This window comes from Chrysemys picta, chromosome 12 (genome assembly GCF_011386835.1).
Source record: "Chrysemys picta bellii isolate R12L10 chromosome 12, ASM1138683v2, whole genome shotgun sequence".
NCBI lineage: Eukaryota > Metazoa > Chordata > Testudines > Emydidae > Chrysemys > Chrysemys picta.
This window is the reverse complement of record NC_088802.1, coordinates 29,754,087-29,896,628: the sequence shown is the minus strand read 5'-3', so window position 1 is coordinate 29,896,628 and position 142,542 is coordinate 29,754,087. Positions and strand designations below refer to the sequence as shown.

At 47.7% G+C, this 142,542-nt stretch overlaps 3 protein-coding genes and 2 long non-coding RNA genes across 19 annotated transcripts; 3 read left to right on the top strand and 2 right to left on the bottom strand.

The window, feature by feature from the left end:
- The first annotated feature begins 1,873 nt into the window (after positions 1-1,873).
- On the top strand, positions 1,874-21,500 carry LOC101938435 (E3 ubiquitin-protein ligase TRIM39-like). Its single transcript, XM_024112107.2, has 6 exons — positions 1,874-2,296; positions 8,885-8,980; positions 11,331-11,561; positions 13,573-13,595; positions 13,697-13,797; positions 20,518-21,500. The coding sequence occupies exons 1-6, from the start codon at positions 1,874-1,876 to the stop codon at positions 21,075-21,077; spliced, it is 1,434 nt and encodes a 477-aa protein (XP_023967875.2). The 3' UTR covers positions 21,078-21,500.
- An 8,908-nt stretch (positions 21,501-30,408) lies between these two features.
- Positions 30,409-40,198, bottom strand: LOC122172743 (uncharacterized). The gene is made up of 5 exons (XR_010591741.1): positions 40,131-40,198; positions 37,913-38,206; positions 36,678-36,793; positions 35,168-35,224; positions 30,409-34,303 (listed from the first exon to the last, which is right to left on the bottom strand). It is a non-coding gene; the product is annotated as an uncharacterized LOC122172743 (long non-coding RNA).
- Positions 40,199-57,578: 17,380 nt separating this feature from the next.
- Positions 57,579-62,454, top strand: LOC101938974 (E3 ubiquitin-protein ligase TRIM7-like). The gene is made up of 5 exons (XM_065562599.1): positions 57,579-57,972; positions 58,200-58,222; positions 59,076-59,191; positions 61,217-61,276; positions 61,898-62,454. Exons 1-5 carry the CDS (start codon positions 57,697-57,699, stop codon positions 62,452-62,454), a joined length of 1,032 nt encoding a protein of 343 aa, XP_065418671.1. The 5' UTR covers positions 57,579-57,696.
- On the bottom strand, positions 61,490-86,628 carry LOC135974469 (uncharacterized). 2 transcript variants are annotated; one of them, XR_010591728.1, is made up of 4 exons: positions 86,451-86,627; positions 65,827-66,068; positions 64,849-65,069; positions 61,490-62,547 (listed from the first exon to the last, which is right to left on the bottom strand). It is a non-coding gene; the product is annotated as an uncharacterized LOC135974469 (long non-coding RNA). The 2 variants fall into 2 exon arrangements; XR_010591727.1 differs by having other exon boundaries at positions 61,490-65,069; positions 86,451-86,628.
- On the top strand, positions 85,217-139,076 carry LOC101935884 (butyrophilin subfamily 1 member A1-like). 14 transcript variants are annotated; one of them, XM_065562459.1, is made up of 9 exons: positions 85,638-85,751; positions 99,620-99,741; positions 104,334-104,445; positions 106,978-107,337; positions 117,732-118,013; positions 126,142-126,258; positions 128,837-128,857; positions 128,956-128,982; positions 134,491-139,076. In XM_065562459.1, exons 2-9 carry the CDS (start codon positions 99,721-99,723, stop codon positions 135,006-135,008), a joined length of 1,458 nt encoding a protein of 485 aa, XP_065418531.1. In that variant the 5' UTR covers positions 85,638-85,751; positions 99,620-99,720; the 3' UTR covers positions 135,009-139,076. The 14 variants fall into 14 exon arrangements, with proteins under 14 accessions (XP_065418533.1, XP_065418531.1, XP_042701547.1 ...); XM_065562457.1 differs by having other exon boundaries at positions 85,640-85,885; XM_065562458.1 differs by having other exon boundaries at positions 85,640-85,889.
- Positions 139,077-142,542: the final 3,466 nt, after the last annotated feature.

The window sequence follows — 142,542 nt, the reverse complement described above, 5'->3', positions numbered from 1 at the left end:
CTCCACACATGGTCGTCTGATCACCCAGCACCTGTCAGTTTGGGGGCAAGTCTCTGGCTCAGTCTGTGGGAGAGCAACCCCGCACCCACTGACAGAGCTATGGGAAAGAAGATTCCCCAGAGAGAGTTCCTCCAGCTACAACCCCTCCAGCAGGTGTTACCACAACAGTGGTAATCCCTTCAGTTCTATTCAGGTTCTTATACTGCAGCCATCACCATGGTCTCTGGGCCCTTATTATTATTTATTCTTTCATTAATTTTGGAAGAGTTTAATAAGGAAAAAGAAAGAAACCAAACTGGCAAGTAGAATACAAACTTTCCCAGCAAAAAATTGTATAAAAGATTCACAGGAAATGCAGGGGAGATATTGAGGTGATGGTTCTTGTCCCAATGTGGGGATGCCTGGGACGGTCCCTTTAAGGTCATCAAACAGCTTAAAGAAGTGAACTATGTGGTTGAACCATCCAGTCAGGCTCATAGTCACCAAGCGTATCATGTCACTATCATGAAGCTTTACTTTGACAGGGAGAAATTGGTGCTGTCTGTCTGTGGATAGTGGGAAGAGAAGTAGGAAGATCCCCTAGTGGATCTCAAGGCTGAGATAGGAGACATCTTTCTTCTGGAATCAAGTCAAGGTGTGAGCAAGAGGCATGACCTGCTCACAGAATCTGGCAAGAACAGGCTGATATTGCAAAAACACATATACCTAAGAGTTTCTAGGCAGAAAGCACTCACGCAAACACATTCCAGAAGGATGGTACCAGAACACCTCGATACCAACATATCCCCCAAAGATAACAGGAACATGCTGACCCATCCTGAAGATAAGGTCAGGAGGACAGCATGATGGATAGAGATATTTTGATCGAACCAACAGGTACAAGGCAATGGATGGCACCTAGATACGTCAGAGGGTGGTACCCAGAGACATCAGAGAGGCAATATGTAATATGTTTGCATTGGTGTATAAAAAGATATCTCAGAGAGAGTGTCTTTGGCTGGCCTCAGGGATAATGGAAAGTTCCACCATTAACTGAGCTAGCCCATTGCAGTGGGCACACACGTGTTAGTGTACCTGTAGCCATTGAACCAGTACATTAGGACCATGCTTCGTTGACAATAAACCTGACCAAATGCCTTCACTATTAACTGAGTCTATGGTTATTGGACAGTTCGACTGAGGTCTGCTGAGCCAGCTATCTGCACAGAGCTGGGACAGCACACAGCGGGAACACGCAGGCAGGCAAACATCTAATGACAGCAAGGTGGTGGGGCTCTGGGCTGACCAGAATGGACTGCATTTTAACACCACTCTGCAGTATGAAAACAGAGATCTCATAAGTTATTTCCAATGTTAACCCTGTTTTTGGCTGTGACTAGATCTCAGCAAGGGGAGTCCAGTCATGTATCTTTTATGTGTCCCATCCTGTCCCCCATTTTCCTAGCTGTCCAAAAAAAAAAAGCATTAAAAGAATTCTGGAAACTTTGGAAAGCAGCTCATATTCTAGAGTGCTCTATCTCAGGAATATCTTGATCAACTTGTCTACAGAGCTCTGCCCCTGAACTTACCTACCAATGGACTGATCTAATTTGGGGGGGGGGGTAGATTTTAGAGAGGATGAAAAATTCAGCTTTAAAGAGAAATTAAGTTACAACCCTAAGTATGAAGAGGCTACTATCTGTTTCTAACCCCCCAGACTCCTTCCTTTCTTGTCCTTTCTTCCTTGATGGTTATCTGGCTCTTTCCTCCACCCCCTCCCTCTTAGTTTGCACAGATTGGACAATGTGGCAATGGTGTACGCCCATTTTTCATAGAGAAAATATCGCACAGAGCAAATGAAACTGATCACTGAAACACTTACATTCCCACAGCTATGGCCTTTGCCCACCCTCTCAAGAAATTACTGGAAGAAGTGGTCTGTCCCATCTGTCTGGATTTTTTCAACGATCCAGTAAGCATAGACTGTGGACACAACTTCTGCCGATTTTGTATCACAGAATACTATGACAAGTGGGAAATTGAAGAAGAGGGAGTTTTCTGTCCACAGTGCAGGAAAAAATTCAGGAAAGAGAAATGCAAGACCAACTGGCAGCTTGCCAGCATGGTGGAAAATATCCAACAATTAGGGATAAGACCTGAAAACCTGAAAAAGCAGATAGTCTGCAGGCAGCACAAGGACACACTAAAGCTGTTCTGTGAAGATGATGATGAGGTGATTTGTGTGGTTTGTGACAAAACCCAGCAACACAGATCTCACACTCTGGTACCCATCGAGGAGGCTGCTCAGGATTACAAGGTAGGAAACATTCAGGAAAAAATAAATCCCTGCAGGAGAAGTTTAATTTCAAAAGTACATGCATATTAGCACCATCTGGGTAGAGGTCTTCTAAATACAGTGGAAAACTCCCACTGACTTCAGTAGGGCCAGTACCCATTGTACTGATTAGTACGTCTCTGATTTGAAAATCTGCAGGGCATCTATACAGATTCTGACGTCTCTTTTCACTCCCCGAAGGTCATTTGCTTTTATAAGACATTAAGAAGTGATAATACTGTGTACTTGCACACAGCACGCTGTTTCCCATCCGGGCTTACAGGCCTGCACAGACACCAGTGGGTCTAGCTGCAGGGCCCTGCCCAGCAGGAAGGGAGTTCTTAGCCTTGCTTCACATATGCGGAATCTGAGGCATTGTGGGGGTGATGGGTCCAATCCTGCCTTAATTGAAGGCAGAGGGAATTTTACCATTCGGTTTAAGGGGAGCAGACCCCAGTGCTTAATCTATGCCAGGGCTTGCCGAGGCTGAGCCCTGGCACCTCTGGGTTTGGCAGCTCTTAGCCCTGGCACCTCTGGGCTTGCCATGTCAGTTATGAATGTAAAAAAAATTGCTTCAGCCCCGGCACATAATTTCTTGAGCCCCATCATGTCTTTCGTTACAAATTAAACACTGGCAGGTCCTATGTAAGTTGCTCAAGATCCACATGAGGAGTTTGCCCAGAGTTGGTTCAGACTTAGCTGGCAAATCAGCTGAACCACATTGAAAAGCTAGTGTGATGCTCAGGGCCGGCTCTAGGCACCAGCAAAACAAGCTGGTGCTTGGGGCGGCACATTTTTAGGGGTGGCATGGCCGGCGCCAGAATGCCGCCCCTGCCGCCCCTAAAAATGTGCCCTGGCCGCCCTAGCTCACCTCCGCTGCTGCCGCTCACGCATCGCTGCTCGCCCTCCCTCCCAGGCTCTCAAACCTGGGAGGGAGGGGGAGATCCCGAGCGGCCGCGGCATGCGAAACAGCTGATTCGCACGCCGCTGCTCCCACTCCCTCCCAGGTTTGAGAGCCTGGGAGGGAGGGGGAGACTCCGAGTGGCCACGGTGCACGCGCCGCTTCTCCCCCTCCCTCCTAGGCTTGAGAGCCTGCGGGGAGGAGGCAGAGCTGGGGATTTGGGGAAAGGGTGGAGCCGAGGCGGGGCCGGGGGTGGGGTAAGAAAAAACCGGGGGGGGGGGGGGGGCGGCCAAAATTGTTTCTGCTTGGGGCGGCAAAAAATCCTAGAGCCAGCCCTGGTGATGCTCACACTACAGTGCTGAGTGCTGGGGCACGAAGTGCCTCATGCTAACTGAGAGCTCTGAGGTGATGACTTCAGCTTCCTGAAGAGTTGGGGTGTCTCCCCCTTTATAGATCCTGCTGGGCACTGAACAGGTTTCTCTTCATGTAAACATGTCTCCCTGAGTCCCTTCCACAAACCCCAATGCTGAGTATATAGAATCATGGCAATATAGGATTGGAAGGGGCCTCAAGAGGTCTAGTCCCCTGAGTCAGGATTTAGGGTACATCTTCACTTACCGGAGGGTCCGGCGGCAGGCAATCGATGTTCTGAGATCGATTTATCGCGTCTGGTTAAGACGCGATAAATCGATCCCGGATCGATCCCGGAAGTGCTCGCCGTCGACGCCGGTACTCCAGCTCGGCGAGAGGAGTACGCGGCATCGACGGGGGAGCCTCCGTGCCGCGTCTGGACCCACGGTAAGTTCGGACTAAGGTACTTCGAATTCAGCTACGTTAATAACGTACCTTAGTCCGAAGTGGGGACTTAGTGGGGACCAGGCCTAAGTATTATCTCAACCATCCCTGACAGATGTTTGTCTAAACTCAGGGCTGGCCCTATGTGTGGGTGATGTAGGAGACTGCCCAGGGCACCATGGTTGGGGGGGTGCTGTGGTCAAGAGGCAAGGAACTAGGTGGGCATGGGGTATGAGGCTGCAGAAGGGAGCTCAGGGCAAATGGGGGGTAGGCAGTGGGGTCTGGGGGCAATGGGGGGGAGAGGATCATGGGAAGGCAGTAGGGAGCAGATGGGATGGGAGGAGGGTGGGATGGCAGCACGGGTCAGGAATGATGGGGGATGGGTGAGGAGGCAGCAGGGGCCAAGGGCAATGGGGGGATGGAGAGGAGCCAGGGGTACTGTGGGGGAGGTGAGGAGGCAGCCGGTGTCAGGAGCAATGGGTGAAGAGGCAGCTGGGGCCAGGGGTGATGTGGGGATGGATGGGGGGATGTGTTCGGAGCCAGGAGAAAGAAGAACAGGAGTACTTGTGGCACCTTAGAGACTAACAAATTTATTAGAGCATAAGCTTTCGTGGACTACAGCCCACTTCTTCGGATGCATATAGAATGGAACATATATTGAGGAGATATATATACACACATACAGAGAGCATAAACAGGTGGGAGTTGTCTTACCAACTCTGAGAGGCCAATTAATTAAGAGAAAAAAAAACTTTTGAAGTGATAATCAAGCTAGCCGAGTACAGACAGTTTGATAATAAGTGTGAGAGTACTTACAAGGGGAGATAGTCAATGTCTGTAATGGCTCAGCCATTCCCAGTCCTTATTCAAACCGGAGTTGATTGTGTCTAGGAGCCAGGAGAGGCAGCGGGGGCCTGGGGGGATGGAGGGGACTGGAGCAGGCAACGGGGGCCAGGGGCACCAAAATACAAATTCACCCAGGGTGCAATTTTCACTAAGGCTGGCCCGGTCTAACCTGCTCTTAAAAGCCTCCAGTGATGGAGATTCCACAACCTTCCCAGGCAATTTGTGCCCATGCTTAACTACCCTTATACTTAGGAAGTTTTTCTTAATGTCTAACCAAAACCTCCCTTGCTGCAATTTAAGTCCATTACTTCTCGTTCTATCCTCAGTGGTTAAGGAGAACCAATTATCCCCCCTCCTGTTTAAAATACCCTTTTACGTTTTTGAAGACTGTTATCATGTCACCCCTCAGTCTTCTCTTCTCCATACTAAAACAAACCCAATTCTTTCAATCTTCCCTCATAGATCATGTTTTCTAGACCTTTAATCATTTTTGTTGTTCTGCTCTGGACTTTCTCCAATTTGTCAACATCTTTCCCAAAGTGTGGTGCCCAGAATTGTACACAGTACTCCAGTTAAGGCCTTTTAAGTGCAGAGTACAGTGGAAGAATTACTTCTCATGTCTTGCTTACAACACTCCTGCTAATACATCCCAGAATTACGTTCACTTTTTTTGCAACACTATGATGTTGTTGACTCATATTTACATTGTGATCCAATGTAATCCCTAGATCAAGGGTGGGCAAACTATGGCCCGCGGGCCACATCCTGCCCATTGGACACTTTAATCCAGCTGTCAAGCTCCCACTGAGTAGCGGGGTCAGGGGCTTGCCCCACTCTGTGCTCCAGCTGGCAAACGGGGTCAGGGGCTTTCTGGACAGCTCCCACAAGTAGTGGCATGTCCCCCCTCCAGCTTTTATGGGTAGGGGCAGCCAGGGCCAGGGGGCTCCGCACGCAGCATCGCTCCCCACAGCTCCCATTGGCTGGGGACCGTGGCCAATGGGAGTTGCAGGAGCAGTGGCTGTGGATGGGGCAGCATGCAGAGTCTCCTGGCACCGTGCTTCTGCGTAGGAGCCGGGGGGGTGTGTGTCATGCTGCTGCTTCCGGTAAGTGCCGCCTGGAGCCTGCACCCCTGACCCCCCCCCCATGTCCCAACCCCCTGTCCCACCCCTAGCTCTGACCCACCCTCAGAACCCCTCAGTCCCAGCCCAGAGCACCTTCCTGCACTGCAAACTCCTCATTCCCACCCCAGAGCCTGCACCTCCAGCTGCAGCCCTCAAATCCCCCATGCCCCAGCCCCCTGCCCCAGCCATGATCTCCCTACCACCCTCCAAACCCCTCAGTCCCAGCCCAGAGCACTGTCCTGAACCCCAAAGCCATCATCCCCAGCCCCATCCCAGAGCCCATACCCCCAGCCGGAGACCTCTCCCTCCTCCCTGCACCCCAACCCTCTGCTCCAGTCCAGAGCCCCCTCCCACAGCCTGAATTCCTCATTTCTGGCCCTCACCCGCAATCCCCAATTTTGTGAGCATTCATGGCCTACAATACAATTTCTATACCCAAATGTGGCCCTCAGGCTAAAAAGTTTGCCCACCCCTGCCCTAGATCTTTTTCTGCAGTACTCCTTCCTAGGCAGTCATTTCCCATTTTGAATTTGAACACTTGAATATTCCTTCACAAGTGTAGTACTTTGCATTTGTCCTTACTGAATCATTTCTCCAGCTTTTCAAGATTTTTTTTTATTCTAATCCTGTCCTCCAAAGGGCGTGCAACCCTTCCCAGCTTGGTATCACCCTCGAACTCTATAAGTATACCTCTATGCCATTATCCAAATCATTTATGAAGATATTGAATAGAATTGGACTCAGGACAGATCCCTGAGAGACTCTACTGGATATGCCCTTTCAACTCGACTTTGAACCATTGATAACTACAACTGGACGGTCTCTACACAAAAGAATAAATGGACACAAATCTGACTTCAGGAATCATAACATTCAAAAACCAGTAGGAGAACACTTCAATCTCTCTGGTCACTCAATAACAGACCTCAAAGTGGCAATTCTTCAACAAAAAAACTTCAAAAACAGACTTCAACGTGAAGCTGCATAACTGGAATTAATTTGCAAACTAGATACCATCAGATTAGGCCTGAATAAAGACTGGGAGTCGTTACAAAACCTAAACTTAATTTCCCCAATACTAATTTCTTCCTACTGTTACTCACACCTTCTTGTCAACTGTCTGTAATGGGCCACTCTCGTACCACTTCAAAAGTTATTTCTCCTCCCTTGGTATCCTGCTGTTAATTGATTTATCTCATTAGACTGACTCAACACTTAGTAAAGCAACCCACATCCTTTCATGTATTTATACATGCTCCTGTATCTTTTACTTCATTCATCTGATGAAATGGGTTCTAGCCCACGAAAGCTTATGCCCAAATAAATTTGTTAGTCTCTAAGGTGCCACAAGGACTCCTCGTTTTTTTTTTACTCTTAGAATAGTGGTTTTCCAACCAGTTGTGCATCAATCTTATAGTAGGTTCATCTAGGCTATATTTCTCTAGTTTTTAATGAGGTCATTTTAATAGAAGGAGCACCTGAGACATGAGGCCTTGGATCAGAGGTCTGAACTAAAGTAGTTGTCAAGCTTTGCGGATATAAAGTAAAGTTAGTAAAAGTCAGGATGTGAGCAGAAGTCAGGCTCTGCCTGCTTGTGGATTCACAGAATCTGGCAAGAACAGGGATGTTATTGCAAAAACATACACATTCCTAAGAAGCACTAGGTACAGGACACTCACATAAACACATTCCAGAAGGGTGGTACTAGAACACCCTAATACCAAGTATGGAAACAGAAACAAGTTGACCTCTCTTAAAGATAAGGTCAGGATGACAGTGTGAGGGATAGAGATGTTTTGATTGAACAAACATGTACAAGCTAAAGGGTGGTAACCACATCAGAGGGTAGTAACTGAACATGTCAGAGGGGCAATATGTAATTTATTTGTATCAGTGTATAAAATAGAGTCTCAGAGGGAGTGTCTTTGGCCAGTCTAGGGGGCAGTGGAAAGTCCTGCCACTGACTGAGCTGCGTCCATTGTCACAGGCATACATGTATTAAGTGTACTTGTAGCACATATAGGGCACTAATACCGTGCTTCATCAGCAATAAACCTGACCAAGTGCCTTTGCTTCTAGTGGTTATAGGGCATTTCAATCTGAGTCTGCTGCACTGGCCAGAGCCAGTGCAGCATGCAGAGAGAATACACACACAGCCAACATCTGACGACAGTCATGTGGGACAATATCAAAAGCCTTACAAAAGTCAAGATATATCACATCTACTGCTTCCCTCTATCTACAAGGCCGGTTACCCTATCAAAGAAGAATATTAGGTTGTTTGTTTTTTTTACGTGGTCTGTTACTTATTACCTTATTATCTTCTAGGTTCGTGCAAATTGATTGTTTGATTATTTGCTCCACTATCCTTCTGGGTTCCAAAGTTTAACTGACTGGTAGATAATTCCCTGGGTTCCCCTTTTTATAGATAGGTACTATATTTGCCCCTCCATGAGTTCTCAAAGATAATAGCTAATGGGACAGAGATCTCTATAGCCAGTCCATTCAGTATTCTAGGACATATTTCATCAGGACCTGCTGACTTGAAGACATCTAATTTGTTTAAGTAATTCTTAATGTGTTCTTGTCCTATTTTAGTCTCAGATCCTACCCCATCATCTGCCCCTCCCCCTGGGCCAGCAATGGGGTAGGTTTGGGGTAGGTGGGAAGAAAAGGCACGCTGCTGAATCTTGAACCTTACTATTTGGGGACCAAATACAACAGCTCTGCAGAAAGCTCCAGGGTCACTCAAATCAGCTCTGTCTGTGGCAGGGCTGGGGACAGAAACCAGGTCCGTTCACTTCTGGCCTGGGCTTGGCCACAAAACCCCCTGCCACCCATGGGTGAAGAATCCTCAGAGCTCTGGCTCACTGCAGTAGAATTTATTAGGCAACATTTTCCCCACAGGTGAAACTCCAAAAAGACATTGAGCTTCTGAAGAAAACAATGGAGGAGATTTCAAAGCTGGAATCCAGAGAGCGGAATAAACCACAGAACTGGAAAGTAAGTTTCTGCAGTTTGGTTTAATCTCTCATTTCACTTAGGTATTTTAAAGAGTGTACAATAGAGTGCATCTTTGATAAAGAGAATTATAAACCTTAGCTTAGCATTAAAACAAACAAATGAATCTTGCAAGCTAAGTGGTCCCAGTATTTTCAATCTCTTTCTTAATGGAAGTCTTGCATTTCCTGAGGACAATCTAGTGCAATGAAAGGCTGAGTTTTGTTGTTTGTTTTATCCCTAGTACGAGCTTGGGTTTTATTGTCTCCACTGGGGGCAGAGCTAAGGATGCAGTTGTTACTTGAGGGTGATTCTGTGGTTTGTTGTGGAAGTGCAATCTTAAGCCATGATAGTGAAAACTGCTCCACACAGGTGGAATGCTGCATGCCTGTGCAGATCAGTGGCTTCACAGGGGGTCCGCACAGAGGCATTTGCAGAATCAAGACCATAACTCTGGGTTTCCTGTATCTATTTCTTAGGACTGGATTCCCAGAGGACTGGAGTTGTGGCAAGGCTGACACTCACCAGGCCTAGAAAATCACTGCAATCCACAAAGCTTGAGTTAGGTGCCCAGGCACCACTACAATGAATGGGGAGAGGTAGGGGCCTTAGAATGGGATCTGCAGAAGTCAGCATGCTAGGCAATGGGGCATGCTGAACAGAGGGATGTGGCTTAAGCCCTTCCCCCCTCAGGGGTTTCAGTGCCTAAATCCAGTCTGGAGAGTGGCACCTAGTTCTGCTTGGGATTCTCAGCTTCAAACACTCTTTTAGGATTAAGGACCTATGCCATTTGGGGGCAGGAGCAGAAGAACCTCCTTTAGCCCAGTGTTTAGAGCACTCACTTCAGATGTAGAAGAGGCAGGTTCAATTTCACCCTCACCATGATGATGATGAGGGATTTGAACAGTGATCAGCCACCTCTTGGGGAAACTGCTCTATGTTCTGGGCTATGGGATTCTGATGGCTTGTAATGAGGCCTGCCCTTGCCCATGCACAAATCAGTCAGAGACCTCCTCCAAGTGCAATCACCAGTGCTTCTTTTATTAACAGTGTCAGCTCCCACCACCTTCTGTTTACAGACAGTTGTAAACCAGCAACCTGGGGGACAGCTAGCTTCTCCAGCCAGCAGGGATGCACAGCCTGTGGCTCCTCCTTTTGGGTGAGTGCGTGCGTGCATGCCCCTCTGCCCCTTCACTTCCTTCCTGCCTAGGGTGACCAGACAGCAAGTGTAAAAAATCGGGACAGGGTGTGTGTGGGGGGGGTAATAGGAGCCCCCTGGCTAACAAGCCCGCAGGTGCTTCTGTTCCACCAATTAGGCGTGGCATACCCAGACAGCCCCAATTAATACTTCTTAATTGGAGCTGGGCTAACAGGGGCCTGGCTCAGGACCTCGTGGACAGCACCCTGTTACAGGGCTTCATCAGTCTCAACCATTTCAATGAAAGCCTCTGTCATGCTGATTCGTGTAATTATTGCGAAATGGATGCAGGAAGAACATGCAAGGAGCTATGTCATACACTGAAAATTATGTTCTAAAGGTTTGAGACTTGGGGCAGGTCACCAGAAAAAGCACCCAAGTTTTTGCAGTGAAAGTTCCCTGGGCACCAGTGTTTCTGCCTGCCTGTGCCCTCCAGCCCCATGCCAGGGGAGCCCCTAAGCCTCAGTGCAATCCACAAACTGGGGAGAGAATGGCACCCACCTCCCTGCAGGACCTGAGCTCACCTACTCAGTTGCATCCCTTGGTGAGCTCACACAAAATGGCCGGAGAGAGGAGGCAGTCCTTCATAACTAACAGTCCAGTGGTTAAGGTACTCACCCAGACTGCAAGAGACCCTAAGTCAAGTCCCCACTCCCCCTGAGGGGGTATAAGGGATTTGAGTAGGCATCTGACACTTTTCACATGAGTTCTCTAGGCACGGTGGTGTGGGATATTCTGACATGGGGATAGGGTGACCAGATGTCCTGATTTTATAGGGAAAGTCCCGATGTTTGGGTCTTTTTCTTATATAGGCTCCTATTACCCCCCACCCCCATCCTGATTTTTCACATTTGCTGTCTGGTCACCTTACATGGGGGTCCCTGAACCTTTGCTGTTGAAGCTATTCCCCTGTGGGTAAATAAGGAAAGCGTGATTGGAGCAGGGGACTGGACTCAGGTATGGTGGGCCTGTGCTATGCAGGGGTTGGACTAGATGATCACTATTGACCCTTCTAGTCTTGATCTATAAATCTATGAACATTTGTTCAAATCTCATATACTTCATACAACATGGCCTTATACACTTAATAATTCTGCTGAGATTGATGGAGTTTGTTGGGAAGGTTTTTTGTGTTTTGTTTTTTCTTAACTCAAGGAAAGAGTAAAGTGTCAGAGACAGCAAATCTTTTTGGAATTTGAGAAACTACAACTGTTGATGAATGAAAAAAAGAAACACTTTCTCCAAAGACTGGAGGAAGAGGAGAAGGAGACTCTGCAGAGGCTAAATAAAAATATAGTCAAACTCTCCCAGCAAAGCTCCTCTCTGAAGAAGCTGTTCACAGAGATAGAGGAGAAGTGTCAGCAACCAGCTGCTGAGCTGCTGAAGGTGAGTGATACCAAATTCCTCTTTAATTTGGCTTTTCCACAGCCATGAAAACAGGCAAAGAATGTACCCTCCAATATGCTTGTTATTTTTTTTACTGATTCATTATTATTTATCTACCGCCATAGATTTACACAGCATTTCACTCTATTATTAGCAATAGGCCAAAATATTTAAGTTTGGATTCCTAAATTTCGGGACCTAAGGGTAAAATTTTATAAAGTCCCATTTTTAAAAGTGACTTAGGGCCAGATTTCCAGTGGTATTTAGGTGCCTGGAGATGGAGATCAGTGCTTAGCGGGATTTTCAAAAGCACCGAGCAGGTTAGGCACTTAAATGTCCATTGCTTGGCACCATGTGCTGGATGCTTTCCAGTATCCAGAAGGACACAGCCCTGCCCCTACAATCTTAGACAGTCAATCTGTCTAGGTTCTTACTTGGTGCCCATCATCCTGGTATCTGAGCACCTCCCAAAATTATGTAGTGTTGACATTAAGATAGCTTGATTTCTCTCTCCTCCTGCCAGTCAGCAAAGGTGGGACTTTGTGATTGCTGGGACAGTTTAAAACCACATTTTTATTGTAAGATCACTATATTTTATCCAGTAACTGGGGCCTCTTGATGTCATTTTCACAATTGCTTTTTGAAGAACAGTTGCTGTTTAACACCCACTTAAGCATGATTTAGACAAAAGTAGGGTTACCATATTTCAGCAAGCAAAAAAGAGGACGGGAGGAGCCCCGCCCTAGCCCCGCCCCTGCCCCTCCCACTTCCCGCCCCCCCAGAACCCCCAACCCTCCCCCCGTTCCTTGTCCCCTGACTGCCCCCTCCTGGGACCCCTGCCCCTAACTGCCCCTCAGGACTCCACCCCTATCTAAGCCTCCCTGCCTCTTGTCCCCTGACTGCCCCAACCCTTAGCCACACCCCCACCCCCAGACAGACCCCTGGGACTCCCACGCCCCATCCAACCACTCCCCACCCCCTGACAGCCCCCCCAGAACTCCCAACCCATCTAAACCCCTCTGCTCCCTGTCCCCTGACTGCTCCGATGCCTCTCCCCACTCCTGCCCCCTGACAGCTCCCCCCCAGAACTCCCAGCCCCCCCCCGCTCCTTGTCCCCTGACTGCCCCCTCCTGGGACCCCTGCTCCTAACTGCCCCCCAGGACCCTACCCCCTACCTGTACCCTGACTGCCCAAAACTTTCTCCACTCCCCCCCAAAATTCCCCCCCCCCGTTTCTTGACTGCCCCCTCCAGAACCTCCCTGCCCCTTCTCCTGCCCCCTGGCCCCCTTACCCTGCTGCTCAGAACAGGGTGTTGGGCTCTGTGCGAGCCGGACACGTGGCTGCGCTCCGCAGCACAACAAAACCCGGTCCCTGGCCCTGCACAGTGCTGCCGGAGCCGAGCTGCAGGGGAGAGCTGCCGGCTCAGAATGCAGGGCGGAGCTCCTCTACAGCTGCTCCGGAGTCCAGCCCGGGACTTTCCTGCAGCCCTCCCAGCCACTCGCTCTGCTCTGCCGGGGGAGGGGGGAAATCCCGGACATTTTGAGTTATTTACAAATTCCCCCCGACGCTATTTTTAGCACAAAAAGGAGGACATGTCCGGGTAAATCCGGACAAATGGTAACCCTAGACAAAAGCTTTTTTCTCATCTTGCGATTTATTTTGGCAGCCTAAACAGAAACTCTGCAGAAGATTTTTATCGAAATAATTTTTTTCTTATTGTTGTTTCCAAGTAGTTAATCCACATTTGGTAACTACTCCATAGTACCATCAGTGGCTTTGTGTATACATTTATCTGAGGCTAGAGTTGTGCATCAGTGTCATTGCTATTATACACCATTCAGCTATTATTACCTAGTTTGTTAAAACAAATCTTAATGTGACTCAGATCTGCGGGTGTTATCCTTTCTGTAGAGCTGCATGAAACCAAGAAAATTAACCAGACGTTCTGTGAACATGGAACAGCTGAACTGTACAGCACTAACACTTTCTTATTTACTTTCTCTCCTGTTAGGATGTAAAGGGCACACTGGCCAGGTGAGATTCCATCTTCAATTCACCATCACTTTTATATCAAGCCTATTGCAATGGTACCTGTGCTGAGCATCTGAGTGATAACAGGACTGTGTTCTCCTTAGGAGTGAGCAGGTGAGACTGCAGGAACCAGAGCTCATTGCTGCTGAACTGAAGGATGTGTACAGAGTCCCTGGCATGATGGAAATGCTGCGGGAATTCACAGGTAAGTTAGCACTAATGCAGCAGGGGCTCTCTAGCTTTTCCTATCTGCAACCTGAAAAGCACCCAGGTTTCTTCCATTCTTAAATCCATGTGCCAGCTTTGTCTGGGCTCTTCCAGGCAAAGGTACTAAAGAGACTCTATTAATACTGCCCTCTTCCCCCCCCCACCCATGGAAAAGGGGACAGCTACATTCAGGGACTCTGCTTTTGATAATTTAACATTGAAAAAGCCTGTGAAGTAAATATACCCACTGGTGAAGATCCCATCACTGCTCAGTCCCAAGGGGCTGTGAGCTGTCAGCAGTACATATTGTTATAAAAGGGAATAATATGTGGCTCTTATATGGAGTTATTCAGCCACATCTCCCAAAGTGCTTTACAAAGAGGGAAGGTGTAATTCTCCCAGTGTTACAGAGCTGGAACTGAGGCATAGAGACATGCTGAAGGTCAGACCAGAGTCAGGAACAGAACTAAGGTCTTTTGGTCCATTACCCTGACCGCTGGCCAGCCTCCTATAAAAACCGGGAGGGTTGCCGTATTCATCACTGACAAGACATCTCATAGTCACCAACACGTGCCATATAAGTGGCTGTCAGGGGTGGGGGAGAAGGAACAGCTGGGGGCATTGTTCCAGGCCTGGCACTCCCAGAAAGAATGAGCAGCGGCTTGTTGTAGCTGCCTGCAGTACTGGAGGAAACAGGCTGAGATTCCTGCCTGCAGCACCAGCTGGCTGCTGCCACACCTCTCTCCTGGAAGCCCCTGCCCACCCTTGGAGACAGGATGTGAGGCCAGTGCCAGGTAGCCTGAGCCAAGGGCCAATCCTGCCTGTCCCCTCTCCTTTCCCCTGGCCCGAGGGGAACCCTAGATCCCACAGAGTGGTCCAGGAAGGAGCCATCCTGGCTTAATTGTCCAGCCCTGAGACTTTTCACTACAGCTGGTCATATAAGTCAGTAAAGCAGACTTTGACTCCCTCAGGGAAGTGATGGGCAGGATCCCCAGGGAGAAAACCATGAGGGGGAAAGGAGTCCAGGAGAGCTGGCTGTATTTTAAAGAATCCTTATTGAGGTTGCAGGAAAAAACAATCCCAATGTGTAGAAAGAATAGTAAATATGGCAGGCGACCAGCTTGGCTTAACAGTGAAATCCTTGCTGATCTTAAATGCAAAAAAGAAGCTTACAAGAAGTGGAAGATTGGACAAATGACCAGGGAGAAGTATAAAAATATTGCTCAGGCATGCAGGAGTGAAATCAGGAAGGCCAAATCACACTTGGAGTTGCAGCTAGCAAGAGATGTTAAGAGTAACAAGAAAGGTTTCTTCAGGTATGTTAGCAACGAGAAGAAAGTCAAGGAAAGTGTGGGCCCCTTACTGAATGAGGGAGGCAACCTAGTGACAGAGGATGTGGAAAAAGCTAATGTACTCAATGATTTTTTTGCCTCTGTCTTCACTAACAAGGTCAGCTCCCAGACTGCTGCACTGGGCAGCACAGTATGGGGAGAAGGTGACCAGTCCTCTGTGGAGAAAGAAGTGTTTCAGGACTATTTAGAAAAACTGGACGAGCACAAGTCCATGGGGCCGGATGCGCTGCATCCAAGGGTGCTAAAGGAGTTGGCGGATGTGATTGCAGAGCCATTGGCCATTATCTTTGAAAACTCATGGCGATCGGGGGAGGTCCCGGATGACTGGAAGAAGGCTAATGTAGTGCTCATCTTTAAAAAAGGGAAGAAGGAGGATCTGGGGAACTACAGGCCAGTCAGCCTCACCTCAGTCCCTGGAAAAATCATGGAGCAGATCCTCAAGGAATCAATTATGAAGCACTTAGAGGAGAGGAAAGTGATCAGGAACAGTCAGCATGGATTCACCAAGGACAAGTCATGCCTGACTAACCTAATTGCCTTCTATGAGGAGATAACTGGGTCTGTGGATGAGGGGAAAGCAGTGGATGTGTTATTCCTTGACTTTAGCAAAGCTTTTGATAGTCTTCCACAGTATTCTTGCCACCAAGTTAAAGAAGTATGGGCTGGCTGAATGGACTATAAGGTGGATAGAAAGCTGGCTAGATCATCGGGGTCAATGGGTAGTGATCAATGGCTCCATGTCTAGTTGCAGCCGGTTTCAAGCGGAGTGCCCCAAGGGTCGGTCCTGGGGCCGGTTTTGTTCAATATCTTCATTAATGATCTGGAGGATGGCATGGAGTGCACTCTCAGCAAGTTTGCAGATGACACTAAACTGGGAGGAGTGGTAGATACGCTGGAGGGTAGGGATAGGATACAGAGGGACCTAGACAAATTAGAGGATTGGGCCAAAAGAAACCTGATGAGGTTCAATGAGATCAAGTGCAGAGTCCTGCACTTAGGAAGGAAGAATCCCATCCACTGCTACAGACTAGTGACCGAATGGCTAGGCAGTAGTTGTGCAGAAAAGAACCTAGGGGTTACAGTGGACGAGAAGCTGGATATGAGTCAACAGTGTGCTCTTGTTGCCAAGAAGGCTAACGACATTTTGGGCTGTATAAGTAGGGGCATTGCCAGCAGATCACGGGATGTGATTGTTCCCCTCTATTTGACATTGGTGAGGCCTCATCTGGAGTACTGTGTCCAGTTTTGGGCCCCACACTACAAGAAGGATGTGGAAAAATTGGAAAGAGTCCAGTGGAGGGCAACAAAAATGATTAGGGGTCTGGAGCACATGACTTATGAGGAGAGGCTGAGGGAACTGGGATTGTTTAGTATGCAGAAGAGAAGAATGAGGGGGGATTTGATAGCTGCTTTCAACTACCTGAAAGGGGGTTCCAAAGAGGATGGATCTAGACTGTTCTCAGTGGTACCTGATGACAGAACAAGGAGTAATGGTCTCAAGTTGCAGTGGGGGAGGTTTAGGTTGGATATTAGGAAAAACTTTTTCACTAGGAGGGTGGTGAAGCACTGGAATGGGTTACCTAGGGAGGTGGTGGAATCTGCTTCCTTAGAGGTTTTTAAGGTCAGGCTTGACAAAGCCCTGGTTGGGATGATTTAGTTGGGAATTGGTCCTGCTTTGAGCAGGGGGTTGGACTAGATGACCTCCTGAGGTCCCTTCCAACCCTGATATTCTATGATTCTATGATATATGTTAAGCCCTTTCTTCCAGCACCAATGTCCTTCTGCAAGCGATAGTGGGTTTTGAGACTTGCACGTCAGCTGTGCAGGGAAGGAGAAATCAGTGACATGTAGCCTGGGTCTATTCTGAGTGTAATTTGCTTTATTTACACACTTACACAAGCCCTGGAACAGAGGAGGTCACAGGTTCCATGCAGGGCAATCCCTTCTCCCAGGAACCTCTGCCCAACACCGGCGGCCCATTCCAAAGGAGCAACTCTCTCTCCAGAATTGACTCTAGTCAGAGAACAAGGCAGAGAGTAACCACTCTTGCTGCTCCCAGAGCTCCATCTCTTCCTATGCTGCCTCTGCACCTTGCATAACCCAAAACTAGCACAACACTGCATGTCTTCCCAAGAGTCAAAACTTGATCACACACACTAAGAAAAAGAACCTGAAAACTGGGTGTAACAGCACCACCTGGTGACACCTGCCAAAACGATATTTTCTACAAAATTTTAGAAAATGTTCATTTTTTCCAGATTTTTTCTGTGTTTTCAGTTAAACAAAACCTGAAAAAAAAGTTTTTCAACTTATTACTGAAAACTTTTGAAAGAAGCAAACAAATACAAAAATTATCTTTTTTTTTAAAACTAATTCTACTTTTTCCTTCACCATCATTCATATAAATGAGGAGGGATGGAGGGAGATGTGTTATTGTAGCATGGGAAAGCATGAAGTCAGAGTTAAGATTTTGCATTGCAGTGTGATAGTGGTTAATGTGGTACTGTACACACTGGAGCTGTTTGGGCCTCTCACAAGGGTGCAGAGTCTGTCAGTGAAAGTGGTGACTGGGATGTGTATGTTAAGGTTTGTTCCTTGAGTTCAGGTTTTGGGTGATTTGATGCTCCTTCAGCAAATGTAACCGTTCTGTGTGAGGTTTCTCTTTCTGAGAAGTGCCTTGGTTCTATGCATGAAAGTGGTAAAGTGGAACCCTCAATAACATTGTTATTCTCTTGGGATACTGCTAGGAAGGAGTCATGGTTGCTGCCCCACAGCTGGGCTTTCTGCTCCCCATCCTGTCCATCACACCAGGCTGCCCATCATTGCAGGGGCATTAAAAGTGGAACCTGAAAGAATGGCAGAAATACAGGACTCTGAGCAATCGGCATCAACTTTCTCTCCTTCCCCAGCATTCCTCACTGCTCAAGAATATCCTTGTGTGACCCTGAGCCCCTTGTCCCACCCACCCACACTGCAAGATGAACCCCCTTGGGCCCTGGGCACAGCTGGGCTTGAGCCTGTCAGGATCCTGAGACTGTCTCCTCAGTGCTTCATTTTAGGGAAATGCAGGCTTTCTGGCACCCCGTGGTGCCCCATCCTTGGCAGGATCCACCACCTGGGTCCCGTCCCCCCCAGCAGCCTACCCCTGGTCAGGGTCTCAGGCCCTGAGAGACTCGCTGGCTACTCCAGGCTTACCAGGCATATGTTGAAGCTGTTTGGGCCTCTCACAAAGGGGGCAGAGTGTGAAAGTGGTGACTGGGATGTGTACATTAAGATTTGTTACCCTTCAGACCCCTTCATTGGGGCATTTTCTTGTGTTCAGCGGTTTGATGCTCCCCTTCAGCAAATGTAACTGTTCTGCATGAGGGGTTTTTTTCTGGAACATGCCTTGGTTCTATGCATGAAAGTGGTAAAGCAGAATCCTCAATAATAGAGTTCTTGCCTGGGATGTGGGAGACCCAGGTTCAATTCCCCTCTTTGCACAGGGGAGACAGGATTTAAAGAGGTGTGCATCATCTCTTAGGAGAGTGCCCTAGCAACTGGTTATGAGCTGTTCTGATGTGGTTCTTTCTCAGTCTCTCCTCTTGAAGCTGTTCTATGGTGGTAATTAAAGCACATCTACTACCTAAGGCCTTGCATGCAAGTTATGTGGCTGAATGCCTATCTTTTGTGGATTGCTCTGGGGCTCAGGTGGGAAATAAGCATCCACATGCCTAGAGGGAGGCAGCAGTGCACATGCTGAGAGGCAGAAACCTAGGACTGACAGACCTTTCACCTACATTTTTGTAGTGCTGAGTGAGTTTAGGAGTGTCATGGATCCACAGGATCTGTGCTATGACCCAGCTTTTAAATATTCCCTTGGAGGAACCCCGTTGGTGTGCTAGATCCCCAAGGGGTCCCATTTCTCCTGAAGGGTGGGCCACACAGCCTCAACGACTCCGAGACTGAGCTTCTGGGCATCAGCTCTCCTGCTTCACACTGTGAGCTCTGCTTAGCAAGTCCAACTGAGATTGATTCCTGGTTAGAGATTCTTCAACAATCAATGCACCTTAGCTCAGCTAGTATTTGCAGTGACACCCGGCAGCCTTTTTAAAGTAGGTTTTATTTGTCAGTTGGAGCATAGCACTGGAAGTCCTTAGGTTAGCATAGAGAAATAAAGGTTGTCATAGTCTATATGGCCAAGCCACAGCAATCAGCTAGCCAGAGTCTATGGACTCCATTTCAGGCTCTGTCTCCTTATCACAGGTGAGAGCAGTTGAGCCTCTCAGAAAAGGCAACTCTTAATCCCCTTCCTTTCACTTCCCAGTCCATTGTCCTCAGGCAGAGTGAAACTGAGTTCATGTACCGCACCTGCCAGAGCTCCCTGCTGTTATGTGTCAGTCGTTCAGCTGCTGGGGTTTCGACTGTCTCTTTGGATCCTTTCTTGCTCTGCATCTGTTTCAACCAGTTCTTTAAAGACCCAATCATTCCACCCCAGGCAGAAAGATGGCACACACCTCATGTCTCCTGTTCTACCCCAAGATCAGATTTGACCATTTTGCCCCACTAGGTAGCAATGCAAAGTACAGAGGGAAACAGAGGCACTCATACAATTCATAAAAATATTACACAGAAATCCCCACTTTGTCCCAAGGTGACTAGAGGGTCAGCTGGAATTTTGTGTATCACGGTGGAGCCTAAATCAGGGACTGAGGCACCGAACTTCTTTTGTGCATTCAGCCTAAGTGACTCAGGAGCTCACGTCCTATTGACAGTCACTAGGATCTGTGCTCCTTGGTCACGCAGATGCTTGTGAAGATCCCCCCTTGTCTGTGCAATGCCCAGCCCAATAGAGGGCCATCCCAAGTGGCTTCTAGTCCCTGCTTCCATATCCCCCCAGCCCCCTGGTGCATACCTCTGCCCTTCCCATCTGACACTTTCCTCTCCCCACAAGCAATTACTCTGGTGCTCCCCTCCCCTCCTCCCCCATTTCCCCAGCACCTGCCCATTCCATACCCTTCCCCCATCTGATTCTCTGGTGCCCATCCCACCTCTTCCCCACACCCTAGAACTCTCCCCCTCCCTTCTCCACCCTGCACCCCCCGTGCCTGCCCTGCTCTCTGCTCCTCCGTACCCTCTCAATAACTGATCCTCCCTCCCCCTAGCATCTGCCTCTCTGTTCACCCCAACCCTCTGGCTCTCCTCACATACTCCTTGGGGTCTGCACCTCTCCCCATCCCTACACCCTGGCATAGACTCGGCCCAGACTCCCCTTAAAAGGCCTGCAACCCAGCCACACAGCGATTAACGGGGATGCAGATCAATTTCCCTTTGATCCCAGTGGCCAGCCCCCATCCCTTGATCTGACTCTGTGACTCTCTCCCCAGTGGATGTGACTCTGGATCCAGACACGGCTCATCCCAACCTTGTCCTGTCTGAGGATCGGAAACGTGTAAGATTCGGAGACATTCGACAGGATCTGCCTGACAATCCTGAGAGATACGATACTTACCCTGAACTTCTGGGCACTGAGGGATTTAGAGGTGGGAGGCATTACTGGGAGGTGGAGGTGGGAGAAAAAATCCACTGGATTCTGGGGGTTTGTAGAGAATCTGGGAGCAGGAAGGGGCAGATCGCAGCATCACCTGAGAACGGATACTGGACAGTGTCTCTGAGGAATGATGTCTGTGAGGCCCTCACCTCCCCCTCCACCTCTATCCCCATAAGAACTAGGCCCAGCCAGGTGGGGATTTTCCTGGACTGTGAGGCAGGCGAGGTCTCATTTTACAATGTGACTGACAAGTCCCATCTCTTCACTTTCACTGACACTTTCTCCGGGATACTCCGCCCTTATTTCTTCACTGGTTACAATGCTGGGGGTAAAAACACAGCTCCCTTGATAATCTGCCCAGTTCCAGCTCAGGCCAGAAGGAATCTCTGTCCCTGACAGTGATACCCACACCTAGGGTGATCAGATAGAAAGTGTGAAAAATTGGGATGGGGGTGGGGGGTAATAGGTGCCTATATAATAAAAAGCCCAAATATCAGGACTTTCCCTGTAAAATCAGGACATTTGGTCACATTACCCACAGTCAAGATTGTTCCCTCCCAGCAAAGACCAGCCCCCAGGCCTATTCCCACGGGGATGTTATAAATGGCATCAACTCCTTGCTCCCTGCTGCCCCATTCCCCTCTCAGTTCCCAGTACCAAGCCTGTGAGATGGGGGATGAGGAAAAGGGCAAAGAGGTGGGCTGGGGGAGCCAGTTGCAGGTGCAGAGCGGGTGCAGGCTGCTGGGTTGTGGCAGTGCAGGGACAGAGGGTTGGGTGGGTGCAATCTCAGGGATGACTGCTATGAGGAGGGGGCTGCAGCAGCAGGAAGGGAACAGTCCAGGTCTAAAGAGGAAAACTTGATGGAAGGGGGGATGTAATGAGACAGGGGAGGGGAGAGAGAAGCCACAAGGAAGAAGCGTGACACACTGTACCCCAAAGCGACTCCCTGCCATATTTACCACGGTGATATGATTATGATATGTTTTGTACAAAGTATGCCTTGTAAGGTATCATTTAATCTTTTGAACATTAATATCCTGTTAAATTGTATGTGCTATCATTAAATATGAAGTTTTGCTATGTGTATGTTACTGGAATATGTTTTAAGATTGGAAACACCCACAATCAGCTTTTCAGGTACAACAATGAAGAAGCCAGATAGTGTTGATGGCTCATTAAGGGGAATCCACACTAGCAAGAACTATCACAGGATCTGTGCCTTCTGGAACAGCTGCACAACAGCTACAATTCCCTAGGCTACTTCCCCATGGCCTCCTCCCAACACCTTCTTTATCCTCACCACAGGACCTTTCTCCTGATGTCTGTTAACGCTGATTAGCCCCTCCCCTCATACGCCCATGCCTCCTCCCATGCGCTTGTGCCCCTCCCCTGTTTGAGTTTGCCCCTGGTTCACTGCACCCCCCATACTATTATATCCCCCATTTCCCTAATGCAATTAGAGGAGCCAGATTTCCATCCCGAGTCGGTGACTGAACCCCCACAAGTCCATGGCAGCCCCCCTTCCCATCTAGCCTTCCCCTTCTAGCACCCTCCTCCCCAGTCTGCAGCCTAGCGGGGGGGAGTGGTTGACCTGCTTCCCCTTTCCCCTCCTTCCTCTGGTGTTTTTTCCCTCCCTCCCTGCTCATTATGGCAGGAGACACGGCCGGTGGGGCCCCTCTAGCCGCCCCAGCCGCCTCTCCCCCACCTGCAGCCTCCCATCACCTCCCCTAGCCTCTACCTCAACAGCCGCTTCCGAACCACCTGCTATTGCCCCCGCTGGGGCCCCAGCAGTGGCCGACAATGGGGTGACCTCCGCTGCTGCCATGTCCCTCACCCCCTCCAATTCTGGGGGAGTCCCCCCAGCCGGCGAGAAGGGCCAGGGCAAAAAGAAGGGTAAGGGCCCCGCCAAAAAGACCAGGCCCTCCATGGCAGGGGCTGTCCCCACTGCCATGGCCCTCCCACCGGCCGCGGCGTCCCTCCCCAGTGCTCCCTCCACCAGCTCTGCGGGTGCCCCTCCCCTGGCCCCCAGGGCATACGCCCAGGTGGCGGTGGCCCCCCCACCTGCCGCTACGTCATCTCTCCCGGCCACCGCTTCTGCTACCATGTATAGCGGCCAGGGCCCCTTCCCCACCTTGACCAGGAAGCACGGCGTGCGTTGTCTCCTGGTGCCCGCCTCGCCCCACGTGGAGACCTACATGCGGGCGTTGGCGAGGGTGGTGGGGCCCACGGCCATTGTAGCGGCCTCCAAAATGTACGGAAAGGTCATCTTCTTCCTAGCATCGGAGGCCGCCGCCCAGGAGGTGGTGGAGAAGGGCCTGGCTGTGGGGGGAGGTGTTCGTCCCCCTAGAGCCGCTAGAGGACCTTGGCGTCTGGATAGTCCTGACCTCCGTTCCTCCCTAATGCTGCCCTGTTACCTGCCCTCTCTACTCTGGGGAAACCCATCTCTGTTGTTAGCCCTCTCCCACTGGGCTGCAAAGACCCCGCCCTCCGTCACGTCCTCTTGTTCCGCCCGCAGGTGCATCTTCAACTGCCACCGCCAGCGTGTGACAGAGAGGCGCTCGAGGGGTCCTTCCTGGTCCTCTACCAGGGGGCCCACTACTGGGTGCATTATTCCATGGGGGAGGCCCGGTGCTACCTCTGCTGGGTGACGGGGCACGTCCGGAAGGACTGCCCCTTGGCCTGGCAAGGATGAGCGTCCGGGACCCCCGAGCCCCAGCAGGGCACCGGCCCCATCATCACTGGTGCCCTGGCTGTCCGGCGCCCAGAGCCGCCCTTCCTCCTTCCCAGTCCACCACTGCTCCCGCTCAGGCCCAAGGGGTACCTCCCCCAGTGCGCCCAGATGAGCGGGAGAGCCCCGCCTCTGCTGCCTGCAATCTGGCGGGGCCTGTGGAGGAGGGTGCAGCGGGGATACCACTGGGCATAGGAAAGGGCCTGCCCCAAGGGGAATCTTCCCTCCCTCATGCTGCCCCACCGCTACCTCCCCGAGTCCCTGAGCCACCACCTCTACCCCCCGACCTGACCTCTGTTAGCTAGCCCCCAGATGATGCCATGGAGGGCTGGGCCCTAGTGCAGGGGAAGCGAGGCAAGTGGAAGGCTCGAGCTCCACTCCTTCCGTCTGATGCAGAAGCCCCCCGGAAGACCAGGAAGGGGGGCACTGATGCCGAGCCTTCCGCCTTGCCCCTGGGTGGAATTTGTCCACCGGTACCAGCTGGGGAAGACATAGCAGCACCGGAGGGCAGTACCGCTCCTCCACTTCCCTCAGAGGCCCCCGATGGAGCCCCTCCTGCCCCCTTAACAGTTGAAGCCCCTGTGAGTCCCGAAGCAAGCGTCGCTTCGGGTGCTGGCGGGAAGAATCCCGGGGTGGTGAAAGGTGATCTCCCCTCCATTTATGAGGAGATCAAGGTCCTGGGTCTGACCCCAGTCACCCAGGGGGCGGACGACCCTCTGCCAGCGGGCCTCGATCTAAGCAACCTCACCCTTTCCCCATGCTCCTCCCCCTAACCACTGCTTCTGCTCCCACCTCCGAGGGTCCCTTGGGCTCTTCCATCTGCCCAGCTGCAGGTGGCACCCTGCTGACAGCTGCCGAGCCTACTGAGGCAATGGCTGGTGCCAAGCAGCCAGGACCCGAGTCCCATTGGGTATCCCTCTTAGGTGTGGGGCAACTGACCTCCTTCCTGGGCGGGGACCCCACTGAAGACTGTCCACCTCCCGATGCCGTGGCTGCCACACCAGCCATAGAGTCAGACCCCAGCATCATTGAGGGTCCCCTTCCCACCCCCCAGATCCCTGAGCTGAACCGAGAGGGGCCAGTGGCCAGCTACTGGGGCTCAGGATCCTACCTCTGTTCCTCTGCCCGACTCTGCTCCTGACCCCTGCCCTGCCCCTACTCCTGATCCCTGCCCAACCCCTGATGTCAACCCCTTCCTTATCCCCTCCACCTCCCGTGATGCCATTGCCGCCCCTGGGGCGACTCCTTCCTTTTCCCAGAGGATGACCCCCAGGGAGCGGCCTTTGTATTTCCCTGTCCCGACCCACCAGGGGAATTGCTCAACCTTGCTTGGAGAGACTCAGCAATGCCCCAGAGACATGCCTTGACTTGTGTTCTACAAGCACACTGACTGAGAGTATAAAACAGACAGAGTGGACACATACTGGGCCTTCTCCTGCACCCACCAATGCTGCAAGCAACCAAGACACTGAGAAGAAGACAAGCCTCCAACACAGGCAATTGGCCCAGGTTTAAGGAACAAACCTGTATATTAAGGACTGCAATATCCAGTGGGGTGAGAAAAACTGCTTAGTCTAGTTGCTGCCCAGTCTAATAGGGTTGAGAGTTTAGACTGCGTACTTATATTTTCTTTTATTTTCGTAACCACCACAACTTGTTGTTTTGACGTATACTCATTTAAAATCTATCTTTATAGTTAATAAATCTGTTTATTCTACCTGAAGCAGTGCATTTGGTTTGAAGTGTGTCAGAGACTCTTCTTGGGATAACAAGCCTGATATATATCAATTTATTTGTTAAATTGACGAACTCATATAAGCTTGCAGCGTCCAGCGGGCATAACTGGACACTGCAAGACGTAGGTTCCTAGGGTTGTGTCTGGGACCGGAGATATTCATTAGTGTCATTCAGTTGCAAGTAGCTGGGAGCAGCTTACATGCCAGAGGCTGTGCATGAAGAGCCCAGGAGTGAGGGTTCTCACAGCAGAGCAGGGTAAGGCTGACTCCCAGAGTCAAGGATTGGAGTGACCTAGCAGACCACTGGTCCAGACAACACCAGAGGGGAACGTCACATGTACTTCTTAGCCATGGTTGAGATATCTGTTCCTGTTATCCCAGGCATACCAGATGTCTTAGCCAACCAGTTCGTTCTTATACCCTTATTCAGGGGACCCATGGACTTCCCCAATGTCCTAATTTGTTGTGAGGTGTAAGGTCTTTGAGGGAATTCCTCAGGATTGTCCCTCTCATAGTACAAATTGGAGAAATCCTTACCCCAAAGGTCAGTATCTTCCTCTTTATTGTATAATTGAGGGAAATCACCATCCTAATCTAACCCTTCTGCCCCATTTACTGCTACTATCACCCCTTTCCTTGCTTGTAACTCACTTTCTGAAGTATATATCTGGCACTCATAGGCCTCATGGCTAACCTTATTTTTCTCCTCTACATCTATGAACACAGCTCTCACTACAGCTTGCCTGTCTGATGCTTTCTTTTTCCATTCTGCCACTTCCTGTCTCAACTTTCTCTGTTCTATCTGTGCATCACTTGCCTCTTTCTGCATAGTGATATTTTGAGGTGCCTGTGTTAAGGTAGTTTCTTAGAGTATCAGCCTCTGCCTTCAGATTATCAACTCCTTTTGTGAGGCAACTCTCTGAGTAGTCTGCACTCTTAGGGTATGTCTACACTACGAAATTAGGTCAATTTTATAGAAGTCGATTTTTTGAAATCGATTTTATACAGTCGATTGCGTATGTCCACACTAAGCGCATTAAGTCGGCGGAGTGCATCCTCACTACCGTGGCTAGCAGCGACTTATGGAGCGGTGCACCGTGGGTAGCTATCCCACATTTCACGCAATCTCCACCACCCATTGGAATTCTGGGTTAAGCTCCCAATGCCTGATGGGGCAAAAACATTGTTGCGGGTGGTTTTGGGTACATGTCGTCAGTCACTGGCAGCAGACGGTGCAGTAGAACTGGTAACCATCCTTGTCGGACATGTAGCTTGGCTGGGGATTCTGGGAATGTCTTCCCTGCCTGACTCCTAGCAACTTTCAGATCGTGGTGTACGGCTCCATCACTTCCCCTGCAACTCAGCTCTCCTGCTCCCCAGCAACAAGCTTGGGGGATCCATTCATGAAGCCTGGACAGTAGTAAGGAGCAGTTCAACTATAGGCTGAGCAAGTGGTGAATGGTGGTAGACTGTGCCTTTGGACGTTTAAAAGCTCGCTGGCGCTGTTGGTCAGACCAGCGCAACCGACATTCCCATTGTTATTGCTGCTTGCTGTGTGCTCCATAATATCTGTGAGAGTAAGGGGGAAACACTTATGGCGGGGTGGGAGGTTGAGGAAATCGCCTGGTGTCCGATTTTGAGCAGCCAGACACCAGGGCGATTAGAAGAGCACAGCAAGGCACGCTGCGCATCAGAGAGGCTTTGAAAACCAGTTTCATGACTGGCCAGGCTTCGGTGTGACAGTTGTTTGTGTTTCTCCTTGATGCAAACTCGCCCCCTTTGTTGATTTTAATTCCCTGTAAGCCAACCACCCTCCCCCCTTCGAAATAAAGTAACTATTGTTTTGAAACCATGCATTCTTTCTTTATTAATTTTTTTAAAAAAAAGAGAGAGATAACGGACAAGGTAGCCCGGGTGGGGTGGGGGAGGAGGGAAGGACAATGACATGATTGACTGGTCCCTGGTTCTTACTACAGCTCTTGGGATTGTTCTTAATGAGATCATTACCACTATTATCTTGTGTCAAATTGCTTGTGTCAATCAATTGTTCTCTTTCCTTAGGCCTCTCCTGGCTGGATTACCAAATTTCTTATCCTAAAAACAGATTTTGGGTCCCCCAGGATAGTTCACCTATTGCCCCCTCCTGGATTCCCCAGGGTTCCCCCTAAAATAAAAACAAAACAAAAAAACCAAACCCACAGCCCACCTGTTCACCAATCTGTTATCCTAAAATAGGGGTCTCCAGGGTGGCTAAGGAAATATGTTGGCATTGCCAGAGGTTCCCCATTTTAGAAACTTCCTAGAACAGCTCAGAACTGTTATCCCCAGAGGACACAGATACAGCCTTCCAATAAATGACTGACACAAGCAGTGTTCTTTCCAAGACAAAGCACCTTTTTATTGGTGCAAATAATAATCCCTAATACAATAATCATCTAAAACACAAATCCCTTATTGATGTTCTAAAACCACAAATCCCTTATAACAATTAGGGACTGACTGGCTAAGCGGCAGTTCTGCAGAAAAGGACCTGAGGATTATATTGGACAAGAAGCTGGATATGAGTCAACAGTGTGCCCTTGTTGCTAAGAAAGCTAATGGCATATTGGGCTGTATTAGTAGGAGCACTGTCAGCAGATCGAGGGAAGTGATTATTCCCCTCTATTTGGCACTGGTGAGGCCAGTGGTGAGCTGGAGCCGGTTCGCACTGGTTCGCACGAACCGGTTGTTAAATTTTGAAGCGGTTTTAGAACCACTTGTTAACTGGCTTCCCTGCAAGGGAAGCTTTGATGGGCTCTGGCCAGGAAGCGTGTAATTCCTCCTCCTGGCGGGGCGCTGCGCTGAGGGAGCCGTGTGGGCTGCCTCCTGGCCCTGTTGCTGTGGCTGCTCCTCAGACCTCTGGTCCAGGGGCTCCTGCTGCTGCCTGGTGGGTCCCTGGCTGCTCTGCTGGGCTTGGCCTGTGTCCTGCTGCTCCAAGCTGGTGTCCCCGTGTGAGTACCCATCATGCTACCCACAGCCAGACCATGCTGCACCCCCTGCCCGCAGCCACCCCCTGCCCACAGCCAGCCCCTGCTGCACTGCCTGCCCACAGCCAGCTCCTGCCTGCAGCCAGCCCATATCGCACCCCCTGCCTCCAGCTAGCCCTGCCCCACACCCCTGTCTGCAGCCAGCCCCACGTCCACTGGTGCTGTGCAGTTCCCAGGGCAGTAACCCTGCACACCTGCTTCAATGAGGGGGGCAGGGAGCAGCTGGGACCCACACATGTGCACACCCTAGGGTGACCAGACAGCAAGTGTGTAAAATCAGGACAGGGGGTCGGGGGTTATAGGAGCCTATATAAGAAAAAGACCCCAAAATCGAGACTGTCCCTATAAAATCGGGACATCTGGTCACCCTAGCACACCCCCAGGGAGTGGCGGGGACCCACACGTGTGAAACGGAGCTCATTTCTAGTTCAGGCCCATCTTTTAAAAAAAGAACTTTAGGTAGGGTTAACATACATCCATATTTTCCTGGAGATGTCAGGCTTTTTGGTTCTTAAATCACTGTCCGGGCGGAATTTTTAAAATTCCCAGGAAAATACAGACGTATGGTAACCCTATTGGTACAAAAAATACATACTGTGGCACATCCCTTAAATCAGAACTTTTTATAGAGAACCGGTTGTTAAGATTTTAGCAGCTCATCACTGGGTGAGGCCACATCTGGAGTATTGCATCCAGTTTTGGGCCCCCCACTACAGAAAGTATGTGGACATATTGGAGAGAGTCCAGTGGAGGACAACAAAAATGACTAGGGGGCTGGGGCACATGACTTATGAGGAGAGGCTGAGGGAACTGGGCTTATTTAGTCTGCAGAAGCGAAGAGTGAGGGGAGATTTGATAGCAGCCTTCAACTACCTGAACGGGGGTTCCAAAGAGGATGGAGCTAGGCTGTTCTCAGTGGTGGCAGATGACAGAACAAGGAGTAATGGTCTCAAGTTGCAGTGGGGAAGGTCTAGGTTGGATATTAGGAAAAACTATTTCACTAGGAGGGTAGTAAAGCACTGGAATGGGTTACCTAAGGATGTGGGGAAATCTCCATCCTTAGAGGTTTTTAAGGCCCGGCTTGACAAAGCTCTGGCTGGGATGATTTAGTTGGGGTTGGCCCTGCTTTGAGCAGGGGGTTGGACTAGATGACCCCCTGAGGTCTCTTCCAACCCTAATCTTCTATGATTCTATGAATTAAAGAGCATCCCAAACCACAATAACTTGGGGCTGGTCTACTCTGGGGGGGGGATCGATCTAAGATACGCAACTTCAGCTACGAGAATAGCGTAGCTGAAGTCGACGTATCTTAGATCGATTTACCTCGGGTCCTCACGGCACGGGATCAACAGCCACGGCTCCCCCGTCGACTCCGCTTCTGCCTCTCGCTCTGGTGGAGTTCCAGAGTCGACGGGGAGCGCATTCAGGGATCGATTTATCGCGTCTAGATGAGACGCGATAAATCGATCCCCGATAGATCGATTACTACCCACCGATCCGGCGGATAGTGAAGATGTACCCATACAGTTGGGCGGATCCTAAGTGGTTGCACCCTGTTACAGATGGGCAGTTTGTCACAGGTTGCCAATAGCAGTTCTTAAATATACTTTAGGTTTTACATACATAAATTTCTCTCACAATCAACACATTCATACAACTTTATTAACACATACACACTAACACTATACTATACTATAATTATAACTGACAGGCTTACTCTGATGACTTCACTGTCTTCTCTTCAGGTCTCTGCCTCTTCTCCCCGTGTTCCAGTCTGTGTCTCTGCATTCCAGTGGCAGGGCAGGGCTCCCACTGCTGCTATCCTTCTACTGCTGCTGTTGCTCCTTCATTGTCAGCTCCTAACCACCCGCTGCCCACTGTGACGATGCAGTTCTGGCGGGACCCAACTGAGAGTGTCAATTCAGGACAAATTGTTAAAACAGGGCAGTCACAGCCTAAGGCTGGGGTTTCTCCACCTCTAAGGCAAACCAAACTAGCCAGACAAAGAGGACTTTGGTTTCACCCCACTGGCTAACCACAAGTCACACAAACAATTCCTTTAGACACTCCAGTTTCCCAGTATCACCACCAGTGCCACTCGTTATGGGGACAAATGGTTATGAAAACCAATATCCCAATATACACAAAAAAGGTTCTCTCGATCCCAAGGACCAAGCCCCAGACCCAGGTCAATATACAACTCAGATCTTTCCCACAAATCACGCTGTTGCCAATCCTTTAGAATCTAAAATCTAAAGGTTTATTCATAAAAGGAAAAAGATAGAGATGAGAGTTAGAATTGGTTAAATGGAATCAATTACATACAGTAATGGCAAAGTTCTTGGTTCAGGCTTTTAGCAGTGATAGAATAAACTGCAGGTTCAAATCAAATCTCTGGAATACATCCCCCGCTGGGATGGGTCCTCAGTCCTTTGTTCAGAGCTTCAGTTTGTAGCAAAATCCCTCCAGAGGTAAGAAGCAGGATTGAAGACCAAATGGAGATGAGGCATCAGCCTTTTTATAGTTTTTCCAGGTGTAAGAACACTTCTTTGTTCTTACTGTGGAAAATTACAGCAAAATGGAGTTTGGAGTCACATGGGCAAGTTCCTGCGTACTTTGCTGAGTTACAAGGTGTCTCTCCATGGGTCAGTTGTATAGCTGATGGTCCTTAATGGGCCATCAAGCAGGCTAGACAGAGCTAACACCCACCTGTCTGGGAGGTTTCCCAGAAGCACAGCATAAGTTTGAAATATAGACAATACAGAGCCAACATTTATAACTTCAACTACAAAAATGATACACATATCTAGGCAGCCTAATTTAATTTAATTAATGGAGATATCCCATCTCCTAGAACTGGAAGGGACCTTGAAAGGTCATTGAGTCCAGCCCCCTGCCTTCACTAGCAGGACCAAGTATTGATTTTGCCCCAGATTCCCAAGTGGCCCCCTCAAGGATTGAACTCACAACTCTGGGTTTAGCAGGCCAATGCTCAAACCACTGAGCTATCCCTCCCCCCCAATTATATTTAAATTAATTATAACCAGCAAATCATAACCTTGTCTTAGACACCTCATCTGACCCCCCTTTATACAAGATTTGGTGCCACTACAGGACTTTGGTTGCAACCATGTTCTATATGGTCCCAGATTATATCAATAACATCACACCCACTGACATGCTGACTTTTATACTGTTCTGTCAGAATTTTCTAGACACTTCTGCTAATATCTTCCTGACATATCTCTCTTGCACATGAAAACTACCAACATTCCAAACTGTCAGTTCTGTTTTTAGCATGCAAACATTATTTACCTCAGTGTTGTGATCTACTGACCTTTCCCCTACTTTGGTTTTCTGCCAATTCGATTTTTAGTTCTATGTTACGTGTAGCTGCTAATGGTGGCGTGACTCTTGTTTATTAAAAATGGAAGGTAGGAATACAAAATGGATTCTGGGGAATTTCTCTGGTATCAATGGGGACATGTGCTGGAGACCAAAGAGGCCATGCTACAAACCTTCTTTCTGTGAGAGTGGGTATTGAGTGGTTCAATTTGATATATATTTTAGTTTTCTTATTTTAATAGTTTATTTAATTACCACAATAGTTAAAACCATTATTATCTGTTGATTGTGAGGCAATGTGCCATAAATACAGATATTCCAAATCACAAACATCTGTCACACATTTTGTTTGCTGGTGTCACACTGGCAGGTTTGGAAGCTGAGAAGTAAAGTGACCCAACCAGCTCTCTCCAGAGTACACTGGACAGTTCCTGAGTTATATGTCTATCTAAAACACATGATCAGAGTGCAGGTTGGATAGCAACATACTACAGTAAGGTCCAGGCTATCATGATAGTGACATAAACGGATACCCTCATTGATGTTGGGTTGACACAACCAGTTTAGGGGGCGAAAATCCCATGTCAGCCTTCAAAAATCACAGCTGGAAAATTAAAGGAAAATAGACAAGAAGAATGGTTTATGAGTCAACAGTGTAACACTGTTGCAAAAAAAGTGAACATCATTCTGGGATGTATTAGCAGGAGTGTTGTAAGCAAGACACGAGAAGTAATTCTTCTGCTCTATTCCGCACTGATTAGGCCTCAGCTGGAGTATTGTGTCCAGTTCTGGGTGCCACATTTCAGGAAAGATGTGGACAAATTGGAGAAAGCCCAGAGAAGAGCACACAAAAAAAAAAAAAGATGAAAGGTCTAGAAAATATGACCTTTGAGGGAAGATTGAAAAATTTAGGTTTGTTTAGTCTGGAAAAGAGACGGCTGAGAGGGGACATGATAACAGTTTTCAAGAATATAAAAGGTTGTTACAAGGAGGAGGGAGAAGAATTGTTCTTCTTAACCTCTGTGGGTAGGACAAAAAGCAATGGGCTTAAATTGTAGCAAGGGAGGTTTAGGTAGGACATTAGGAAAAAATTCCTAACTGTTAGGATGGTTAAGCACTGGAATAAATTGCCTAGGAAGGTTGTGGAATTTCCATCAGTGGAGATTGTTAAGAGCAGGCTAAACAAACACCTGTCAGGAATGGTCAAGATAATACTTAGTCCTGCCTTGAGTGCAGGGGACTGGACTAGATGACCTCTCGAGGTCCCTTCCAGTCCTATGATTCTACGTGTTTCATTTATCTTAAGTAAATGTCAGGCTTAAAAGGAGCTGAGAGGGAACTTTCATAACCACGGTAAAAATATCGACAAATTACCAAAATGGAAATATTATCCATTAACTATGGGGTGGAATTAATGTTACAGTTTCACTTTCAGAAACATTTTATAGATCTCCCTCTCGCTTTCCCTTTCCTTCTCCCTTTTCTTCATTTCATCCAGTTTTACACATGATTTTCTCTAGCATTAGTTTCCACCAGTTTATTTCTCTGAATCTCCCTAACTCTTCTCTAATCCATGTCACAGATCATTTCAATCCAGGTGCCAAGCTATCCCTGTTGAATTTATCCACTCCCCTATGGTGCCCCCTGAACTTTTCCCTTCTCAGGATAGATTTACTTTTGTTCTTCACCCTTGTTTTACTTCATTTTTTCCCTCTTGTTTTTTCTATCATTTCTTATCTCCCTTCTAGTTAAATCTGTCCTGTACCTGACCCTCCCCTCCCCACAGCCAAGTCATCTTCATTCCGATGACCCCACTCGCAACTCTGTCTTGCAGCAGCATGCCTTCCTGGTGCTGCAGGGAGGGAGCGGGGAGGAGATTCCAGGGGACACAGAGACGGGCTAGGGAGCTGGGTAGCTGAGAGTCCTCCAAGCATTTTATAAACTAGGATGACTGTGGCTAGAGATGCCCATAATTTCATGGCTGTTCCGCCCCACCTCCATGTCTCAGTGATACAGTCTGACCCAGGATTCCCAGAGTCCTCCTGGACCATAGAGGACAGTGACAAACAGGTGGGACAATCCCTTCCCAGTAGCAATGAGATTAGCTTCTCCATTTTGATCACTCCCTGCTCTCTATGGTTTGGTAGTCCAGTGACCCTCCAGTGAGCCTGCAGGGTCATAGAGATTGCATGGTACAAAGTCTGTAGGAAGACAGGAGTTCTCCAGGGTTATGGAGACAAGGGTTTCTGATGCTAGACAGTCTGATTACACAGTGCGATATTTTCCTCATGTCTTAGGGACAAAGTTTGATCCCTAACACCTGGAGCCAGGGACAGATTCTATCCCCAGTGACAGGCAGGTGGAAAAGTGAAGACTGGGGCCTTGTTACCAGCATCAAAAAATGTCACCTGCCCCAGGTCACTGTACAGACAAACCTGGATCCTCCTGGGGACATGGCTTAGGGGCAGGTGGGTCACAGGGGAGGTGAGAGCATGGCACTGATCCTCCCATGGCTCCACAGTCCAGATTCCCTCCCAGGGCTAAAGCTGATCCATCCCTTCCTCCTCCCAGACTCTCTGGCCACCCAGTATCCTCCACTCCCCACCTCCACCTCCCAGCAATGTCTCTCAGAGGTGAATACCTCCCAGCCCTGCACACAGGGATCAATGTAAAATCTCTCAGGTTTGTTGGGCAGATCCTGCCGTGTGTCTTCCCATCTCACACTTTTCTGATTCTTAGACAAGATGCACTGGGGATGAGCCATGTTTGGATCCAGAGTCACATTTGCTGGAAAGAGAGAGAATCAGAGTGTTAGGGGCGGGGACCATTTCTCACACTGTCCAGAATTCTGTTCTGGCTGGGACAGTCCTGGGTCCCTGTCTCTGTCCTGTGCACCTGAGACTGAGCAGAGATGTCACTGCAGTTCCTTACTCTGTTTAAGAGGGGCCACTTCAGTGGCTTTTGCTCCCTGCTCCCCCTGCTGGGGCTGCTCCATTCCCAGTGGCAGAGAAGCAGCAAGGAAGGTATCATAAGCTTTTAATGAGGAGAGAGCAGAGGAGGCAGGTAACAGCTTTAAACCCCAGAGGGAATCTCCATCCTCTAAATGCATCCTCCACTCCTAGGGAACTGGGGGGAAGATGCCGCACTGGGGAAGAGCCACTTATGACCAAAGAGGATGAGGTACCATTAGATGGGGTTGCCCAACCCGCAACCCAGAGAGAAGGGAGGGGGGCCAGCATCAGAGGAAGAGCATCTCCCCAATCCATGAACCAGTGAGAAGGTCTAATGGGAGATTCCAGCCCTGCCCAAAGGAAAGGTAGGATGTTGGAGAAGAGCGATGGGGAGACGCCCTGCACCAGTGTAAAGCAATGGGATGTGTCAGCTCTCAGGGGAGAGAGCTCAGTTCAGGTGCTTCTCAGTGAGAGTGTTTCTGTTCATCAGCTTGGGCATGAACTCATCACTGGGGTTGGTGTCAGAATTGTTTGTGTGACTTCAGCATGGGAGCTCCTCACTGTTCAATGTGTTTATTTTTAGGGCTGTGTGTGTCATGGTCGCTGTCAATTTGATTGGTAACTTTAGCTACAATCTCACAAAGATGTTTTCACTGGAATTTTCTCATAATTTAAAGATAATCTCCATTTAAAATCTCACCATGTCTGATTGATCCATGGGATTCTCCTCTTTTTCTCTCCAGTGCTGATGGAGTGTCTGGATGGGGAAGGGATAAAAGAGAGGAGATTTCAGACTTTCATATTTATAACAGCATCCCCACGCTGAACTCATAGTTTTAATTAAGACAAACTGTGTGACACTCTGTACCTCAAAGTGACACCATGAAACCCCCCATATTCACAAGTGTCATATAATTATGATATGTTTGGTACAATGCGTGCCTTGTGAGGTATCATCTTCATCTGTTGAACATTAATATCCTGTTGGATTGCATGTGCTATCATTGCATGTGAAATTATGCAGTATTGCTATATGTGTTACTGAAATCTGTTGGGAACATCCACAACCAGCCTTTCAGTTACAACAAAGGAGGGCCAGACAGAAGTTAATGGCTCATCAAGAAAATAATCCACTATCCCAGAGACTCCTTAGAGAAGGTATGTACATAATGGAGACTGCTTGACCTGACCCCCACATCACAGAAAGAATCTTTCTAGCAGCTGGAAGAAGGTATAAAAAGAGAGACAGCAATGTCATCACTTGGCTTCTCTCTCTCCCCGCCGCTCCTATCTCAACACCTAGAAGCACATCTGGAAGACAAAAACTTTGAACTGGTGAAGTTTGGTCTGAGGCTGGAAGACTCCCAGCCTATGTATTGAGAAACTGTGACCTACTTGTGCCATCTGTCATGGTGAGACATTGCTTGATTCAAATCCTGCTTAGTTTGTAGTATTTCGAATGTGCATTTATTTTTATTCCTTAAGTAATCAACTTTTATCTCGATGTCTGCTACCTATAATCACCTAAAATCTTTCTGAAGTTAATAAATTTGTTTTATGTTTTACCTAAGACAGTGTGTGTTGGTGGAAGCCTTGTGCCTGCAGCTGCTGGGGAGGAGGCAAAAGAGGCTCCTGTGCTGGAGGGTTTCCTCACCATGTGGGAGGGACTTTCTCCTTCCGTACAGTCATTTGGCCCAGACTAGCTGCCATATGGGACCAGCGCACAGTGATGGGCTGGGTCCAGCTTTAACAAGTGGCCTTTAATTTAGGGTCTTGATTTTGGGTACTGAGCTTTAGGCCCTAGGGCCTCAAATTAGGCTATTTTGCTAAATTTGGGCCTTAATGTTGTGACGATTGGTAAGTCACGAATTAATGTGAGATGCCCTGACACCTGGGCCCCTGCTACATCTGCTCAATATGTTTGCTTTCCACTATTTATTATATTAAGGAGGTGGTAACTGGGCAGTACGTCTTTCTGTATGTCTGTCATAATAGTAATTGTAATTGCAAGTTAAGCTCTTGGTACAAATAAAGGCTTGAATTAATCAGCTCGAGTATCTTGGCCCCCAAATGTGTGGCATTCTCACCCGACAATTAAAGAGATGCATCATCTAATTATGAACTAATTGGCCAGAGCCACTCTCCCCCCCCCCTCCTCCCCAGTCACAGAGGCTTATCTGAATTTCCCCTCCTAGATCCCATCTCAGTACCTTTGAATTTCCTCAGAGTCTCCATTAGAGCAACAGTTTTCTGGGAGAAATCACTGAGTCTCTTTTCCAGTTCAGGAGAAATCGCCACTGGCTGCTGGAACTTCCCCTTCTCACATCTGTAGAGAAACAATTTCACATGGTTATATTTCATTTAGTGACTCATTATAAGTTCTTGCTAGTGAGCTGCTGGTCTAATGGGCCTGGAGTTAGAATTGCTCTACTGCTCCCAGCTCAAAGGAGATGCAGCACAGGCCATGGCAGTGCAACCTTCCCCCCAAAGGGCCCATTAATATTCTTCACCTCTGGCCTGGAGAGACCAGGTCTGGGGATAAAAGGGGAATTGATTCTGCATGGCCAATTCACTCCATGGCCTCCATGCTCTGAGGGACAGGAGGTTCCCATGATAAGTCTTATAAAAATGTATCCACTAGGAACTAGATTGAGGCACCAACTCCCCCTTTCCCTGCTCACTCCACACAGGTCTCCAAACAGTCCTCAGGTGGGAAAGACTTTTGACCACTGCTGCCCTGGGCTGAATGGTAACCAGGGCCCCAGCAGTGAAAGTGAATTCATATCACAATCAGGGAAAAGTGACTTTATATCAAAAAACCTTCAGTTATTGGGGGAGGGATAGCTCAGTGGTTTGAGTATTGGACTACTAAATCCAGGGTTGTGAGCTCAATCCTTGAGGGGGCCATTTAGAGATCTGGGGCAAAAATCTGTCTGGGGATTGGTCCTGCTTTGAGCAGGGGGTTAGACTAGATGATCTCCTGAGGGCCCTTCTAACACTGATATTCTATGATTCGATGAAAGTCCCATATTCCCTCCCCACAATCCTGAGGCAGCCAATCCCCCAGGGATGTGACTTCTCAAGAATATCAGTCAGGCAGGGCCGGCTCTAACTTTTTTGCTGCCTCAAGCAGCAAAAAAAAAAAGCGCCGCCCCGCCGAGCACCGCGCCGCCCCCCTGCCGAGTGCCGAGCTCTGCGCCGCCCCCCCGCTGAGCGCCGCACCACTGGAGCCCGCCCCACCGCCGAGCGCTGCCCGAACACCCTCCTCCCCCAAGCGCCGTGCCCCGCGCCGCCCCCCCACCGGAACCCCTCCCAAGCGCCGAGCGCTGCCGGAACCCCCCCCCCCAGCGCCGCGCCCATGCCACCCCCCTGGCCAAGCGCCGAGCCGCCGGAGCACCCCCCCCCCCGCGGAATGCCGCGCCGCGCTCCCCCCGCCGCCCCTTACCATGTGCCGCCCCAAGCATGTGCTTGGTTGCCTGGTGCCTGGAGCCGGTCCTGCAGTCAGGTCAATCTTTCCAATTCAATAGGTAATTTCTGAGGCTTCCATAAAAGGATGAGAACCTCATGATGAAGTTGATCGGAGAGATTTGTGTCAAAAGTATGACCTTCCCTGCACATTTTGCTGTACAGCCCTGGAGAGATGCGGTGCTAACATCACCTCCAAACTCTTTCCCAGTGTTGTGAAGTGTAAGGGGGAGTGAGAGAGAGTCACATACCTGCCCAAGGTGAGTCTGACATCCTAGAGGAGAAAGGAAAAAGAAAAAAATAATCTAGAGTTCCATCTGACACACACAGGTGATGATCCCAGGAAAGGGATTTTGGAAATACTGCCCTGGCCCCTGTGCAAAGCTTTTGATACAGTCTCCCACAGTATTCTTGCCAGCAAGTTAAAGAAGTATGGGATGGATGAATGGACTATAAGGTGGATAGAAAGCTAGCTAAATCGTCGGGTAGTGATCAACGGCTCCATGTCTAGTTGGCAGCCGGTATCAAGTGGAGTGCCCCAAGGGTTGGTCCTGGGGCCAGTTTTGTTCGATATCTTCATTAATGATCTGGAGGATGGCGTGGACTGCACCCTCAGCAAGTTTGCAGATAACACTAAACTGGGAGGAGTGGTAGATATGCTGGAGGGTAGGGATAGGATACAGAGGGACCTAGACAAATTAGAAGATTGGGCCAAAAGAAATCTGATGAAGTTCAACAAGGACAAGTGCAGAGTCCTGCACTTAGGACGGAAGAATCCCATCCATTGCTACAGACTAGTGACCAAGTGGCTATGCAGCAGTTCTGCAGAAAAGGAGCTAGGGGTTACAGTGGATGAGAAGCTGGATATGAGTCAACAGTGTGCCCTTGTTGCCAAGAAGGCTAACGGCATTTGGGGCTGTATAAGTAGGGGCATTGCCAGCAGATCGAGGGACGTGATCATTCCCCTCTATTTGGCATTGGTGAGGCCTCATCTGGAGTACTGTGTGCAGTTTTGAGCCCCACCCTACAAGAAGGATGTGGAAAAATTGGAAAGAGTCCAGCGGAGGGCAACAAAAATGATTAGGGGGCTGGAGCACTTGACTTATGAGGACAAGCTGAGGGAACTGGGATTATTTAGTCTTCAGAAGAGAAGAATGAGGGGGGATTTGATAGCTGCTTTCAAGTACTTGAAAGGGGGTTTCAAAGAGGATGGATCTAGACCAGGGGTAGGCAATCTTTCAGAAGTGGTGTACCGAGTCTTCATTTATTCACTTTAATTTAAGGTTTCGCGTGCCTGTAATACATTTTAACGTTTTTTTAGAAGGGGTCTCTCTCTAAGTGTATATTATATAACTAAACTATTGTTGTATGTAAAGTAAACAAGGTTTTCAAAATGTTTAAGAAGCTTCATTTAAAATTAAATTAAAATGCTGATCTTACGCCACCAGCCTGCTCAGCCCGCTGGGTGGGGGGTTCAGGGCAGAGGGCTGGGTGTGGGGGGGGACTCGAGGTCAGGGCAGAAGGCTGGGTGTGGGGGGGTTCAGGGCAGATGGCTGGGTGTGTGGGGGGGACTCGAGGTCAGGGCAAACGGCTGGGGTGTGTGTGGAGGTGCAGGACACAAGGCTGGGGGGGTTTCAGGGCAGAGGGCTGGGTGTTGGGGGGGACTCGAGGTCAGGGCAGAGGGCTGGGGTGTGTGGAGGTGCAGGGCACAAGGCTGGGTGTGTGTGGGGTTCAGGGCAGAGGGTTGGGTTTGGGGAGGACTCGAGGTCAGGGCAGAGGGCTGGGGTGTGTGGACGTGCAGGGCACAAGACTGGGTGTGGGGGGGTTCAGGGAAGAGGGCTGGGTGTGTGTGGAGATGCAGGGCAGAAGGCTAGGTGTTGTGGGGGGACTCGAGGTCAGGGCAGAGGGCTGGGGGGTGTGGAGGTGCAGGGCAGAAGGCTGGGTGTGTGGGGGGGTTCAGGGCAGAGGGCTGGGTGTGTGTGGAGGTGCAGGGCAGAAGGCTGGGTGTGGGGGGGTTCAGGGCAGAGGGCTGGTGTGTGTGTGGAGATGCAGGGCAGAGGGATGGGGCTGTGGGGGTGCAGGGCAGAGGGATGGGTGTGTGTTTGGGTGGGGAGGTGCAGGGCAGAAAGCTGGGGTGCTCGGCAGGGGCTGGGAGGGATATGCCCTGTTCCACCCCCTTCCCCCAGGCCCGTCCCTACCTCTCTCTGCCTGCTCTACGGAGCAGCCAGCATGCTGCGCTCGGCTCTGCTCCTCTGGGAGGAGGAGGGGCTGGAATGCACCACGTTGTGTGAAGAAATGGGGGAGGGGGGGAACTTGGCTGCTGCAGGACCAAGCTTCTGCCTCCTGCCCCCGCAGGGGAGAGCGGTGGGCGGGGGGACTGAGTGGGGCAGGGGGCCGGGACCCCCTCCCCACCACTCTCCCTTGCGGGGGCAGGAGGCACAAGCTTGATCCTGCGGCAGCCAAGCTTCCCCCTTCCCCTTCTTCCCACAGCGTGGTGCATTCCGGCCCCTCTGCCCGTATTTGGCACGCGTGCCATAGGTTGCCGACCCCTGATCTAGACTGTTCTCAGTGGTACCAGATGACAGAACAAGGAGTCTCAAGTTGCAGTGGGGGAGGTTTAGGTTGGATATTAGGAAAAACTTTTTCACCAGGAGACAAGTATCAGGGGGTAGCCATGTTAGTCTGTATCTACAAAAACAACAAGGAGTCTGGTGGCATCTTAAAGACGAATAGATTTATTTGGGCATAAGCTTTCGTGGGTAAAAACCTCACTTCTTCGGATGCGTAGAGTGAAAGTTACAGATGCAGGCATTATATACTGACACATGGAGAGCAGGGAGTTACTTTGCAAGTGGAGAACCAGTGTTGACAGGGCCAATTCAATCAGGGTGGATGTAGTCCACTCCCAATAATAGATGAGGAGGTGTCAATTCCAGGAGAGGAAAAGCTGCTTCTGTAATGAGCCAGCCACTCCCAGTCCCTATTCAAGCCCAGATTAATGGTGTTGAATTTGCAAATGAATTTTAGTTCTGCTGTTTCTCTTTGAAGTCTGTTTCTGAAGTTTTTTTGTTCAATGATAGTGACTTTTAAATCTGTAATAGAATGACCAGGGAGATTGAAGTGTTCACTTACTGGCTTATGTATGTTACCATTCCTGATGTCCGATTTGTGTCCATTTATTCTTTTGCGGAGGGACTGTCCAGTTTGGCCAATGTACATGGCAGAGGGGCATTGCTGGCACATGATGGCTTATATAACATTAGTGGATTTGCAGGTTAATGAGCCCTTAATGGTGTGGCTGATGTGGTTGGGTCCTCTGATGGTGTCGCCAGAGTAGATTTGGGGATAGAGTAGGCAACGAGGTTTGCTACAGGGATTGGTTCCTGGGTTGGTGTTTCTGTGGTGTGGTGTGTAGTTGCTGGTGAGTATTTGCTTCAGGTGGGGGGGTTGTCTGTAAGCGAGGACTGGCCTGCCTCCCAAGGTCTGTGAGAGTGAGGGATCATTTTCCAGGATAGGTTGTAGATCGTGGATAATGCGCTGGAGAGGTTTTAGCTGGGGGCTGTATGTGATGGCCAGTGGTGTTCTGTTATTGTCCTTGTTGGGCCTGTCCTGTAGTAGGATCAAGCCCTGGCTGGGATGATTTAGTTGGGGATTGGTCCTACTTTGAGCAGGGGGTTGGACTAGATGACCTCCTGAAGTCCTTTCCGACCCTGATATTCTATGATTCTATTATACCCTTTTGTGTGAGGACTCACGGTGCTTTGGTTCCACATAGTGTTTAGCACAGTGACCTCCTCTAGTGCAGGCTGGCATCGGAGGTTAACCCCTCATACAGCAACACAAGAATTCAGAATCCTAGTGGGAAACCTCATTTCCCTGGGACCTTTATCACAGAGTATTTTTTTCCTAATAGCCAGACTTCATCACTGCTCAGTGCTGTGTCCTAGTGGTTAGGACACTGGCCTGGGCATTGGAAACCCGGGGTTTTATACCCAGCTTTGCTGAGTGACACATGCTGAGTGACCTTGGACAAGTCACTTCCCCTCACTGTGCCTCTGTTTTCCCTCCCATCCTTTTTCTGTCTTGCCCAGTTAGACTGCAAATGGTTCAGAGCAGGGATTATCCCTCACTGGGTTTTGTGCAGAGCCCAGCACAATTGAAGTCAGATCTCATCTGGGACCGTAGGGGCTGCTGGGATGCAAATAACAATAATAAATACTGTGATACAATCAGTAATAACAGCCACAGCCTGTAACTCCCCCTTCTTCAGGCTGTAGGCAACACTCTCACATAGATCCACCAGCAGCTCTTGTGATTCAAATCTCACTGGTCACTTAACAGCTTCTGGTCTGTAGAAAGCTCCCTTATTGCACTTGTGGGAGCAGGATTGAAAAGGATTCCACTTCTCAGAGAAAAGTTTCCCACATCAGACAAATTTAAAATCTTCATCTGTTGCCTTTCTTGCCAGGCTGGAGTATCATTCATTGGAGTATCAGTTTTCATGCAATGAAGGCTTCACACAGCTGAATGACACAATCACAACTGTTTTGGGCAACTTGTGATGACATTAACCTATAATTAAAATCCGAAGTTATTACCCATTAGACTGGTCAGCAATTCCCTACCTTGTACTCCTGAGCAACTTCCTCTATGGGAACCACAGCGTGAGCTCTGTGAGCCCAGGATCTGTCACACACCAAACAGATGGGGGTTTGATCCTCTTCACAGAAGAGTTTGAGAGACTCCTGGTGTTTCTCACACACCTTCTCCACTCCTGATCCCTTTTTTGCCTGTAAACTCAGCCGTTTGGCTATTTCTACCATGTTTTCCAGCTGCCTGAGGTTTCTCTGTTGCACAGTTTCTCTGCACTGAGGGCAGTAGACGGCTATATCAGATCCCTCCCAGCGCTGGGTGATGCAGGCTCGACAGAAATTGTGCCCACACCCCAGAGTGACAGGTTCTGTAAAATATTCCAGACAGACTGGACAAGTAGCTTCATCCTGGAGACTTTCCACAGGGTTTTCTGCAGCCATGGCTCCTTCTTGGTGGTGTAACAGGTAAGTTTCAATTTCCTGAGCTCAGAAATATGTCCCGCCTACAGCAACAACTGGGAGTTCCCCTCCTGGAACTGACTCTCATTGTTTGCTGAGCAGGGAGGAGCCCGTTGGTAATTTCAGCCCTGGAGTCTTTTGTGAAAAATGTGCCACTAGCACTCTGGTCCTGCAGTCACCCCCTTTTGCTAGTGTGGAGGGCCAGTGGGGCTTCACAGGGGCATCAGTGTCCCCCTGTGCTGCTGAGCCTGCAGGAGCAGGGTCTGTGTGTCTCAGGAGGGATGTTAGGGCATGTCTATACTGGCAGAGTTACAGCACGGTCAGTTACAGCGCCACTCAGAGAGTGCTGAAGGGAAACCACTGTTGTGTGTGCACACTGTCAGCTGCCCGCACAATAGGGTCTTCACACTTGCAGCACTTGCAATAGTATTTGTAGCTGTGCACTCTGGGCAGCTATCCCACAGAGCATCTTTTCCTCTTCTGCCGCTAAGACTTGTGGGAAGGCGGAGGGAGTCGCGGGGCATCCTGGGTCCTATTCTGATACCTCATGATGCATTACTTCACATCCCAGCAATCCCTGTGCTTCTGTCCGCATTTGGCGCCATCTTTCAATGGTTTGTGTACTGCGCGCACTGCCTTTTTCGGGCTGCAGGAATGGATCCCGAACTGCTGACCAGTATGCTGCTTGCTCTGACCAACATGTCACGAGTGGCAGTGGAGTTATTCCTTAAACTACAAAGGCAAGAGGAGTGCGACATTGATCTCACCACGCATAGTAGCTACGACACAAGATTGCTTGTGGCATTCAGGGAGGTGCTTTGAGGCTCGGGAAACAAGCACTGAGTGATGGGATCACATCGTGATTCACTTCTGGGATGATGAGCAGTGACTGCAGAACTTTTGGATGAGGAAAGCCACATTCATGGAACTGTGTGATGAGCTGGCCCCAGCCCCGTGGTACAAGGACATGAGAATGAGAGCTGCCCTGCTGTTGGAGAAGCACGTGGCAATTGCACTGTGGAAGCTGGCTACTCCAGACTGCTACCGATTGGTCACTAATCAGTTTGGAGTGGGTCTACCATTGGACTCGTGTTGACGGAAGTCTGCAGGGCTATTAATCGCATCCTGCTCCAAAAGACTGTGACTCTGGGCAAGGTGTGTGACATTTTAGGTGGCTTTGCACAAATGGGCTTCCCTAAATGCGGAGGGGCGATAGATTGCACTCATATTCCAATTCTGGCACCAGACCACCTAGCCACAGAGTACATTAATCGCAAGGGATATTTCTCAGTGGTTCTCCAGGCGCTTGTGGATCACCGTGAGCGTTTCACAGACATTAACACAGGCTGGTCCAGAAAGGTGCATGACGCACACATCTTTTGGAACACTGGCCTGTTCAGGAAGCTGCAATCAGGGACTTTCTTCCCGGACCAGAAGATCACCATAGGGAAAGTAGAAATGCCCATTGTGATCCTGGTATCTCAGGATTCCCAGAGCTGGGGCTTTAGGAAATGCACCAGGCATTGAAAGACTCGAGATGAATCAGGAGAGTTTGTGGCAACCCCAATGTGATTTGACGTGGAAAGGAAACAGCTGCACTTCTGACTGTTGAAGGTACTTATTTGCCTGCCCACCCTGTGCAATAGGTTTAGCCTCACAACATTCCTGGGAGGGGGGGAAGAGCTGCTACCCCATTTCAGAGAGAGGAATGTCCGGCACAGAACAGATAAAAGACTCAACTGAAGTCACACAGGAAGACTGTCACAGAACAGGGAATTGAACCTGGGTCTTCCAAGTGAACAGCTAAACCACCAGACCAGGCTTTTTATCTGCATTAGGAGCCTGGGAAAGGAGGATAAAGACAAAGCTACATGCAGGGAAAATACATAAATAAATTTTAAATTTATGGAGATATCTCATCTCCTAGAACTGGAAGGGACCTTGAAAGGTCATTGAGTCCAGCCCCCTGCCTTCACTAGCAGGACCAAGTACTGATTTTTGCCCCAGATCCCTAAGTGGCCCCCTCAAGGATTGAACTCACAACCCTGGGTTTAGCAGGCCAATGCTCAAACCACTGAGCTATCCCTCCCCCCATATCTCATAATCCTCTCACTGACCCTACCCATAACCACTGGATCAGCCCTGTGCAGTCAGGTGATCACAGTGGACAGGAACTGAGTACATGGTGGGAATGAAAATAGTTTATTTTAGTTTATTTTTCAAGCCTGCTCTGAAATTCTCAGGCTGCCTCTGAATGCACAATCACGTTCTGCGCTCATCTTTTGGGCCCAGCTGCCCACCGCCCTTCCCCTCTCCTGGTCTGTTTGTGTTCCCTAGATAAACTTCTCCACCTGCGACCTGTTGTTTCTAAGCAGGTCCCTTTGGAGGAAGGGATAAGAAACAGAGATACACACACCTACCCCTCACTCACAATATCTGCAAGTCCCTGCTCCTTGTCTGGTGGGAACTAACGTAAAAAAAAGTCTGTTTGCAGGACCAGATTTACACCTTGTGCACCCCTATGTGGTGTCCCCACACCACCCCCATTGGCTAGGCAGCTGCGTGGGTAGCAGCTCCAAGCTCTTCCCTTCCCCACTGCCTGCAGTGGCTCGGAGCTCCTAACTGCTGTGGGCGGCAGAGGTACCCTGCCACTTTTAACTTTAGGTGCCCCATTGCACAGCCCCACCACCACAACTGCCCAGTACCTGTGACATTCCCCTCTGGTGTTATCTGGATCGGTGATCTGCTAGGTCACTCCAATCCTTGACTCTGGGAGCCAGCCTTACTCTGCTCTGCTGTGAGAATCCTCACTCCTGGGCTATTCATGCACAGCCTCTGGCATGTAAGGTGCTCCTTGGATTGTGCAACTGAAGGACATTAGCCAATATCTCCGGTCCCAGACACAACCCTAGGAATCTCTGTCTTGCAGTGCCCAGTTATGCCCACTGCACACTGCAAGCTTATACGAGTTCATCAATTTAACAAAGAAATTGATTGTACCAGGCTTGTTATCCCAAGGGGAGTCTCTGACACACTTCAAACCAAACACACTGCTTCAGGTAGAATAAGCAAACACATTTATTAACTACAAAGATAGATTTTAAGTGATATTAAGTGATAGGCAAAAAGTCAGAGTGGTTACGAAAATAAAATAAAATATAAGCATGCAGTCTAAACTCTCAACCCTATTAGACTGGGCAACATCTAGATTAAGCAGTTTTTCTCACCCTTCTGGATATTGCACTTCTTAATTCAGAAATTAATGGAGATATCCCATCTCCTAGAAGTGGAAGGGACCTTGAAAGGTCATCAAGTCCAGCACCCTGCCTTCACTAGCAGGACCAAGTACTGATTTTGCCCCAGATCCCCAAGTGGCCCCCTCAAGGATTGAACTCACAACCCTGGGTTTAGCAGGCCAATGCTCAAACCACTGAGCTACCTCTCCCCCCAAGATATACAGGTTTGTTAATATACAGGTTTGTTCCTTAAACCTGGGCCAATCTCCTCTGTTGGAGTTTTGACTTCTTCTCAGTGTCTTAGTTGCTTGCAGTGAAGGTGGGTGCAGGAGAAGGGGCCAGTATGTGTTTTATACCCTCAGTCCATGTGCTTGGGGAGCACAAGTCCAGACATGTCTGGGGGGCATTGCTGAGTCTCTCCAAGCAAGGTTGAGCAATTCCCCTGGTGTGGTCTCATGCAGGTGAGTCATTGCATTGTAGCTCCCTTGCTGGACGACGACTGTTGATGGGATGTTCGACACCCTGACCGGATTTTGGTTACTTTCCTTGCTGTTGCCTCTGGGGAACTAATGTCTGGCTGATTCCCCAACTTACAGCATGTTTTAGTGACCACCATACAACACAATTCTCATAACTTTATATGCATTAATGATATACATATATGGATAGAGAAATGACTTTCAGCAGATCATAACTTTCCCCTGATACCTTACAAGGCATGCCTTTATATGTAAGATCACGATTATATGAAAATGAGGAATATGGGTTTTACAGTACCCCACACAGTGTCACAGTGCCCCACACAGATCCTCCACTGCCCAGCACCCCAACACACACAGACCTTCCCCACTGCCCAGCACCCCCCACAAACTCCCCACTGCCCAGAAACCCTCTCTTCCATTCTCTGCCTCCTGGCTGCACTCACTGGCCCCGCTGGGAGGTGACTGTGTCCAACATGTTGAGCATGGAGCACTGCAGCAGGGCTGCGTGGGTCCATCTCCCCCTCAGTTGTCCCCACCCCCTGCTAGGACCTGGAGCAGCAAAATTTTTAGGTGCCGCTAGAACATTGGCGCCCCTAGGCACATACCTACTGTGCCTAATTGGAAATCCAGCCCTGTCTGTTTGGGCTCTGAACTGGTAAAGCTGCTTCCTCCCCAGCAGCTCCACCAGCTGGCTGGCTCCAATTGAATAACCCAACCCCCCTTATGTGGGCAGTGGCTTAAAGTCCATGTGTGGCTGCTCAGGGGCAGGTGGGGAATGCAGTACTGTCATCTTCAGGAGATTAAAAATCATGAGTCTGACATCCAAAATCATGAGATTGGCCCGAAAATCATGAGATTTTAATAAAAGATTATAGTGTGGTTTTAGGTCAGTCTCTTGATCTTTAAACTCCCCTGGCCCATCTCCGGGGTGTGTGCATGTGAATGTGACAATTAGTGTAGCTTGCTTTCCCATGTACTGGGTAAGGGGATTTTGGCCCCTGCTGCAGGAGCTCTTAGCCCCTAAAAGAAGCAACCCACAGAAATGTAGCCACGGCCATCTCGCCAAACAATTATTTTTTGTGGTCTGTGGTTAATTAAGTACTTAGGGTGAGATTTCAACAACACCTAAGAGAGTTTGGGGCATAGATCCCATTCAAAATCAATGGGATTTGTGCTCCTAACTCCATTAGGTCCTTTTTAAAATTGCAACATTAGTTGGGAGTTTCATTTTAAGGACAAAGATCCTGAAAACTCTTAAGAACATGCTGAACTTTGTGTGTGAAAGTTGTCCCTTTGAGTTCAAATTTATGCACATGGAGAAGTGTTTGCAGGGGGGGAAATTGAATGGTCACTTGAAAATAAAAAGAATTTGCATTTGGCAATTTTGCATTTATTTATTCTTACTTCACATCAGAGCCATGAGTCAGAGCCCGTGCTAGTGCCCGCTTTCCTCCCTCCTGACAGTAAACATGGGATAAGATAGAAGTTGCTACGATGGGAGTTCTACCTGAGCAAAGATTTCAGAGCCCATTGAGATAATGTGAACCGTACCATGGTCTATTCCCAGACACAGTTTGCTTCAAATCAAAGCGTTTCCTTGGAGTTTCTGCTCCATGGGTCTGTCACGGACATTGTCCCACAGCCATGAATCTCCATGCTCTGTGTTAGGGGAAGAGGGATATGCCAGAGGCAATGGAGATAATTGCTGAGGGCAGGGCCGGCTCTAACTTTTTTGCTGCCCCAAGCAGCAAAAAAAAAGCGCCGCCCCGCCGAGCGCCGCGCCCCCCCCAGCGCCACGCCCTGTGCTGCCCCCCCGCTGAGCGCCGTGCCACCGGAGTCCGCCCCCCCTGCCAACCGCCGCCCGAACACACACACCCCGAGCGCCGCGCCCCGCGCCGCCCCCCTGCCGAGCACCGCCGGAACCCTCCCCCCGAGCGCCGAGCCCTCCGCCGCCCCCCAGCCGAGCACTGAGCGCCGCCAGAGCCCGGCCCCGACCCGCACCGAGTGCCGCCGGAACCGCCCCCCCCAGCGCTGCGCCCGCACCACCCCCCCGGCCGAGCACCGCGCCGCTGGAGCGCCCCCTCCCCGCAGAATGCCGCGCCGCGCTCCCCCCGCCGCCCCTTACCAGGTGCCGCCCCAAGCATGTGCTTGGTTGCCTGGTGCCTGGAGCCGGCCCTGGCTGAGGGCCTTTTCCTCTGCACTGCTGGAGCATGGTCTGTGCAGAGGCTGCGCTGTCAGAACCTCAGATACAGGCTGCACTGACCCCTGTGTCCCCACAGCATCGTCTCAGGAGCAGGCTTGTGAAATGAAGGGGACACATGGAGGCTTCAGGGCTCCAGCACTCTCTGCTGGTGACGTTTCTCTTTGTGGCCAGCTCACACTGAGGGCAATGATGAGCTCTCAGTTAATGTGAAGAGACTCTTTTGCAAACAGAGTTTCAGCCACAAACTCTGCTCTTTTCTATCACTGTGATTAAAAGAAAGAAAAGCCATTTTGGATTTTTTGTTCTTTCTACACCCCAAGGGCAATGATTCTCAGCAAGCGAAGGGTTAACATATACCTTTAACACTAGCAATAACCAAGCCCTTAATTGAACAGCAGCTGCTATTTCATTACTGTCATGTCTGAAGTACATCTGGCTCCTGTGGCTATAGACAAGAAGAACAGGAAGCGAATGCGAGCAATTTCTAGCCTAGTTCCTAATGCTTTCTCCGGGCAGACCCTGGCTCCAATGACTATTTTATACAAAGTGAAACAGCTCCAAAAGGAGAGACAGAGAGAGCCCCAGCTCCCAGAGCCCAGTGCCAGGGAACTCCCCTCAGAGACGGGAAACCTGGGCTCAGGTCCCCAGCTCCAAACCAGGCAGAGAAGGGATTTGAAGCTGTCCCCCACAGCCTAGCTGGGTGCCCTCACCACTGGGCCAGAGATGACAAAACAGGCAGTGGAACCATCCCCCTCTTTCCTGTGAGAATGGGCTAAACTGGCTCAGGCTCCTCACCCCAGGGCAGGGTTCATGGCTGTGAACCCCAGGTGGGGAGAGCTGCCTCCTCCAGCTCAGAGCCAGGACCCTCATTCCCTTTGATGGATGGGGCGTAGGCCACATCCCTGTTCTTGACACGTCTTATTGTCTGGCTGAGGCAGCTTCCCACTCAGAGCGCTGGCTTTTATGGATCCCATTCTTAGGCCCCTGGCTCTCCCTGTGCATTGTACAGGGAGCTGGGGTGCCTAACTCAAGGCTCCGGGTTCCACTGGGTGGCAGGGCATCTGAAAGCAGGTGCTGCATTGCTGGGTCTGAGTCCCCTGTGTAAATCTGGCTCTTTCTGCCTCCCTCACACAGAAATCCCCAAATGCTGCTGAGCAAGGTTCAGGTACAGCCTGTTTGTGGAAAGAGTGTGACAGATTTATGTTACCAATTTGCCCGGGGCATCAGGTGATCAGGCTGAGGCCGCAGGATTTTTAAGGGAGGAGATGGAGGAGCACACCAAGTGACTAAATTTTAAAGCTTTATTTCATGACCTGAGGCTGGCCAAGTCTCAGTGTAACATAAGAAGAAGAGGGGGAGGGGTAAAGAAAAATAGAAAAGGTGAAATGGACTTTTAGGGGAATAGGTATTCACTGAAGAAAGAGGAACAACTTTGAACATATGTGCAGAGGACTGATCAGAATTTCACTCTCCTCTTGTACAGAACAGATTCCACAGTGTCTCCGCTCCTTGAGTACACACAGCCCTGATCTGCAGGGCTTATACTAGCCCAAGGGGCTGAGGAATTTGTGGGCATCCCTTGTAGGGCTGGTTGAAATATTTGTCAAACTGTTTTTTAAATGGAAAATTGTGGTTTAGACAAAAATGTAACCAGTTCACAATACAAGAGATGCACCAGCCAGAATGGACAAGTGCTGTGAGAGTTCTGGAGCCTGGAGTTCTCTGTTATCCCACACCCTGTAGACAGAAGGACCCCCAGTGCCAGCTCGCTTCACACCTGCTGTCCTTGGCCACTGGGCCTCAGCCATGATCTGGGGGAGAGTTTGTCTAAAGATGAGAGAGGAGCTTAGTCTCCAGGGTTCATTGTGTCCTTGTCTTCTCTGCTGAGACTGACGACAAGGTGGAGAGCTAGTTACTTAGATTACATGTTTCTTGGGGCAGAGACTGTCTTTCGTTTTGTGTTTGTACAACCTCTAGCACAGTAGAGTCCTGATCTATCCGTGGGGCTCCTAGGTGCTACAGCAATATAAATACTGATTTGCAGACATGTAAGGGAATTAGGTACCCAATTCCCATTGAAATCCAGTGTGATCTAGGTACCCATCTTCCTTAGGGTCCTCGGAAAATCCCAATCTAAAATACATAACACACCCTCCATGTTTGTGGTGTCAATATCCAGGTTATAAAACTGCCTTATCTTGGAAATGTGGACACTTCACCAGCACTGATCCATCTCTGATCGCATAAACACTACCATTCCAAATAGCTGGTCAGTTTTGAATGGCCACCTCTTTAAAGGAAAGAGAAATCAATGTTCAGCTTCTTCTACTCTACAATGGCTTAAGGTACCTGCTATGCAATATCTATACAGCTCTTAAGCAGTGGGAGGTTAAATTTCCCACCTGTCATCCAACAGGCAAGCAGAAGTGATGGTTTATATTACTGGAAACTCTCAAGGACTAACCAAAATAATTGAACACTAGGTAAGAGGTTAGGGTGAGGTTCCCACTCACAGATCATATACACAAAGACAGAGATCCACAAAGGGACTTAGACCCAGATCCTTGGTGAAGTCAATGGGAGTTAGGTACCTAAACATCTTTGAAAATCTGGGCCTTAGGTGCCTAAATGACACTTTAGGCACCTAAATCCAACATTTATGCACAGTGAGATCATCCACAGCCCTGCTCAGCTGCCACCTGATACTGTAGGTGCCTAAATGGCCACTGGGAAAGTCCTCTAGGTGTCTAATTCTCTTTGCTGGTGGGTGTGTGCAAAACTAAACCAAGCCCTGATGCAAGTGAGCTCTTGGCAGAAACAAAGTAGGTCTTCTCCACACCTATCATGACTGCAGGGCCTCATTGGTGTGCTCACAAAAAACAGCCAAGTGCAAGCTGATCAGGAATTTTGGGGAGCTGTCTGGTTAGCACTGTACTCTCCCTGACTCCTTACCAATGGTTAGAGCACTCACAGGGGATTTGGGAGCCCCAACTTTTAATCCTTGCTCTGCCTGATTTGGAGCAGTCACTTGAACCAGGATCTTCCACCTCCTAGGTGAGGGCCCCACTGGGCTGTTGGGTATTCAGGAGTGGATCCATTGGATTCTGGTGCTGATCATTGCAGTGTCTAAATCCCTTTGTGGAGCCAGCCCACATATACTATCCAAGAGCAGATGCTCCAGGCTCCCTTGGCTCCACAAGAAAAGAATGGCATGAGTTCATTTAAGCTGTTTGGTTTCTGTTCTGATCAGAATGTCCTGCACCAACATATCTTCCTCATCTTACCTGCAAGGTAGTCTAGCTGGGGAGGGGGGGAGGGGGAAAGCTGGGAGAGGATTGGGAAATTCAGGTGATTTGTTTTCCTTTTGTTTTTAACCGAGCCTTTCCATGCTCTGTAAAACAACAGCATTCCCTTGGAGTTTCTCTGTAAGTAACTAAGATTTATACCACAAACACAGGGCTTAAATTCAGTCAGAGCTGTCTGGGGCAGAGCTCCAGTAAATATTTTCTAACCTCCTGGAGTTTTTAAAGCATATTGTGGGCAAGGGGCATGGGGGGGGCTCCAGGAAATACTCTGTGAGAATTTAAGCCCCGCACAAACTGCATTTCAGACAAGTGTTCATCTTAGATTGCAGCATCACTCCTTAAACAGATCAGGTTACATTTCTCATGGAAACCTCCAAGGGCTGTCACTTTAACACTGGGTTCTTTCAGCTCAGCAAATATGAGTTAGCTGCAGGAATGGAAGTAGCCCATTGCTACTACCGTGGGAGCCTATTTCTGAACTCCAAAAAGTGAAACACTGCACGGAGAGAGCGATGGCCACAGAGAACCCTGTCGAAAGCCTCCAAGATGAAGCTACTTGTACCATCTGTCTGGAGTACTTTAAAGAACCAGTGTCTATACATTGTGGGCACAATTTCTGCCAAGCCTGCATCTCCCAGTGCTGGGGGGAATCGGATACAAACTTCTCCTGCCCTCAGTGCAGAGAAACTGCACAGCAGACAAGCTTCTGGCCCAACAGGGAGCTGGCGAATGTAGTAGAAATAATCAAAAGACTGAGATTACAGGCAGCAAAAGGAGCAGGAGGGGACAGAGTGTGAGAGAGACACCAGGAGGCTCTGAAACTGTTCTGTGAGGAGGATCAGACCCCCCATCTGTGTGGTGTGCGACAAGTCCCAGGCTCACTGAGCTCACACGGTAGTTCCCATAGAGGAGGCTGCCCAGGAGTACAACGTAAAAAAACATTGGCCAGGGTCCTAGTTTACAATAGAACTCATTGTGGATTTTATTTTACTTTATATTATTATTTTCCCTCTGAAAAAATTCAGTGAAAACAAACTCAGTTTCATTTTCATTCATTTTTTTAAATGAATTTTTTCATGTTTTCTTTCAAAACCTGAAAACCACAAAAGCCTCACTCATGGGCTTCAGTTTTCAACACAACAACAAACAAACAAAGACTGAAATTTTTTTATATAGTTGGTTGATTTTTGCTTTTGGTTGGTTGGCTGGCTCTTGTTTTTTTCAGTGAAAGTTCCCTCCCACCAATATTGAAAATGGCTATTTCTCAGTGAAATGTCCCTGCCAACAAAACAGCCACTTTTGGAAAAAATTTCACCAGCTCTACTTAACAGCTTTTGGATTTTAAAGAGAGTTTAATATAACTCTCTTAATGTAATCTACTGATAACACTTAATTTATGTCTCCCTCTGTTATTATTGTAACTATATAGTCCAACTCTGTAAAATACTAATTGAATGAAAGAAGCTAAAAAATATACTTACCAGAGAACTGAAGCTTGTCAACAAAATTCAGATATTGGAGGGCACCTCACACCAATGCCTTCAGTTGACCAGTGTTGTCACTACTAATGCTGCTGACTGGTAAAATAATCTAGATACATTAGTGAAGAGGAAACTGGTTCTCTCTAGTTTAGTGAGTATGTTATTAATGAACAAGGCATGAGTTTATCCTGTCAATGAAAATAAGTTTGAATGTTAAATTTCTTAAATAAAGTGTAAATCAGACCCAATCAGTGCAGTGCTTTTAATTGTTTGAGAAAAACAGCCCCTGAAGTTTTTTTTGCTGTAAGATGGCTACCTTTACATCTGCTATTGTGTGGCCAGGGAGGTTGAAGTGTTCTCCTACAGGTTTTTGTATATTGCCATTCCTGATATCTGACTTGTGTCCATTTATCCTCTTGCGTAGTGACTGTCCAGTTTGGCCAATGTACATAGCAGAGGGGCATTGCTGGCATATATAACATTGGTGGACGTGCAGGTGAATGAGCCGGTGATGTTGTAGCTGATCTGGTTAGGTCCTGTGATGGTGTTGCTGGTGTAGATATGTGGGCAGAGTTGGCATCGAGGTTTGTTGCATGGGTTGGTTCCTGAGTTAGAGTGGTTATGGTGTGGTGCTGGTGAGAATATGCTTGAGGTTGGCAGGTTGTCTGTGGGCGAGGACTGGCCTGCCTCCCAAGGTCTGTAAAAGTGAGGGATCATTGTCCAGGATGGGTTGTAGATGGTAATATACAAAAACCTATAGGAGAACACTTCAACCTCCCTGGCCACACAATAGCAGATGTAAAGGTAGCCATCTTACAGCAAAAAAACTTCAGGACCAGACTCCAAAGAGAAACTGCTGAGCTCCAGTTCATTTGCAAATTTGACACCATCAGATCAGGATTAAACAAAGACTGTGAATGGCTATCCAACTACAGAAGCAGTTTCTCTCCTCCCTTAGTGTTCACACCTCAACTGCTAGCAGAGCACCTCACCCTCCCTGATTGAACTAACCTCGTTATCTCCATACTGATTTATACCTGCCTCTGGAGATTTCCATTACTTGCATCTGAAGAAGTGAGGTTCTTACCCACGAAAGCTTATGCTCCCAATACTTCTGTTAGTCTTAAAGGTGCCACAGGACCCTCTGTTGAATATTAATCTCATCACTTAATGCATGATTGCAAGTATAGGTGCTGACTCCATGGGTGCTCCGTGGCTGGAGCACCCACGGGAAAAAAATAGTGGGTGCTCAGCACCCACGGCAGCGTCACAGATCAGCTCCTCTCCCCTCCCCAGTGCCTCCTGCCCATCGTGATCAGCTGTTCCGTGGCATGCAGGAGGTGCTGGGGGGGGGGAGGAGCAGGGGGAGAGGGCAGAATGGGATGGGAAGAGGCAGGGCGGGTGTGGGGCCTTGGGGGAAAGGGTGGAGTGGAGACTGAGCCTGGAGCGGAGCAGGGGTTGAGCACCCCCTGGCACATTAGAAAGTCGGTGCCTCTGATTGCAAGGTACTCAGATGCTACAGTGACTTGTACAGACTAGAATAAATTTTTGCAGTAGCAGCCATGTGCTACTCTGTACAGCTCTGATCCTGCAATGAACTCAGTATGGGTGGACCCTTACACCACCCACAGCTCTAAGGAAGGCAATGAGGCTCTGTGTGCCTGTCCATATGTGTCTATTTGCAGGATTTGGGCCTGTGGGAGGGGGCCAGAGCTGGCCAAAAAACAAGAATTAAATTTTGTGGGGAAAAAAGTATGCAGTTTCAGAATTGGTCTCCATTTTCCTTTGGAATGAAAATGAGCCTTTCAAAAGTTTTCATGAAGTAACAGAGTGAGAGACCAGGCCCTGCTTTGAATCAGCCAGGGCAAGGACTTGACCCAGATAAGTGCCCTAACCACTGGAGTATTGGCTATTCTGGGGTGGGCTTGGGGTCTTTTGCTCTCCCTCTTCCCTTCAACTCTGGAACTGAGAAACCCTCCCTTCAATTTTTTGTCAAACCTGTACATTTCCATGAAACATTTTGGTCTTAACAAAATGGTATATTTAATGGGGAAAGAAATGTTCATTTCCCCCGCAGCTCTAGTTTCTATCCCTTAGGACCAAGTGTAGCTGACACGATGCTGTGCCTGAGTCTGCAGATAGCCATCTCTTGTGCCTCAGCTGCTGCTCAGAACTTTACTCCACTACAACAAAGTATAACTTCTACCATTCCTCACCCTGTGGGAAACAGCCACCTTGACAAAACTCACACCTATTTCAATCTGCCTCTTGTTGGCAAAGCTGTTAGCAGCACCAAGGGCAGCACTGGAGCTATTTGGTAGGGAGGATGACATGAAAACAGAGGCTAGAGAGAGTACCTCAGAGTTGCCTGCCTTACAGCAGCTAATAAACCTTAGGGGTGGATAGGGGAGCTGAGAACTGATTCCTCCACCACCAGTACCCACAACAACCTTCATATAACCAGAGGTCTCTGGGATTGGATGGAATGGAGAGAGAGAGAGTGAGAGTGTGTGTGTGTTTCTTTCAGCAACCAGGGGAGGTTCATCAAATTAATCTGACACCTCATAGCTGGCAATTGATACAAAAGACAACGGAACCCAGTTAGAATCCCAGCTCTTTCCTCTTCACCAGCAATTGGGATGTAAGAAGGGGTTAGTGTCTAATTTGTGTGTTGCCCCTACCCCCTGAGAGTTCACTCTCTCTCCTTTGTTAATCAGATTTTGTAGTGTTGCCAACTTTTGTGATTTATTTGGTGTTTTTCTTGAAGGTTCAGCTCTGGGAATCCTGTGAGTTTGTGAGAAGCTCGGTGTGTGTGTGTGTGTGTTATTTTATTGATTTGTTTTTAGAAGTAAACCCCTGCATCTTGTAGTTATGGAGACAAGCTTGGAAATGTGAACGAAAAAAGATAAAAACCTGAAGGGAACTCCCCTGCCCTGAAAAACCTTGAGATATTTAAGACAATCCCATGAATTTTGAGGGGTCTGGCTCATGGCTTTTACACACTTTGTGTTGGCAGTATTGCTAATACACTTAGGCCTCTGGCTATTAGTTTCTTTCACCCTTTGTGTCTCTGTGTGAGCGTATACAAGCTGTTTGTTTCTCTAAAGTGTATATTTGGCTCTGTGTGTTTGATTGACTCTGTTGCCACAAGGCATTGGTAACAAGGAAACCTAGTCACATCCAATATCAAAACCTCTCTTGAAGAAAGACTAGGGGTGAAATGGGAGTGTAAGCAGGTGCGACTCACCCCCATAGCACCTCCTGCTGGTCATCTAGGGAATTAGCTCTCCAGCCTCTGGAGCACCCTACGCAGGCTGGTGATCTACCTGTCCTCTTCTTCTGGGCTCCCGTGTCCCTCCCAGGACCCCGATGCCCCTTGCTATGGGTGCTGCACCCTGGCAGTACCCACATGCTAGGTCTCCCCTTCCAAGGGAATCCCCCACTTACTATCCCCACCTTGCCTCAGCACTAGGCCACTGCCAGTCACCAACTAGCCCCCACTCCCTGCAGCAGACTGCAGTATAGGCCACTCATCACTGGTAAGGGGGGTTTGGACCTGCTGCCTTGGCCTAGCCCTGGGCTGCCCTCTGCAACCCCCAGTACCCCTTGGCCTTCTCTAGGCCACAGCCTGGGGCTATCCAGGCTGGAGCTCCTCCAGCTCCTCAGCCTATCCCCAGCCCTGCTCCACTCAGGTATGCGGTCTCTAGCTTGCTGCAGCCAGGCCCTTCTCTCTCTGCACTCAGAGAGAGACTCTTGAGTCACTGGCTGCCCTGGCCTTTATAGGGCCAGCTGAGTCTGTTTTGGGTGTTGCTGCAGCTGCAGCCACTTCCCCCAATCAGCTCAGCCTAAAAGCTGCTTTCTCCGGCCACAGCCCCCTCTGGACTACCCCACTACAGGGAGCTAAAGGGAAAAATGTCCCCCTAGTGACCACAGTGGTTGTAGGGGTTGTAAAAACTCCTTCCTCTTCACACCCAGGGATTTATGACATCTCCCGCTGATTTTCCCTATGTCCCTGGCCTGTTCTTTCCCTGTTTGTATTTCTTTATTACAGAAACTAACCAACACTATGAAGGGAAGTATTGTGTGTGAATTTGAGCAACTGCACCAGTATCTGGAGGAACAAGAGCGACTCCTGCTGGCCCGGCTGGCAGAGCTGGACACAGAGATTGTGAAAAGTCAGAATGACAATGTTATCCAACTCTCTGAGGAGCTCCCCTACCTGGATATGCTGATCAGTGAGCTGGAGGGGAAGCATCAACAGCCAGCAAGTGAATTCCTGCAGGTGAGACTGTGTGAAAGACACCCCAGATACCTGTGCTGGGAAGGGAGGGCTCCTGCACTAGGATCCCTGATATAAATGTGTCTGAATTTGTGAAGTAGCCAAATGGAACTCTCAAAAAAAAAAAAAAAAAAAAAAAAAAAAGGCAGAGTGAGTTCCTATGAGATTAGGAGTTGTTTCCAATGTGTGATGTGTGGGACTGAGCTCCCTTTTCTCTCTTTCCCCTTTAGGATATCAGAAACACCTTGAGCAGGTATGTGGCTCCTTCTCATTCCCAATCACACTTCACTTAACCATGTTAAAGCCACATCTCCCCAAACCAACTGTATAGCAGTGGGACAGGGTCACACTTCAGGTACAGATCTCCCCATGTGGAACTTCAGGGGGAGGGATAGGTCAGTGGTTTGCACATTGGCCTGCTAAACCTAGGGTTGTGAGTTCAATCCCTGAGGGGGCCATTTAGGGATCTGGTGCAAAAATCTGTCTAGGGAGTGGTCGTGGGGGTTGGACTAGATGACCTCCTGAGGTCCCTTCCAACCCTGATATTCTATGATTCATGCTGGGCAGATGTCCTTTCACACAAGTTGCTGGAATTATCCATCCTGTCAGAAGGAAAATATTAATTAGTAATTTACAACCCTAAGGGCCTAGCTGCCTCAGGATGCTGGGGATGGAATATAGGTCTTTCACCTCTAGATCACAGGTTACAATCCTGGCTCAGTCAGTAGTGATCTTTGCCACTTGACATTTTCTGGAGATTTTAGTGAAGTGGAGAGTAGATAGAAGAGGGATCTTTGTTCAGTTCTTATTGGGCACAACCCAGAAACCATGATACATTTTTGGAATGCATTGGTCATCAGAGCTTGGAGGCCAAGGTGTGATCTCACCATTGAGACTTCCTATTCCTACAACTGGTGTCCCCATGTCAGGGTTGAATCATATTAATGAACCACTGTGGGGAAGCTTGAATAACCATTGCCTGTGCTGTGCCTTCTGAGGTTGAGACACAGAGAAATTGAAACTCTGGGACCCTTAACACAGCAACTTTCACCAGCATGAAATATCCATACATTCGTCACTACAGAAAATGTTTAACTCTTCCCTAGGTGCGAGAAGAGGAAGTTCCAGAAGCTGGAGGAGATGACTTCTGAGCTGGGAAAGAGACTCAATAGTCTTTTTCAACAAAATAATGCTCTAAAGGAAACTCTAAAGAAATGTAAAGGTATCTAGAAGGTGAAATCTAGATGTGCCCCTCTGGCACTGGAAGGCACGAGGATGTGACCTATTTGTTCATAATTAGCTTTTATATGCTGATCTGCAGTGAGTGTTATCACCCTGTATTAATGGTTGCTATTGAGCTTCCTTGATGAGTCCTTAAAGGCACATTGGCTTCATTATTAGTAGGGTATTGCTGAGGCTTAGTTAGATTCCCTCCTGCACATGCACGCACACAACTGTCATCGAGTCCTGCTAGTGAAGGCAGGGGGCTGGACTCGATGACCTTTCAAGGTCCCTTCCAGTTCTAGGAGATAGGATATCTCCATTAATTTATATCTCCATTAATTGGACAAGGGATTCCTGATATGACACCTGAAAACAAAGGTGTTCGTCCAAGTTGAAGAGATCTGCAGAGTTTTTCTCTTTTGCCATTGTGTAGCAAAAACTAGAGACCAGAATAGAAATAGCTCACTGGACTCCCCTAGCTGAGATCTAGAGCCCAGGGCTTACATATTGTTTACTGAAGATAGGGTGACCAGACGGCAATTGTGAAAAATCGGGATGGGGGCGGGGGTGTGATAGGAGCCTATATAAGAAAAAGACCCAAAAATTGGGACTGTCCCTATAAAATCGGGACATCTGGTCACCCTAACTGAAGACTAATTTCAAAAGTTCATGAGCATCTCTTAATTGTGAACATTCCTGTAGATCACCAGCTCTAAAACCCTTAGTTTAGCCCATCAAATGACTGATGGAAACTTGTGCTCTTATATAAAAAAGTAATCTCTAGTAAGTGTAACCTGATCACTCACAGGTCATGTCTATGGGGAAACATGAGATTTTTTTTTTTTTTTTTTTTGCTTTCAAATACTCACCCTTGTGATTTTTCCATCCTGGAGATATGAGGAAGGGAAGAGAATACTCCTCTCAGTTATCTTCCCCCCCCCCCCCCCGATAGCTCATGCTTTCAACATGGCCTCCCCTCCCATGGCCTTCCATTGGGATATAGCAGGGATCCTTTCAAAAGTGGCCTAATGTTGTGTGCCTCAAGTTATGCATGTGGCACCTCCTATCTGTAGGGCTGAGCTTCAGTCAGCAGGAGCGGCAGATGTGCAAGAGCTCCAAAGGTCAGGCCTTCAAAACCACTCTCCTAGTAAATGCTTTTATTTATCTGGCCTTGAACTGGTCAGATTTTTAGTTTATACTTGTCTTCAGTCAATTGAAAATTTGCCATTTGGAAATTTTTGACTGAAAGGAAATCTTTCAACCTTTTAGAATCAAAATATTTAATTTTGGGCTCAGTTCCACATTAAACTGCATTCTCCTGAGCTGTGGCAGTGCCTCCTGGGAGCTGTAGTTCATGCACCTCATGCCCCCATTTTTTCTTTGGGCTGAGCTCCCTGATCAGTCATTTCCCATGAAACAACTGTCCTGTCTTTTGTGGAGCTGGTGAGGTGCATAATAGGAATTCTATAGCCATGATGCATCATGGTAGATGTAGTCCAGCCGGGTTATCTTGACCATAGAGGACAATGGGAGCATGAAGGGTATGAAATACAACATCAAGCTACAACTCCTATAAGGCCCCTCAAATTTCCAAACACACATTTTCTGGTTGTGGGTGTTCAGCTTTTGAACAAAAAGCTAATATTTTCAATGGAAAATGGGAATTTTGAGAAAAAAATACTTTGTTTAATTTGAAACCCATTTTTCTGTCAATAAACAGTTTTGATGGAAATATTTTGATCTGTACTCCAATTTCCACAGCTCTACAACAGAAATGACAATAGTTAATACGTGGTTGTGAGGCTCAGACAGTCACTACACAAAACTTGCAGCAGTTAAACTACAAGTGTGTTTTTAGTTGAACTGATGCAGATCCCTCTCTAGATATTGCAAAGGTGATTTGAGATTGGCTTATGCAGATTTAGTTCTTAGTTCAGTTAGAAACCAAATTAGAACTAATAGGGATAGCACTATAACCTATAACATCACTATGACAGTAAGTTTTACCCTTTTCTCTTCTTAGAGACTTTGTCATCAAAAGTGAGGAAAATATTATTTCAATCTCTGAGACCAGATGAGAAGAGTAAGTTTTCATGTGGCTATTTTCTTTAAAATAAGAGCGAGAAAAATCCTTCATTGATTTAAAGTAACTAATGCCAATCAAAAAAGGACAAACTTTTACAAACTCCACTGAAAAGTAGAGTAACATGTTGCAAACTAAGCTGTGTGTGTGTGTGTGTGAGAGAGAGAGAGAGAGAGAGAGGAGAGAGATCTGTATCACACACTTAGACACCAGTAAACAGAAATATTTTAATAGATCCATAGATTTGGAGGCCAAAAGAGACCCTTATGATCATCCGACCACCAGTATAACACAGGCTCGACAATTTCACCAAGCAATTCCTGCATCAAGCCCATAATTTCTGTATGAGCTACAACATATTATTTTTAAAGATATGCAGTCTTGATGTAGAGATTCCAATGATGGAAAATCCAAACCACTCTTAACTGAACAGGTCCCAGACACACTTAATTCTGCCCCTGTAGTTGTAAGGGCCAGATTTTTAAAGGTATTTGACACCTAACTCCCATAAAAAGGCACCTGACTACCTTTTAAAATGTCATCCTGAGAGCTTGAAGAATGATCAAACCCTCCTCCAGAGCGGAGTTTTGCTTCTAATGCTCTGATTCACTCTGTCCCCAGCAAATGTGACTCTGGATCCAGACACGGCTCATCCCTGCCTTGTCTTGTCTGAGGACCAGAAAAGTGTGACTTGGGGAGACAGAAGGCAGAAAGTGCCCAGCAGTCCCAAGAGATTTGACTCTTCTCGCTGTGTGTTGGGCTGTGAAGGATTCACCTCAGGGAAACATTACTGGGAGGTGGAGCTGCAGGCTGTGGGAGGCATGTTTGCTAAACTCAGGGCTGAAATGGGTGAAGGATATTGGGTTGTGGGTGTTGTCAGAGAGTCTGTGAGGAGGAAGGGAGTGATCCTGCTTAACCCTGAGGAGGGGGTCTGGGCTTTACGGAAGCAAAGGGGTCAGTACGCAGCCCTCACCTGCCCTGAGATTCTCTTGTCTCTGAGTAGTATTTTCAGTAGGATCTGGGTTTCTCTGGACTATGAAGGGGGGCAGGTGACATTTTTCAATGTTGAGGATGAGACTCCCTTCTTCACTTTCCCACCAGCTTGTTTCTTTGGGGAAATAATCTGCCCTTTCTTCTGTGTTGAGGGGAAGGGAACCTGGCTCAGACTGTGTCCTTGAGACAAGGAATAAAACATTCCTGGGGTCCCGTTGAACAGGTTTCTCACCTCTGGAATCCTGGTCTGCCAGTGACCCTGGAGGACTCTCACATTCCTGCAGGAACATAGAAAAATCAAAGCCTCAGCTCATGTCAAACCAGCCTGCCTCTGTCTCTCTCACTCTGGGGGACCAGGGTCCCTGCTGCATCAGAGAGTGAAGGAGAAGCATCACAGCTGCCTGGGGGTAGGGAAATGTCCCAGAAAAGATGAATCTCCTATTGGGATCAATATCTCTGACGTGTTCCCCTGACACTGTGCAGCCTCACTATAACTGTGAAATGGGTCTCAGGGCCAGAGTCACAAAGGTACCTTGGCTTCATAGTGCCTGACTCCTAGGCACCCCTGCCTAGTGTAATTCTCAGCCCTGAGTAAGGCACCCAGGAATCCCATGCATCATATGGAGAGAGTTAGGCACCTTAGAAAGAGTTTCCCAGACCCCACTATGGGGGGTGGGGAGATGCCTAAGCTAGCCAGGAGTGAAATGCAGAGGCAAGAGGTGGGACTTAGGACCCAGTTTCTCAAAGGTGTTTAAGTGCCTAACTCCCATTTACCTAGGCCTTACATGCTGACAGAAAGCCAGAGCGAGGTACCTCTTTCCGCTCAGGATTCTGTCATGATCCCTCTCCTGCACTGAGGTCCCTAAACCAAGTCAGCAAGTTCTTGTGTAAAACCATAGAAAGATAGGGACAAAGAGAGCCTTAGTGCTCAGTCTAGTCCTGCACAGAGTTTCTGTGACGCACTTGTAAGATGTCTCAGATATCTCAATGGGCTCCTGCACTGTCAAAACCAGAGATAGCAGAGTGTCAAGAGGATACACAAGCAGGGTATTGTCTATTCTGTTTGCCTCCATACTCCATGCAACTGGAGGACTTAAGTGACTGCAGGGTCAGAGACATGGAGAGAAAGACTCAGAGAGGGCAATGTGGAGACTGAGGAGAGTAACTTTGAGGCCACTGGGGAAGCTGATATGGTGGGCAGGCACAGGGCGGGAGATTGGAGCTGGCTGTGGGGTGAGAAGAGAACATGACAGGGCAGGCTGGCCAAGAGGCAAAAGAAAAATCATGGTGAAAGAATAATAATAAAAGCAAGCTAAACAAAACTATTAGAGAGCTGAGGATGCAGCAAGAGTGAAAAATGGAGACTCAGAGGAGAACCGTAAATTAATGAGATTTGATAAGGCAGAGAAATAAACAGGGATATTACATTATTTCTAGAGAAAACAATCAGGTGGGAAATGCATGGAAAGAAAAGGAAATAACAAATGATGGTGAGAGTGAGATTGACAGTTTCACCATCAATAAGATTTCCAATTGTGTATATTGGTTCATTTCATGGAAATTGATTCCTTGGGCCCAGATCCACACAAGGACTTGAGCCCCTAACTCCCACTTTAGGTGCCTAAATCCAAAACTCAGAAGCCACTGAGATCCTCAGAAAACTTGCTAAACTGCATCCTAACTCTGGAGGTGCCTAACATCCCTACATTTCTGCCACTGAAGTCCCTGAGGCACCTATGCTTCTGCCTTAAAGTGCTCTCAGAATTTGTGGAGATTGGGCACTACATTTTCTTACAGTAATTACATATATGCTGATGTGTGTGTTTGTTGTTTTTTCCCACCTTACTATTCCAATTCAAATTTTTGAATTTTCTTCAATGGTTTTGCTACCTTCCTTTGTCTGTGATCCACACATCACTGGGGAACATGCCTTCATGTCAATATGCTGATAACGAGGGCATTACTGGGATGCATTGCTCAAATTGCTCTACAGAGAACGGTCTGATCACATGGGACTGGGGCCCACTCCTAAATAGTATTAAAAATAAGTTAAGATGTATACTGAATGCTTTCTTAGTTCCTCAAGCTGCAGGGACTCTGCCAATGCCCATCTCTCCTGGGGGAGGAGGGTTGGGAAGGAATGACCAGGATACAGATGCTAAATTGCATTAAAAGATGTTAAAGTATATATCAAATGCTTTCTTAGTATTTCTTCTCCATGTGAGGGGCTGCTGCCACTGCCACAGAGATGCTAATGGTGGAGGGAGGGGAATCCAGGCAGTCATGAATGGATGGAAGGGGAGTTGCTCCATGAGTTATTAGACATGGCCTATATAACATTCTGAGACCTCTGGTGTTTGTGAAGCATTTTTGTTTCCTCTGTGCTCCTTATTGAAATGTCTAGAACCCTACTTCCTGCTGGAGAACAGCTGCCATTTTGTGTTTAATCTGGGGCAAATTGCTACCTAAGAAATTCAGTGCATTTCTCTTAGCGAGACTTTATTATGGTTCTTTCTTGGTTCATCCTCTTGAATTATAAATAAATCTGAAATAAAGCCATGCTGTTTGAAAGTACATGCCTTCTCTGTGTGCCCAAAAAACACAAGTATTCTGGCAAGGGGCTCAGGAATCAAACAAGAAACAAAGCCCCTGAAGCTGGGTTTGGACTTCACATCTGCCCCATGAAGCGCCCTGCTGAAGTCAGTGGACCCCCACATATCCAGAAGTCTGCCCATGCTCATCCGCTTGCAGGATCCAGCCTAAAAGCTCAATGGAAGTGAAGAAGCAGCCAAGGGGCTTCCTGGTGAAAGAAAAATAGAAAAAAGTGAAATGGTCACTTAGGGCACTAGGTTTCTCATTCATTGAGGAAAGAGGAACAACTTTCAGTGTATGGGCGGAGGACTGAAAAGAACTTTAATCCCCTCCTGTACAGAACAGATTCCCCAGTGTCTCTGCTCTGTGAGCCCACACAGCCCTGATCTGCATGGCTTATCCTAGCTGTAGGGACTGGGGGATTTTTGAACATCCCTTGTAGGGATGGAATAAACATTTTTGTCAAAACTTTTTCTTTTTTCCTCTTTTCTCTCTTACAATTGGATTTTAGACTTTTAAATGTAACCAGTTCACAATGCAAAGCTGCATCAATGTTTCAACTCACTATGTAGTAAAATGGCTCCCTCACTGTATCCAATTGGAGAGTAGCCTGTGCAAATAGCTGCTTTTCCAACAGCATATCCAGTCACTGCTGCTTTCCTACCACAGCTGACGTTCCTTTCCCAGTCCCAGGCAGCTGCTCCCCAGACACTCCTCAGGCTGTTCAGAGATCCCCCTCCTGCAGCTGGAATGGACAAGGGGCCTGAGAGCCTTGAGCTCTCTGTTTATCCCACATCCAGTGCAGTGCCAGGGCCAGGTTACCCAACATACACTGCCCTGAACCATTGGGCCTCAGCTCTGACCTGGATGCTCCTCTGTGTAAAGATGAGAGGAGCTCAGGCTAGGTTTACACTAGTGGGGGGTCGACCTAAGATATGCAGTCGACATATCTTAGGTCAATTTACCTGGCCGTGAGGATGGCATCGAGTTGACCGCTGCTGGTCCCCTGTCGACTCCGCTTCTGCCTCTTGCCCCGGTGGAGTTCAGGAGTCAACGGCAGAGTGATCAGGGATCGATTTTATCGCATCTACACTAGACGCAATAAATCGATCCCCGATAGATCCATAACTACCTGCCAATCCAGTGGGTAGTGTAGATGTGCCCTCAGTCTCCATGGCCCATTGAGTCCTTGGATTCTCTGCTGAGACTGCCAACAAGGGGGAGAATTTGTTATTTAGATTGTAAATTTCTTGAGGCAGGGACTCTCTTTTTGTTCTGTGTTTGTACAGCATTGAGCACAGCGGAGTTCTGGTCTATGCTTGGTGCTCCTAAGTGCTAGTGCAATATGTCCTAGTTTTCCAGAAGTTTAAGGGAGTTAGGTACCTAGTTCCCATTGAAATCCATTGGGATCTAGGTACCCAACTTCCTTAGGCTCCTTAGAAAATCCCAGCCTAAACTACATAACACACACTCCATAGTGGTGGTGTCAATATCCAGGTTATAAAACTGTATTTATCTTGGAAATGTGGACCTTTACCCGCACTAATGTGTCTCTACTGGCACAAACACTACCATTCCAAATATCTGGGCAGTTCTGAATGACCACCTCTTTTAAAGAAAAAGAAACCAAAGTTCAGCTGCTTCTAATTTACACTGGCTTGAGAGTCACACTCTGCAATATCTATTTCAGCCCTTAATCAGTGGGAGGTTAAAGCTCCAATACCTTGACATCCAAAAGGACTACAGAAAGATCTTGGTTTCTACCACTGGAAACTCTCAGGGCCTAAGGCAAACAAATCAAACACTGTTAGAGGACTGGTAATTCAGTGGATTTGAAACTGAGCCTTTCCAGGCTTCATAATGTAGGCCTGTGATGGAATGCACCCCTGTATTCACACTGTCCACATCATTGTAATAATTTGTGTACAGAATATGCCTTGTGAGGTCTCATTTGAAAAGTAATCACTCACTGGTCAATTATTTAGGGAACTGGGGTAAAAATCTGTCTGGGGATTGGTCCTGCTTTGAACAGGGGGTTGGACTAGATGACCTCCTGAGATCCCTTCCAACCCTGATATTCTATGACTCTATATCATGGGGAAATATATGTAAAGTTATTAATAACAACTGTAATTATGACTGGAATGTGGTTACCACACAAGTCTGGGGAGGAGGGAGACCTGTTTTTCAAAGACAAAGGACAAGCCTATGCCTCTAGTGAGGTGTCACCAAAGTTGAATAGCAATCACTGGTCAGGTGTCTGGGATGGAGGCAGCAACAGATTAATCTGCATTGTAGCAAACAACACCATGGAATCTCCTTCATTATGAGACTCCAGATTTCCATCTTCACACCTGGAATGAACTTTATCTAGGAGTAACCCTCAGGAACAGACATTTCAGCAGGTGACTAGACTATAAAAGTGAGGGGCAAAGCCACCCCAAATCATCTCTCTTTCACCAAACTAGCCCTTTGTCTTTAGGGAAAGGACCTGACCTGAGGAGTTGGTCAGCCCTTTATCTGGGAACATGTGGTAAGGATTTTATCATGACCCAAGTCTAGTTTGGTAAGTTTTAGCACCTGAAAGTGTTTTCTCTTTATTTCTCTTGTAACTATTTCTGGATTTAATGCCTTGTACTTGTACCCACTTAAAATCTCCCTCTTTGTTGTTCAATAAACAAGTTTCAGTTTTTAATCAAACTAATCCAGTGTTGTGTTTAAACTGAAATGTTGGTGTAGCGGGGTGGTCACCTGCTCCCAGCCTGAAAGGGTTAAAAGCCAGCCCTTGGAGAGGGCTGAGGCTGGGAGCCTTAGGCTGGGCTGATTGGGGAGGCAACCTCAGCTGTGGCCATGTCCCCAAACAGACCCAGCTGGCCCTATAAAGGCCAGGGAAGCCAGGAGCTGACAAAGTCCCCTTTAGCTGTAGAGGGAGATGGGCCTGGCTGCTGGAGAGCTAGAGAAGGTACCTGGAGTGGAGCAGGGCTGGAGGAAGGCCAAGGGAGCTCTGGCCTGGAAACACCCCAGGCTACAGCCTAGTAGAAAACCAAACAGGTACTGGGGTTGCTGGGGACAGCCCAAGGCTAGGCAGAGGCAGCAGGTCCAAATCCAACCTTGCCTATGATGAGTGGCTTATACTGCAGTCTGCCCCAGGGAGCGGGGGCTAGTTGGTGACTGGCAGTAGCCTATGACTGAAGTGAGGTGGGGATAGTGGGTGGGGGTTTCCCAGGAAGGGGAGACCCTGAGACTGAGGGGTGTATGGCCAGGGGACAGCACCCCAGATAATTGGGCACCAGGAGGGACCGGGGGGGCCAAGCAGCAGTGGGACACTGGCCTGCAGAGGGCATTCCAGAGGCTGGATGAGCTAATTCCCAGAGACAACCAGCAGGAGGCACCGCAGGGGTGAGTCCCACACGCTTACAGTTGGGTAACTCTATTTGAAGTATCAAACTGTTTATATTGACCCCTTACTGGGCAATGGACCTATACTATCTGAACTGCCCAGGTGAGGGCTGGTCTGTGCAGAATGCATGTTTTGGGGAGAACTTGGGGACTGGCAGTATGTTGGGGACACTTTGCAGGCAGTAATGTAGGCTGGTGGGGGCAGAGCTGCTGGACCAGGGCTGTGGCTATACAGACATTCAGGGTGTGACCTGCATGCTGGCAAGCTGGTTGTGAGTGACCCAAGTTGGGAGCTACAACAGCAAAGCATTGTGAGGCACCCTAGGTTGTGGAGCAACTGGTGAAACAACCCATCTCTAGTCTGGATTCCAGTTATGTCTTCAGCTATTTTTCTCAAGCTAGTATGCTCATTTGAGAATTGTTTTAGCCAGTCCATAATTTCATACAGTCTCAATGGGGCAGCATCTCCATGATCAGCCATCCTCACTGCAAAGAGGCTGCCTGACAGCTTCTGCTTTTTAGGATTTTTGTAAAAGGCTGCAGATGGAGCAGAATCCATAAACATGCTAAATTAACACAGTTCTAGAATAACATCCAATGAATATTAGATGGGGGGAAGCAAAGTAACTACTGATGATGGATTTTAGCAGGACAGGAAGGGAGCTGTAAAGCTATACAGCCACCATCCCTTTACAAGAAACTTCCTTGTAGGCTTGTAAAGAACTTCTTTAAGGCACTGGAAAGGTCCCACTTTTCATGAACTAATGTATTAAATGGATGAACTCAGTAATGGATCATAGAAGACAGTGGCAAACAGACTGCACAATCCATAGATCAATGAAACTAGCTGCTCTATCTCGACCACTCTGCAATCTCTATGGTTTGACAGTCCAGAGACAACCCCCCCCATACCCCACAATTAAATATTACAATAAAAAATACCCTGACTGTATCACCAAATTCTCTTGTAATGGGAAAATGACCTGCTGAAAAATCTTCTGCCATGGGGCAAAGGGGCAATAGGAACATTAGTGTTAGAATAAAAACTAAACAAATATCAGAAAATTGGGAAATACAGGGTCAAGGCAATATTTCTTACACAATAAAATGCACAACTTAACCCCTCCTCCCCATGCCTCCCAATATCTTCAAAGCCCCACTTCCTCCAATGGCCCTATACACTTCCCCTTCTTCCCATGGGCCTTTACACTCCTAATCCTCCTAGATAGGCTTGACAGAATTCAGTGTTTTGTCTTTTTAATAATTTTGATGGATAACATCAATATTTTTCAGCATGTTCTCTAGTTTTAGTTATTCAAATTTTCACAGTTGTGCAGAATTGTGGGTTTTAAGCATTTTTTTCTGTTTTTATCTATTAAAATGTTCACAGCTTCAGGAAATCAGGAGGGTCTGCAAATAATGAGTGGTTAGACAATAATAATTTCATGGCAGTTAACAGATATAGACTTTAAGGTCAGAAGGGACCATTATGATCATCTAGTCTGACCTCCCACATGATGCGGGCCACAAAAGCTGACCCACCCACTCCTGGAAGAATTCTCTCCCTTGACTCAGCTGTTGAAGTCCCCAAATCATGATTTAAAGACGTCAAATTGCTGAGACTCCTCCAGCAAGCGTCCCCTGCCCCATGCTGCGGAGGAAGGCAAAAAAACCTCCAGGGCCTCTGCCAGTCTACCTTGGAGGAAAATTCCTTCCCGACCCCAAATATGGCGATCCGCTGAACCCCGAGCATGCGGGCAAGATTCTCTAGCCAGACCCTCTGGAAAAAAGTTCTCTGTAGTAACTTTTAATATCCCATCATTGACCATTGTTGCTAATTACCAGCGATGGCACGTTATTGACCTATTGACTAAAATCACTTTATCCCATCAAACCATCCCCTCCATAAACTTATCAAGCTTAATCTTAAAGCCAGAGAGGTCTTTTGCCCCCACTGTTTCCCTAGGAAGGCTGTTCCAAAACTTCACCCCTCTGATGGTTAGAAACCTTCGTCTAATTTCAAGCCTAAACTTCCCGACGGCCAGTTTATATCCATTCATTCTCGTGTCCACATTAGTACTGAGCTGAAATAATTCCTCTCCTTCCCTGGTATTTATCGCTCTGATATATTTAAAGAGAGCAATCATATCCCTCCTCAGCCTTCTTTTGGTTAAGGTAAACAAACCGAGCTCCTCGAGTCTCCTTTCATACGACATATTTTCCATTCCTCGGATCATCCTAGTGGCCCTTCTCTGTACCCATTCCAGTTTGATTTCATCCTTTTTACATATCTTTCTTTGCATGCAAATTTAAAATAGAGTTTTTCACAATAGTTTCAAATTGTGACAGGGGTGTCCTTATGTAGCATAATTTGTTACCCCTGGACCAGAAGATGGGGAAAGAGCACAAGTAGCAAATTGTGACAGGCACAACCCATTAATCACAATTTGCTACCCCTGGACCGATTTGCTACCCCTGGACGGAGGCACTTTTTTGGTTCTCTTACTACGTTTTTTAATTTGGGGTATACATTTAAGTTGAGCCTCTATTATGGTATCTTTAAAGCTTCGATGCAGCTTGCAGGGATTTCAGTTTTGGCGCTTTTATTTTCTATTTAACTAACTTCCTCATTTTTGTGTAGTCCCACTTTCTGAAATTCAACGCTATAGTGTTGGGCTGCTGTGGTGTTTTCCCCACCACAGGGATGTTAAATTTAATTACCGTATATACTCGATCATAAACTGGTTAGTTTATAAGCTGACTCCCGCCCCCCCAAGATGAATAAGTAAAAATGGAAAATGTTTATGACCCATTCATAAGCTGACCCTATAATTCAGAGGTCAGCAAACTTTGGCTCACGGGCCATCAGGATAAGCCGCTGGTGGGCTGAGATGGTTTGTTTACCTCGAGCGTCCGCAGGCACAGAGGTAAACCTAAGTAAACAAAGTGTCCCGGCCCGCCAGTGGCTTACTCTGATGAGCCGGGACAGCAACTGGTGGGGAGATTTGGGGGGAGGGGTAGAAGCTGTGGGTCAGGGGAGTAACCCCTGTGACCACCCCCCACATGACTCCACCCCTAGCCCGAGACTCCCACACTCTCCCCATCTCATCCCTTCCCATCTTAGCTGGGGCGGGCCAGGGGAGGATGTCTCTGGCCTGGCCAGAGCTGCTCTAGCAGGCCGGGCAGCGCGGCCGCAGCCTGTCAGCCCTGGAGCTGCAGCTGCTTCGGAGGCTGTGGAGAGCAGTGTGGCCAGAAGCGGAGAGACTCTGGCCCTGCCTCTTCCCTTCTGGCTCTGCTACCTCTCCTTGCTCCCTCTGTTGGGGGAAGGGGCTGTGTCCCACCTCTCCCTCTCTATACCCATTCATAAGCCAACCCCCTTTTCTGATGCTTCCCTTTATTACTAAAAAAATTTGGCTTATGAACGAGTATATACAGTATATTATGGTCCCTATTACCAAGCAGTCCAGCTATATTCACCTCTTGGATCAGATCCTGTGCTCCACTTAGGACTAAATCAAGAATTACGTCTTGTGGATTCCAGGACTAGCTGCTCCAAGAAGCAGTCATTTAAGGTGTCAAGAAACTTTATCTCTGCATTCCGACCTGAGGTGACATGTACCCAACCAATGTGGGGATAGTTGAAATCCCCAATTATTGAGGTTTTTTTTATTTTTATAGCCTTTCTAATTTCCCTGAGCATTTCACAGTCACTATTACCATCCTGGTCAGGTGGTCGGTAATATATCCCTACTTCTATATTCTTATTAGAACACTGAATTACTATCCATTGAGTTTCTATTGTACAGTTCGGTTCACTTAAGATTTTTACTTCATTTGATTCTATGCTTTCTTTCACATATAGTGCCACTCCCCGACCAGCATGACCTGTTCTGTCCTGATTTATTTTGTACCCCCATATTACTGTGTCCCATTGATTATCCTCATTCCACCAAGTTTCTGTGATGCCTACTATATCAATATCCTCACTCAATATGAGGCACTCCAGTTCACCCATCTGATTATTCAGACTTCTAGCATTTGTGTATAAACACTTTAAAAACTTGTCACTTTTTAGCTGTCTGCCATTACATAATGTAATTGAATGGGACTTTTTTTCACTTGACTGTTTCTCATCAGATCCTACCTATATTTTATCATCTTACATCCGCTCCTTCTTACTAGGGCATAGAGAATCTCCATTAACAGATCCTCCCCTAAGCGATGTCTGTCCGAACCACATGCTCCTCCATACCTGTCTGCTTTCTCTCAGCCCTTAGTTTAAAAACTGCTCTACAATCTTTTTAGTTTTAAGTGCCAGCAATCTGGTTCCATTTTGGTTTAGGTGGAGCCCATCCTTCCTGTATAGGCTCCTCCTTTCCCAAAAGTTTCCCCAGTTCCTAATAAAAAAAAAAAAACCTCTTCCCTATACCATTGTCTCATCCATGCTTTTGAGACCCTGCAGTTCTACCTGTCTAACTGGCCCTGTGCGTGGAACTGGAAGCATTTCAGAGAATACTACCTTGGAGGTCGTGGACTTCAATCTCTTACCTAGCAACCCTAAATTTGGCCTCCAGGACCTCTCTCCTATCCTTCCCTATGTCATTGGTATCTACATGTACCATGACCACCAGCTCCTCCCCAGCACTAAACATAAGTCCATCAAGATGTTTCGAAAGATCTGCAACCTTCACACCAGGTAGGCAAGTCACCATGTGGTTCTTCCGGTCATTGCAAACTCAGCTATCTATGTTTCTAATGATCGAATCCCCCATAAGTATTACCTGTCTCTTACTAATAAATGTAGTTCACTCCCCCGGAGAGGTATCCGCAATGTGAGAGGATACCGCAACCCTCATCTGGAAGGAGAGTCCCAACTATGGGATCGTTTCTTTCTGCTTCCCTGAAACTTCCATCCTCATCAACAGCACAGAGGCTGCCAGACTGGGGGTGGGACTGTTCTATTGTGTCCTGGAAAATCTTGTCTATGTACCTCTGTCTCCCTTAGCTCCTCCAGTTCAGCCATTCTGGTCTCCAAAGCCCGTATATGGTCTCTGAGGGCCAGGAGCTCTTTGCACCAAACACACACATTTGCCTCCTGCCCATATGGCAGGTAATCATACATGCTTGCATTGGGTGAAATAAACTGGATAGCCCCCACTCTGTTGCTGGACTTCTGCCTGCATTCTCTTTTTAATCCTGAAGCTCGTTCCTTTGTTGATTTGTTTTGTTTTTGTTTTTTTGTTTTTATCAGGAGGTGGTTCTGTTTTTAAATTTAAAGCAGTTTAAAGAATGTTAAGTGTAACTAGCCCACCTCAAACTCCCTCACAAAACTCCCGTTAGCCGCTCCTGTTTCATAGCTCCTCTGGTCTCTTAGGAACACAATCTCGGTTGTCCAAACCTATGCATAAGAAATGACTCTTGTACCCATGGGCAGCATGTGAACCACCGGTTGAGCAGTAGCAGATTTAGAGTTAGTGGGGCCGTGTGCTCAGCTTCATTTTTGGGGCCCCTCCTTAGGACCCAGCCAAGAAAAAGAACATTCTCTCCTATCTCCCCCCGCCCCCGTTTTTCATTCTTTTTTTCTTCATCCTCCTCCTATAAGTAATAGGATGTAAATGAAAATAAAATGAGGTACCTTGATTGTTTTGTAGTCTAACTTATTTTTCCATAGACCACTTGAAAATCACTGAGGGTCTCGGCGGACCACTTAATGATCTTTCCAAATATTGTTTGTACTGTTAGATAACTATTGTAAAGCACTTTGGATAAGTCATTAGGGGGCCCCAGGCCAGGGCATCCTGTATTTTACCGGGTTGGGGGAGGCTTGCTCCCTACGCTGTCCCTTCCACCCGAGGCCCCGCCCCTTCCATGTCCCCCGCACTGGAGCCCAGAGCCCCCCACTGCAGCTGCTGGCCCCTGCCCCAGGCTAGCATCCCCAACCCCAGAGTGTCGGGAGGGCAGGTAGCGCAGTCCCAACCTCCCAGCCCTGGAGTGCCGGGAGGGTGGGCAACGTGGCCCCAGCCGCCCCCCCCCCCCCCCCCCCCAGCACCAGGATTGGGAGTGATGTGGCCTCAGTCCCCTCAGCCCAAGACTGTCAGGAGGGTGGGCAGCGGGGCTGCAGCCAGAGCCAGAGACACAGCACAGGGGGAGCTGAAGAGCAGGAAGCAGGAGAGGTCTGGGGGGCGAAGCATAGGCAGGGACATGCCTGGCTGTTTCAGGAGGCGCAGCCGGGGTGAAAGCGGGCCGCTACTCCCTACCGGTAAGAACCCACACCAGCCCATATCCAGCCCACATTACAGCAGTGCTTTAATGTCCCTGCCCCTTTTGCCTCCCCTGTCGGGGGCCCTGCTGGTAGGATCCATATCGGCAGGGCCGCCAACAGTCGGGGGAGAAGGGTCGGAGGGGGCACAGCAACGTTAAAGCACTGCTGCGGCAAAGGACCCTGCAGTGCTTTAACGTCCCTGCCCCTTTTGCCCCCCGGCTGCTGACGGGCGGGTGGGGGCAAAAGGAGCAGCTGCCCTGGGGCCGGCGATTTAAAAGGGCCCAGGGCTCCAGACCCGCTGCCCCACCGCAGCAGCAGCATCCGGAGCTCCGGGGCCCTTTAAATCAACATGGGAGCCCTGGTCGGCATGGTCCAAGGGCTGGCTGGGGGATGCTGACCCCCAGCCCTGCCCCTTCCACCTGAAGCCCCACCCTTTCAGGGGGCCAGACCCCACCCCCATACCGGTAAGTGTCCTCATTTACTTTCACTCCTGGGCGCAGCCTCCCCCAGCCTATGATACCTGCTGCCAATGCCTGTACCATTGCTGAATACTTAACATAATAAGTGGAAAGCAGACAAATGGAGCAGAAGTAGCAGGGGCCCAGGCATTAGGATGTCTCACATTAATTCATTACTTAAAAGTAACAACATTAAGACCCAAACTTTAGCAAAATGGCCTTATTTGGGGCATCTGAGTTTCTCTCTCCCAACTAGAGAACTGCAGGGCAGGTGCTCCAGAGCTATTTAGCATCCACAGCTGCAGGTGGAGTCAGTGGCAGCTGTAGGTGCCCAACCCCCTGAGAACCAGGCCCGGGATCCTAAAGGTTGGAACCCAAAATATAGCCCCTAAATTAAAGGCCACTTGTTAAATCTAGACCCAGTTCAGCACTGTAGTCCAGTCCTGTATGACAGCTAGTTTGTACCAAATGGGCTCTAGGGAAGGAGAAAGCTCCTCCCCCACGGTGATGGTTTCATCCGGCATAGGAGCCTCTTGTGCCTCCTCCACAGCAGCTGCAGGCACAAGGCGTGTTCCTGAGAGGCCTGGTAATGGGGTAGGGTTGGGGAGTGGTGTGGAAGAGGGACGTGGGCAGTGTAAAGCTGGGCCTCTGACATTCTGCACAGCTGGCCAAGAGTAGGGTTACCATATCTAACAAATAAAAAAAGAGGACCCTCCATGGGCCCTGGCCCCGCCCATTTCCCCACCCCTAGCTCCACCCCTTCCCCACCCTAACTCCGCCCCCTCATCCCTCCCACTCCCAGCCACGCGGAAAAGGCTGCCCGAGCGCTACCGGCTTCACTGTTTGCCGAGCAGCCCCCAGACCCTGCGCCCCCGGCCGGCGCTTCCCCAGCACCGCCGGAGCCCGGGAGGGGAAGCGCCCAGCTGGGGCCGCAGGGTCTGGAGGCTGCCCGGCAAACCGTGAAGCCGGTAGCACTCGGGCTTTGGGCAGCCCCCTTGCCTCCGGACCCTGCGCCCCCAGCCGGGCACTTCCCCTCCCGGGCTCCGGCGGCGCAGGGTCCAGAGGCATGGGGGCTGCCCGAAGGCGGTAGCGCTTGGGCAGCTCGGCTCTTAAACAGAGCCGAAGAGTCAGGGGAGGAGCAGAGCCACCATTTTCCCGGACATGTTCGGCTTTTTGGCAATTCCCCCCAGACGGGGGTTTGAGTGCCGAAAAGCCGGACACATCCAGGAATAAGAGGACGTATGGTAACCCTAGCCAAGAGACACAGGGGTCATTGTCATAGGGATGTAACTCTGGCTGGACTTCAGAACTTCCTCAGCCTCTGCCAAGGTTTGCACCAGCCCCTGCAGCCACTGAACAGCAGAGTCACAAATGGCCCCTCCCCTCTCTCCTTTGCTGGTACAGGGGTGAATCTGGCCCATTGAACCAACCTTCCCCCTGCCTCAATTTCCACATGGATAAAATGATTAATATTTCAGTCTATGGAGGGAAATTGGATGTCTGTCCTTGAATGGCTTAGGTAAAGCACTCAGGTAACTCTGGTGTGTGGTGCCACCTGATGTTTTGTTGGGTGATAACAGTCCCTGGAGAGGCTGGCTGTATATCACCAGCAAAGCAGGCGGAAAGGCCAGCCCACCTGAATTGTCAGGGGGCACAGCGGTTCCAATGGCTCCCAGACTGCACCCCTGGGGTGACAACCCATCACAATAGGCACCAGAGGGAAAGAGTAAGGCAGGAGCCCGGGGGTGGCTAGGGAAGGGGTGATCACTGGGGGGGTGGGGACAGAGCAGGATGAGGGGAAGGGCAGGGGACAGAGTGGGGTGATGGGAGGTGTGGGCACTGGGGCGTTGAAGTGGAAGAGGAGGGGCAGGCATCAGGGGGTAGAGGGTGGTGGGGGAGGAGTTGGTGCCAAGGGAGAAGGGCGGGGTGGACACCAGGGGGCCAAAGGGGAGTGAGAGAAGGGGCGGGCACTGGGGTATGATTGGAGAGAAGCAAGAGGCTTGCACTAGGGGACACAAGGGGTGAATGGAGTGGCAGGTGGCAGGGAGATAGAGGGGAAGCAAAAGGAGGGGCTGGCACCAGGGAATTAGAGGGGAGAGAAGGAAAGGGTGGGCACCACGTGGGAAAAGGACAGGGTGGGGGAAGTTGCAGGTGACAAGCAGAAAAATGGGGTGGGGGTGTGCAAAGGGGGGGGTGAGGGAAGGTGTATATGAGAAAGGGACAAAGTGAGTGTGGGGTGGGGCAGGTGCCAGAGGAGCAAAGGGGGGAGTGAGGGGAGGGGCAAACTCCAAGAGGGAGAAGGGGGAGGGAAGGGGAAGACCCCTGGGGGCAACAGGAGAGTGAGAGAAAGTGCAGTCATGAAGAGCGAGAGGGGGAGGATGGTAGGGGTGGGCACCAGAAGGCAGAATGGGGGGCATGGGAGCAGGTGCATAAAAGGGATACAGAGAGAGGGGGGTGTAGGAAGGAACAGGCCCCAGGGGGGTAAAGGGGAGCAAAGGGAGTTGTAGGCACTAAGGGGGCAGAGGGAGGATGAGGAGAGAGTTGGGACCCGGAGGGTAGAAGGGGGTGAGGGGAGGAGTGGCCCAAAGGGAGGGTGAAGAAAGAGGCAGGCACAAGGAACAAAGGAAGGGGGTGCCAAGGAAACAGAGAGGGGCAAAGGTAGAGATGGACTCCAGCAAGGCAGAGGAAGAGTGAAGGGAGAGGCAGGCATCGGGAATAGAGGGGTGGTGAGAATGGGGGAGAGTAGGGCTGGGGGGGGGACAGTGATGTGGCATGATGGGAGGGGTGGGAGACATGGGAGCAGAGGGGGAAAGGTGGATGCCAGGGGCTAGAGTGGTGGTGAAGTGATGAGTGGGCTCCAGGGAACAGAGGGTGTTTGGGGGGGAAAAAGGGGCATGGATCAGGAGGACAGGGTCAGGAGGACAGGGTGGTGGGATCCAGGGGGGCAGAGGTAGCTGGAGGGCAGAGGCACATTCCAGGGAGACACAGCAGGGAAGAGGGGCATGAGTCCAGGGGAGCAGAAAGGGGGTGAGAGGACAGGGTGGGGAAAGAGGGAGTGGGGAGGATAGTGGTAGGGCACTTCAGAACAGGGATGAGGGAAGGGTAAGGGAGGGGCAGGAGTCAGGGAATGTCGGTTGCTTTGAGGCTTGTGTGTGGTTGGTTTGTTGATAAGAGCAGGTTGGTGTCATCCACACAAACACTGGCTGAGCAGCTTTGCTCCAGGGGGCACAGTGGGGACTCTCCGTACCAGCTGGCCCCAGGGGCATCACCTTCCAGCCAGGCAACCCCATCCCTATCACTGTGGTTACGGATCAATAATTACAGGGTCATTGGAGCAGGGGAGCTGGACTCTGGGGTTCTGAGGTGGGGGCCTGACCCACTGGGCTGCAGAGTCATTCTTACTCCCACTTTCTGCCCCAGTGCCCATGGTAGTGTTTAGACACAGGGGGACATATTCAGCAGGAGAGATTGAGCAAGCCTCATACAGACACCCTGGAGGAGCAGGGAGACCCAAATTCCAATTCCATCCCCACATCACAAGGGGGGATTGAACCTGGGGTTCCCAGCTGAGGGCCCAGCCAATGGGCTAAAGGCTAGAAGGGAAGTGGTGGCACCTTTTTCTGTTCATTGAAACTCAGCAAAGTCAACATGAATTTGGGAAGAGTTTTGTCAGTACCACATTTACAATGGTGCCAGTGCTGCCATGGGGCCTGGCCCATGCTAAGAAGTGGCTCCAGTCCACTCCACTTGTGCTGCGCTCTGACACCACTGTCTGTACCTTAATCCTGGGGGGATTCTGCATGACTGCAGAAAACGCCCCTCCCCCACAGAATTCCTTTGTTTCCCTGCAGAAAATGGCAGGGAAGCCATGTGGGGGATGGAGGCAGCAGGATGACCATGGGCATTCTTTAGAAGTGAGGCATAGGGACACATGGGGTTATGTGCCACTGCACCCCCTCCATTTCTGCAGGCACAGAGCTGCCCAGCTGAAGGACACTGTGTCTGGGCTCTGCTTACTCTGCAGCTGAACGCTGCCTCCTGGGTCCTGGTGTCAGTTGTGCTCCCCTTCTGTGTGCTGGGAGCCTTCCTGCTTTCTGTGTAACAGTGAGTGCCCGTGGTGGGGCTGGATAAGGTGGGGCAGGGCAAATGAGGGAAGGGGAGTGAGGGGAAGAGGCAGTGGGGAAGGAAGGGGGATGGAATAGGTCAGGGGGAAGGGAATGTGGGAGTGAGGTGAGGGGGGTAGAGAAGAAAAGGGGATAGGGGAATTGCAGAGGGAAGTGGGAGCTCAGCATGCAGCATCCCCTTAGCAGCAGCTGGGTTCTCCCATTAAGTAGGCCCATCAAACCCTCACACTGACAAGCCCTACCCCCCTACACCTGGACCTCTCTAATGAGCTCCCCACCCCACTGATCGTCAACCAGCTGCACCTGGATGCTCACCCCATCAAGCCCCACTCCCCTGGCACCTGGACCCCCCCATTGAACCCCCCCACACCAAAACCCTTAACCCATGCAGGTGTGGCATGGCATGGCATGGGCAGGGGCATGCTGGCAGCACAGGGCTGCAGGTTTATAAACAGTGCCCTTGCACTGGGCTGGGTGGAGTGGGACTGCCCCCCCCATGCCATGCCCCATTGTCCCTGGCCAGCCCCACTCCAGGTACCAACCTCCTTGCACCATGCTCTATAAGGTTACCAAACAGGAAGTGACCTGTCAGGGGCGTGTCCACAACAAAAACTACCTGTACAGCTTTAGAAACAAACAGAGCATGCCCAGTAACTGCTACACCCTCTTTCTGGGCCAGGTGATCAGCCCTGCCCTGCTTGCTGCACATGAGCTGAGAGACTCAACATCACAGTGTATTAAGAGACGTAAAAACATTTTGTTGCAGCCTGCCAGACTGTCGTAAGACCTTTGTGGATATCATAGTCTTGGACTCACTGACATTACCACCATAACATGAGAAAGGTGTAAGACAATGCTGTGTTTGTACGTTAAATTCCCATGCAAGCCCATAGTTTGTATAAGAGAAAGTTTACACCACATGGCTCTAGCGAGCAGGTAGAGGCTGTGATCATGGAGGAAATTGGTTAGAGTTGAGATCAAAAAAGTTTAGATGAATTTGTCAATTCTGATGGGACAAGGGAGCCATCACTTTATAGACATTACTTACAGTGGGGATCACTGTGCAGCTAAACAGTGTGGGTGAACTGGAGAGGTCACTTTCCACATCATGGCTGCTCACACCCTGTGGTTGCACAGTGGGATCTACCATGACGCTGTTGGGCTTCATAGTCTGGACCATGAAAGATGTCCTGACCAGTGCAGGGCACACACAAGGAGCCAGATGACCTTAAATTTGAACCTTAAACTATCCACTGAAATTTTGCCAGGCCAAAATTGTTACCTATGAAATACTTTAAGGGACTGAGTTAGGCGCCTTTTCTGATTGCTTGAATAGTACTGTTTCCTGTAATCCACTGTAAATATGGTTTCACAACATTTATTTTATGTTATTTATTTAAAAATGGTGTTTTTATTACTATTATTGCTTATTACTTATGGTGTCCTCAGTGCTATTTAAATGAGGGGTATAATAGTGTGGAGCTGGTGAAAGAGATCGTTCCCTTTCCCCTCCTTTCTCCCTGCTACTCTGCACAAACCTGATTGGCTGTGGGGTTAGGGAGGGCAGTTAAATACACAGAATTAACTCTGACCCTTGGGAGGGTTTGAGCAAATGAACAGAGGAAGGGCAGGACAGGAACCAGCCTAGGAAATTCAGAAAGAAAACAAAGAAAGGAGAAAAAGCTCTGAGGAGGAGAGCCAGCTACTTGCAAAAGGGGTCTCTTCTAAACTCTCAGCCTAGAGCTGACAGGACAGCTGAGACCACATAACCAACACACCATTCTGAGCTCACGCCACACACCAGTGCCAGACCAGAGTACACAGACATGTTGGACTGACCCAAAGGAGGGAGGAGATTGCATTGGCATGGGGCAGAGTGCATCTAGCTAGATGTGAGAGCAAGAATGTGTGTGAGCTGTATGTTGTGCCAGGGGCAAGGGAGTCTGCATAACCCCTACAAGATCCTGACCTGGGTCTGCTCCTGGCTCTGTCTGGCTTAGAGAAAAGTATTCTTCTATTATTAACCCCTGGAACAAGGTCCACACTTAACTCTGACCCTCCTAGAAGGAGCCGTTGGTGTTGATGCCGGGACCCTTGTTGGATTGAAATAGTAATTAATGCATTTATGGTATGGGAAAGCTAGGGTTACCATTCGTCCGGATTTACCCGGACATGTCCTCCTTTTTGTGCTAAAAATAGCGTCCGGGGGGAATTTGTAAAGCACTCACAATGTCCGGGATTTCCCCCCTCCCCCGGCAGAGCAGAGCGAGCGGCTGGGAGGGCTGCAGGAAAGTCCCGGGCTGGACTCCGGAGCAGCTGTAGAGGAGCCGGATCCGCCCTGCATTCTGAGCAAGTGTATCAGCACAAAGTGCAGCCCTCCCCTTTTGCAACTGGGAGCGGTTTCTGCCATGCAGCGTAGCAAAACGGGAGCGAGAGCACTTTATGCTGATACAAGGGCAGCTCTCCCCTGCAGCCCGGTCCGGCAGCACTGTGCAGGGCCAGGGACCGGGTTTTGTTGTGCTGGGGAGCGCAGCCACGTGTCCGGCTCGCACAGAGCCCAACACCCTGTTCTGAGCAGCAGGGTAAGGGGGGCAGGAGAAGGGGCAGGGAGGTTCTGGAGGGGGCAGTCAAGAAACGGGGGGGGGCTTTTTGGGGAGAGTGGAGAAAGTTTTGGGCAGTCAGGGTACAGGTAGGGGGTAGGGTCCTGGGGGGCAGTTGGGGGGGGTCTTAGGAGGGGGCAGTTAGGGGACAAGGAACAGGGAGTCTTAGGTAGGGGGTGGGGTTCTGGAGGGCAGTTAGGAGCAGGGGTCCCAGGAGGGGGCAGTCAGGGGACAAGGAACAGGGAGTCTTAGGTAGGGGGTGGGGTTCTGGAGGGCAGTTAGGAGCAGGGGTCCCAGGAGGGGGCAGTCAGGGGACAAGGAGCGGGGGGGTGGGGGGCTGGGAGTTCTGGGGGGGAGCTGTCAGGGGGCAGGAGTGTGGAGAGGGATCGGAGCAGTCAGGGGACAGGGAGCAGAGGGGTTTAGATGGGTTGGGAGTTCTGGGGGGGGGCTGTCAGGGGGTGGGGAGTGGTTGGATGGGGCGTGGGAGTCCCAGGGGTCTGTCTGGGGGTGGGGGTGTGGATAAGGGTTGGGGCAGTCAGGGGACAAGAGGCAGGGAAGCTTAGATAGGGAGTGGAGTCCTGAGGGGCAGTTAGGGGCAGGGGTCCCAGGAGGGGGCAGTCAGGGGACAAGGAACGGGGGGGAGGGTTGGGGGTTCTGGGGGGGCGGGAAGTGGGAGGGGCAGGGGCGGGGCTAGGGCGGGGCTCCTCCCGTCCTCTTTTTTGCTTGCTGAAATATGGTAACCCTAGGAAAGCATAGTTCAGAACTGACCCTGGATTTGGCCTGTCCACTAGAAAAAAATAAGTATCTCAGCTAGCCTGCTAAGGCTGCGCTAATTGAAACACATCTGTTAAATTTACAAGGTCTGTGCTAATTGTACCAGCACATCCCGAGATGAAGAGTGTTCTGAAAGTGATAAGACAAACTAGTAAAAATAACTGCTGCCACAATTGCTTTCCGGAATGCAGCAATAAGATTTGTTAACTCCCACCCTTTGCATTTTTATCTTGCTTGTTTTCTTTTCCTGTGTAGCAAGTGGTATGGACAGATCTATTGAAGCCTATCATGCCCCAGTAATTATAGAAGGGTTATGTTAAAGGATACATAACATATTTCTTATCACATCTACATTTTATTAAGTGAAATAGAGTGTGAATGTATGTTTGGTTTCAATGGGTCATAAAAGGTTGGAAGTGCCAGCTTTAGAATTATAATCCCAGGATCATTTGGCTGAAGAAATGCATTGAGTGAGAACTGGATAACCCCAAGGGCAAACCAGAATCCACCCCCAAGCTCCCCAAGGACAGGGAGCCGAAGAACCAAAGAACAAGATAACAACCAACTGTCATGGCTGTGCCATCTGCGTGATTTCTCATCACTGCCAACATGAGAACAGTGATTGATTATCACTTCAAACGTGAGAACAGCATGACAAAGCAAATCCTATAGACTTGAATGAGGATAAATCCTTATAAAAACAGGCCCTGAAGACTGAGAACTTTGAGTCTGGTTCTGCAACCAACCTCCAGGAGCATGCTGGGCCGGCCGGAGCGCTGGGAGCCAGCTCATGCCCCATTCCGCCGGCCGGGCCTACCGGAGCGCTGGGAGCCAGCCCCCATCCCGTTCCGCCAGCTGGGCTGGCCAGAGCGCCGGGAGCCAGCCCGCGGCCCCGTTCCGCCGGCCGGAGTGCTGGGAGCCTGTTCCGCTGGCCGGGCCGGCCAGAGCGCCAGGAGGTGGGAGCCAGCCCGCGGCCCCGTTCAGCAGGTGCCACTTTTGGGGAATGTGGTCAGGGGAAGCGGCTGCTTCCCCTGAACCCCACTAGCTACGCTAGTGCTGGCAATGACGGGGGGTGGAGGAGTAGGAGCGATCTGGCTGCCTTCCCCCCCTTCAGCCAGCCTTGCAAGGGGGGGCCCTTGATGCTCTGGCCAGGGGCTCCCAGAAAAATGTGTGTCCCCACATCCCCACCCGCTATGCCCCCCACCCCCCGCCCTATGCTCGGAGCTTGCCCCGCTCTGCTCATCTGGCCCTCCTCTCAGGGAGCGGGGTCGAGGTGCAGGAGCTTGCTCCACTCAGCCCGGCACTCCAGCTGGGGCGCAGGGGCTTGCCCTGCTCTGCCTGGCGTTCCTGTCGGGGGGCAGGGTTGGAGGCTTGGTCCACCTGCCTGGCGCTCCAGCTGGGGAATGGGGTCAGGGCGTGGGGGCTTGCTCCGCTCCGCCCAGTGCTCCAGCCAGGGCACGGGGGCTTTTTTCGCCTGCCTGCTGCTCCAGCCAGGGAGTGAGGTCAAGGCGTGGGGGCTTGGAAGCCCCTGAGCCCCAACCCCACTCCCCAGCAGGAGAGCCGGGCAAGCACCTGACCCCACTCTGTGGCTGGAGCACCAGCGCTGGGCAAGCCCCCATGCCCTGACCCTGCTCTCCAGCTGGAGCACTGGGCAGGCAAGCGCTGGGGTAGGAGCAGAGCTGGGACTGGGTGGATGGACCTGGATATTAAGTGGGTGGGCCGTGGCCCACCTGTGGCTATGCATATCCATCGTTCATCAATAGGGGAATGTGTTCAGATTCATGTCAATCCCAATCGGCGTATCCATCATTTTCAACTTACAGTACAGTACATACTGCAAATGATGGATATGCAGATTGGGACCGACGTGAATCGGAACACCCCTATTGATGAGCGACGGATATGTGAAACAAAGGTTAGGGGGGAGACTTATACCAGGGACCCCCTGTATCCTACTTCCTGCCCTGTCACAGTCCAGGTTGCAGGGACATGTCTTTCTCTGCTTGCAATTCACAACTGGGAACCACACTCCTGGAGTTAGGCAGCTTAGGTGCCAAAGTGGTTTCCTGTGAAACTATGGGGCCTCCCTTACTTCATGCAAGGAGGTGGTGCCCACCTTATAAATTGTAACTCAGTGGTTGGAGATCTGGGTTCAATTCTTCCCTCTGTCCAAGAGGGGAAAAAATGTTTCAACAGGGTTGTTTTAACCACCAGCCTGATGGGATGTCCAGAGGTGGGTCTCCTTCAATCTCCCGGTGAAGCTGTTCCACGTTGGATAAACACTTAAAGAGTCATTAGGCCAAAGACAGAGAGTTTGAGAACAACTGTAGAGTCCAGTCCTAGGAGATGGGAAACCCAGCACCCCCCTGCTTCAAGGACTCTTTAGTTATCCAAAGTAGAACAGCTTAAATAGCAGAGCCTGACAGTGACCTAAATCCGAATACCCTGTAGCCTGCTGGTTATGGCACTTACCTGAGAGGTGGGGGAGACCCCCTATTCAGCTCCTTTCTTCCCATACATCAGGTAGAGAGGGGAATTGAATCTGGGTCTCCCACAGCCCGGATGAGTTCTCTAACCACTGGGGTAAAAGTTAGGTGGACATCACCACTTTCTTCTATAGCCAGAGTCTGAATGGGACTAGATTCAGTTGGCAGCCTCTGAGCACGCCTACCAGATCAGCCTCCACAGGCAGGATTGGTGGCCCTTCAGCTGCCTGGCTTTCAGCTCCTTCCTCATCTGCACTCCAGTGCAGGAATCCCGGAGCTTAGACCCGCCTTGCTGAATTCTGTCTCCCCCTCCCCCCATATTAAATATGGAGCAATAATAGAGTGAGGTGGAAAGGGCCTGATCCTGCATGTGAATTGTCATATTGGTGTCAGGGGGCTGCTGTTGCAAATAAAGACTGCTAGGCAGAAGGTTGCTGGAGAGGCTTGCAGGGGGGTGTCTCTGGCTTGAAGCGTCTGCACAGGCAGCAGGAAAATGGCACCATTTTGGCTTTTTGCTCCCCCTGCGTTTCCTGTTGTGGAAGGAGCTGGGGTTGGTGTGAAAGAAACGCACGATTTATCAGAACCCAGCTTGACTGAGCTCCCAGAAATCCCATGGACATGGCCCGGCTTGGTCTCCGCTCCCTGCTCTGGGAGTGCACGCTCCTCCTCTCAGCGCTGTTGCACCAGTACTTAGCACAACAGCGACCCTGCCGCCGCCTCCCTTTAGCCCACAGCAGCTTCCTGCAGCAGCTTCCTGAAGCCCCACCCTGAGCCCGCCACGGACTTTGTACGTAAACGCGTTTATTAAACTCATAGGGTTCACTGCAGCTCCTAAGTATGGAATTTCTCCAAAGGCTGGGACAAGCCTTGTGGGGCAGCCCCGGTCTCTTCCGCCCTCAGCTCTTGAGCCAGCCACTCCAGGTAGGTGAGTGCGGGGAAAATACGGGGCGGCGAGTTCTATGGGCCCGGCTCCGTTGTCACAGCTGGTCTCTCCCCCGGTCCCACCTGCCACCCTGTGTGCCTCCCCCCGGGCCCGCCTGCTGTCCCCGAGCGATTTAAAAGGACCTGGGCCGCCGCCCCTCTTCCCCAGCCTCCAGCGCGCACAACGGGACTAAAACAGCTTCCTGCCCACCCACTCCACTCCGCGCTGCTCCCCGAACGGCCAGCACGTCTCTGCTGCGGACCCTGGGGGAGGAGGGTGTCTCCCTGATGCCCCTGCCCCTAGCTGCTGCTAGAGGGTGTGTGGGCTGCTTTCGGGAGCCTGTGCTGCCCGAAGTAAGCGCCAACCCCCTGATCCCCTCCTGCACCCCAACCCCCTCCTAGAGCCAGCAACCAAACTCTCTCCCAGAGCCTGAACCCCTTTCTGCACCCCAACCCCCTGGTCCAGTCCAGAGCCTGCACCCAGCACCCAAACTCCCTCCCAGATCCTTGGGGGTGGGGGGTGGGACTTGGACCCGTTCTGGGTACCACCAAACATTATCCAAACCTGCTGCTAGTCAGGAAGGTGATGTCTTCATAAACAGCCTCTGGGATCCTGAGATCTGGCAGCCCCTGGGAATCTGCTCCCTGGTGAATGGCCTGAGGGAGGGGTCTGAACTGAGCTGACAGCAATGAGTTGCTATTGGCTCTTTCCAGGATCTGATCAAGGGGACAAACTGGAGGATTCAAGAGGGGAAACATGGAGGGACAGAGAGGCTCTAGGGAGCCTGGCTGACTGCAGGAGCCCCAGACAATAGCAGCTGTGAAACTGAAAATAATGTTATACTATCAGAAAGTGTACTATTGCATACAGATAATTTGTAAAGTAATGTGAAGTATAGACTGATACAGTATTACAATTATAAATTTATTTATTGGAGTGTGCAACATGCACTTGCCACAGATTAACTTTATTTAATACAGACAATCATAACTGATATTATAGAAAAAACAAAATACATGAACGTGAGACTAAGGTAAGTACCGGACAGTGGTTTCCTGCATTGTTCATACTTACAATCTTGCATTATGCATACTCACAACTTTATGGGGAGCATTGAAAATCGAGATGGAAGGGAAAGTAAATCAAGTCCATCCAAAGGGAGGTCCTGGTTCAGTTTACACTGTCTGGGGAATCTGATGAACTGAAGAAACAAGAACTGAGTGTGGTATTTTTTTAAACCTTTTTTATGGTAGCGGTAAGGATATATACACCCTTATTTGATCCTTAACCTTGATTATAATAAGGTTAATATGCATTCCTGTCCATATATGGCCTTTGGGGTGTCCATAATTAAGCATCAACCCTTAATATTCGTGACTGACATCAGTCATTGAATAATAATTTCTATATGTAAATATGGTTTAACTGTCTAGATACTGGATAGCAACCTCATTGCAGAATTCTGCAGTGTGCTGTATCCTTTGTGGTCTCTTGTTTGTCTTTTGAGATTGAGTGCAGAATTTATGACCCAGGGTTATCTCTTTAGCTAAATCCCAGCTTTTAGCATAACTACTCCCATAAAGCCTGATACTAATAGCACAAGCGCTTAATCACACTGCTCTACAGCCAAAATGCTTCTGAAATAAATGTAGTCAAACTTTACTAATTCTGGGTCACTGAGAACGAAAATGATGCTTAAAATTGTTGCTTGGCTCTAGTTTTCAAGATATGCTATTGGGTCAGTATATACGACCCTTGACTTGGGAATGGCAGAGGATAAGTGAGTTATAAAGGGAAGGGATCTCAATTTAAACCAGAAATGACTAAAATACATCTTTGACTGGATCTATGAATAAATCTATGACTGGGTTTGGACAGTACTTGCTTTTTAGGCAAAACAATGAATGATGCAATCTGAAGCTGGTATTGCATCATACATGATATGAATTGCATCATGTTATTCCTAGAAGTCATGGATCATGCAGTCATAACGAAGCTTACATCACTCTGCTGAACAAACTGCCCTATATCAGCTCTAGAAATCATAGTGTTGTGCTCTTATTTGTCAGTGTTTGATTTTGCAAAGGGACACGTTTCTGTTTAGCCAAAGTGAGCAGAGATGCCTCGTACTTGTGTGAACAGTGCAGATAACTTCTGCTATGTTTGTGGTGAAGTGATTTTTGCATCACAAAAGCGCAGTAAAACCACTATGGTTAAGAAAGCCTATCACCTTTATTTTGGCTGCAAAATTGGAGATCAGGACAAGAGGTGGGCCCCACACATATGCTGCAACACTTGTGCAACAAATCTTCACCAGTGGTTGAACAGGAAAAGGAAATCTATGCCTTTTGCAGTGCCAATGATTTGGAGAGAGCCAACAGATCATACCAGCAATTGTTACTTCTGCATGGTGCCTCCAGTTGGGAAAGGTGTGTCAAAGAAGAAAAAGTGGACTGTGCATTATCCAAACATTCCATCAGCTATATGCCCAGTACCCCACGGAGAAGGACTGCCGGTTCCTGATGCACCAGAATCATTCTCACTTGAGTCAGATGAGGAAGAGGAAGAGGATGAAACTTCTGGTCCTGAACCATCAATGTCACAGGACCCACATTTTCTCCCATCCTCCTCCTCTGAACCACACCTCATAACACAAGGTGAACTGAATGACCTTGTCAGGGATTTGGAACTACCCAAGAGTAAGGCAGAGCTGTTGGGCTCCAGACTACAACAGTGGAATCTCCTGGCAGGTGATGTTAGGGTTTCCATGTTCCGTGACCGTCAAAAGGATCTTGTCCCATTCTTCTTCATGGAAGGTGATCTTGTAGCCTGCAACAACATGGATGGTGTGATGGCAGCGCTCAACATCGTTCACGATCCAGATGAGTGGAGACTGTTCATTGATTCATCGAAGACTAGTCTTAAAGCTGTTTTACTGCATAATGGCAATGTTTTGCCATCAATTCCAATTGGTCATGCAGTCCATATGAAGGAAACCTATGACAACATGAAACCACTTTTGAGGTGCATAAACTATGACCAACATCAGTGGCGATTTGAAGGTTGTTGCTCTCTTGCTTGGTCTGCAGACTGGATACACAAAGTACTGCTGTTTTCTCAGCGAATGGGATAGTCGTGCAAGAGATTCCTACTACATCAAGAAAGATTGGCCACTCTGACAGTCATTGGAGCCTGGGAGGAAAAGTGTTCAGCATCCACCACTTGTTGAATCAAGGAAGATTTTGTTACCACCCTTACACATCAAGCTGGGTCTGATGAAGAACTTTGTCAAGGCCAGTGACAAAACACAAGCAGCTTTCAAGTACCTCCGTGGAAAAATTCCAAGGTTAAGTGAAGCTAAGATAAAGGAAGGTGTCTTTGTTGGTCCTCAGATTCGTGAACTTCGTGAACTTCTTCGAGATGATGCATTTGACCATGCACTGCATGGAAAGCCTTCCAGTTAGTGGCAATAAATTTTCTCGGAAACAACAAGGCAGACAACTACAGGCTGTTGGTGGAAAACCTCCTCAGGCATACAAAAGCCTTGGTTGCAACATGTCACTAAAGGTACATTTTTTTGCACTCTCATCTAGATTTTTTTCCACCAAACTGCAGAGCAGTGAGCGACGAGCACGGCGAGCGATTTCACCAGGACATTGCAACAATGGAGAAACGCTATCAGGGCAAATGGAGCCCATCAATGCTTGCAGACTATTGCTGGACAGTGACAAGAGATGCTCCATTTAATGAATACAAGAGACAAGCCAAGAAGTGCCGAGTAGACACTGAATAGGACTAAACTATGTACATAATAGTTTTTTGCCTTTTGTTTCATAATAAATTTTATTTATATAACCCTTTTGCTGATTTTTAAAGTGTTACATAAACAGGACAGGTGAAATATTATCATGTAAAGCCACCATAAACACATGAAAAGACCTAGGTTTACAATTTATGATTAAAACTCTATCTACACAATATACATAGACATAAAAATGTAAAAACTTAAATATCTTAGAAACAGTAGCCAATCAGTTGTTTTAATTGTCATATTTGAATTCAGCACATCAAAATACATAATAAATAGCACATTTTATCTCTGAAGCAGATGACTTCTCAAAAATTGTAGACCAGTGTCATAGGATGCCTAGTAACCCCATTATTTGATCTCTTACTTGCTGTTACAGCTTTCATAACCTCTATTAAACATGCTTGACAAAGGAATTATATGGTACCCAAAACTACAAACCCTCCAAGATCAGGTCACAGGTCAATGGTCAACAAAAGAGACAGTGATTTCTGGAAGAAAATATTATACAATAAACAGAATATGAATGCAAACCATGTACGTTGTCAAACTGCAGTGTATACACATGTGAAAACTTTGACTCATGTGACCTAACTCAAACACATTCACCTCCCTCCCAATCAAAATACTTAGGACATTTGTCTATATGTTCATAAAATTTTGAACCTTTAATGAAAATGTTTCATTCATGTTGAAAGCATGTAACAGTTTTCCATTTGTGACAGACAAATGCTCAACAACTTGAGAACCTGACATCTGAATATGAAACTTATTACCATGGGACATTTCACCAATCTCCGTATACCACTGCACTGATAATGTAGTTGTTGCTAAAGTATGTTTTCACCATAGTCTTGGCCTTGGACTTTTTAGGTGTCCTCTATTCCCATGTGTGTGTGGTAAGTATGGATTGAAAAGTTAACCTTTAAAGTCCACAAAAATGCAAGCCTTCCCTTGGCTGGTTAGATGGAGATGTCACTTATCCTCTCCTCACCCCTAAAACAGGGGAACTACCATCATATTCTGTTACTGTCTTGACCCACAGCAACACTTCTCTGCCTCCCACTGTCCCAGGACTTCTTTGTCTGACACCCAGCAGCACCATTTCTCTGACTGCCCACGCCCCTGCTTCCTGGGGGCTTCTTCTCTGCCCAAGACCCAGCAGCACCACTTGCCAAACTTTGCCGTCTGCTGCCTCTTGCTGCCCTGGGACCCTCTGTCTGCTCTGGGGCCATACATGAAGACAGGGATCAGTGGCAGGGGAGGTTTCTGTCCGCAGCCCCGAGATTCTCACACAATGCTTTGTCCGCATGCCTACTCTGAAAATTGTTGCACTTGAGGAGCTTCTTGCATCACTGTGACAGCTCCTCCTGCAGACACTACAATCCCATGACCTGCAATCAGCTGTAAGAGCTGGCAATGCTGCCTTCCCCTAAGTGTTCAGAGGATACTCCCCCTACCAACCACTAATCCCAGTTAAAGGAGCTGCCATTTACCCCACTGTCAGTGACTGGGATGTGAGCCATTGTGCCTAGTGGTTAGAACCAGAGTTTGGCTTCTAGTAAGAGCCAGAGTCGCCAGGAATCAGAGCCCAGGGTCAGATCCTGAGTTAGAAGTCAGGCATTGGAGCTAAGGGTCAAGATCATATCACCTAGAGTAAGTCAAGGCAGGAGCAGGAACAAAGGGGGGAATAAGGCAGGAGAAAGGTGGGAATCAAGGTTGGGAACAAGTGGGTGCAGGAGCTGCCACAACCATGGGCAATGCTTCAAGCAGCCACTGAACTGCTGCTGCTGGGCTTAAGAGCCAGTCTGCTGACTTTTCCAACCAATCAGTTAGTGTAACCAATTAGGCAGCCTGCTACAGCCAGCTGTGCTCATTAGGTTGCCTGGAGATTGCATCTGCTGTAGGCCCTGCTTCCACATTGGTTCTGCTGCAGGCCCTGCTTCCAGACTGGCTATGCTGCCAGCCCTGATTCTTGACTGTACCCCTGCTCCCGCCCCCTCATCAAGGGTAGCTCCAAGGGCCTTGGGGCCTAGTTTCTTAGGGTATTTCTGATGGAACTCTTGCAATAGGTCCAAGAAATGGATGTTCTCTTCCAGTTTCTGAGAGCATCTGTTCAGACCATAGCCTTCCCAGGCCACCAGGTACTGGCCTTTCCCCTAACTCTTCAAGAGTCAAGGATTCAGTGGACCAAGTAATTCTCCTGCCCACAGATTTGTATGGATGGTGGTGTTGGGATGGAGCAGTTTGGGTATGGATTCTCAATATAGGGCTTTAAAAGTGAGGTGTGAAAGATGGAGAGTATCTTCAAGGATTCAGACAGCTGTAATCTGAAGGCCATTGGATTTACCTGTTCTGTAATCTTGAAGGGGCCCAGTTATTGGTAGTCTAGTTTGGCAAATAGATGTCTCAATTTAAGGTTCTGGGTAGAGAGTCCCTTACTACCAGATTGGGGCAATCTGATCGTCTTGGTCTGAATGGTGTTTATAGGCTTCTTTGGCAGACTGCAAGCATTCCTTGAGCTCCTGGTACACCCAGTGTAAATGGGATGCTAAATCTGTGGTTGCCAGTACTGGGGAAATAACAGGTAAATCAGGGTAGAAATGGGGATGAAAGCCATAGCTTTCAAAGACTGGGCTATGTTGGGTTGAGGCATGGATTGCACTGTTGTATATGAATTTTGCATAGCACAGCAGGGGAAGCCAGTTGTCCTGGTAGTAGCTCGAAAAGCATCAAAGATTTGATTGACTCTTTCTATTTGCTCATTAGCATGTGGTTGAGAGATAGATGAGGTGAGGCACTCAATGCTAAGGAGACTGAGAATTTCCCACCAAAATCGAGAGATTAACTGGGTCCCCAGTATGATCCATTGGTTACAATGGACATTGTTAGTGGAAGACATTTTCCAGGAAGATTTGAACCATCTCTCCTGCAGTAGGAATGGGATGAAGTGCACCATCTTTGTTAGAAGGTAAATAACAGACAAGATTTCGGAGTGTCCCTGGGAGCATGGCAGTTCTGCAATGAAGTCCATCAGTATAGTTGACCAAGGCTGCGGAGGTGTGGGCAGAGGAGAACTATGTCTAGGTGTTTAGATCATGGGTTCTTGATATGGGTGCAGTGGTCACAGGACCTTATATAATCCTTGATGTAAATTCAGAAGTTTCCACCAGCAGCTCCTTGAGACTAGAGTCCAGGATCTGAATTGGCCAAAATGGCTCATATGGCAAATCATGGCATAGTTTCAATTCCTAAATCCTAGGTTATCCCTCCAGAACATAAATACAACCCTTGTGATAGAGGAGACGTTCTGTAGTCAGAATTCGGAGTCGGGAATCTGCATCATTCAGGGCTGGTGGATCTGGGTTGTGAATGGGTCGTCAGACAGCAGATTTAGGATATCAAACTGCTGTTGATTGTCCCACTGAAAAATGTGGATGCCTTGAACTCCGAGGCAAAGAACCCTTCACCAGTTTTAAGATGGTAATCTTTGTGGAACAGTATCAGAGGGGTAGCCGTGTTAGTCTGAATCTGTAAAAAGCAACAGAGGGTCCTGTGGCACCTTTGAGACTAACAGAAGTACTGGGAGCATAAGCTTTCGTGGGTAAGAACCTCACTTCTTCAGATGCAAGTAATGGAAATCTCCAGAGGCAGATATATATCAGTGTGGAGATAACGAGGTTAGTTCAATCAGGGAGGGTGAGGTGCTCTGCTAGCAGTTGAGGTGTGAACACCAAGGGAGGAGAAACTGTTTCTGTAGTTGGATAGCCATTCACAGTCTTTGTTTAATCCTGATCTGATGGTGTCAAATTTGCAGATGAACTGGAGCTCAGCAGTTTCTCTTTGGAGTCTGGTCCTGAAGTTTTTTTGCTGTAAGATGGCTACTTTTACATCTGCTATTGTGTGGCCAGGGAGGTTGAAGTGTTCTCCTACAGGTTTTTGTATATTGCCATTCCTGATATCTGACTTGTGTCCATTTATCCTCTTGCGTAGTGACTGTCCAGTTTGGCCAATGTACATAGCAGAGGGGCATTGCTGGCATATGATGGCATGTATAACATTGGTGGACGTGCAGGTGAATGAGCCGGTGATGTTGTAGCTGATCTGGTTAGGTCCAGTGATGGTGTTGCTGGTGTAGATATGTGGGCAGAGTTGGCATCGAGGTTTGTTGCATGGGTTGGTTCCTGAGTTAGAGTTGTTATGGTGCGGTGCGTGGTTGCTGGTGAGAATATGCTTAAGGTTGGCAGGTTGTCTGTGGGCGAGGACTGGCCTGCCTCCCAAGGTCTGTGAAAGTGAGGGATCATTGTCCAGGATGGGTTGTAGATCACTGATGATGCGTTGGAGAGGTTTAAGCTGAGGACTGTAGGTGATGGCCAGTGGAGTTCTGTTGGTTTCTCTTCTGGGCCTGTCTTGTAGCAGGAGGCTTCTGGGTACACGTCTGGCTCTGTTGATTTGTTTCTTTATTTCCTTGTGTGGGTATCGTAGTTTTGAGAATGCTTGGTGAAGATCTTGTAGGTGTTGGTCTCTGTCTGAGGGGTTGGAGCAGATGTGATTGTACCTCAGTGCTTGGCTGTAGACGATGGATCGTGTGGTGTGACCGGGGTGGAAGCTGGAGGCATGAAGGTAGGCGTGGCGGTCGGTGGGTTTTCGGTATAGGGTGGTGTTAATGTGGCCATCGCTTATTTGTACGGTGGTGTCCAGGAAGTGGACCTCCCGTGTAGATTGGTCCAGGCTGAGGTTGATGGTGGGGTGGAAGCTGTTGAAAGCATGGTGGAATTCTTCCAGGGCCTCCTTCCCATGGGTCCAGATGATGAAGATGTCATCAATATAGCGTAGGTAGAGAAGGGGCATGAGTGGACGAGAGCTGAGGAAGCGTTGTTCCAGGTCAGCCATAAAAATGTTGGCATATTGTGGGGCCATGCGGGTGCCCATAGCGGTGCCACTGGTCTGGAGGTATATATTGTCACCAAATTTGAAATAATTGTGCGTGAGGATAAAGTCACAGAGCTCAGCAATAAGTTGTGCTGTGTCATCATCAGGGATGCTGTTCCTGACAGCTTGTATTCCATCTGTATGTGGGATGTTTGTGTAGAGAGCCTCTACATCCATGGTGGCTAGGATGGTGTTTTCTGGGAGGTCACCAATGCATTGTAGTTTTCTCAGGAAATCTGTGGTGTCACGGAGATAGCTGGGAGTGCTGGTGGCGTAGGGTCTGAGTAGGGAGTCCACATATCCAGACAGTCCTTCAGTGAGAGTGCCAATGCCCGAGATGATGGGGCGTCCAGGATTTCCAGGTTTGTGGATCTTAGGTAGTAGATAGAATAACCCCGGTCGGGGCTCTAAGGGTATGTTGATTTGTTCCTGTGTTAGTGTAGGGAGTGTCCTGAGTAGATGGTGCAGTTTCTTAGTGTATTCCTCAGTGGGATCTGAGGAAAGCGGCCTGTAGAATTTGGTATTGGAGAGTTGTCTGGCAGCCTCCTTCTGGTAGTCAGACCTGTTCATGATGACAACAGCACCTCCTTTATCAGCCTCTTTGATGATAATGTCAGGGTGGTTTCTGAGGCTGTGGATGGCATTGCGTTCTGCACGACTTAGGTTATGAGGCAAGTGATGTTGTTTTTCCACAATTTCTGCCTGTGCACGTCGGCGGAAGCATTCTATGTATAGGTCCAGACTGTCATTTCGACCCTCAGGAGGAGTCCATGTGGAGTTCTTCTTCCTGTGTTGTTGGTGGGAGGGTATCTGTGTATCAGTGCGCTGTTCAGTGTTATCATGAAAGTATTCTTTGAGTCGGAGGCGGCGAAAGTAGGCTTCCAGATCACCACAGAACTGTATCATGTTCGTGGGGGTGCTGGGGCAAAAGGAGAGTCCCCGAGATAGGACAGACTCTTCTGCTGGGTTGAGTGTGTAGCTGGATAAATTGACTATATTGCTGGGTGAGTTAGGGGTACCCCTGTTGTGGCCCCATGTGGCAGGTAGGATTTTAGAAAGCTTACGGTCCTTTTTCCTTTGTAGAGAGGTGAAGTGTGTAATGTAGATCTCCTGTCTTATTTTAGTAAAGTTTGTGGAACAGGGCATCCTTCTTCCCATTTTTTGGAGTTACCAACTTTCATGCTGTAAATAAAGCACCTGGCTTTCACAATAAGCCAAAAACCAAGCTAATCCCATTTCCAAACAAGGCCAAAATAAACCAATCCCTAATGTGACTGGACCCCCTGTGTGCACCCTTGCAATCTGGGACTGTGGGTCTGCTGTGCACCCCTGAACTCTCTCCCTCCTTGCGCCTCCTTGTCCCTCACCCTCCTGTCATGCCGTTCTGCAGCCCACACAGTCCAGGAGCACGTCACTCATGTTGCCCCCCCACTCACCTGCACGTCACCACACACAGGCAGGCACGCAGGGAGGTGACGCAGCAGTTGGAGCCAAACGGCAATCACCAGTTGCGCTTTCTGATTGGCTGGGCCCGGGCAGGGAGCCAATTTAAAAAAAAAAAGAGGCTACAAGCCAACCCGCAACTCAGAAGCCAAGTAAGCCTAAAACAAGCCAAATATTTGTGGATTTTTTTCCCCACAATTTTGGTAACAGTCTGTAGGTACTCCAGATTCTTGTGGTCCGCCAAGACTTGAACTGGGAATCAGGATCTTTATAGGCTGGTCACCACTTCTCAAAAGTTATCTTGATCACCAGTAGCTCCTTGTCTGAAGTATCAAAGGGTTTTTTTCCACCAGGGTTAGCTTCCAGGAATAAAACACACAGTGGTGGAGTTGGTGCAGATGCCTGCACGTTGAGATAATACTGTGCCTATGGCAAAGTTCAAGGCATTGGCCTCGGTCACAAATGGTTTAGTGAGATCTGGGTGAATCAGGGTGTTTGCTGAGGTGAATGACTTCTTCAGTCAATCAGAAACTGACTGAGTCTCTGTCAACTAGGCAAACCAGGACTCCTTTTTCAGGAGCATCATTATGGGTGCAACCACATTAGATAATCCTTTAATAAATTGTTCGTAGAAATTGGTGAACACCAGGAATTGCTGCACCTCACAAACATCCTTCTGAGCTGATACAGCGAGTCACTAGAAAGCATCGTTTGGTTTTAACCATACCTATCTCTTTTTCTCTTGCTTAGAATCACTTAAATCTCTGTTCTTTATTAATAAACGTATTCTTAGTTTTACTATAAACCATCTCAGTGTAGTTATATTTAAGTAAAATGTGAGTCTTCCGCTAATCTAACAAGCTGGTGTGTGCTCTGTCTCTTTGGAGGCAGGAAACTTAATATCTGTGACAGCCCAATGAGAGGGACTGGACGCTGCAGGGAGATGTTTCTAGGGAACTTGGGAACTGGGTTTCACTGATCCAAACCCACAAGGCAAGGTTTGGACTGGCAGAGTGTCGAGGAGTTTGCTGGAGAGGCAAACAGACAGATGTGGTAGGAAGCTGATACACAGTCTAAGCTCTAGTAAAGATTACTCTTGCTAAAGCACAGGGGTAATACAGTGGTTTACAGTTCTTGTGCCCTGAGCAGAATGCCATACAAGCAGTCACAGCTCTGCCCAGGGTTCACATCTACTAAACTAAGGTGCAAGGGAGAAGAGGAGCACCAAATCAACTGGTGTGATGGCATTCAGGAAAGTAACTTAGAATATCAAGCCTTGCCTCAGTGCACCCACCAGATTAGTGTCCTGTGGAGGTGCTTTCACATACCTCTGTAGTGCACGATTCCCCATGATACATTGTGAAATCCATAGTGGAATCCCTGAATTCATCTAGTTAAATGCCAGTTCATATAAGGGTCCCACAGTCACTGAATGAATCAAAAAGTGCCTCAAAGCATCAATTCATCCATTGGATTCCAACGCTGTAACAGAGGAAGGAGCAACCCTCCTCTCCCCAGGTGTATAAATATTAAACTGTATATTTCCAACAATATGCATTAATCATACTCCACTCGCTCTGCACAGCTGCTTTATTAAGATGCCTTCCAGGGAACCAGTTAAACCAAATTATGTCATGACTGCTGTCACACCATAAGTTAGGCTGACACTGAGTTTCCATTATAAGCCTGAAATTGGACTATATGGTGGATAGAAAGCTGGCTAGATCGTCGGGCTCAATGGGTAGTGATCAATGACTCCATGTCTAGTTGGGAGCTGGTATCAAGTGGAGTGCCCCAAGGGTCAGTCCTGGGGCTGGTTTTGTTCAATATCTTCATTAATGATCTGGAGGATGGCGTGGACTGCACCCTCAGCAAGTTTGCAGATGACACTAAACTGGAAGGAGTGGTAGATACACTGGGGGGTAGGGATGGGATACAGAGGGACCTAGACAAATTAGAGGATTGTGCCAAAAGAAACCTGATGAGGTTCAAGTGCAGAGTCCTGCACTTAGGACGGAAGAATCCCATGCACTGCCACAGATTAGGGACCAAGTGGCTAGACAGCAGTTCTGCAGAAAAGGATTTAGGGGTTACAGTGGATGAGAAGCTGGATATGAGTCAACAGTATGCCCTTGTTGCCAAGAAGACTAACAGCATTTTAGGCTGTATGAGTAGGAGCATTGCCAGCAGATCAAGGGAGGTGATCATTCCCCTCTATTCGGCATTGGTGAGGCCTCATCTGGACTAGTGTGTCCAGTTTTGGGCCCCACGCCACAAGACACTCACTCACTCATGCCCGTCACCCCAATCGGGGTATGGGCTGCCAACCACAGATCTCCAGAGTCCTTTATCCTGGGCCATTTGCTCTAGCTGGTTCCAGGTGTAGCCCATTTTTATGCTATCAGCCTGAAGGTCGCGTCGCCAGGTGTTTCTCCTCATCTCTGCTGCGACCTGCGCCGTCTTTCTTAACTCGTACATGGTCCTCGCATTCCATGTACCGATGGTAATCCTCCTGGTTGCAAGAAGGGTAATCGGCTTAGTGGCTTCCTCACGACTTTCACCACCCAGCGTCATGTGTCTTCGAGTTGAAGACCCTTCTTTTTCCAGGGTAAAAGTCTCTGTTATCTCTATTGTTGGCGTTTCTGTAGCAAGTTGATTTTTTACGGGGTGGAGTTGTTAGCCCCACGCCCAACCCTCCGCGGACCTTTATCCTGACTTGGGACAGGCAGATGGCCCCCAAAGGACCTCTCTGGTGGAGTTACACCACAAGAAGGATGTGGAAAAATTGGAAAGAGTCCAGCGGAGGGCAACAAAAATGATTAGGGGGCTGGAGCACATGACTTATGAGGAGAGGCTGAGGGAACTGGGATTATTTAGTCTGCAGAAGAGAAGAATGAGGGGGGATTTGATAGCTGCTTTCAAGTACCTGAAAGGGTGTTCCAAAGAGGATGGATCTAGACTGTTCTCAGTGGTAGCAGATGACAGAACAAGGAGCAATGGTCTCAAGTTGCAGTGGGGGAGGTTTAGGTTGGATATTAGGAAAAACTATTTCCCGAGGAGGGTGGTGAAGCACTGGAATGGGTTACCTAGGGAGGTGGTGGAATCTCCTTCCTTGGAGGTTTTTAAGGTCAGGCTTGACAAAGCTCTGGCTGGGATGATTTAGTTGAGGATTGGTCCTGCTTTGAGCAGGAGGTTGGACTAGATGACCTCCTGAGGTCTCTTCCAACCCTGATATTCTATGATTGTGCCCTCCCCTAGTGCCCATCCAGAGAAAAGTTATATCAGCTTCAATGTTTGGTAAATTAGATCTGGAGTTGAGGTAGTGAGCAACTCCATTTTTAGGGTGTCATAATTCAGGAGCCCCTTCTTCAATTCCTTTGAGTTTGGTAGAAAAATTCTACTTTGGTTTATGTTGAGGCCAATATTAATTTGTGGATTTTGCAGAGGGCCTTAAAATCAGACTGGTAGTGGATGGCTGCCACCACCCCATAATATAGTGCACTTATGTAAAAAATCACAGCATTGTGTTGTTTTGTTCTTTTTTTTCCAGTTATCTAAACCAAACTTCTAGGAAGATGAAGTTTTTTTCCATCTCCCATGCCATGTTGTGTTCACCTCTGCCTTGTTGCATAATTTTCTTCATTGCTCTCCATGTTCACAAGTTGGATTCAGGTAAGAATTTCTTCAATTCAGGCACCTAATTTCCAGTTTTAGGCACCACTGCAATCTACAAACCTCCCGCTTGGCTTCTACCTAACCTTGTAGGTGACTAAACTCACTCAGCAGCTATATTTCCACTCTAAAAGTTCCCTAGCCACCTATGTATATTTCTGGCTCTGGGCACGTCCACAGCTAACTCACTCTAGGCATCCTGACCCCTATCTCCTGCCTAAATCCCAGTACAATCCATGAAATGGAGGAAGATAGATGAAGGAGAGCCTGATGAGAAGGGTTTGCACAGGGATCTGCCACCTCTCAGGGGAGTGCTCTAAACACTGGGCTCTAAAGCATTCTGATATGGGTCTCCCTCCACCTCTCCTACTGAAGTTGTTCCACTTTAATTGAGTAATTAAATATTAAGTGGTCCAGGGAAAGAGCAAGAATCAGGAGCGGTGCCAGGATTTTGCCGCCCTAGGCGGTAGCGCCGCTCCTCTGAGCATTCAGGGGGCCTGGGGTCTTCGGCGGCAGGGGTACTTCCGCTCCGCGTCTTCGGGGCACTTCGGTGGCGGGTCCCAGAGCGAGTGAAGGACCCACCTCCGAATTTCCGCCAAAGATCTGAAGCGGAAGGACCCCCCGCCGCCAAATTTCTGCCAAGGGTGGCAAAATGCCGCCCCCCAAATCCTGCCACCCTAGGCCCTGGCAAGAATGACACTATAGCTCAGTGGTTAGGGCACTCACCTGACAGGTGGTAGATCCCCATGCTAATCCCTTCTCCTAATCAGGGCAGAGGGAGAACTGAACTGGAGGTATCCCACATCTCAACTGAATACCCTAAATACTGAGCTAAAGGTTATAAAGGTAGGTCACCTTTCCCCCTCACCGCCTTGTGTGGAGTGAGGCAGGCATCTAACTCATTATCGGAAGAAATGACCTAGGTGCCTAAGCCACCTGACTGCAGAAGTCGGGTTCCCATTTGTGGATCAATAGGCAGAGATAGGCACCTCCCTGCAGGCTGAACTTAAGTGCCAAACTTGGTGAGAGGGGTAGGAGACAGAACACACCCTTCCTATCGGTATCTCCCATTGGTTAGTTTAGGCAGTTCCCTGCCCAGCATGCTGGCTTTTGTGTATCCTATTCTTAGGAGCCTGTCTCTCTCCATTCATTGTATAGGGCGCCTGGGCACCTAAATCAGACTTTGTGAATCACACTGTTGTTCCAGTGGTTTTCTAGGCACTTAAAAGTTAAGTGTTGCAATGCTCACTGTGGCAATGCCTAAACCTTATGTGGATTTGGGTCCCAGTGAATTGCTCTTCTTTGATCACATCCATTCCCATTGTTCTGGAAGCAGGCAAGGAGCATGAGTCATGATTACATTACACCATCAGTCTACTTGAATCTTTCATCTTCCCTCTGTTTAATTCCTGCTATTTTCCTTAAGAATATTTCTGTTATAGTTTGGGGTAAACTGCATTGAAGTTGGTGGGTGTAACCATCAACCTTTATTTAAAATAGAAACCATTCAGTTTCCTTTTGAATAATCCTGATCTGGGCCTGGGCACAAGCATGGATGCTTTGTCCAGACAGCGTTGTGGGGGAGCTAATTGCAAATACTGCCAAAAGCAGAAGAGCAAGAAATTGGTTGCTCAGAGTGTATGTGCTCAGGAAGAGATGTCTTTCTCCTCTCTTCCCATAACTTGCAGAAGTGCAAATGTTCATGGTTCATCCACAGAACAGATGATGTAGGACTGCAGGAATGAACGCCAGAGGAAACAAAAACTTCCCAAAGAAAGGATGCTAATCTGAGAATAGTGCATGTTTGGGAAATCAATTGGCAAACACAGTCACCCTGGAATATAGTGTCCCCTCACAATAAAAGTTTTCTGGACATAGTGGAAAAACTTGGAATTTTAAGGATGAAATATTGTATAGGAGGTGGGAGAAACCAGCAGGTGATGGGTACAGGTACCAGCTGGTTGTACCAGATACACTGAAAAAGGAGGTTCTGAGTTTGTCATGACTGTAAAACTACTTGACATTTTGGGGCTGCAAAAACCTTAGCCAAGCTAAGAGAGAAATTCCATAGGGTGAAATGAAGGTGGAGTGTAGAAAATTGGTGCAGAAAATGTAAAGATTCTGTTGTAACAAAGGGTCCCACCAAGAGTGGGGGAGCTTCTATCTCATGCGGGCATCAATGGTGCACTGCCATTTATATTCTTGGGCCCTTGCCTGAGACAGAGGCTAGCAATCAATATTTGCTGGTAGCTACAGACTGCGTAGACAGTCGGTCCTTCATCAGTTAAGACTGAGCCGATCACAACACGTCTTCCAATCTTCTCTTGCTCTGGCCATCCTTTGCCATGTTTGTCCATATATCCTTGTTAAGAAATCATCCCACCTCTTTGGAGGCCGACCACATGGCCGTTTCATTTCTCGCGGATACCACTCAGATATAGCTGCAGTCCATCTGTTGTCACTGAGTCGGGCCACATGTCCTGCCCATCGTATTTTGCTGAGCCTGCTTTCGACAACAACATCTCAGACTCCAGACTGCTGCTTAATTATTTCATTGGGGATGCGATCGCGGAGCAAAATGCCCAAAAATGTTTGTTCCATTGCCCTCTGTGTGACAGACAGTTGATGTTCTTCAGTCTTCGTCAGCGACCATGTTTCGCTGCCATATAGCATTGCTGGAAGCTCGGTTGAGTTAAAAAGATTCTCACGAGTTGTTTTGCTGATCCTTGGAGGATGTTCCTGATGTCGCTGAATGCATCCAGCTTTTTTTCTGCATAACAGTTCGCCTTTCTGATCGTGGCACATGTTGACTTCTTGGCCCAAATAAACATATTTGTCGGCCTCTTGGATCTGCTCTCCTCCAAGAGTTATTTGGGTTCTTGGCAGAACATCTGATCTGATATTTTGTTTTCGACTGGTTCATTTTTAATCCAACTTGACTACTTTTCACGTTCAGTTCTTTAAGCAGTCTCTCAAGCTGGACTGTATTTTCAGCTATCAGCACTATATCATCTGCGAACCTGAGATGGTTTAGCCGCTAGCCATTGATATTAATCCCGCCTTTCAGGTCTGCTCGTTGAAAGACCAATTCAAGACAGGCTGTGAATAATTTTGGTGAAACTGTGTCTCCTTGTTTCACACCTTTCTCGATGGGGATTCGGAGGGGAGTATCGAACAGCAATATATCCGTGCTGCAGCCAGAGTTCGCTTCCTTTAATAATGTGATATATTTTGCGCTGATGCCCTGTTCTGAAAGAGCTTCAAGAACAGTGTTAATCTCCATGCTATCAAACACCTTCTCGTAGTCCACGAAGGTAATGCACAAAGGGAACTTGTATTCCCTTGAACGCTCTAGTAGTTGGTTTAGAATGAAGATGTGGTCTATCGTGCTGTAATTTCTTCAAAAAACAGCCTGCTCTCTAGGTTGCTGTTCATCCAGGTTTCGCGACAGTCGATTTGTTATTATTTTGGTGAACAACTTATAGATATGCGAAAGCAGGCAGATCGGGTGATAGTTCTTTAGATTTTTCTTGATCGCCTTTCTTATGCAGAAGATGGTATTGGACTCTTTCCAACTGGATGGTATCTTCTGGATTTCCAGGTAACGGCTGAACCTTTGGGCGAGAGCTTTCCAGAGTTCCTGACCTCCCACCTTAAGTGCTTCTGCTGTCAGACCGTCCTTGCCTGGAGCCTTCCCCTCTTTCATTTGATGGACTGCGTGACGGACTTCGCTGATGAGAACCGGGAGTATGTGTTCATCGGTTTGTTGAAGTGATGGCATTGGGACGTCTATACGGGATGCAAAGAGCTGGGTATAGAAATCCCTGAAGATTGCCTCCATCTCTATTCAATCGGTTACTGATTCTCCATCCTTGTTCTTCAAAGCTGATAATGATGACCTATACAACACCAGTTCCTGTTTGCATTTTTTGAGACTTTTACGATCTTCAGCAGCCTTTAGAAGCTGTTCAGTTCGAAATTTCTCGAAGTCTTCCTTCAGCTTCATTCGTATGAGCTTGCAGAGAAGAGAGTACTCAAGCCTGTCACTGTCATTTCTTTTCATTTTCCTCCTCTTTTCCAATAAGGTCTTTGGTCTTTCATGCTCAGCTGATTTCACACACTGTTCCAGTCTCTTGCTGAAGTTCTCATAATCGTCGTTGCAGTTGTCCAGGAGGCTCCAGTCTTCCCTGGAAATGTTTTCCTTCAGGATTTCCTCGTCGAAAGCTACTGGTTGGTGCCTTCTGTTTGCCATATACAGCGCCTTTTTCTCCACCTTCACAGTGAATGTGAGTCTGGCTCTCAGTAGGCGATAACTACCGATGTTAAATGATGGCTCTACTGAAATATCCTTCACAATCTATCTATCAGAAAGTAATCGATTTCATTCTTTGTCTTCATGTTCGGTGCGATCCAAGTCCATCTCCTGTTGGCCTTCTTTCGGAACTAGGTGTTACCAATGAACATTCTCCTTGTCTCTGCCAGTATAGCTAGTCGTTCTCCTCACGCATTTCGTTCTCCGATACCGTACCTTCCTATGAACTTTTCGCCTTCTCTCCCTCTTCTAACCTTGTCATTAAAATCTCCCATCGCAGCTACAGACTACTTCAAAAAAATGGCCTGATATGTACCCAAGAAGAAATCAAGAGGTTGTGACAGTAGCAGATGTCCAAGTGAATGAACTTTTTACCAGATTTGGAGTCCCACGTGAGTTACACACCAATTAAGGGAGAAACTTTGAATCCAAATTTTCATCTCATGTTTGTGAGATTGTAGGGATCCACAAAACTCACACCATCCTAATACACCCACAATTTGATGGGACCGTGGAAAGGTTCAATAGGACATTGGAATTTCAGCTGGCTACCTTTGTAGAACATCACCAAAGGGACTGGGACAAGCATTTTCCATTCCTTTTGGTAGCTTATAGAACAGCAGCCTATGAGAGTACAAAGTATAGTACAGCACTTCTCACACTGAACCTCTCATGTGGAGTTCCTGAAGAGGAACAATTTAAATCATTTGGACTATGTAGAAACCCTACAGTCCGAAACTGAAAAAATCTCACACCTTTGCTAGAGAAAATTTGATGATAGCCTCTGATAAAATGAAAAGTTTCTTTGACATGTGCTCATATGGGGAAACTTTCAAAAGAGGGGACCTAGTCTAGCTTCACAACCCTGGGAGAAAGAAGAAGAGGAGCCCTAACCTGGATAAACCTTGGAAGGGAACCTATAGAGTACTGACCTAAACAAATGAAGTGATGTATAGGATACAGCTGCATCCCAGGACTAAACACACAGTTATCCATAAGGACCATCTGAAAAGGTACTAGTGGGACAAGATCTTAGTGTGGCTGCCCCTGAATCAGAGAATGTAGCTGTAGAAACTGAGGCTGCAAACATTGTCACAGAGCTGCATTCCCCATTGGAAGGGAATGGGCAGGGACTGTCACAGCCAGAAGATTCCACAGAAACAAAAATTTTGCCTCATGGACTCCCTGAGAGAGTTCCCCTCTGGTGGCTGAAAGAAAATAAAGAAGGGAGCAAAAAGTTCCAAAGAGCTTAGGATGGGAGTAAAACTTTTTGGTGATGTGAAAATATCCTCATAGACACTGGCCACTTGTAGATAGTGACACTTATATCACTTCTAAAGTGAAATTGGAGTGCATGTGTGGATTTTAGAGCCCTTTGAAATACTGGCTTTAACTAGAAGCCTTGGTTTCAGGATGAAACTTCCAAAAGGAGCCCTTGCCCAGTACAGACAGACAGCAACTAACATGCACAACACATTCTCAGAAAGCTGCTGTGGGTGGGACTTGAATTTACAGTACATAGATGCTTCTCAGTTTCAATGGCCACAACATGTCACCTAGAAAAACACAGTTAATCTGATTTTAGGCTGCCAGCAAACACTTTCGTTTACATGAGAGCCCTAGTTTTCCTGCCCATGCACATTTCACTTTCTTTGGAGAATCAGTTTGGCTTGGCCCATGATGGAGTTCTCAATTTTACTCTCAATAACTTTCCCAAATAAGAGCTAGAAGACTTCGATGTCATGTGATATCTTGGGAAACCTGTGCTAAAATGACCCCATATTTACATCACTAACCCTATTGCAGACTCCTATGAGGCACGCTACTTTCAAGAAAATCCAAGTCAGCATGTCGATTTTAGAGTGCTGAGGACTGGTCTACACTGGGGGGGATCGATCTAAGTTACGCAACTTCAACTACATGAATAACGTAGCTGAAGTCGATGTACTTAGATCTACTTACCACGGTGTCATCACTGTGGTAAGTCGATGGCTGACACTCCCCCGTTGACTCTGCCTGCGTCTTTCGCCCTGGTGGAGTACCGGAGTCGATGGGAGAGCGTTCGGCGGTCGATTTATTGCATCTAGACTAGATGCGATAAATTGACCCACTACTGGATCGCTGCCCGTTGATCCAACTGGTAATGTAGACAAGCCCTTAGAAGAATAATATGTGTAACAGTAAGCAGCTCTCAACCTTAACTACAGCAGAGCTACTGTTCTATTCTAATGTTGTTTACCATACTTTGGATGTTGTTAAAATACTTTGCATTTCGATCATTTCAATGATTTGTCATTCCTTCAACACTGGAAATAATTAAACCAGTTATTTGTAAACTAATTCATATATTTAATGTGGTGTGGGAAAGGGATTATTCCTTTCTCTGCTACATCCCCTATTCTCCAAGGTGCCTGCTAACACCAGTATCTCTTTCCTGCAGAGCAACTAATATAGTAAATGGAATGCACAAGGCCTGTAGAAGGTGGGAAGACTGTGGGTCTTGGGGGCAGTGGGCATGGCATGGCTGCAGAACTGGGGCATTCCACATCTCCAAAAGACCTTAATAGCTCATTGGAGCCCCCCAATCCCGACTACACCTGCCCACCACTATAGGGAGCTTGAAGCTGTAGAAAGCTTTCTAGTTATTGCAGTCATTGATAAATGAAATGGTTTCCAGGGGATGAATAAAACAATCTGAATTTCTGATTTTTCTCAGGGCAACACTAAGGGACCAAAGGGAAGAGATTTGAGGCCCTTAACTTTAAATTTCCAGACCGTCCAAGGACTGGGTTTCTTGTAGATTTAACTTTAACTCTGAATTTCCTGTGTTTAAACTGTATTTTGAAGATCTCTGTGAGGTCTGTTTTATTTTATTTCTTAGATGTACCTATTCTCAGTTCCTTCCAGATAAAATTGTGTCTTAGTTCCTTTGACAGGGAATTTCAAAGTCAATGGACCTGATCACCCCATCACAGCCATTGCTGGTAAGGAAATTGTGTTACCCTGTCACCTGTTGCCCAGGATGAGCGCGGAAAACATGGAGGTGAGATGGTACCGGACTCAGTTCCTTGAAGTTATACATCTATATCGGGATGGAATAGATCACTATGAAAAGCAGATTCCAGCATATCAGGGAAGGACAGAGCTTCTGAGAGATGGTATTGCCGATGGAAACATTGCATTGAGAATATACAGAATCACACCTGCTGATGAAGGACACTACAGCTGTTTCATCCAATCAAGTACATTTTATGGAGAAGCTATGTTGGAGCTCAAAGTAGCAGGTTAGTCAATATTTGGATTTCCCAATAGGAGAAGTAAATTAAACTGTTTGACTCAGTAAAGGCCCATTCAGTCAGTTTCACAAGTTACAAACTTAGGCTGGAAACCTGGCCCCATTGAAGTCAGTGATAAAATTCCTATTGACTTCAACGGGGTCAGGATTTCACCTGTCATTTCAGTTGCGGATTTTCCTGCCGCTTTATTATTCTCTGTCTGTGAAAGTTTGTTTGTAATAATTCCTGAATTAGCTGAAATTCATTCAATTAAGAAATGAAATCTGTTTAATCACAAAATGATTGCATTTCTATGAAAGCTGCATGATTGCAGCCACCATTTCAGAAATCATTTAATGGGATTATTAAAGGGGAGGAGATCGACGAGACAGAATGGAGGACAGCAACACAGGAAAGGGATCAGAAGGGAAATGGAGAAGGAAGATGAATAAGACCCACCACATCACCCCGGTGTGGGCCTAGCTCGCAGAGGCTGCAAGAAACAGACCTCTGCCACCTGTATGAAAAACAGGTGAGCTGTGGGTCCCATGGGCACCCCTGTATTATGAATTCACGTGCAGGTCTCCACAGGGATGGAGGCCTCGGTGAGGATGGTAGCATTGTCAAGAGAGGGAAAGTGACATTTCTTTCAGATGATCAGCAGCAACAACAGGATGTGTTGTCTGTAGGGACTCACGTGGTGCCATTTCTGTGGAGCAGGACAAGCTGCTCTCTTTGGAGAACCACTGGTGTTGCTCCTCTACTCACAGCCTGTGTACAGAGGAGTGGTGGGCCCTTTAGTGGATGAGGAAGGAACTCATTGGGAGGGTGCTGTCGTGTTCTGGAGTCATGTCATGTTTTATTCATGTACACATTTATGATTTGTAGACAGCAGTTGTACATGTAAGAAATTATTTTAAAGAACAAGTCCAAAGGTGGTGGCATTGCTGTGTGGTATAGCATGTAGGACACTGGTCTGAGACTCAGAAAATCTGAGTTCTGTTCCCTAGTCTATTACAGACCTACTGTGTGACCCTGGGAAGTCACTTTCCTTCTCTGTGCCTCGGTTTCCCCAACCGTCCTTTGTTTGATTTTTGTCTTAGGAAAGAAAAAGAGAAAACATCAGATTTACTATTAACTTTAGACTGGAGATTTGCTCTAATCAGATATTTCAGAGGAACACCATTTAGCATAAACCACTTTGTTTAAATATTTACTTCATAACATGATTTTTAACTCAATCTTTCAGCTGGTTTTATGACACAGCAGAACAATACTTGTCAGTGTCAGCACAAAATAATACTTGTCAGTGTCTTATGGATTCTCTGTGACTCTGGCAGCAAATCACTAGGTATAGATAAAGATCCTCTTATTTGATCAGTCATCTTGTCCAGAAACAGAACTTCTTGGGCTGTAGCCAAACCAACTGAATTCAAATTAACTTCCTGTGATTTGAACAAATGTCTGTGATTATGTCTGAACATCTCTTCACTGTCTGGGTCTGTATCACATAGGATAGGGGTGGGTACAATGTATCTTTGACAGGATCAGACTGTCAGGGACCATTTGGGTTCTATATGTGCACTCTCCTTCCTGCAGCAAAGGTAGAGGTTTGAGTGTTCTTTAATATGTGGACTGGCAAACCTGCTCTTCAGTTGGGCACTTCCACCAGGGCAGAACAGCATCTCTCTGGCCCTGTTCTGGCAGTTTTCTACTCCTGAGTGTCTGGAATGATTTATGTGCCTGAGTCCCAGTTTTAGGCATAACTGTGATCTTGCAAACTCCCACTTAGCTGCTAACCATGTAGGCACCTAAATCTCTGCTCTAAATGTTCCCTAGGTGTATGAAGTGGGAATATTTTTTTACTATTCCTGTGCATGACTTGGTTTCCCTCTGTAATTTGCATTGGTACCCAGTGGGTGCAAAAGGGTTAAAAAGCTGCTCGGGGGGGGGCGGGGAGGGGGAGCAGGAGATGTAAGGTGTTGTATCGTGTAACTGTCCAGGGAGGTATAAAAGGGTCATTAAATGACTGGTTGAAATCAACCCAATGACTGGACAATTAAAACCTAACAGTAAGCTCCAACAGACATCTTGCATCTGAAGAAGTGAGGTTCTTACCCACGAAAGCTTATGCTCCCTATACTTCTGTTAGTCTCAAAGGTGCCACAGGACCCTCTGTTGCCTCCAACAGACAGAGCATGTGAACTCAGCTTGGGGCTGCAGGAATTGGACAATGCACCAGAAAGTGTCAAGTGAGGGAAAAGAGTTGGTTTTGGAGGGACTCAGTAGCTCTCACATGGGACTGATAAAGAGGAGAGCCAAAGGAAAAAAAACAAAAGTCCACAGCAGCGTGGCTAGATTTAGCACTGGCTTGGCCAGAATGGTCTGTCTTAACATTTGCTTCTCTGTGCTAACCTAAGGACTTCTACATGCTGTGCTCCAGCTGACTAATAAACCCTATTCTGTTTTGAAAAAGCTGCTGAGTATCATTGCAAATACTTGCTGAGGTTCACTGGCCACTGAGTAGTGTAATAGCCCTGGTCTACACTACGAGTTTAGGTTGAATTTAGCAGCGTTAGATTGATTTAACTCTGCACCCATCCACACGACAAAGCCATTTTTGTTGACTTAAAGGGCTCTTAAAATTGATTTCTATACTCTTCCCTGACGAGGGTATTAGCGCTGAAATCGACCCTGCTGGGTTGAATTTGGGGTAGTGTGGACACAATTTAACGGTATTGGCCTCCAGGAGCTATCCCAGAGTGCTCCATTGTAACCACTCTGGACAGCACTCTCAACTCAGATGCACCCGGCAGGTAGACAGGAAAAGCCCCACAAACTTTTGAATTTCATTTCCTGTTTGGCCAGCGTGGCGAGCTGATCAGCACAGGTGACCAAGCAGAACTCATCAGCCCAGGTGACCATGCAGTCCCAGAATCGCAAAAGAGCTCTAGCATGGACTGAACGGTAGGTACTGGATCTGATCGCTATTTGGGGAGATGAATCCGTGCTATCAGAACTCCATTTCAAAAGACGAAATGCCGGAATATTTGAAAAAATCTCCAAGGGCATGAAGGAGAGAGGCTATAACAGGGATCCGCAGCAGAGCCGCGTAAAACTTAAGGAGCTCAGGCAAGCCTACCAAAGAACTAGAGAGGCAAACGGCTGCTTTGGGTCAGAGCCCCTTCTATGATGAGCTGCATGCCATTCTAGGGGGTGCCCCTACAACTACCCCATCCCTGTGCTTCCCTCCTCCTCCACCCCTCCCGGGCTACCTTGGCAGTTATCCCTCCATTTGTGTGACGAATTAATAAAGAATGCATGAATTTGAAACAACAATGACTTTATTGCCTCTACAAGCAGAAATCAAAGGGGGGAGGAGAGGGCGGTTATCTTACAGGGAAGTAGAGTGAACCAAGGGGGCGGGTTTTCATCAAGGAGAAACAAACAGAACTTTCACACCGTAGCCTGGCCGGTCATGAAGCTGGTTTTCAAAGCTTCTCTGATGCACAGCACACCCTGCTGTGCTCTTCTAACAGCCTTGGTGTCTGGCTGTGTGTAATCAGCAGCCAGGTGATTTGCCTCAACCTCCCACCCTGCCATAAACATCTCCCCCTTACTCTCGCAGATATTGTGGAGCACACAGAAGCAGTAATAATGATGGGAATATTGGTTTCGCCGAGGTCTAACAGAGTTAGTAAACTGTGCCAGCATGCTTTTAAACATCCAAAGGCACATTCTACCACCATTATGCACTTGCTCAGCTTATAGTTGAACTGCTCCTTACTACTGTCCAGGCTTCATGAGCCATGGGAGCAAGGGATACGCTGGGGTAGGTGCGACCATGTGGTGCTGCCGGCTGAGAGAGCAGCCTGAGGCAGAAGCCTCCAGCTGGCATGATATTCCAGGCAGTACTGTATCTCCATTAGACGAAACTTAAAGAAGAGAATGACCTGGAGTCATTCCCATTTTTGTCCAGGCGCCCCCGACCGACCTCACCGAGGCCAGCCAGGAGCACCCACGGGATGACTATGACGGTTAGCAGTCCTATTGCACCGTCTACCGTCTGCCATCCACAAGGCAAGGCAAGGGGATGCTGATGTGTAGCACTGCAGTATCGCGTCTGCCAGCAGCACCCAGGAGACATATGGTGACAGTGAGCTGAGTAGGCTCCATGCTTGCCGTGGTATGTTGTCTGCACAGGTAATCCAGGAAAAAAGGCGAGAAACGATTTTTTGCCATTGCTTTCATGGAGGGAGGGAGGGAGGGGAGGCCTGATGACATGTACCCAGAACCACCCGCGACAATGTTTTTGCCCCGTCAGGCATTGGGAGCTCAACCCAGAATTCCAATTGATGGCGGAGACTGCGGGAACTGTGGGATAGCTACCACTGTGCAACGCACTGGAAGTTGACGCTAGCCTCGGTACCGTGGACGCACACTGCCAACTTAATGCGCTTAGTGGGGACACACACAATTGACTGTATCAAATCGATTTCTAAAAAATCGACTTCTATTAAATTGACCTAATTTCGTAGTGTAGACATACCCAAAGTCTCTGACCAGTTGAACTCTCTCTCAGTTGGACTTGCTGGGCAGAGCTCATAGCGTAAAGCATGAGTGCTGGAGCCCAGAGACTCAGATTCAAAAGCATGGAGATCTCAGGGCCTACCCTTAAGGAAGAGTAGGAGCCCTTGGGGGTTTGCCACACGAAAGGGGTTCCTCCAAGGGACTGTTTAAAAGCTGGGGTATAGTACAGATCCTGTGGTTCTGTGACATTAGGCACCTAAGTTTCTGCCTCTGAGCATGCACACTGCTGCCTCGGTCTAGGCCTCCAGGCACTTGTCTGCTACCAAATCCCCAGAGTGATCCACAAACTGGGGGAAGATATGCAGAGGAACACCTATTTTGCGTGCTGGGTCTGATCCAGTAGGCATGCTCTGAGCACACTGACCTCCATACAAAATGGCTCTGGGGGCAGTGTTCCCTCCCTTGGTAACTTTTAATTCAGGGGTTAGAGAACTGACTCAGGATGTGGGAGACCATGGTAATTCTCCCCCACCCAACCCCCCGAGAAGGGGAAGGGATTTGAACCACTCAACTATAGGATATTGAGACATGGGTCTTTCTGTTTCTCTGTCTCTCTTGTTGAAGCTGTTCCACTTTAATTAAATAATAATTGGGCTAATCACTAGTCCATTTAACTTGCTTAATTGTCCATGTATCGCAAAGTAATCTCATGTCACTTCCTTAATGTCTTTTAGATGTCTGTAATTTAGAACTTCTTAAAGTAGCATATCTGTTCAGATTGCTTTTTGTAGCTGGTGTAGGCTTTTTTCTGACACTGGTCTGTATGCATCCATAAATGCGGGTACTTCATCTTTGAGCTCATGGGTAGTTGAATGTGATGTTGGGCTCCATGATGGAGTATCTGCTACTACCAGTTTTTTCCCATGAACATATGTAGCAATTGGTTTTAAATTGCACTAACCTTATCAATAGACATTGGCATCTCAGTGATGCTTGATCCAGGATTACAAGTGATTTATGGACTCTTACTAGTGTAGCCTAATCCAATCCACACAGATATCTGTAGAAGTTCTCAGTGCCCATACGCTTGCCAGGCACTCCTTTTTAATCTGTGCATATAGTTTTTCTGCTTCTGTGAGTGTATGAGAGCAAAATGCAACTGGTTCCACTCAGATCCATGTTGTTGAATCGATACACCACCTAGGCCAGAGCTGCTTGCGTACACACTGATCATTGTGGGTTTGTTCACATCCTAGCATTTGGGAACTGGAGCGGTTGAGAATTTTTTTTTACATTTTTGAAGGCAATTTCTTGATTTGGCCCCCATAGAGAAGAAGTATTGGACTTTACCAGTTCATTCAGTGGTTTTGTCATTGTGGAAAGGTCTTGTAGGTATAGACCAAAGTAATTTGCCATCCTGAGTATGCTTCTCATTTCTGGTGCATTCATTTCTCAAATTTCTTTTATTTTTTCAGAGCTAACATTGATTCCATCTTTGTTTATTGTTTGTCCCAAAAACTCAATTTGGGTAGGCGGAAAACCCACATTTCCTTGTTTAGGTTCAGTCCACACTGATTAAGTTTAGAACTTCATTGAGGGTTTTGGTGCATTCTTCTATTGAAGACCCATATATCAAAATATCATCCATGAAGACTGCAGCTCCATTTGTGTTCATTAACATTTCTGCCATCTGTCTTGGGAAAATTTCAGGTGCACTGGTAATCCCTAAAGGTAATCTTTGAAAGCAAAATCTTCCAAAGGGTGAGATTAAAGTAGTCAGTTTAACGTACTCTTTGGCTAAAGAAATTTGCCACAATCCATTCAAGGCATCCAGCATGGAGAATTCTATAGCTCCTTTCACTTTGGGGAGGAAATCATACAGTGTTAGAAGGATATATTTTTCTCTTGCAATTGTTTCATTGTCTTTTTTAAGAGCCACACAGATTCATATTTGTTAATTTTCTTTATAACTGGTGCCACTGAGGCACACCATGCTGTTGGCTCAGAGATTTTCTCAAGTATGCTAATCTGTTAGTCTCTTGAACTCAGTTTCCACTTTATGAAGCAATGGGATAGGAATACTCTGAGGTGTATGTACTCTATAGGTTTCAGCCTTGTCTCTTAAGGTTAGTTGTCCTGATTTTCTTTCAGAAGTCCAATATTACCAAATAATCTGAGTTCTTCCAGCTGTCTCACTAGGCCCATCGTGGCTGCCACACTGTCTTTGAGAAGTTTGTTGGGTTTTGATCCTTTGATCACATAGAAAGACAAAGCCTTACACTCAGAGTGTAAGTTGTTTCTGTAGTGAACTGGCCCACACACTTCAGAGTACCCTCAGGGCTAGTCAGAGCCGTGTCATGTGATTTCAGCTCTGGGAGGGGCTGAAGGTAATTTTACATCCCTTCTGAGATGATTGTCACATCAGCTCCTGAGTCCGTTTTAAAGTCTATAGTGATTCTTGCCATGAATATTCATTTTGTCTCTCCAGGCAAGAGACACTTTCCACGGGGAGAGTGTAAAACTCCTTTCCTTGGGAAAATTTGAAACTATTGTACTCTTAGCTGAAATGGAGTTGGAGTGGGAATGTTTAAAAGATACTTTTCAAACATACTTATTGGTACTGACATGTCTTTGTGTAAAGCTGTTAATATTATTGTGACACAGAGGTCGATTTGTGGTTCACTAATCTGTGTCAGCAGCTCTTCTCAGGCCTGACATGCTCACTATACCTAACATACTCTTGTCATAATCTGTATCTAAAAGGTGGCCTGTAAGAAATCATTGGAAAATTGACTCACTGATCATTAATATCCTTGTATTATGTAAGCACAGGGTATGTAGAAAAAGTTATGAATATGTGCTAGAATTATGTTCTTAAAAGCAATGCATAAGCTCAATCTGCCCTGGATGAAGGAATGTGTATTTGTTTGTCTATTCACCCTGGTGTTCAGCCTCTCAAAAGTTCTTTCCCTTCCCAAATGGGCCATCGTGTGCTAACTTTTTGGGCACCACAAGCTGCTTCTAGGGGCCTTGAGGGCCCCTATCCTCACCAACTTGGGTTTCTCTGTACATCCTGCCCTCCTGTATAAAGAATTTACCTCTGATTTTGCTATTAGAAGCATCACTGTAAATAGCCGCCTTTATGCCTTCTAGAGAAGGGCAGCATCTTGCTCTGGGGCAAACATTGCTGTATTTGGGGTTACACCCAAAGCTGTCTCAGACAAAGAAGTTGATTACTCAATTAACCCCCACTAAATAAAATTATGCTGCCATAGAATGAGAGTGCGGTGCAATTGTGTGACCAGTCAAACAATTAAAACATTATCTGTTCAACAGAAAATTTATGATATTAACAGATCACTCTCTAAAGGTACCCGCTGTAGGCTGTTGCAGTGGAGCATAGCACTGCAGGAGTATGCGATGGAGACTGTGCACATCAAAGGGAACAAAAACATGGTAGCGGACACCCTGTCCAGAAAAGAGAGCCCAGAACCTAATGCCTGCAGAACAGTCAGTGGCTACTCCATCAATGTCCAGGGGGAGGTTTGAACAGAGACACCTTGGGAAAGGGTCCCCTGTTCTTTGCAAATAATCTCACCTTAGACTCGACAAACTCATTACACCAGATACATGGCTTGCAGGATATTTGATCCATAAAGAGTAACATGTAAGGTATCTGCTTACATGTAGGTCAGACAGCTCATAACTTGTCAAGATTCATAATCATTGTGAGATGCATGTATGAGTAATATTTAAAGAATAATGTTTTTGTTTTGAAAGTATGATTCATGGACTTGGAGTAGAGATTAGTCCCCAGGAGATAATGTGGCTCGGTATTGACCCATTCAGAGAGGAAGGAGTTGCCACGATGCTCTGTCTGGCCAGTGATGCACTACAGGGTTCAGTTGTGTAGCCTTGCTCAGTCTTAGGACTTTCAATGAGAAAACATCAGAGTCAACTACAAACAATTGAAACTTCTTCAAAGTAAAAAGGGAACATTGCAACAGGAGTCTGGTTCACCTTCTCTGTGAATAGAAACAAAAGACTGAGTCTAACAGAGGAGGGGATCAGGGGTGGCCAACCTGTGGCTCCAGAACCACATGTGGCTCTTCAGAAGTTAATATGCGGCCCCTTGTATAAGCACCGACTCGGGGCTGGAGCTACAGGTGCCAACTTTCCAACGTGCCGGGGGGTGCTCACAGCTCAACCCCTGGCTCTGCCACACGCCCTGCCTGCACTCCATCCCTTCCCACCCCTTCCCCTGAGCCTGCCATGCCCTCACTCCTCCTCCACCCCCCCCCCCCCAGCTTCCTGCATACCACAAAACAGCTGATGGGGAGGGAGGGGGAGGCGCTGATCAGCAGAGCTGTCGGTAGGTGGGAGGCCCTGGGAGCGGGGTGTGGGAGCTGATGGGGGGGCGGGGGGTGCTGACGTATTACTGTGGCTCTTTGGCAATGTACATTGGTAAATTCTGGCTCCTTCTCAGGCTCAGGTTGGCAACCCCTGCTCTGGATCCTTTCCTTGAGGAAACCCTTTTTTGCAGCAGGGGTGATGTCATGAACTTTTGGATGCTGATTCTTGTGAAACTAGCCAGCTCTGCCAGAGAGTGAACTTGGTGGGAGAAACCTACTGTATGAGATAGGAAAGGTAATAAGTGTAGGCCCAGGTTAACCTTTTATGTCTTTTTGTTGTTGTTTTGTTTTGTTGTAACCAGTTGTTTCGATCACTGTCTCTCACTTCTAGTTAAATCTTTACACTTATTTAAGTAAAACGACTTCTGTTTTATTGTAAGTGCTTACAAGTGCTGTGTGATCTATGGGAGTGGAGATTTAAGGTAAAACTGGTAAACTGCTATTTTGGTTTCAGGGGATCTGGAATTTCTGTGGATATCCAGTGTCAGGGGCTGGATATCCCAAGGGTGTGATTCAAAGGGACTCAGGGATTGGGGTGCACCTATTGTTAACCTGACAGGCGAAGACAAGGCTGGCATTGCCTAGACAAGATTGCTTGAGAGGCTGGAAGGCTGATGGTGTTAGCAAGCTGACACCTAGCCAGGCCCAGGCAACTCCCTCACACTGGAGGCGGGGACTAACCAGAGGACTCACTGTCGTAGGTACCCGGAGAACCATCACAATATCCCACCAGCTAGTTTAGGTGGCTCCTTGCCTAACACACTGGTTTTGTGGATCCCATTCCCAGGCTTCATCTTTCCTCTTTCATTGTATAACAAACCTGGGTGCCTAACTAATGCTCTGTGGATACCAGATTTTCTAGGCACTAAAAAGTTAGGATTTGCAACACCGAAGTCCATGTGTGGATCCAGGTTGAAATGACTTTAGGGCTGATGGCTGTAAGGCTCCATGTGAGCTCTATCTTAACTATGGATCTCTCAGTGGACTTGCACAGATCCACTGTCTCCAAGGCCCATGTGGGGGAGTGGGGAGAGGAGTATGGTGCATGTTCTCTCTTCCCCCTACTCTCCAATAGGAACCATGGAATAATCCCACACCAATTAGAACAGGGCAGGCCTAAGTGTTCCAGCCCTCGGACTCTAGCACACAGAGCTGTTGGCTCTGGTTAAATCTTGTTCTCTCTTTAGAACAAGCTGGTCACACTGAAATAAGCTTCCAGGTTTTGAGTTTATGTAATCTGGCACCTAGGAAGAGAGAGAGTGAGAGGACTATGGCCCTGTTCCTCTGTGATACCATCACAATTCAGTGTTCAGAGCATTGCATGTGTCCATGAGGAACTGGGCTGCAGAAAGAGAATTGACGTTTTCCTGCTATTGAAGATTTAAACTCTCACCCTCTATGCAGCGTATTCATAAAAATGAATGTCTGGAGTTAACACAGGTTTATTCCATTCTTGTCCAGGTTTTGGTTCTGACCCTCGCATTTTGGTTGAGGGTTACCAGGATGGAGGGATTCGGGTGGTATGTGAATCTGCTGGATGGTACCCTGAGCCTGAGGCACAATGGAGAGATCACCATGGGCAGCTCTTAGCATCATCTTCTGAAACAAAATCCAAAGATGCCAATGGCCTGTTTCAAATGCAAATTTCCATTGTTGCAATAGAAAATTCCAACAGAGACTTGTCCTGTTTTGTCACGAACCCTCGCCTCAACCAGGAGAAAGAGTCAACGATTTACATAACAGGTCAGTGCCCATCCAAACTACCCATAAAATGAAATATGGCAAACATTGGTGGGAAGTATGTCCTTTTGTGTTCTTGTTGCTGACTCCTCTTTATATTCCTTTACTCTGGGTAGTACCCAGGTTCCTTTGTTTTCTGCAGAGCTTCTTTATTACACACAGAATCTACATTGGTGTAAAAGCAACACTAATGGCCCCATTATGCTACCCAGATTTCGGTAAAACTTCCACTGGCTTAGTTGATCAGACCCTAAGGGTCATCTTAATTGCAGAGCTGTTACTTTGGCATTTCCCCTAGTGCACCTCCTGTCCACACACAAACCCCTTCTTATCCAGGTTTAGTGCTGCTTCACACCCAGGCTCATTGGCCCAGCTGGGGGTACACCGGCTAGAGCCGGGGATGCCATTTTCACTTGGTCTGGAACTTGCCACTTTGCTGATAGTTTCCCCCATGTCTCATCACAATTCACCTCCGCCCCATATTCCCAGAAGGACAGACAAGTTCTTCCACAATTCATTGGGAAAGAATCATAAAGCAGTTCTGTTTGCTGCAATACTAAGAACCATGGGATATACTCCTAGAAGTCCAAGCAATACACAGGGTACGTCTACACTACCTGCCGGACCGGCGGGTAGCAATTGATCTATTGGGGATCGATTTTATTGCGTGTAGTGTAGACACGATAAATTTATCCCTGATCGCTCTCCCGTCGACTGCTGAACTCCAGCTCGGCGAGAGGCGGAAGCAAAGTCGATGGGGGAGCTGCAGCGCACCATGAGGACGCGAAGTAAGTAATTTTAATTCGATCTAAGATACGTCGACTTCAACTATGCTGTTCTCGTAGCTGAAGTTGCGTATCTTAGACTGATTCCTCCCTCCCCGCCCCACAGTGTAGACCAGCCCACAGGGGTGAATACAGCACCAGTGAGGAGCTAGAACTTGGGTAGGCCTTTATAGTGTGGCTGCTCACACCCAGGCTAGACTAGAGAAGGCTGGCAAGTAGCTATAAGAAATGAAACAGCCACTGGGAGTGGAATAGGCTCCAGTGATAAGCCCTGAAAAAAGGGCAGGTTCTGGACTTCCAGGGAGGGAGAGAGCCCTGGGAGGTGTTCAGTTAAGGTACAAAGCTGGGGAAACAAAGTAGCAGAAAGGCATGACAAGCCAAGCCTGAGGAGGGTGAAAATTGCTTTGAGTTTGTACTTGTGGTTTGGGTTTTTTAGGGGACTCCAGGGAAGGGCTCTGAGAGTCCCAGCCCTGAGAGAAGGTGGGGGACTGAGAGAGGTTGCAGGGGAGAAGGCCTGAGAATGGCCACGGTAGGCTAGAATCCTGTGTAATGGGAGGGCCTGGATTACCCTACCAGTCACTTTTATCGAGACCTGTGGCTGCAGAGGGAGATAAGGATGACTGGAAGCCCTGACTCAAGGATGTGAAAAGACCATGGGGCACAGAGTTGGGGATGGAGACTTGAAATAAGGACACTGGACTTTTATTTGTGGAACTTTCTTACCCTGGAAGGGATGGATTAACCTTGTGACCTGGGTCACAGGAAAAGAGACCATCACACTGCTCGAGCAACTGTCGATGGGAATGCAGGGGGGGCAGAGGTGGAGAGCTGCTATGCCACAAGGAGAGCTGCTATGCCTGCAGTGAGTCCACTTATTCACAGATCCCTTTAGTGTGCAGGGCCCCAAGGACCCACAAACAGGCCTATTGCCTCCAGGACTCCAAAACTGGGCCTTTGGGTATCAGCAATCCCTGGCTCTCTCTCTGGGTCCTGTGGCGATTCCAGCTAGGCCAGACTCCTGTGGGAGGCTAGTACTGTGTCCCTTCAGGGTGAAATGGTCTCAATGAGTAGCTGCAGTGACATAAGCAACTTTTGCAAAATAAGGTAACAGTTTATTAGTCACCTGGCTGGCTACAGCATCTTTAGGCTAGCATAGAGAAGCAAAATTTAAGACAGAGTTCAGACTGACCAATGCCAGGGCTCCCCTGAGCCATGCTGCTTCAGGAACCAACTCTGCCTCTTCTTCTCTCTCTCTCTTTTTCTTTGTCTGTCAGTCCCAGGTGTGTGAACTCTGAGCTCAGCTCTCAACACAGCCCCACCTGACACCTTTTCCCTTTGTTCTCCCAGTTGGGGGCCTTTGCTCTGTGAAATCTCCTTCCTTTTGTCTGTTGGCCACTAGGTGTGAATGTCCTGGCCATTGGGATTTCCATTGTCTCTTTGGGTTCTTCCATTCACATGTGTAGACTTTATTCAGTTTGTTAATGACTCTGGTCTCCAGCCAGGCTGCTAGGTGAGTCAAACACTTCATCCCTTCCCTTTACATTCAATGCATAGCAGTACAAAGCCCAGAGGGAAAGTGAGCTGTGCATAGGAATCATAAAAATATTACCAAAATTCCCACATTCATCCCACTGATCAGCTCATTTAACTCTGCAGTGTAGACATGGTTAGGGCTGGTCTAGACTAGAAAATTAGATTGACCCTGCTACTTTGCTGCGGGGTGTGAAAAATCCACACCCCTAAGTGACATAATTAAACCAACCTAAGTCCTGATGTAGACACCACTAGATCGACAGAAGAATTCTTCCGTTGACCTACCTACTGCCCTTTAGGGAGGTGAATTTACTACATTAATGGGAGAACTCCTCCTACCCCTGTAATAAGTGCATACACTGCAGTGCTGCAGTTGTAGCATTTCAACCATAAACATAACCTAAGGGCTTGTCTACACTCAGGGCATGTCTACACTTACCTCCGGAGCGATCGATCCAGCGGGGGGTCGATTTATCGTGTCTAGCGAAGACGTGATAAATCGACCGCTGAGCGCTCTCCCATCGACTCTGGTACTCAACCTGGGCGAGAGGCGCAGGCAGAGTCGACGAGGGAGCATCAGCAGTCAACCTACCACAGTGAAGACACCATGGTAAGTAGATCTAAGTTACACTTCAGCTACGTTATTCACGTAGCTGAAGTCGACGTACTTAGATCGATTTCCGCTCCCCTCCGGTGTAGACCAGGCCTCAGGCCACATCTACACTACTACTTTTGTCAGTATCGCTTATGTCACCCAGTGGTGTGAAAAAACACCCCGCAAGCAACATAAGTTACACTGACCTAAACAGTGTGAACAGTGCTAGGTCAGCAGGAGAGCTTCTCCCACAACGTAGCTACCACTGCTTGTGGAGGTGATTTTATTATGTCTACAGGAAAGCTCTCTCCCATCAGCATAGAGCAGCTACACAAGCGATCTAACAGTGGCACTGTAAGCAGCTGTAAGCTCTCTAGTGTAGACATAGCCTTACAGTGCTGCAGCGGCACACATACACCGGTGTAGCTGTAGTGCTTAGTGATGATGCTACCTACGCCATCAGCATAGTTAATCCACCTCCCTGAGAGGAGATAGCACTCTCAGCAGGAAAAGCTCTCCCGTTGACATAGCACCATCTACACCAGGGGTTATGTCAGTATAACTGTGTCATTCAGGGGTGTTGGTTTTCCACACCCCTGAGTGATGTAGTTATACCAACATAGGTTGGTAGCACAGACCAAATCTAAGTGTCATTTAATTGCATGAAACTCAGGACATTCAGACCTTAGGGCAGGTCTACACTACCGCTTAAGTCGATATAACTTACAGTACATCGCTCAAGAATATGAAAAAATCACCCCCCTAAGTGACACAAGTTTAACTGATCTAAGCACTATCCACGTCGGCACTATGTCTGTGGGAGACGCTCTCCTGCCGACGTAGCTTCCGCCTCCCGCAGAGATGGAATAATTATGCTGGTGGGAGAGCTTTCTCCCATCGACATAGAGCATCTTCACTAGATGCACTTCAGCTGCATTAGTATAGCTGCGCCAATGTAGCACTTCCAGTGTAGACTTGCATCTTATTCTTAACCTCCTGTGTGCGCTTACATCATGATCTTCTCCCTGAATTTCTTCCATATACAACAGTGGAAGTTTATATAGCTTTGAAAGCGAGAGAAGCTTAACAGAAAAACAGCACTATTATTTTGGGATAACAGAGGCCATACTACGAGTTATATTGGTATAACTATACCCATATAGTTCTGCCAGAAATTTTCCCTCGTAGACCTGAGTAACTGGGTTACCTTCACACTCTCCCTCTTACCAACTGGTTTCCCATGTCAGTCGCTCCTGTTACTAGCTGTTCTGAATTGTAACCCAGCCAGTCATTTAACTGACGTCTAAATGCCTGGCATCAACAACCCCTTGTGGCAACCCATTGCAGTATAAAGGATTTGTGATTATTTTCTATAACTTTAGAATCACAAAGTAATATTTTGTATTTTAATGTTTTGGGGCTGATCCTTTATTTCTTGTCCATCCAAAAATTCTGTTGCATTGTATATGGAAGGACTACAGCAGGGGAAATCAATAGGTGGAGCAGTAGCCAAATCTGGAACGCCAGACATTTCTGAATAGATCGCAAAATCTTTTTATTTACTTATTATTATTATTATTTTGTATTATTTTCTCTGGAGTCTGGACCTTGACTATACCTTGACCAAGAAATTTGGACCTTGACAAAAAATAATTGATTATCCCAGGATTAAGCCCATTCTTCAACTGTGTAAGAGATTATCATGATGTATATGTACATGGAAGGTTCGGGATAAGATGGCTGTGGAAGTTTCCCTGTGTAGACAAGGCCCAAAACTCACGGGCTGTGAACTAGATCCAGGCTATATGCAAAGCAGTGAGACTGAATTTGGTGTGGTGTCTGGAGGAAGCAGCCTGTGGTTTCGGCCGTGAATCTAGTGGGAGCTCTGAAGAGAAGCAGGGACTCCAGGCAGCTGCTCCTTGGGACAGAGCAGTGAATCTTTAGCTAAAGATATGAATCTTTAGCGCATCTGGTGTGTAAATATCTTGTGACGCTGGCTACAATACTGCCATGCAAACACCTGTTGTCATTTTCAGGTGATATTGTAAACAAGAAGCGGGCAGCATTATCTCCTGCAAATGTAAACAAACGTGTTTGTCTGAGTGATTGGCTGAACAAGAAGTAGGACTGAGTGGACTTTGTAGGCTCTAACATTTTACATTGTTTTATTTTTGAGTATAGTTATATTTTTGTTTATAATTCTACATTTACAAGTTCAACTTTCATGATAAAGAGGTTGCACTACATTATTTCTATGAGGTGACCTGAAAAATACAATTTTTGTTTTTGTTTTTTACTGTGCAAATACTTTTAATAAAAATAATAATATAAAGTAAGCACTGTACAGTTTGTATTCTGTGTGGTAATGGAATTCAATATATTTGAAAATGTAGAAAACATCCAAAAATATTTAAATAAATGGTATTCTGTTATTCTTTAACAGTGCGATTAATCGCGATTACTTTTTTTAATCACTTGACAGCCCTGATTGTAATGTTATGGGTTTCTTTAAAGGAAAAAAAGTGGATCTTAAACAAATTGATAAAGGGGCAGTGAGGAAGGGAGGATGGCACGAGGAGGGAGAAGTACAAATACAACTGAAGGTGCAGGGTCACTATGTTGTTTTGCAAAATTCGGATTTACCAAATAGACTCTTGTCAGTTAGGGCTTGAACTTTCCCAAATGAAGTCAGTTGGACTTTTGCCACTTACTTTAATGGACCACTTACTTCTCATCTACCCAGCTGCAACATGTCTCCAATTTGTAGAATATACAAGACATGTAACAAGGATAAAATTCTGTCTTCTATTGGCTTAACAACAAAGCACGAAGCATCTTTATCACACTATGAAATCCACCAGGAGTTAGATTCTTCTTAGTAGGGGAAGCAAAAGTGGATGGGAACCTGGGAGGCAGTGACCATGAGATGGTTGAGTTCAGGATCCTGACACAAGGAAGAAAGGAGAGCAGCAGAATACGGACCCTAGACTTCAGAAAAGCAGACTTTGACTCCCTCAGGGAACAGATGGGCAGGATCCCTTGGGAGAATAACATGAGGGGAAAAGGAGTCCAGGAGAGCTGGCTGTATTTTAAAGAATCCTTATTGCGGTTGCAGGAACAAACCATCCCGATGTGTAGAAAGAATAGTAAATATGGAAGGCGACCAGCTTGGCTTAACAGTGAAATCCTTGCTGACCTTAAACGCAAAAAAGAAGCTTACAAGAAGTGGAAGCTTGGACAAATGACCAGGGAGGAGTATAAAAATATTGCTCAGGCATGCAAGAGTGAAATCAGGAAGGCCAAATCGCACTTGGAGTTGCAACTAGCAAGAGATGTTAAGAGTAACAAGAAGGGTTTCTTCAGGTATGCTAGCAACAAGAAGAAAGTCAAGGAAAGTGTGGGCCCCTTACTGAATGAGGGAGGCAACCTAGTGACAGAGGATGTGGAAAAAGCTAATGTACTCAATGCTTTTTTTGCCTCTGTCTTCACAAAGAAAGTCAGCTCCCAGGCTGCTGAACTGGGCAGCACAGTATGGGGAGGAGGTGACCAGCCCTCTGTGGAGAAAGAAGTGGTTCGGGACTATTTAGAAAAACTGGATGAGCACAAATCCATGGGGCCGGATGTGCTGCATCCGAGGGTGCTAAAGGAGTTGGCGGATGTGATTGCGGAGCCATTGGCCATCATCTTTGAAAATTCATGGCGATCGGGGGAGGTCCCGGATGACTGGAAAAAGGCTAAGGTAGTGCCCATCTTTTAAATAGGGAAGAAGGAGGATCCGGGGAACTACAGGCTAGTCAGCCTCACCTCAGTCCCTGGAAAAATCATGGAGCAGGTCCTCAAGGAATCAATTCTGAAGCACTTAGAGGAGAGGAAAGTGATCAGGAACAGTCAGCATGGATTCACCAAGGGGAAGTTGTGCCTGACTAACCTAATTGCCTTCTATGATGAGCTAACTGGCTCTGTGGATGAGGGGAAAGCAGTGGATGTGTTATTCCTTGACTTTAGCAAAGCTTTTGATACGGTCTCTCACAGTATTCTTGCCACCAAGTTAAAGAATTATGGGCTGGAAGAATGGACTGTAAGGTGGATAGAAAGCTGGCTAGATCGTTGGGCTCAACGGGTAGTGATCAATGGCTCCATGTCTAGTTGGCAGCCGGTTTCAAATGGAGTGCCCCAAGGGTCGGTCCTGGGGCCAGTTTTGTTCAATATCTTCATTAATGATCTGGAGGATGGTGTGGACTGCACTCTCAGCAAGTTTGCGGATGACACTAAACTGGGAGGCATGGTAGATGCACTGGAGGGTAGGGATCGGATACAGAGGGACCTAAACAAATTAGAGGATTGGGCCAAAAAAAAAACCTGATGAGGTTCAACAAGAATAAGTGCAGAGTCCTGCACTTAGGACTGAAGAATCATATGCACTGCTACAGACTAGGGACTGAATGGCTAGGTAGCAGTTCTGCAGAAAAGGACCTAGGGGTCACAGTGGACGAGAAGCTGGATATGAGTCAACAGTGTGCTCTTGTTGCCAAAAAGGCTAACGACATTTTGGGCTGTATAAGTAGGGGCATTGCCAGCAGATAGAGGAATGTGGTCGTTCCCCTTTATTCGACATTGGTGAGGCCTCATCTGGAGTACTGTCTCCAGTTTTGGGCCCCACACTACAAGAAGGATGTGGAAAAATTGGAAAGAGTTCAGCGGAGGGCAACAAAATGATTAGGGGTCTGGAGCACATGACTTATGAGGAGAGGCTGAGGGAACTGGGATTGTTTAGTCTCCAGAAGAGAAGAATGAGGGGGGATTTGATAGCTGCTTTCAACTACCTGAAAGGGGGTTCCAAAGAGGATGGAGCTCGGCTGTTCTCAGTGGTGGCAGATGACAGAACAAGGAGCAATGGTCTCAAGTTGCAGTGGGGGAGGTCTAGGTTGGATATTAGGAAACACTATTTCACTAGGAGGGTGGTGAAGCACTGGAATGCGTTACCTAGGGAGGTGGTGGAATCTCCTTCCTTGGAGGTTTTTAAGGCCCGGCTTGACAAAGCCCTGGCTGGGATGATTTAGTTGGGAATTGGTCCTGCTTTGAGCAGGGGGTTGGACTAGATGACCTCCTGAGGTCCCTTCCAACCCTGATATTCTATGATTCTAACTGGTAACATTGCTCACCAAAGTGCTGCATATATTCAACACTGTTTCTAAGTCAATGACATGTTTTCTTGCAGATGTGTTTTTCCCGAGGGTCTCTCGCTGGATGGTGTCTCTGTGGGTAATTCTGGCTCTTTTGGGTTTTCTCATTTTCCCAGCAATTTACTACTTCTGGAAGAAACACAAAGCAAAAGGTAAAGTGGCAACATAAAGGGAAGGGATGCAGTGCAGTCAAAGAGATTTTCTGTAAAAATAAATAAACAAGCAGAGGAACCAATGGAGATTTTGGATTTAGTGTTATGAAAAGAGTGGTGAACCTTGGGAGAGAGAGAGAGAAAGAGAGGCTGAGAGAGGAGGAGGCATTGAGCATTTGAATAAATCCTGAATAAATGATTCCACATTTGAACTGAAGTGGACTCATCACCTTTGACATTAATAAATAGCCCAGGTCTAATTTTGTTAAGTATTCCATGAATATTGTCTGAAATACAAATGGGAGTGAGAGTGGGTATGGAAATTTAACATATTTAGTTTGACTGACTGATTAAAAGAGGCATTAATGGAGAGAAGGAGAGGAAGAAAGAGATTGAGATTTTTCTTGGACACTTAGGGCCCAGTTTAACAATGTCATTAAGCATGGGCTTAGCTGTCAGCATGGTTATTAAATCCAATTGACATCAAAGTTAAGAACATGCTTAAGTGCTTTGCTGTACTGGGGCCTTAGTCTCAAATTCTGCTTTCTTGTCAGCATGCACAACTCTGGGCTAGGGCCAAATTCTGCTCTGTTATAGTAGAGTCAATGGGGTTGCAGGGATGTAACTGAGTGCAGAATCTGATCCTTAGCTTTTCATAATAAAATATGCCTTTTCATAATAAAATCTGCTCACCCCACGATCACAGTACAGAACAGAAAAATACAGCCTCCTTCTGTATATAGAAGTACATACACCTCTACCCCGATATAATGCATCCCGATATAACACCAATTCGGATATAACGTGGTAAAGCAACGCTCTGGGGGGCGGGGCTGCTTTACCAGATTATATCTGGCAGCAGGGCGTGGGCGGAGATTTAAAGGGCCGAGAGCTCCAGCTTCTGCGGGGAGCCCCGGGCCCTTTAAATCACCGCTGGAGCCCTGCCGCCGCTACCCCACCGCTACCCCGATATAACGCAGTTTCACCTATCACGCGGTAAGATTTTTTTGGCTCCCAAGGACCGTGTTATATTAGCATAGTAGAGGTGTATTGAAATGTAATTGCTCAATTCACTTTGCTCTGCTGTAGTTAATGGCAGAAGCAGGCCTTCTGCAATTTTTAAGTTTTTTATATGAAGTGATCTCCTTATAACATCTGAGGCTCAAACTGTCACTTTAATCCTCCCCAAATGAATATCACCCCTTGGAATTTATCTCTGCTAGTGCACAGCACCTGCCGTCCCTTTCGGGAAGAAATATTTCAAAAGCTATTCATGGTTAAGTTCTGAACTCCAGCTTGGCTCAAGCTGAACTGACACACCAAAGGAGTGAAATGTGCATGTGTTGCAAGCCAGAGGATGGCTCAAGGTGATGTGCTATGGCTATTGAACCTAAGCAGCACCCATGAACTCTGAGTTTCAGCAGCTTTCAGAACATGTTTGTTGTCATGTTCCTTGCAGTCTCCAGTGGCTCCTTTTGGAAGTTTTGCCCTGAATCCAAAGCTTCTGGTTTTCAGAACAATATTTTAAAGTGGACTAAAATCCACATAAAGCACAATTCAATTTTAAATTAGAAGTGTTGTAGAAATTAGCATTAATTAAATAGATGGAAGATTAAATACTCTAGTAATTAGTTAGGGTAATGCAATTGTGACTCTAGCTCCTCAGCCACTACCTGAACAATGGGGCTGAGTGTGATCAAAGGAAAGCAAGTCACTGGGTCATTTGGTCAAGGGTTTCCTTAATCCTCACCCCACCCCCCACATAATGTGAGCTGCTTGTAACATTTTTAGATTCTTGTATCTTTTTTGGCACAGATCAAGAGACTATGGGGGGTTGGAGTAGTGAGGAAGAATGTGTGGTAGGGGGGACGGGGGAGTGTGAGGATTGGCAAGGTGCAAGGTGGGTTTCTGTCCTTTTACCAAACTTCATCCCTTAGGACTGTGCTCTGGCACTGCAACCGTGGGGTCAGCACAGCCCTAGACAACAACTGTTATGTTGTTCGTTATGCATAACTAGTTTGAACCAGACAGAATAAAGAGATCAAAGAGCTACACTTAACACTGAGTGCAGCTTGAGTGCCCTGCAAATAAATGCTGGAATTCAAACCTGTGGAACACAACACAATCAATGGCATATACTCTTAATCGTATTTCATACCTATTTATTATAGCACTCCTTCTTACACATCAATTCCCACTGGCTATTGCCAACTTTAAGAGCAGAGTTAAGGTTGTTATGCAGGGGTGGTGTGTACCTTATTTCTGTTTCCTAGTTTTCAGAAGTTTAAGTTTGTGTTACCTCAGCTTTTCATTTCCTGGTTTCAGAGGTTTGAGTTTGGCTGAACTCAACATTCTGGAAAGAGTCTCAGGAGACCTGGTAGGGGCTAGGCATGGGAGTCTAGTGTCCGTACAGAATGTAGAGTGGTCTGCTACTTCACTTTTCTTTTTAAATCCAAAAAGATAACTTTGAGTCTGGGTACAGGGAGGAATTGGGGCCAAAGCCAGTGCATTGCACGATATCAAGAACAAACTGTGGTATATTCATTGCTGTGTTCAATTTTTTTTTTTTTTTTTTTAGGGGAACTCCTGGCTGAACTTCGTAAGTACCATCTCTTCCTCCGCCTCCATTATAAATTCTGTATGGATGTGTATCCTCTGAAGACTCTGTTCTCATCTCTCTGTGTGTTTTGGTTTCAGGGTGGAGTAATGTCAGACAATATGCAGGTAAATAAAGATTATGTTTATTCAATGTTGAAACCCCACCTACCCTGTTCCCTTTCCTTGTGCATTGGTCAGTTTAACTGAAATAATCCATGTAATCTAACACAGATTTAGACCATTAGTGGTTGCAATGAAATAATTTCTAAGTAATCAGCAATTTGTTACTCTTCTGGGAGGATAAAAAGGTGAGCTGGGAGATATGTGAGTTAAAGGGAAAAACAGGATAACTTGGAAAGGAGCATGAGTTGGATGCATACATCATTCAATGGATTTACCGAGTTTATATCACAGAAGGCAGGAGGGAAGGAATTATCTTGTTACTGTTGCCTGCTTAGGAAATAGAGGGACTCTTTATTTTAAACAAATATTTTAAAAAGTGTAGCTCTGACTCTGTTAAAAGGACCTCATGGGACTCCATGTTTGTTGTTTCTCAAGGAGTCCATGTCAAATGTGCTCAGTTTACAAGTCAAAATATGTATTTTTTTTTAACTTCCAACCCTGAAAAATTATCCTAATTGAGAGTTAATCTGGGTTCTTTCATTCTTGTGTGTCAATACCCCCAGTATCTTCAAGATGTGTTTCTATATGTATTCCATTCCTGGTGCACATATGCTCTCAGTGCTGAAGATCAGCATGTTTAAGCAGCAGTCCATCTCTCTGCCCTAGCTCCCTCTTGTCCCCAAATCCTGTGGGCATGAAAGCTTGGGGTGCCCCACCCACCCCCAATCAGAAGGGCAGGAAAAGTTGTGGATCTTTTCCCATCACCTACTCCCTTTGGAAACCCTCTCATTTAGTTTTTAGAAACAGGGAACAATATTTCAACAGAACAATGGATCTTCAAAATTGTCGAAACTGGTTATAAACATTTCCAGACTATTCCTACTACCCTTCCCCATCACTTTTCAGGGATCCCTCTCACTAGAAGATATTACAACAAGAAATTCACTCTGTTATCTCTTGGAAGCATGGAAGTGGTTTCTCCATAGTTCAGGGGAAAGGATTTTTATCTTCATTTCTTCCTAATTCCCCAAAAGAAGGGAGGTTGGAAAACTAATCTGGACCTAAGAAGACTCAACATATTTATTCAAAAATTTAAATTAAGAATGGTGACCCTGGTCTTGCTTATTCTTTCCCCAAAATTGGTTTGCACCTGGTGACCTCCAAGATGCATATTTCCACATTTCTATTCATTCTGTGCACAGGAAATATCTGTGTTTTGTGGTAGAAATTCAACACTCCCAATACAGAGGTTTTTTTTTTCATTTGGACACTTCAACAGCTCCAAGAGTCTTTACAAAATTCCTATCAGGCATTGCAGTCATTGAAGCATTCCTAAGAAAGTAGAACATTAGAGTTCATCCCAGCTTTGAGTTTATCCTTATTTTGACACTTGGCTGGTTCAAGGACCTTGTCCTCAAGAAGTCTCAGACAACATTTGACAATCCAGACCTAAGAGTAAACAAAGAAAAATCTATGATAATTCCATCACATAAGACAGAATTCATTGGGGCTCTTCTGGATTCTGCTATGACATCTGCTTACCTATAATTACCTGCAATCCTATATTTGGTATCTCAAGACAAAAGGAGAATACTTCATCCAGATCTATGGTCCCTGCATGTTACAACTTGGATGATTTTTTTCATGAATGATCTGGAAAGAGCATGCTCTTGCGGAGATGAAGGAAGAGGGGGACATGCATCAGGGCCCTAGTTGTGCCCTGGGTGAGCGCCACTTCCCACCACCCAACACAGATGTAATGAGGTTGAGTAGTGCCCATCTAAGAAAAATTAAAACTACTGATTATTCCTCAAAAAAGGTTTTTACTGACTTTCCACTATAAAGGCAACACAGACAAAATAAAAAAGCAAGAATAAAGACCAACACTAAATAAGGATTAATATAAATGGCAAGTTATATTGAAGACAAGCACATGTAAAGTTATTATTCATCAGCTACTTACTACTATTCTTAACACTGTAGTATCGATACAGACTTGAGATCAATTCAGCTTGAGCAACCAGACTTCTTTACTCCATAAATTTATACTGCATGCAACCAGACTTCTTTACTCCATAATCTTACCCTGCATTCGTCCGAAAATACGTTACCCTTCAGTCAGCCGTTTTCCACACTGGCCAGGTACAGACAGTCGAGAAGTGCACGTCCCTTCGGTTCAGGGGGTGTGGGTACCGAACACACACACACACACACACACACACACACACACACAATTATGTGCCTTTGTTCTTTTTATCTTATCTGCCAGCCATTTTTTAAAACAGACCAACCAATTAGGGTAGGCCAAATTCTCAGTGTGGTTAGCGTTGTCGCTTTGACTGTATAATTTATGCTTACTTATTTTCTTGTTGTTTTGACTGTATAAATTATGCTTACTTATCTCCTTGTAGCCAATTGTTTTAAATGTGGTTAATGTGGGTTAGACAAGCTCTGCCCAGGGGCACAACATATCTCACTTTATAGGAGTCAGCGTAGTGTGTTATCTGGTTGCAGCGCGTTTTCACCACAAGTCTTAGTTTCCTTTTGCAAAGCTTGCTTTTTTAAAGCTTCCAGAAGTTTGAGGCCTCAACATTGACAATACTTTTGTTCAGTTTAAGCTTGACAATGCTTTTGTTCAAATTAATCACAGTTCTAAGGATGTCCAAAATATTTTGATTAATAGACTGTACAAAATCTACCGACAAAACCAAATGGAAGAGATTCACAGTTTGAGCTCAAGTGCACTATCTCTCTTTTTGAATAGACATTCCACTTATTTTGCACTAATTACTTTCATTGAAATCAACTGGCCTCTCAATTAGTTTCATACAAGTCCAACTGGCAGCTCTATCTGCCTTTCATCCACATATTCAAAACTCATATTCAGAATTACAAAGTATTCTCACATGCTGCATGTCTAGATTTATAAAGGGGCTTAGTGCAGATTTCCCCTTACAGTCAGAGAATCTCCTTTGTGGGATTTTAATGTTATTTTAGCAAATCTGAAGCTTCCACCATTTGAACCATTAGCTGCTTGTTCATTTCAACATCTTTCTGTGGAAACTCCATTTCTGCTTGCCACCATGGAGTCAGAGAAATCTTAGCCTTAATGGCAGACCGACTGTACACTGTTTTTCATAGAGATAAGGTCTCAGGACTCATCCTAGTTTCATTCCTAAAATTGTATTCAAATTTCATATTAATCAAACTATTTGTTTAACTATTTTCTTTCCAAAACCTCTCACTAGTAATAGGGAAAAGAAATTACTCACCTTAGACATTACAAGAGTACCATTCTTTTAGACAGAACTAAGCCGTGCAGAATCTCATTTAGATTATTCATAGTCTATGCTAAGAAGGTAAAAAGCGGGCTGTTTCTTTCAGAAGAATATCCAAATCGATCTCTGACTGCATCAGGTTGTGTTACCAGAAGCTAACCTTTCTCCCCCTATTCAGATTAAAGCTCACTCTACCAGAGTTTATGCTGCTTCGGCAACTTCCTTTGGAAATATCCCTATAAATATATAAGACAACTATCTGGGGTAATTTCACCATTTCACTGTGCTTAGGAGAGGTCTCCAGAGCTGATGCTTGCTTTGTTAAAGCAGTTGTTCAACTGCGGTTTTCTTGAGATTTCAGTATCCTACCTCCTAGTTTGAGTTCACTGCTTGGGAGCCACCAGGAGTGGAATGCAGATAGATAATCACTTGAAGAGAAAGAGGCTACTTACCTTACAGTAACTGATGTTCTTTTGAGATGTGTTGCCTTTCCCATCCCATGGCCTGCCCACCTTCTGCACTATATCAAAGGCTGTACTCATTTGGATTTTGTTTAATGAAAGAACTGACAGGCAATTGGCCCTGCCTGACCCTTGAACAACTTGAACAACAACAACAACAAAGGTGAAATTATGGAAACACATGGTTATAAGGTCCCCCAAACTTCCTTCCTCAGTCTCCTTAGTCGTGTCAGCCTCTTATCTGCCCTTCTCTGTGCCTTTTATTTTTTATAGCTATCCAGCAAGATGTTATTTTTGGATCAGGATTTTTCTTAAGAGATTTAAGAAATCCCTTTCTGTGTGTTGACCCTCCCTGCCCACCTTCCCCACTACCATAGAGCTGCAGACTAACAATTCCTAAATTAGTGGTAGCAACCAAAGGATGGCTGTATTGAAAATACATCCATTTATCTAAACCTCTCACTCCATCATTGAAGACAGGCTATCCTCTGGGAAAATGGCTGCCTCATAGACTTCATAGTTAAGAAACTGGACAGGCAATTATAAGGAGCACTAGGAAGGTGGGGAGCAGGAGACAGCATAGGAGGAGTGCAGGGGAGAGACTGAGGGGTTCTGAGGGATGTAGGGTGCATAGAGGAGGCTGAGGGAGGTGCAAAGGAGCACTTGAGGGGGTGCAGGAAGGTAGGCTATGAGGGTAATACAAGGGCAGCAGAGAGGGATTGACAGATTTAAGAGACTGTGGGGAAAGGGCGATGGGAGGAGCTCAGAGGGAGGATGTGAGGGGGGAGGAGACTGCGTTGGGAAGGGACAGAGACATGGTAGTGTCAGATGAGGGTGTGGAGGGGGTAGAATGGCAGTTTCCCCCCCCCCCCCCCCCAGGCACAAGAGAGGGCAAGAGGGCATCTCCTCCAATTAGACACCGGGAGACTGCATTTCTGCATGTTCATTGCTGGTGAGTCTGGACACAGAGATACTCTCTCTCACTCACTTGGGGAGGGGCCTTCCCCAGAAAGGCTCAAATGACACAAGTGAAAACGAACAAGCAATGCTTGCTATCTATTTACCTTTTAAATCTCAGGAACTTTAAACCACACTCATGATTATTTCAGGCCTAGTTCATGACTCTGAATGCATGGGGTTGATTTTACCACATTCCCTGTTCCTCTTGCTGTCCTCAGAACTGTCACTGGCTAAGACTTGGGAGCTGGTGTCCGCTATCCCCCACTGGCTGTGACCTGATAGCCACCTGTTACTCCATGAGAGTTTTTTGTCCCCTTTTCTCTTTTTCCATCATCCCCAGGGACGCTCTTCTCCCTATGTTGGCAGGAGGGGCTGTCTTTTGGTGTCTCCTACTCTGCTCACCAGGAGCAGGGGTCTCAATTCCCATCCCTCTTAGTGCCACCACTTCCTCTCTTCCCACTTGGATAGGGAGTGGCACCAGACCCACAAGGCAGAAACACTGAAGATGTTTCCTCTCTGCCCACCCTCAGCCTGTGCAGTCTGCCTGCTCTGCTACTCTGTCTCTGCTGCCCCTGCAGGGGGTCATAGTGATGGGGATGGGGGCAGCAACAGCAGAAGTCCCTGGAGTCTGGGTGTGGGGAGCTGCAGTGCAATCACTGCCCACCCCAGCAGAGGCAGCCTCTGGGCCAAGGCAGAGGCAGGAAACCAGGGAGTAGCCCAGCTTGAGCAGGGCTGTTGAGGAGGGAAAAACAACCCCAGCCTCCCTCAGGGCTGGGCTCGGTCTCTGATGCCCCAATTCTCTCTCTCCATAGTGGATGTGACTCTGGATCCAGACACAGCTTATCCCCATCTCGTCCTGTCCGAGGATCGGAAAAGTGTGGAATGGAGACCCCAACATCGGGATGTACCTGACTACCCCAAGAGATTTGACTGTGTAACCTGTGTGCTGGGCTATGAGGGCTTCATTTCAGGGAGACATTACTGGGAGATAGATGTAGGGGGTGGGACAACTTGGGGTGTGGGAGTAGCCAAAGAGTCTGTGAGCAGGAAGGGATGGATTCACTTTAGCCCTCAGGAGGGGATCTGGGCTGTGGATGAGTGCAGGGGTCAGCACCGAGCCCTCGCCCCTATTGAGATCCCCCTGTCCCTGAGTAAAAGCATCAGGAAAATTGGGATTTACCTGGACTATGAAGGGGGGCGAGTAGCATTCTATGATCTGGTTAGAGAGGACCCATTCTTCACTTTCACAGCCCATTTCTCTGAGAAAGTATTTCCTTTCTTCTTGGTGTATTCTCAAATCACAGTGTGTCTCCGGGGGACTGGGGAATGATTTGCCTATTGCAGTCTGAGGTCTAGCCTCACACCGCTAAGTCTCTGGGGGATTGTCTGCTCCTCAGCAGCTACAGATGCTCTGTCTCCAGGGAGGAAAGTTAGGGCATGTTCACACTGGCAGAGTTATAGCACCTTTGTCCCTCTCTGCATTCCCACCCCTCCTTCTAAATGGAAAAACACCAGGTTAAAGATGAATTCCAGTTCAGGTGAAATGATCACATGTCACTGTAAGACTTCATTACCCACTTGCCACACAGGTATACAGGAAGACTTGCAAGTAAACAGAGCCATTTACAACCAATTGTCCTGGTTAATGGGCGCCATCAAGATTCCAAGCCACCATTAATGGCCCACACTTTGCATAATTACAATGGGACCTAAGAGTTATATTTCATATTTCTAGTTTCAGATACAAGAGTGATACATTTATACAAATAAGATGAACACACACAGTAGATAAGCTTTGTAATGATACCTTACAAAAGACCTTTTGCATGAAGCATATTCTAGTTACATTATATTCATACTCATTAGCATATTTTCCTAACATCATATGGAGTGCACCATCACACCTGCTATGTATGTACTGCAGCGAGGGTGTACCCGGTCCACTCACCATTCTTTGGGGTGTACCATTCATTTGATGGACTGAAAGGACACATTGAAGAGTGCTGGTTGCAACTGCTCCCACACGTTTGCCCATTGGGGAGTATTTCCAGCTCTAGGCTGTGGCCACCTTAAAGCTGGATTTTTCCAGCTTGGCATTCAGGGTGAGTTACATTCTGCAAAGCTGTTAAATTGTCACATACCCAACATCCCAGGGGACATAAGCAGTGACAGCAAATCCAGGAGCTGTGCACCAGCTTTGCGCCACCCCAGGACAGACAGAAGGAGCGTACCACTCTATTGACAGAGGTGATGCTTGCCCAATTAGAGCCCAACCCTATTGGATGGCTCCTCAAGCCAAAACCGCAATAGAAAGGGAGATCAAGGACATGTTACAGATGGGTGTAATCTGCCCCTCTGAGAGTGCATGGGCTTCTCCAATAGTTCTGGTTCCCAAACCAGAGGGGGAAATCCGCTTTTGTGTGGACTACTGTAAGCTAAATGCTGTAACTCGCCCAGAAAACTGTCCAATGCCATGCACAGATGAGCTATTGGAGAAAATGGGATGTGCCCAATTCATCTCCACCTTAGACTTAACTAAGGGGTACTGGCAAGTGCCGCTAGATGACCCCACTAAGGAAAGGTCAGCCTTCATCACCCATGTAGGGCTGCATGAATTTAATGTCCTCCCTTTCGGACTGTGAAATGCACCTGCCACCTTCCAGAGACTGGTAGATAACCTTCTGGCTGGATTTGGAGAATTTGCAGTCGCCTACCTTGATGATGTGGCTATATTCTGAGATTCATGGGCAGAACACCTCCAAACTGTCTTCCAATGCATAAGGGAGGCGGGATTAACCGTTAAGGCAAAAAAAAAAAGTCAAATGGGCCTAAACAGGGTAATGTACCTTCGACACAAGGTGGGTCAAGGAACTATTAATCCCCTACAGGCTAAGGTAAATGCTATCCAAAATTGGCCTGTCCCTAAGTCAAAGAAGCAGGTCCAATCCTTCTTGGGATTGGCCGGGTATTACTGATGATTTGTACCACACTACAGCCAAATTGCCACCCCACTGACAGACCTGACCAGGGAGAAAACCAAATGCAGTTCAGTGGACTGAGAAGTCTCAGAAAGCCTTTAACCAGCTTAAGGAGGCCCTTACATCTGACCCTGTACTAAGGGCCCCGGACTTCGACCAACTGTTTGAACCACAGATGCGTCCAAGCGTGGTATAGAAGTGGTTTTCATGCAGGAAGGACCAGATCAACAATTCCATCCTGTCATGTTTCCTATCAAAAAACTTTCTGAGAGGGAAAGCCACTGGTCAGTCTCAGACAAAGAATGTTATGCCATTGTGTAGGCTCTGGAGAAGCTACGCCCATACATTTGGGGACCGTGTTTCCACCTGAAAACTGCACTGAAGTGGCTTCACTCAGTCAAAGAAACTTAACAAAAAACTTCTTCAGTGGAGTTTAGCTCTTCAAGACTTCGATTTTGAAATACAACACACTTCAGGAGCCTCTAACAAAGTGGCTGATGCACTCTCCTGGGAAGGTTTCCTAGAATCAGCCGGGTAAAAATGTCCCTGCATTCTAAGTCATTGTAGTCCTTAAAATGTAAAAAGTACTGTTTAGAATAATAGAATATCAGGGTTGGAAGGGACCTCAGGAGGTCATCTAGTCCAACCGCCTACTCAAAGCAGGACCTAATCCCAACTAAATCATCCCAGCCAGGGCTTTGTCAAGCCTGACCTTAAAAACCTCTAAGGAAGGAGATTCTACCACCTCCCTAGGTAACCCATTCCAGTGCTTCACCACCCTCCTAGTGAAAAAGTTTTTCCTAATATCCAACCTAAACCTCCCCCACTGCAACTTGAGACCATTACTCCTTGTTCTGTCATCTGGTACCACTGAGAACAGTCTAGATCCATCCTCTTTGGAACCCCCTTTCAGGTAGTTGAAAGCAGCTATCAAATCCCCCCTCATTCTTTTCTTCTACAGACTAAACAATCCCAGTTCCCTCAGCCTCTCCTCATAAGTCATGTGCTCCAGCCCCCAATCATTTTTGTTGCCCTCCGCTGGACTCATTCCAACTTTTCCACATCCTTCTTGTAGTGTGGGGCCCAAAACTGGACACAGTACTTCAGGTGAGGCCTCACCAATGTCAAATAGAGGGGAACGATCACGTCCCTTGATCTGCTGGCAATGCCCCTACTTATACAGCCCAAAATGCCGTTAGCCTTCTTGGCAACAAGGGCACACTGTTGACTCATATCCAGCTTCTCGTCCACTGTAACCCCTAGGTCCTTTTCTACAGAACTGCTGCCTAACCACTCGGTCCCTAGTCTTTACAGTGAATGGGATTCTTCTGTCCTAAGTGCAGGACTCTGCACTTGTCCTTGTTGAACCTCATCAGGTTTCTTTTGGCCCAATCCTCTAATTTGTCTAGGTCCCTCTGTATCCTATCCCTATCCTCCAGCATATCTACCACTCCTCCCAGTTTAGTGTCATCTGCAAACTTGCTGAGAGTGCAGTTCACGCCATCCTCCAGATCATGAATGAAGATATTGAACAAAACCGGCCCCAGGACTGACCCTTGGGGCACTCCGCTTGAAACCGACTGCCAACTAGACATGGAGCCGTTGATCACTACCCGTTGAGCCCGACAATCTAGCCAGCTTTCTATCCACCTTATAGTCCATTCATCCAGCCCATACTTCTTTAACTTGCTGGCAAGAATACTGTTTAGTTCTTCATGTAGTTATTAGAGATGCATGTATCTTATTAACTCTGTTTCCTAAACCTCCAGGAAGAAATCCCAGCTGGTGTGGACCCAACCTGAACAAGGCTGGCCAGCACCATCTGTGATTTGGGGGGGAGGGGCTGATAAATGAAGGGTGGGGTAGCTCCCTTTTATGGACACCCAGCCAGCCAGTTAGCTATAAAGTCCCTCTTGGGGCTGTTCTCTGCTTGCTTTACCTGTAAAGGGTTAAAAAAGTCCCCCAGGTAAAGGAAAGGGAGTGGGCACCTGACCAAAAGAACCAATGGGAAGGCTAGAACTTTTTAAAGTGAGGAAAAAACTTTCCCTTTGTCTCTGTTGTTCTCTGGGAAAGAGGGGAACAGGGAGCAGTTATGCTATGAGAAGCTTTAAGACAGGTATGATCATAGATCATCAGATCATATCTAGAACTACTTATTTGGAACCCCCAGATGCATAAGTAGATCAGAAATGTTTAGAAAGACACAATTAGGTTTATTTCTGTTTATTTCTTATGGCTAGTGAACTCCTCTGTGCTAACCCCAGATGCTTTTGTTTGCTTGTAACCTTTAATCTGAACTCCCAAGAAAACTATTTTGGGTGCTTAATTTTTGGAACTGTGTTTTAAAATCTAGCAAAAGCCTAAGTTCCAGATGTATTTTCTTACTTTTTGTTTTTAATAAAATTTACCTTTTTTAAGGACAGGATTTGATTTTTGGTGTCCCAAGAGGTTTGTGCATATGCTGTTTGATTAAGCGGAGGGGCTGTGAACAGCAGAGAGGCTACAAGAGGGAGTTTGACTTGGAGTTCGCCTGGGGAGAGCCCACTGAGGCGTTCAGCTTGCAGGCTCCTCTGAGTAGTTGCTGCAACAGCTGAGAAAGCTTTTAGAAGGAAGGTGATATGGATGGTGAGCGATCAGCTGTTGTGACCTGCACAGGATGTGCCATGTTTGTCTTTCTTCCACATGACAGAAGCGACTTTGTCTGTACAAAGTGCAAGCTGGTCTCCATTTGGAAGAGAAGGTTCAAGGTCTGGAGAAACAAGTTTCAACCCTGCGTTGTATAAGAGAAAATGAAGATTTCCTGGACAGACATCAGGATATGCTTCTACGGGCACAACATTCTGAAGATTCAGAGCAGGCTTCGCAGTGGGGACAGAAGGACGGTGAAGAAAATTGGCAGCATCTGACCTCCAGAGAAGAAATAGGAGTGTCCATGTACCAGCAATGCAGATACAGGAGAGCAATCGTTTTCATGATATCTCCACAGGTACTAATGCGGAGAGTGGACTAGATGATACATCTGAGGGAAGGGAGCAGAAGGAGACTCCACCGATTGGAAAGCATGAGATGCACTGTCCTAGGGATGGGGGTTCCATGACCACCACTCCCAAGAGAAGGAGGTGGGTTGTGGTGGTCGGGGACTCCCTCCTCAAGGGGACCAAGTCATCTATCTGCCGTCCCTTCCGGGAAAATCGAGAAGTGTGCTGCTTGCCAGGAGCTAGGATTCACGATGTGACTGAGAGACTGCCGAGACTCATCAAGCCTTGGGTCGCTACCCCTTCCTGCTTCTCCACGTGGGCACCAATGATATTGCCAAGAATGACCTTGAGCAGATCACTGCGGACTACGTGGCTCTGGGAAGAAGGATAAAGGAGTTTGAGGCGCAAGTGGTGTTCTTGTCCATCCTCCCAGTGGAAGGAAAAGGCCCAGGTAGAGACCGTTGAATCGTGGAAGTCAATGAATGGCTCCACAGGTGCTGTCGGAGAGAAGGCTTTGAATTCTTTGACCATGAGATGGTGTTCCAAGAAGGAGGAGTGCTAGGCAGAGACGGGCTCCACCTAACGAAGAGAGGGAAGAGCATCTTTGCAAGCAGGCTGGCTAACCTAGTGAGGAGGGCTTTAAACTAGGTTCACCGGGGGAAGGAGACCAAAGCCCTGAGCTAAGTGGGGAAGTGAGGAAGCACGAACAGGAGAGCGCAAGAGCAGGGCACCCCCCCCCCCGGGCGGCCCTGCGCAAGAGGGAAAGTCTCCTGCCTTGTACTGAGAAAGCAGGATGATCAGTGAGTTATCTTAAGTGCCTATACACAAATACAAGAAGCCTGGGAAACAAGCAGGGGGAACTGGAAGTCCTGGCACAGTCAAGGAATTATGATGTGATTGGAATAACAGAGACTTGGTGGGTAACTCACCTGACTGGAGTACTGTCATGGATGGATGTAAACTGTTCAGAAAGGACAGGCAGGGCAGAAAAGGGGGGGGAGTTGCATTGTATGTAAGACAGCAGTATGACTGCTCAGAGCTCCGGTATGAAACTGCAGAAAAACCTGAGAGTCTCTGGATTAAGTGTAGAAGTGTGAGGATTAGTGTGAGGATGTTCCCAGATCTGTGACTGTGATATGAAGAGATCAGGGGATTAGTGTGAGGAGTTTCCCAGAGCTGTGATTGTGCTATGAGGAGATCTGAGGGTTAGTGTGAGGACTTTCCAGAGCTGTGATTGTGATATGAGGAGATCGAAAGGACGAGATCACAGGTAAACTCTCACGCGAATCCCCTGGTCATTACCCAAAGGTCATGACCATAGATGAGGATGGGGTTGTAGAGTGACCTGTAAAACGAGAGCTTCACCCAAGAACTCAGCTCCCGCTTCACCACCATGGATCGGTACATCTCCCGCATCACTGCCACCATCACACCAATCTGCCAGTTGATCTCGTGCTCCCGCTTGCCATCACTCATGAACCAGACCCCTAGATACTTGAACTCGTCCATTAAGGGCAGCTGCTCCCCTCGCACCTGGAGAGAGCAGTCCAGGAGCTGATTGGAGCTGCTGATTCTCAACCCAGCTGCTTCACATTCCAGATGACATAGCTCTGGGGTTCCTTGAAACATGCAAGCCCCTCCATCACAGCAAGGTAGCGATCCTTGGAGGGCTCTTTTGTTTTTGTTTGGTTTGCTATTTAATTTCCTAGTTTTTTTAAATTGAAAAAAGCCCAGGTGGGGAAAGTGATGGTGCCCTGACATTGCTCCTCATTCCCTCTCCCCCTCACAGCCCCCTAGGGGTGTGTGGAGGAGCAGGGTTGGAAGGGGAAGTGATCAGCAGTGCCAGCTGCTTTACGCATCCAGGTCACTTTCCTCATGTGAGTGCAGAAGGTGAGTGCAGGGGTTGGTGGTGCAGTGGGTTAGGAGTGCAGGAGGGGGGTGCAGGGGTTAGGGGCTCAGGAAGGTGTGTTGTACTTAAAGTACTGCACAGGATCTTTTCAGGGGGAATAAGGCAGAACGCCACATTTATTAGTAATACATGTATTCATTAACACTGTATTATATGCATATAATATATTACACTTACACTCTCTCACACACACACACAAACACACTCCGTCTTGTTGTTACCAATTAGTTGCTCCCCTTAACTTCACTGGCCAGGTGAGTTAGATGGGGGAGAGGGTGGAGCCGGGCTTCTGCCGATCCGGATCGATGCTCCCATGTTGACAAGACGAGACCCGGGGTCCTCTGCAAGACACCTCACTTTTATAGCAGCTTTCCTCTTATGCAAATCTATACCAGATTCAAACTCTGTGTCTGTGTCCATTGGTCCTTTGTGCTGCTTTCTTTTGAGTGTTGTCCCAATGCTGCAAAGAGGGTGTTTCCAAAAGAAGGTGCTTGCTTCTAACCCCCGAGGCCGTCAGTATGTCTGCTTGTCTTTAATGAGCCCACTTGACACGTTTTATTGTCCTTGGGTCTGGCTCCCAGCCCCTCTCCAACAGTTGAGGCTGTCTGGAGGTGCTGCCTTCCATGCCTTGCTCATCCACACCTCATTCATTCAACAGGGCAATTGATTAAGAGTGGGGGGGGGGGGGGGGAGAGAGAGCTCTTGTTCTACTGCTAGCAAACAGAAATTTTTCTTCTATCTTATTCTATCCTTAGGGGCTATAATATTATACCAAGGGCAATGCAAAGTTTCTAAATGAGGGTTTGATACAAAGTTCCATGAAAACAGAGGTCACACGTGGGTAGACCCACCACAAGGTTATATGAAGAGGCACAATGTAAAGACATATGAAAATTATCAGAGATTGATCTACAGGTGGTGCAGGTGTTGGGGCACAGGGGGCACAGTGCAGCACAAGGTAAGTGTGGTAATACACCATATATCATGCCACCCTTACTT

Bases quoted from the DNA above. Each gene is read 5' to 3' on its own strand.
- LOC101938435 (XM_024112107.2), top strand. From the start codon at position 1,874: ATGGCCTTTGCCCACCCTCTCAAGAAATTACTGGAAGAAGTGGTCTGT. The intron at 11,562-13,572 runs GTGAGTGATACC...CTCTCCTGTTAG, and splicing joins CAGCTGCTGAGCTGCTGAAG to GATGTAAAGGGCACACTGGC. The intron at 13,798-20,517 runs GTAAGTTAGCAC...CTCTCTCCCCAG, and splicing joins AATGCTGCGGGAATTCACAG to TGGATGTGACTCTGGATCCA.
- LOC101938974 (XM_065562599.1), top strand. From the start codon at position 57,697: ATGTCCCTGGCCTGTTCTTTCCCTGTTTGTATTTCTTTATTACAGAAA. The intron at 57,973-58,199 runs GTGAGACTGTGT...TTTCCCCTTTAG, and splicing joins CAGCAAGTGAATTCCTGCAG to GATATCAGAAACACCTTGAG. The intron at 58,223-59,075 runs GTATGTGGCTCC...ACTCTTCCCTAG, and splicing joins ATCAGAAACACCTTGAGCAG to GTGCGAGAAGAGGAAGTTCC.
- LOC101935884 (XM_065562459.1), top strand. From the start codon at position 99,721: ATGTTCACAAGTTGGATTCAG. The intron at 99,742-104,333 runs GTAAGAATTTCT...CTCCCATCGCAG, and splicing joins TGTTCACAAGTTGGATTCAG to CTACAGACTACTTCAAAAAA. The intron at 128,858-128,955 runs GTAAGTACCATC...TTTTGGTTTCAG, and splicing joins GGAACTCCTGGCTGAACTTC to GGTGGAGTAATGTCAGACAA.